Here is a 144179-nt window from a genome sequence, read left to right on the forward strand (position 1 = left end):
TGAACAAGTCATGGATCTCCAAGGACTTTTGCTCCCCAATCTCAGACTGTACAGACTAGGTGATACTGCATTTTTTAGTATGATGCATTAATGTCACGTAACTGCACTCTGTGATATCCTTAGTGTGGCTTCTGTCCCTTCTGTGGTTGCTGCTGCTGATGTTAACTCAAATTTGTGGAAATGTGAACAGTCATTCTTGATCTACATCTGCTGGGTTATCTGTAGTGGAAGATGTGTCGGTCCCAATTATACTATTTCTATTTATTTGAGAGTTATTCCACTTCAGTGGTGTCGGGCTCTCGTTTTTTAAAATGTGAAAATTCCAGGTTGGGTGTCCATCTGCTAGATTGGGTTTTGTGGAAGACCCATGGGTCCATATTATACTATTTCTACTGTGGTGAAATTGATGCCACTTTGGTGGTGTCTGCCAATAATTTTTTCGAAATGTGAACACTTCTGGTTGGATAGGGGGTAGGGAAAGACCTGTCGGTCTCTATTATACTATTTCTACTCTGGTAAAATTGATGCCACTTTTGTGGTGTCTGCCAGTAGTTTTTGGAAATGTAAACACTCCTGGTTGGGTGTCCATCTGTTGGAATGGGTGTAGTCTAAGACCTGTTGGTCCCTATTATACTATTTCTACTGTGGTGGAATTGATGCCACTTTTGTGGTGTAAGGACCTCATTTGTTTAAATGTGAACAAACACTCCTGGTTGGGTGTCTATCTGCTGGATTGGGTGTAGTGAAAGACCTCTCGGTCCCTATTATACTACTTCTACTGTGGTGAAATTGATATCACTTTTGTGGTGTCTGACAGTAATTTTTGGAAATGTGAACACTCCTGTTTGTAAGGCTCTCATTTGTTAAATATGAACACTCCTGGTTGGGTGTCCATCTGCTGGATTGGGTGTAGTGGAAGACCTGTCAGTCCCAATTATACTATTTCTACTGTGGTGAAACTGATGCCACTTTTGTGGTGTAAAGACCTCATTTGTTTAAATGTGAACGCTCCTGGATGGGTGTCTATCTGCTGGATTGGGTGTAGTGAAAGACCTGTCGGTCCCTATTATACTACTTCTACTGTGGTGAAATTGATATCAATTTTGTGGTGTCTGACAGTAATTTTTGGAAATGTGAACACTCCTGTTTGGGTCTCATTCATGCGTGTTGCTTATAACAGTAGGCCTCCGAGACCGTCAGGTCTCTAATTCCTTGGACTCAACTACCCGTGTTACTATCCTTAGATTTTTCAGACAATAGTAGTCTGCGAAAATTATATGATATTTGTGCACCTGAGTGTAGCTGAGTATGAAAGTAGGTTGAGCTGTTGCATGTGGTATCAGGGCTCCCAACATTGGAGGCCAACACTGATCCCTCACCCACCTCGTCTTAGTGTGACGTTCAATTGAAAGCTGTAAATGCTGTCCAAGACTCCGAAGCCTCATTTCTGGCTGATTGCTGAAGTGCCATGCTAAAATTTGTACTGTGGGTGAATTCAGGCCACTTTCCTAGTGCCTGTCCCTCATTTGATGTGTTTTGGCAGCATTTGGGGCCATTATAAGGTGTTGTGCATGCGTTTGCTTTTGCGTCCCATTGAGATGAATGGAGTTTGGTTATGTTCGGCGAATACTTGATGAATTACCCTCACTCCACGACACAGACAGTGCCACTGCTTTCTACAATGCCACTCTCGCATCAGCTCTTGACACGGTTGCCCCTCTCCCTCATGGCAGAATGCGACGTATCAACAGACAACCTGTTACGGGCTTGCGCACTTTTTATAGTCGTGCGGGACCTTCCAGATCTCCGAGATGGACTAATGAGATCTGGAACAGGACCTGGGCACATGACTCCCGATCTCCAATGGGAGATCGTCTTGTGAGCATGCCCAGTAGGAGCACAGAGGGACTTAGTCTCTGGAGCGGTCTGCTGCAAAGTAATCTCCTCTGCAGTAGAAAGACAGCAGGAGACCGCAGAATGTGAGGCTCTGGATTCCTGCAGAGCAGACGCAGAAACCTGATGCCTAACAGGTACGTTCGCAGCCTGGGGTCCACCGTGCAGAGATGGTAACTGCTGCTCGGTAATGGCGGACACTATATGGCAGTATTATAAATGGACACACGCTGGTTAGCGTCACCCGGGGTGTACGTGCCTCACAGAGCCGCACTACCGCTGAACATAGATGCCAAAGCCTGTTAAGCTCACGGAGCTCGGAGGGGTATCATAATAAGTCAGTCGCCAGTCTCATGCATCCGTCCTCACTCACACACATAATAACAAGAGTCTATACTAGCGCATGGCAGTGCAGCCATGCGGCTCTTTTATAGCAGCGTCCTTCCGGGACCTTCCTGACCCTCCTGATGGTCCAGTCCGAGCTGGAGAAGGACCTGAGCATGTGACCTCTGATCTCCAATGAGAGATCGTCCCACGGGCATGCTCAGTGGACCAAAAGGAGGACTTAGTCCCTGGAGTAGCTCGCTGCTGTCCAGCCTGCATTGCTATAGTTGGACCAGAGGTGGCAGCAGCAGCTACACCTACAGAGCTGGCCTGAGCAGAGCGCCTGGATCGACTAGTCTGCTCAGTAGCCTCCTGTGCGGCCGGAGAGGAATGGGAGACTACCGAATGCAAGAGTCGGGATTCCTGCTGTGCAGCTTCTGGAACCCGACGCCTAGCACAACCCTGGCACAATAACACCACTAAAAAGCTCCGGCAAGTGTCCAGGATTGCAGAGCGGCGTTGGAAGAAAACAAATTCGCAAGATGACTTCACTGTATTCAAACAGGCAACACTCGCTTTCAAATCTGCCCTCACCTCTGCTAAACAGGCCTACTTCACAACCGTCGTATCTTCCCTATCTTACAACCCCAATCAGTTATTCAAAACTTTTAACTCCCTCCTCCGCCCACCACTGCCCCCTCCAACCTCCCTCATCTCTGCCAAGGACTTTGCCACACACTTCAAAAATAAGATCGACCAAACAAGGCAAGTCTTCATCATTGAACCACCACAACCCCTTTGTATACCAGACCAATGCCCAAACCCCACAACCTCCCTCTCCAACATCACTGGGGAGCTTAATTGTCTCTTCTCCAAATCGCACCTCACAATCTGTGCACTCAACCCCATCCCATCCTACCTCCTCCCCAACCTCACCACCACACTTATCCCATCCCTAACCCACCTCTTCAACCTATCACTAACGTCCGGTGCCTTCCCTTCTGCTTTCAAACATGCCACAATCACACCTATCCTTAAAAAGCCAACCCTCGACCCAACCGCTATGTCCAGCTACCGCCCAATATTGCTGCTCCCATTCACTTCCAAACTCCTGGAGCAGCATGTCCACGCTGAACTTCCTCCCACCTATCATCTATCTTGCTTTTTGACAATCTACAATCTGGTTTCCGCCCCCATCACTCCACTGAGACAGCCATGTCCAAAATTAATAACGACCTACTTACAGCCCAATCAAATGGACAATACTCTATACTCCTGCTTCTATGTGCATATTCATGACTTTAATGAGCGGTACCACGTGATCGCTGAAGGAAAGAAGACCGAGGGAGAAGCGGGGGGGGGCTGCAGAGACCGCGCCAGGAGGGGGTAAATCCAATATTCACCTGTCCCTGGTCCATTGCTGCTTGCTGCTGTCTGCTGTGTCCTCTGTCAGTGATGTTTAGGCAGCAGAGGGCGCGATGATGTGGTTAGTGCCTGCCATGCCCTTGCTGTCTGAACAGTCACTGACAGTGGCAGACAGCAGCGATGGAATGGGGACAGTAGAATATCTCAGGTGCTGGGTCCTGAGCCAGCGGTGACACCAAAACCTGTCCCCCATAGCACGCCGGTGTCTCTGCCTGCACTGGACCCGACACCTGACGCCCAGCGATGAAAGGTGAGTACGTTTTTTTTGCAGAAGCAGCATATGGGGCATAATCTATGGAGCATCTTATGGTGGCAAAATCTATGGAGCATTTTATGGGGCATAATCCATGAAGCTTCTTATGGGGGCATAATCTATGGGGCATTTTATGGGGTCATAATCTATGGAGCATCTTATGGGGCATAATCTATGGAGCAGCAAATGGGGGCATAATTTATGGAGCATCTTATGGGAACATTTCTATGGAGCATTATATGGGGCATAATCTATGGAGCATCTTATGGGGACCTTTGTGCAGCATTATATGGGGTGTATTTTGTATGGAGCATCTTAAGGGGCCCATCATGAACTGTATGGAGCATTATATGGGGCTCCTGATTCAATATGGATATTCAAAAACATTTAATCTACTGATGTCTCAATTTATTTTACTTTTATTGGTATCTATTTTTATTTTTGAAATTTACCAGTAGATTCTGCATTTTCCACCCAAGGCTTATATGCGAATCAATAAGTTTTCCCAGTTTTTTGTGACAAAATTAGGGGGGTCGGCTTATACTCGGGTCGGCTTATACATGAGTATATAATCGGCGAATATTGCAAATTCGGCGATCGTGAGCAAAACTGAACATTGAAATATTCGCTCATCTCTAGTTACAATGTGTCTGATTATGTGTTTGATTATACACCACATGGCCAGATCAGATATTAAAATTTCCTGTTGAATGTTTTCTCACTATTGAAAGCAATACAAACGTCCAAAAAAAGCAGCAAAAAACACTGTGTGTGAAAATAGTCCAATATGTGGAGGAGCACTTTTTTCTTATTTATTGTGCCATATATATAGTATACTAGCTGAAGACCCCGGCGCTGCCCGGGCATAGTAACTAACTGTGGTTACTTATAACAAATAATAATTATCCTCCATCCCATAGTCCCGTGCCAATATACCCATCATACATATCCACCATCCCATAGGTCCGTGCCCATATACCCATCATACATATCCTCCATCCCATAGTCCCATGCCCATATACCCATCATACATATTCTCCATCCCATAGTTCCATGCCCATATACCCATCATACATATTCTCCATCCCATAGTCCCATGCCCATATACCCATCATACATATTCGCCATCCCATAGTCGAGTGCCCATATACCCATCACACATCCTTCATCTCATAGTCCCATGCCCATATACCCATCATACATATCCTCCATCCCATAGTCCCGTGCCCATATACCCATCATACATATCCGCCATCCCATAGTCCCATGCCCATATACCCGTCATACATATCCTCCATCCCATAGTCCAGTGCCCATATACCCATCACACATCCTCCATCCCATAGTCCCGTGCCCATATACCCATCATACATATCTACCATCCCATAGGCCTGTGCCCATATACCCGTCATACATATCCTCCATCCCACAGTCCAGTGCCCATATACCCATCACACATCCTCCATCCCATAGTCAACCATTATGACATCATAATGAGCGGCGGGGCTTGATGACATCAGCATCTCCATGGCAACCATTGTGACATCATAATGAGGGGCGGGGCTTGATACGCACACACTGTTTCCCCATTATGTAGATTGGGGCATTATGACATCATAATGAGGGGCGGGGCTTGACGCGCACACACATTTTCTCCATTATGTAGATAGGGGCAAAATTGTTTGGTGAATTGGAACGCGCGGGGTTAAAATTTCACCTCACAACATAGCTTAGGACGCTCTCGGGGTCCAGACGTGTGACTGTGCCAAATTTTGTGGCTGTAGCTGTGATGGTGTGGTTGCCTATCCCGGACATACACACACACACACACACACACATACACACACACACATACATACATACATACATACACACTTTGAGCTTTATATATTAGATTATCCGGGAAAGAATGTTTCTTAACATTTTTTCCAGTCAAATCCATTTTAACTGCGGTTTTGTATGTTTATTGTCAGTCCATAAAAGTGGAGTAATACGCTGACAAGATTGTTCCCTGCAGTGACCTGGGATTCAGAGATGCTTCCAGGGGTTTTCCCCATGCTGTTTCCATGCCATTTCAGCACTGTTTCCATCATTTTCAGCAAATTTTTGAAGCCGGAAAAATGCTAACGTTTCCCATTGACTTCCACTGTTCTTGTTACTTGGGTCGAGCACCCGAGCATTACGATTTGCTTGACTCGAGTAACGAATACTCGAGCATTTTAGTTCTTGCTCATCTCTAGTAATCCCACATAGACTCGATGATTTTTAGGTCAGGATCTTGTGGGGGCCATCATCGCTTCCAGTAGTCCCTGTTTTTCTTTATACTATTTCTCAACATTGAAGACACTATTATTTCTTTCCAAATCCCCAATTCTATTTTCTGAAATATAGTTCCAAATTTTCAAGGAGTTTCATGATTGTATGCAGACACTCATTATTGAATTGCTCTCCTGCACTTAGGCAAACAAACTACCTCCTGTTTTTGACAAATATTTTAAATGTTGACTTATGAGTCCAGAGCACCTCCTGACATTTTTCGCACAAAGTTCCTAGTAGTTGTGGAGTGGCTTTGTCATGTTTCTATGTTGAAGGTGCAACTTTTTTCCTTCATTTCAGCTATGAAGACCACTTCTAGCCAGACATCTTGGAGCAATAAATGGGTGTATCTAAGTTTCACTGGTTATTACCATTTTGAGCTGATTGCACAGCTGGATTTTTCTGATTTCAACAGGAAGTTACATGATTTTCATCAGCAAGCATGATGTACTAAGTTCCTATGGTCATGAACATTGCACATTTCTTAGTGCTTCTTCTAAAGAGTTTGCACAGCACATCTTGAAACCCCAATCTGCTTTCCCTGGTGGAGATTTTGCTGATGCAGTAAACCTACCTTGTGTCCTGTTGCTGTGTTCAGTCTTGCCATTGTGTATGATTTGTGAAACTCTTCTACAACCTCGCCTTTGTAGCAGAGTGTTACGGTTCTTCACCCATTTTTAACTCTCCTAAACTTGCATGGTAGATTAACTCATACATACACTTGACTATTTTATTTCATTCACTTTGCATTTTATTATGGTCATTGATAAAAAAAAATATTAGCTCTTCTATTTGCAGCACTTTTTTCACACTTGTCTAAAACTTTTGCACAGTACTATATATGTGTATATTTATATATGTATCTATTGTGAGGCAGCGACTGGTGTTATTTGCGAGGGTCGCGATGAGTCCCACAGGATGTGCTCAGAAGCGTATTAGACCACTGGAGTGTCTTGTGGTCACAGCAGTATGCCTGTGAGTGACAAGGCTGAATAAAAGTAAGCATGAACCTGGTCAAGTTATTTGGCCAAGGAATTGTTCAGGAAAACCTGGTATGGGCTTTTATTTTTTTAAATGGACTGCAGGAAGATAGTGGGACCGGTCCGTTTCCTCCAGGCGAGATCTTACAAGTGGCCCATGGCCATAGATTTGAGTTTAGAGAAAAACTCTGAAGGAAGGGTTTGGGTGTGTCAGGTTAGAATTTTTCAGCAAGCAGAGCAGTCGGCTTTGCAGAGCTACACCTGTGTGAGGGAACACAGAGCCAAGCAGCGCAAACTCCTGGCATTCCGCCATGAGATACGGTGGTGCAATCGCTATCGGCAATCGGTGGCATCTATGGACTATCTTGTTTCCCGGCTGCAATCCGAAGGATACCGAGTGCTGTACACTTGTGTGAATTTTTGACATTAAAGAGACGTTTTGCTTTGAACTTTGCTGGGTCACTGCTTCATAACTACATAGCGTGTTACCACTGTACTACTATACAGTATATACATATATACAGTGTATATATATATATATGACTTTCTTCAGCTTTCACTCCACATCACATTTGTTTTACCTTTAATGCATATTGTAGTTTACTCAATATGCTAGAATGATGTAGCAAATGAGACATTTTTACTTCTCTAAGTAAGCCCTAGTGCAACAATGAACTCACAACAGAAATGTGCCAGTAAACTTGGGGCTAGACAGGGGTGTGTGAGCCTATGAGTATTGTAAGAAAGAAGAGCCCTGCTGATGCAGCACTGCATGCCAGCTGTAAAATTGTGGGGTGTCAAGTGTCAAAGCAGATGGCATTTTAGCACACATGGAGGGGACAGTCTGGCAGAAGGGGAGGGCAATAGGCCTTGGAGTACAGAGAAACCTTCTGTATCTCAGTCAGTGAGAAGGGAGATCTTTTCACTAATGACTACATCTTGCTCCCTAAGCAAATATAGTTTGGGAATCTCTTTGGACTCACTCCTTTCACCTTTCATTAACTTTTCCTTCCTGCACATTTACCACTGACAGGCCACAGATCGTTCTCGGAGCCTTTGCAAGAAAAAAAAAAGAGAAAAAAGACACAATCAAGCAAGCCAAACAAGTTGAGCAATTGAATTCCCAACAGCAAACTGAAGTCAAGCTTTTGAAAAAAATAGATTTTGTAAAGGATTTTTACGACCTTGCCAAAATTTTTTTGAGAAAAATATTTATTTTAATTTATTAAGAATCATAATATAATTATTTATTTTTCACCATAGTTATTTATCTTACTTTTCCACTCTCGGAATTTTTTTCTTTAGTAAGCTTGTCATTTAAAGGGAGCAATTACGTCTGTCTCTATACCTTTTATTCCGTCCATTGGGACAACCAGGATTTCACCACCAAAAATGACCTTGTTAGCGTCAGAGCGCTCGCTACTCATCAGAAGCAAATTCCGGTCAGGTAAAGTGTTTTCTTTTTTCTATACAATACACTTACCAGTTTCAGAAATATATAGCCTTTCTCTATTATTATGTATGCTTTGTTTTTACAATGCCATGTGTTCTGACTTTCCAATAACAATTGATGCCTACTGTTTATTTGGATCTTAAAGCATTTCTGTGCTAGCACTATATGAAGTATATGTAATGTCAGTGTTTTCACTTCTGGTAAGGATGATTTGTAGTAAATCAAGCTTAACAGCTCATAGCTGCTGGCATAATAACTTTGTTTTTCTTTTTTGCATGCAGTTGCATAGGTTTTGGCGCAGCTGTTTGAAAACACAGTTGTGTAGGTTCGGGCATTTATGTTGGATGGTTTTTTAATATAAATTGAATCCTCAGTGAGAGAGCAGTGCACACGGATCTTAGGCACGAGTGATTGCTTAACATATGTAGTCTACATGTAAATTAAAAAAAATAAAACTAACTCTATGTACAAAGTAAGAAATAATTTGCATGAAATTTGCTGAAACCCTTATTATGCTTAGTTCTCTTTACTGAAGCAAGTTTTAGCAGCTGCTTTCTGCTGCTTATAGGAATGGCTTATTTCACTCTAGCTTCATTTGTCTAATACTGTGGTCAGACAAGTGTGTGACTTTTTTTTTCTGAGTTTTACTCACAGAACTCAAGACCATTTTCATCCATATTCTCATCCTTGTTTCCATTTTTATAACTATGTGACTTGCGTTTTGTTCATCAACAGTTTATAAATGTACTTGATGAAATACAGTACCTTACATTACAATAATGGCAATGTATCTGTAAAAATTGGATGCAATATGAATGGTCCCTAATTGAATTCAAATTTTTTTGCACACCCATAGATTTGAATGGGTGAATCTCATCTCAAACATGACAATGAAAAACTGTCATCTGAACGGCCATATTGAATTACATTGATCAGTGTGCTGTCCAATTTTTACTCATCCGTATTATGCACTTGTCAGAGCGAGCCCTTCTATACACATTGACCCTGATTCATTTACATCTGCTGTTTTTCAGGGGCAGGGTTTAGAAAAGTACTCTAACACCCATCTTGGTATATGTTCTGCGGCTGATTTTTAAAGTATAGAAAAAATAAACCATTATACTCACCAGGAGCATACATAGAAGTCTTAAGCCCCCGTTACACACTGCAATATCGCTAGCAATATCGCTGTAAAGTCACCGATTTTGTGACGTAGCAGCGATATTGCTAGCGGTATCGCTGCATGTGATACTTACCTCCGACCGGCTCCCCCGCTGGTTATCGCTGATCGCGCGAGAAGCTCCTGGATCATTTCTCGTCGTCAGCTTCCTGCGGCGCTTCCTGCTGTGACGACGAGGGACGCATGGAGCCGGGCAGAAGGACGCAGGATCGCCGCGTCTGACAGGTAAGTAGCGACCCCCGTCCCCAGCGATGTCGCTAGTGAGATCTGCCTGAATGGCAGCTCACTAGCAACCACCCAGCGATGCACCAGCGATCCTGACTGCGTCATATCGCTGGTCGGGATCGCTGGTGCATCGCTAGGTGTAACGGTACCCTAAGGCTGAGTTCACATGTGGCGTTTTTTTCGCATTTCCGCGGCGGTTTTAACCGCGCGATTTTTCCGCAAAAATGCTGTGCTAATGCTGCGGTTTTTTACCGCGCGGAATCGCTTCACGGTAAAAAACGCAGCATGCTCATTAATTTTGCGGAATCGCGGCGATCCCGCACCCATAGGAATGCATTGTTCCGATTACTTCCCGCATGTGGCTGTGCCAACCATGCGAAAAGTAAGCAGAACAATTGCGGATGGTACCCACGGTCCGGAGGAGAGGAGACTGTCCTCCGGGCTTTGGGTACCATATCCCTTTAAAAAATAGAATTTAAAATAAAAAATGGTGTTATTCTTACCTTCGTCATCGTCATCGCGGGCATTTTCGCAAAGGATTACTGGGAACGGGAGCGTGGAGAGATGCGGGAAGGCTGCGCGGGACGCCGGAAGGTAAGAATAACACCATTTTTTATTTTTTTAAATTATTTTTTGCATTTTATCTTTTACTACTGATGCTGCATAGGCGGCCTCAGTTGTAAAAAGTTGGTCACACTTATCAAACACTATGTTTGACGAGTGTGACCAACCTGTCAATCAGTTCTCCAAGCGATGCTACAGATCGCTTGGAAAACGCTAGCATTTTGCAAGCTAATTACGCTTGCAAAATGCTAGTTTTTCCGCGGGAAAATCGCGGGAATTTAAAATGCGATTTTCCCGCAGAATGGAATTCCGGAACTCTCGCGGTAATTTCCGCGAGAGTTCCGCTACGTGTGAACTTAGCCTTAGGGCTCCATAGCACCATAGCAGAAGTAAAATGCCCTCCCCATAATTATCTATATTGTATGATGCACTCCCCATAGTCCTCCATATATTATACTGCACAGTCCATAGTCATTTATGTAGTATAATGCATAGCCCATAGTCATCCATATTAGCATAATGCACAGTCCATATCTTTCATATAATATAATGTGCCCCCCCATAGTTCTCCGTATAGTATAATGCACCCCCATAGTCCTCCATATATTATACTGCACAGTCCACAGTCATCCATGTAGTATAATGCACAGCCTATAGTCATCCATATTAGTAAAATACACAGCCCATATCCATCAAATGATATAATCAATTCTGACAGGGGGCAAAGGAGGTGCTAATAAGTTTCATAAAATATATGGTACATTTTAATGAAAATATTAAAACAATGCAAAGAGAATAAAAATTCAAATAGATGCAGAATATTCAAAATAGGGCCACAACTATACATAAATAATGTGTAGAAGATACCAAGGATGCACAGGAACAAACGTATAAACCCGAATCCCTAATTTTTGCAAAGAGAATGGTATGCACAAAAAAAGAAGAGCAATCGTGTGCAGCGATGCATTTCAACTGGATGTGCGGCCGATGATACCCATCCATTTGAAGTTTCTTCTGATGTCGGCAGGCTCCTGACCTGCCGGGCCCGGTCGCAGTGGTCATTACACCCCCTGTTCATCTGCTATATACCACTGAAAGAAATGTACTTTGGAATTATTTTATGTAAATTATAATGAATTTGTTGGCAAGAACTAGCAATGCCCCCCTGCTAAGCTCGTCATACTTTTTAAAATGTTGATGAGCTGGCTGAACTGTCATAAATCTGCCATTTCAGTATTACATCAGAATTCTGTAGGAAATTAATGTATTGGGGCAATAGTGGTATGGTAGATGTCATGTTCTTCTCTTACTAAACAGTGTATTCTAAATGCAATATAAGTTTACAGCAGCTTTCCAACAACCAACCCTGAGACACTTTTTGATTAATGGCGTTTTTAATAATGCTTTTTCAATGCACAAAGATTTTTTTAAAGGGACAAATGTAGAAAAATTTTACTGGAACAACAACATATTAAAAAAATATATGCTGCAGTGATTTTCACATGGTTTTATTGCTGCGACATCCCTCATTAGAGTCAAGGGGGAGAATCCTGTGTTAAAGGTGCACGTGTGTGTATGAAACTATATAAAGGTCAAATTTACTGGAAGGTAACATTTGGCTACTTCCTAATCATACTATAAGTTTCTAGTAATGGCAAAAAAAGGCAAATCTGCAGCATCTAAAAGCAGGCTTCATGTGAAAATTAAGTGCATTGTTTCTGGACACTAAACCTAACTTCATGAATGATTTTGCACCTCTGGGCGGTCTATCAAGAAGGGGAATGGTGTGGCAGAGACACTAGTAATCCAAAAATGAATGAGAATATGAGACAGCCTGGATGCAAAAGTCAGTGATAAACTTTATGAAATGAGCATGGCATTAAAATGTTTAAAAGAAAACAAAAGAGGGGGGTATTGCAATATATAGAGAGATATTATATATATATATATATATATATATATATATATATATATATATATACACACACACACACACAGTATATATAAACAAATTCTCACTATTCGCCTTGGTGGTTATTTTTCCTTTATTGCTGGTTTTGTTTTATTAGTTTCCTGGAATCTTGCTAATAGATGAGTGCTGGAGAATCTGACATTCACGTTTTCCACAGCCACGTGGTGTGAGGGCATGTTTTCACTGTGGGCAGACTGGTCATTTCATCGGTGTCTGCCCAGCTCACACCAAAATACCAGCACCATCTAAGAAGCCACGTCCCTCTCATCATGTAGAGGGAGACGACCAGGGAGTGTATATTTCCTCCATTTTTCCCCCTCAGTGTACCTTGTCTGCTAAAGTGGTGGTTGACGGGGTAACTGAGGGTGTACTGGTGCTGTTGGACAGTGGAGCAGGTGTCAATCTGGTGGATACTCTCTTCGTCCAGACCCATGGCCTGAGGTGTAGGATGCTGACAAAACCCCTAAGCCTCCAGGCCATTGACTCTGTCCCTCTCAGCTAGGGGAGGGTGACTCAAGTCGTAGTTGATATACACCTGCATATAGGAACTCATCATGAGGAGTTCCTGTCATACTATGTCTTAGCGTATGCCAACACCCATCGTTTTAGGCCTCCCTTGGTTAAAAAGACATAACCCAGTCATGGATTGGCGGTCCAGAGAAGTAGTCAGCTGGGATCAGTCATGTGAGGGCTGCTGCCCGGGGGCTACTGTCTCTGCCGTTTCTCTACAACTGTCCCCTTCTTCTCCAGTGGAGGCAGCAGAGGTACTGCCAGGGAATAGGGGCAAGTCTCAACCCTCACCACAAGCTAACCCTGAGTGTCAGAGTCCTCTTAGTAGGAGGGGTCAGGGGAAAGTGGTGGTTCCTTCTGAACATTGTGGGGATGTGAGTGTGACAACAGAGGGTGAAGTGTCTGTTGTTGGTTCTGTAAAGAGTTCACCATTTTGTGGCAAACATGTAGGTGGCAATAAACATTCAGGTCCAGACCTGTGTGTGAATGAATACGTATGGGTGTCCACCAAAAACATCCGGTGGAAGTATGCCACTGGGGCCTGGAGTTCTAGGGTAATCAGGCCATATCGGGTGTCAGCCATTCTCAGCCCATGGACTTACCAGCTGGAGTTACCCCCAGTAATGTCCATACACAACTCATTCCACAGGTCGCGCTCTGGAGATTTGTGGCACCTCTGGAGCATACGTTGTTGTCACTTAGTCCGTGTTTGCCATAAACTTGAGGGTCAGGTGACTGCCTAGGTGAACCCTGGTGGATCGAGGTGTCCTCACCGTAGGTTATTTACTGGTGAGGTCCGATGTCGTGGGTCCAGAGGCCTCTCATTGAAAGGGGTACTGTCACAATCCATTTTTGGATCTGTGGCAGATTAAAACGTTTTTCCTTTCAGGCCATCAGGGGGTTAATGTCAGTTTTTCTCCCCGCTGGCCTGCTGGCTTAATTGCATTGTTGCTGGGTTAGCTGATGTGGGTGGTGACCACTCCCACATCCTATAAAAGGTCACCTAATGCATCAGCTGACTGTCGGTGTTAGTTCATTCTACAGCAACCAAGCTGCAGGAAGGATCATTTTGATTACTGGTGTGCTTTCCTGAGTTCGCCTGTCAGGTGCCTTACTCTGCTGGTGCAGTGCTTTGCAGCAGAGGGACCTAAGTGTTGCATTTTTTGTTTACCCTGTCCATTTTGGTGTCTGTCTGTCCTTACCTTTTGTTGTACTAATGCAGAAGTGGGACTAGTGATCTCACCTACCAGTTTCCTACTTAGGTATAGGAGCAGGGCAAGTGAGGGATTAGGTATCCTGCTCAGCGTTGGGGTGAAAAAATCCGTATAGGGATGCTAAGATCAGGGCACTTCCTCAGGTGAGTGCAGGAGGTGTCCATTTCCCTGTTCCCTATCAACAGGGCCAACAGTTGTTAAAGTTTCCCTGGTGTTCCCTGGTGTGTTATGCGGCCTGGTGACCGACCGATCGTGGGGTCGTGTCACACCGCTTTTGTCACATCGTGACACTAGTGTTAGACATAAAATGACTGATGATGGAGCAGTCATGACCAGACGACCAGTCCATGAGCTCCTCCATAAGAAAAGAAGCTTTCCCATGCTCCATCAGCTGTCATTGCATTGTTTATCCAACAAGACAGGATGGTATATAATAAAGAACAGGGCTCCATATAATCCAATATGTAAGGGACGATACTGTACATAACAAGAGATGGCACTGTGTAATAAAGGGATGGCAATATACATAATAAAGGAGACTATGTAAGATATATATATATATATATATATATATGTGTGTGTGTGTGTGTGTGTGGATGTATGACTCACATTATACATGTACATATATACATATACATATACTTTATATTACCAAAATACATTACATGAGATGAATATCATTGTTACATGTAAAACCGCATAACATTATACACGTGACGCTATTGTTTTCTTCAGGGGCAGGAATAGGGTAAGACAGTCCACATCCTTACATTGGCACCTCATGCACTTCAGCCACATTTTAACTATTTAGTGCTAAAAATTGCTCTCAAATAACCTTCCCCCAGTCTTCTCCTTACAGTTGCTAAAGGTGCTATGCTTTACAACATTCACACCTACATCATAATCAAGCTTTACTTTCCACTATATTGACACTGGCACCTCTGTGCTGCTATATGATGGAACTCAGTAAACTACTACTATTCTTTTTGCCCAAGTAGCCTGTCAGGACATGGCAGCTCTGTATTTCATCTGACCAGCCCACCTCCACATAGCAGCACTAGGGTATATTTCATCTCACAAGCCCACCACAATCCAGTACACAATAGACAGTGCAGTAAAACAAAATAACTCAGCATATACATGACACATCATATCAATATATTTACATATTGTACACATGCAATAATTTTACAAAATGTCCGTAAAAATCCTGAATGGATGTAACATAAGTGGGGAGATCAATGTGTACCCAGGTAACAAGCATGGTTTATTGGTTTCCCATGGATGCCCTGGTTTCTTTTTACATTCTTAATGCATACTGGTAAGGAAACTACCTTCCAATAAACTAGTCTTAAGGGCCTGTCACACTAAGCGATATCGCTAGCAATATCGCTATAACTTGTGACGTTATAGCGATATTGCTAGCGATATCGCTATGTCTGATACTTACCTCCGTCCGCTCCCCCGCTGGTTATCGCTGATCGCGCGAGAACGTTCAGGACTGTTTCTCGTCGTCAGCTTCCTGCTGGGCTTCCTGCTGTGGAGACGAGCAACAAGCGTGGAGCCGGGCGGGAGGACGCAGGATCGCTGCGTCTGACAGGTAAGTAGCGACCCCCGACCCCAGCGATGTCGCTGGTGAGATCTGCCTGTGTGGCAGCTCACTAGCGACCACTTAGCGATGTACCAGCGATCCTGACCGCGTCATATCATGGTCCGGATCGCTGGTACATCGCTAAGTGTGACAGTACCTTTAGTATGTTTACCTGAGAACTGAGAAAGCCCTACAGAAGATAGGGACTAAAGATAATTAAAAAAAAAAAAGAAATACAGGTAAAAAGATCTTAAGACATCATTTATCTTTTAAATAAGATGTTAAAGCCTTGCTTTGATTTCTATTCTAGTTTCTTGTACAATACAGCAGTTTATAAAATGTTTTTTTTTCTCGGTCAGAAAATCGAGGTCATAATGATATTTAAACCAGTAGTAGCTTCAATCACCTCTTTGCATTAATATTCCATCTATGCAACACACATGTGGCATGTGAGCAATAATCTTCCAAGTTCCAAATACCTTTTGATCAATGAGATTAGGATGTCCAAATGTATTTAAATTCCCAGACTTTGTCAGAATTGCTGTCTGCCAGTTTGGGAACTAGATACAGATGCCGAAATTTAATTACTGCTGTTTGTGGGTGTCAAATCAAATAACCTAGCCTTAAAATCACCAGCTGGTGCTAAACATTTGGTTACCCTTTAAAGCACACTGTTTAATCCAGATAAGATAACAGTCAAAGTACAAATGGTTAATGGCATATGACAAAGAACTCAGTTTTATTGTGGTATCTGAATGGTTACATTGGGAAGAATTCTAGAACTTTATTTAGCTTAAGAAGCACCACCATTAAGTTATTGCAAGTTACTAAGTTACTAAATCAGAAGTCTCTTTTACAATATAAACCAATGAAGCTCTGTGCTGGGACGCCATAGGCTTACATTGTAAAAGCCATTTGCAGGTGACACAGAGCACAATGTGGCCCAGTGATTCTGGAGAGCGGTGATGTCACTGAGAAGAGGAGCTGAAGGATGCTGAATCCCGGGGAAGGCAGCGGTAGGTGAGTATAGTAACACACTGACACTACATTGCATTCAAATATACACAGATTTATTAACCAAACTTTTTATGCTTTTTTAAGAGAGCAATGCTATTGTTTGCCGTCAATGTAGGTAACTGTAATAATATTTAAAGTTCATATTTAGGTGTAAACTACAGACAGTCTGAGCACAGAGCAATGTATTGCTAGATTATTTTTATGAATTAGTAAATTACCACATCTAACCTCTAACTTAGAATTACATGAAAACTCGAAAGATGTCCTACATTTCTGAAAATAGGGACTGGTTCCACATTTTAAAAAAACTTTGTTTTATAGCAGGTAATCCTGTTCATAAGCAGTATTGGGCGAACACCTGGATGTTCAGGTCCGGCGGGTTGAGCTGAACGTTTTAAAAAGTTTTGTTTGGGTACCAGAACAGTACCCAAACTCGGACTTGGGCCCAAATGTCTGTTGTTTGCCACACTGTCATCTGCATGAGTACTACTCCCATCAGCCTATGCCTGCTTTTGCTAATAACAGGGAGAGCAGGTGCTGCTGATAGAACTACTGTAGTATAAATAACTACATTTTTAAAAAATGATGTGTGTTTGTTTTATTTTTAATAACCAGCATGGCAAAACTGACAGCTGCGGGCTGCAACCCTCAGCTGTCAGCGTTATCATGGTCCCCATTCCTTTTTTTTTAGTTATTTAAATAAATAATTTTAAAAAATGTTGTGGGGTCACCTCATTTTTGACAACCAGCTAAGCTAGAGAAAACAGCTGGGGGCTAGAATTCTCAGGCTGGTAAGGGGCCATGGATATTGCCCTTCCAACCTAAAAATAGCAGACCACATCTGGTGCTTTGCCTGGATCTTTTCACATGCCCTGTAGCAGTGGAAAATGGGGTTAATATTTGTTGGGTTGATGTCAATTTTGTATTGTCTTATGACACCAAGCCCACAGATTTATAATGGAGAAGTGTCTATAAGACATCTACCCATTACTAACCCCATAGTAATATTGGGTTAGTAATCCTAGCTACTATGGGAGGCTTGGGCTGTGGGATCACTTAAGCATATCAGTTCTGGTCCATTCTGTGCTATGTGGATCAGGGGTCTTCTCTGTCCTCAGCATCAATATGATGTCTTTGCGCCAGCTGCTGGGAGACATTAAGTTGATGGAAGTGGGGATGTCCTTGGTCAAAAAATAAATAAATAAATAAATGAATGAATAAAAAACACCCAGAATAAAGTCCATTATTTGAAATAAAAATATACCCCCTCTTTTACAAATGTATTTAAAAATAACAAAGTTATACTCACATTATGCCCATTCCTTTTGAATCTCTTGTCCCCTGTAAAAAAACAGAAAATAATAATCAACAAAAATACTGACCTAATGTCTAATAAACCTATGTGCATATTCGCTGTAAAAAAATATAATAAATAACCATATCCTTCACCTGTTCACTGTGAAGATGTCCCAGACCATAATCCATTTCACACCGCTCTCCCCTCTTCCCCCCGTGCCTCAGCATACTTATCGGTCCGCGGCGTCCCTGCACGCTTCTGGAGCTGGTGCGTGTCACCCAGCGTCCACTCTTCCAGTTTCACAGCCGGCTCCGGGGTCCCATCGGGTGCGTATGTGCACCTCCCTCACTTGACTCTGCAGCTGCGCGCTCAGCTCTGGGGTCCCATCTAGTGCGCACACGCATGTCTCTTAGCACATACACATGTTTGTTGTGTTTACGATGTATATATGTGCTTAAGTCTGAATCCTCGCACATTGGGTGTGGCCTTTTTTTTTTAAAGGAGGCGTCTCCATCTGCCTCCTTTGCTATAAATAGGTACATTGTTTTTTGATGATGTAGCTGAGCTGTGTGTTTTATTTATGTAGCTAAGCTGTGTGTTGTAACTGAATTGTGACTGTCGATGTAGCTGAGCTGTGTGTTGAATCTGAACTGTCTAAATCTTGATTATGAGCTGATATTGTAGAGCTGTGTTTATGTACTAGATCTGTGTGTGTAGCATAGCTGTGTGCACTGCAGAGCTGTGTGTGTATGTAGCAAAACTGTGTATATACAGCAGATCTAAGCGTGTACATACTTTGCATGAGCAGTGTTTTGTATATGTGAGCGCTGCAAAGAGTGTACAAAGTGTGTATGAAGTAAAGCTATATATGTATAAAACCCATCCTCCAGAGACACACTAACAATAAATCTACTGTCAACCTCTTCCACCCTAGTGCACTAAAATTAGTGATATTGACCCCTCCGATGTCTTTCATATTGAAATTAGTAGGAAATATGTTTTTACTATTTTGAACTGTTTAAACCTGTGGCACGTCTTATAGTATGATGTACCCTATAGTTCAGGAAACATGGTATGTGAAACAGGTAAGGGAAAAATGGCCATTTTTATTTATTTTAATACATATTAATATTTTTACATTTTTTGCACATTGTATTGTTTACTTTTAATTTTAGTCCTAGTAGATTTCACCTTTTATGTACTTGTCGAGAAACAGAACTTGTTGAGCTGACGGGCAATCTACTAGACCCAGCTTAGGACCGAGTCTAATAGGAGGACTAAGGTAGCAACCATATGGGGCCAATGCTAGGCTCACAACTGTGGTGACATTGCATCAACACTCCATTGATTACATGGGGCAATGGACAGGAGTGTCTTAAAGGTAAAACTGCTGCTATCTGTGTTTTAACCAATCCCCACAGTTTCAGCAGTTGGCTGACTATGTATGTCAGTGGGAAATCTGCCGCTGATTACGATCACACACAGGTAGTACTTGCACAGTCAACATGATTTAAATGTCTTAACTGCTTATTAACAGGTACTCATGATGATGGATATATGCATCATGTATTGTTTAAGGGTTGTCCAGTCATGAATCCCCCCAGCGCATGGAGGTTATGTATAAGTTACACATACTACCAGCCAGAGTCCGACTAGTGGGCATGGACTCATTTTATACACTTTTATTGTTCGAGGCCATGCCTTAGGCTGGAGTCACACATAAGGTAGAAAAATATGTACCGTATTTTACGTCCGTAATACGCATAAATGGTCCCTAAATAGTGCTCCATATGTCATCCATTGTCAGGGTGTGGGCGCGTATTTTTCTTATGTAAGCATCCTCATGTAATCCGTATGTGATACGTATACCGTTTTTTTCTCGCAACCTTGCAAAATGGACATTTAACGGTTTTGAGGCCTGCACATAATTTAAATCATCAGCACCAACCCTATTTATTGCCTCAACATCAGGTGGCAGCCTCCAAGCTTCCCATTTTGGTGCTGTGCTTCTGTGGGTGTCTTGCTGGTTGTTAGCAAACATGTCTGACACACTTCAGTTCACCCCAACTGACCGTGTTCTCTTCAACTGGGTTTTGTCCAGGCGCTTTGGCCAGCCATACCCAGTGATTGTGGATCCGAGGAGGAGGAGACGAATGTGGGTGCACCCGCTTTTGAGACAGCACCTCAATAAAGACCATTTTCACAGGCTTTATGCAGCTCTGAGGACACATCCTGACAAGTATTTCCTCTATTGTCGGATGACCGTTTCTATCTTTGATGTTTTGTTGGAGACAGTATGCCCAGGGATCACCTTCCAGGACACCAGGATGCGCAAATGTATCTCTGCGGAGGAGCGCCTTCTCCTTACGTTACGGTATGTATTTCTCAGCTACAGAATGTATGTAGATGATTATTTTCTCAAATAATTCTCTTACTCAGTAACCCCTTTTTGGCCAAGAAACATTAGGTATTGGTACCAAATATATGCTCTCAAACTTAAAACACTTTGATGTGTTATTCCACATTACATAGCCGTGGGACATGTGTATATGTATTGTTCGCCTAGCTTCTTACTTACACACTGTTGTGGTGATCTATATGTAATGTGTGCATCCTTGAGCATGTATTTTAATGTATACACTGTATATTTTCTACATTTGTTTAATTGTAGGTTCCTCTCAACTGGCCTTTCTTATGCAGCACTCCATCTGGAGTTTTTGATTGGGCGATCGACAATATCCCTCATCGTTCGTGCTACATGTTCGGAAATCTGGTCCAGAGTTCATCATCTGGTCATGCCAGAGCCCAAGATGGGAGACTGGTTGAGGATTGCCAGGGGATTTGAGTTGCACTGCCAATTCCCCAATTGTATTGGAGCCCTGGATGGGAAGCACATCCGTGTGCGTAAGCCGCCGAACTCAGGGTCCCAATTCTATAACTATAAACAATATTTTTCTGTAGTTTTGTTGGCTCTGGTTGACAGCAACTACTGGTTTATAATTGTAGACATTGGGGCTTATGGAAGAACTGGAGACTCTAGAGTCTTCAATTCTTCCATTATGGGTTGGCGGCTGCACAGTAACTGTTGGACCTACCACCACGTCAGCTACCAGGCTCAAATCAAGAAGCGGTGCCTTATGTCCTAGTGGGGGATGAAGCCTTCCAATTGACCAGGCATGTCATGATGCCATACCCACGCAGAAACCTTGACCACCGGCGCACGATTTTTAATGTGCGCCTTTCACGTGTCCCTGAAGACTTGGTGGAGTGCGCCGTCGGCATTCTTTGTGCCAAATGGCGTGTCCTCCAGTCTGCCATTCAGCCAACGCCAATGAGGTCATCAAAGCTTGTGTGGTCCTCCATAACTTCACTAGACTGCATGATTGCTCCTCATCTGATGTGACTGAAGGTGTGGTGGACAATGGGGCTAGGCCTAGGCCACATGTGCTCCCTTTACGGCGTCCTCTCTCAGGACTCAAAGTACGTGATGTGTTCACCCAGTATTTTGTTTCACCTCATGGTTCTACTACCTGGCAAGATCAGGCTGTATCTATGTTGTGATGTATATAATTTTTTTGGTTTGGTCTTCTCTGATTTGTGTTGTCTGTTTATATGTGATAAAGTTGACTTACTTATTCGAATGCCTAAAATAATTCAGGAAGAAGGCCAAAGATGCATTTTCAAATGTTTTATAAATGCAAAAAATAGCTTATAATACGGTGTACCATATTTTTGTCATATGGCAGATATTGCCCAGGCCATTTAGCCTTTTCTGTATATATCATTGTCATTTTTTGACACACAAAGAGGTAACAAGTAATTATAAATACCAACAAAAAAAATTTAAAAAACAATTAGCTATTTTATAACTGCTGGTAGCTTGGCGGAGCTGATGGCGGGAGGCCTTCATCTCTTTGTTGGGGGTTGGGGTGCCCAGCTTGACCATCACCCTGTTGGGGTGGGTGATTTTGGCCCTGTGGGAAGATGTGACCATGTTCCTGCAACTGCGCACCAAAGAGACCATAAGGATACTGTCGATTATAATCCTGTGGCTGATTATAGCCACGTCCATCATACCCCCCAATATGACCATGTCGTCCACACCCAGGTTGGGGCCAGCCTCCAACACCAGATCTGTACAAGTGGCCATATTGGGCAGGTTGGTTATAGGCTGCCATTTGTCCCTGTTGTTGCCAAGGTTGGTTTGGGGGGAATGGGTGGAGGTGTAGGCACACGTGCAGGGTCACACTCAGATTCTAATTGAGCATGCACGGCTGGTTGTCGGACAAGGCGGAGACGGTTACGAGTTGAGAGCTGCCATCTCTCAAGATACTCAAACAACTCATATGGGTCATTGGGGTGTGTGCATGCATTAATTAGGATCTGAATGGATCCGTGCACACGTAGCCTCACCTCACGGGTTAGGGGACGGAGGTACTGGGCCAGGCTTCGGGAATATGCCTCTTCACCCTCATCCTGGGCAGCCCTGGACAGGTAATTTAGGACACCTGTGTCTACATGCCTCCGGGTATCAGAGGCAGTCTTGTCCCTTCTCCATCTCCCACGGCAGCCTACGGCTGCAGGCTCGGGGGACCCCTCAACATGGCCAGTAGGGCTGCTGCTGTTGCCAGGGTCTTCTTAGCTGCTGGCTGCTGGTGGCTCTGCTGGGTCTGGACCAGGTGCAGAACCTGATGCTGGGCCTGATGCTGGTGGAGATTGGGGGTTGCAAAAGCTCTGGTCAGAAGATGGGCCAGCCACCTCTTCACATCCCCCGTCCGGGTCTATAATGGGCTCAGGATCCGACCCTGTCTCCCTCTCTGTGAGGTTGGACTGAGTTCTGTTAGGAAATGTCCAAAAAAACAAATGTAGCTCTGACCCTAAAAAGCATATGTGTCATGTGGTGTGATGTCTGTACTTATGGTCTGAGATCCATACTGGGTGCCAAAAATGCCAAGCAGTCAAAATAGATGTATTTCCGCTTGGTCGGTGCTGCTACCGCACTCCTGGCCCTCTGCTGTCTTTCCTGCCGGTACTGGTCGCGTCTCATCACATCCTCAACTGCATGTGAATTGAAAAGGGACTGTAATCTTTGTGAATTATGCCTAGCAATATTCCTAACATTTCACATAGTCACGTGGCCTAGTAGGGGTGGTCTTTATCTAAATTTTTCATTAGCAAACAGGGATACCTACATACACAGTCTAGGATTGTAGGGCTACATTTAAAAAAGCTCAGTTCTGGCCTTTAAGCTGATTGGTAAAAATGGCAATTACTTACGAATTTGTTGTTGCTCCTCACGTGGCCGTTGGGCATAGTCTGGGAACATGTGCACACAGATGCGCCTCCATGCCGCCCTAAAGCATTGGACAAATATTCCAGACAATAATGTGTTGAAAAATTGCAGCACTGAAGAAGATGACTGAAGTAATCTGGGAATAATACAGGGATTCATTTGGTAGGGGTTGAGAGATAGGAGAGGTGCTGCAGCAGCTGTGCTAGACTGAGTGTGCTTGATCAATGATATGGTGTACTTGGCATCTGTCCTTCTACATTTGCGTTTCAATGTGACTTTTTTGTTTTTCAGTATTAGTTCACTAGAAAGCAAAAGCAAGACAGCTCAATGTTTTTTTTACAGAAAGACAAATTCTGTTGTCAATGTAAGACAGTATGATTGCTTGTCATAAGCAACTTGAGTTTTTGCAGTTGTTCTATTTTTTGTTTGAAAGGAAGAAATAATAGTTTTTTAAATGTAAAAAATAAATTCCCCAAGATCCAGATCTTTAACTTTGATTGGCCTACCTCACAAAGTGTGTGCATGTAATGAATCTTTTTTTTTCATGTATGTATTTTACTAGCCAAATTATATACCTCTTTTAAAAATTTAGCTTACTATACATGTACCTATCTACTAGGCTTTCTTGTTACTTTCATTTTGGCAAGAATTGAATAATTATGGCTTAAATGTATGTCAAAAATTAATTATAGTGTTGTACAAACTGTATGGTAAAAAGGCAATACGAATGGACAGAGTAGTGTAAAATAAAAAATAAAAAGCATACCAAGGCTAATTAAGTGTGAGCCGCAAGCAGCATATGTATCAACACAACTTGCACCAGCCATCGGGATAATAGTACTAGAAAACAGGCCACAAATGGTATAATTTGCCCTTGGCAAACAAATTAGTGGGAAAGAAGTGAAGGGCATTATGGATTAAATGGCAGATTAGTCTTCACCGTCACAGAAGGATGAATAGTGACATCATCAGTTTGAATCTATGTCCTGCATAGAATGATCCGCCAGAATACAATAACTTTTGGACAGTTTTATAATTAAAGAAAAAGAACATGAGTTTGGCACTGCATAGTGTTGCTAAATGGGCTGTTGGTTGCTAATGGATTATAACCTGTTTCTATGGTGAGTTCACTTTGACTTTAACTAAGGCTGGGATAGACAACTGGTGAGTGGGGGCGCCTTTGTAATACTATATCTAGGGTGCCAACTCCTGCAGTCAGGAAGGGTCATCATAGGGACCAATAAAAGACTAGTTCTCATTGATATATTGTATATGATCCACGAATGTGCGATTTTTGTATTTCACTAGTTTTGCACAATTATCATTTTTCAGTTTGATCTTTGGGATATTTGTTTGCATGGACAATTTTAACTGTCTTTAATACAGGTTATATTTTAAGGGTTTTTCTATGTAAAGAAAAACATGAAGCAGCAAAAACCCATTGCGGGAACTTAACCTAAGATGTGTGCTGATATTGAATGCAGATTTGACTGGTAAAGATAGGAAAAAGCTGGAATAAATAATAAACTTTGTTTTTGGTTAATATACACTACTCAAAAAATAAAGATAGGACAGATCCTACAGACAGGGAGAATAACTCCAACCATATTCGCTGGGGGACTGTCCTCCTATAGGAACAATCTCAGAGACTGCCACTCCTCTGTGTTGGAAAAGCCAGGTCAACAATAATGTAGGACCAATGTCATGGGATGAGAGTTCAACACTGGTGTGATACTGTTCAACAAATATCATACAACAACATATAAACTCTAGTAAAAGCACCTGAGTGCATGGGACAGAAATAGTAAGTCTAAAGTATAAGACAAAAAATAGAGCAAAAGGTTTGAAATCGTGGGACCATATCTCTTATCCTGTATGGAATATGTAGAACCGGACTCAAATAGACCTGTAGAGGAAAAAACAGACAGTTTTTGGTCCTAAAGTCCTATTGGTACAAAATATGACAATATTCAAGTGTGAATGTATGAAACTTGGAACATTCTCACCAATCCAGTAGCATACTTTCACCAGGGGAGTATGTATTTCTTGCTGGTTGTGTCCTCCAGTAGAAAGGAGAGGGACTAGCGTAATCCCCGTTAGTCCCTACAGGGCTGATTGTAAACTAAGCCCAGTACTCCTGCAGTCAACAAGGGTGAAAGGCTCTGCACTCTCTCTTAAACTTGTGTTTGGGAAACAAGTTTAAGGGAGAGAGCAGGGCCTTTCAGCTTAGGGGTAGCTGTGGACTTCCCTTGTTAGGGCAAGAGTACCAGGATGAAGGTCTCGATTTGAAATAACACTCAAAATCAAAATGGAAAATCAAATTACAGGCTTATCCAACTTCAGTGGAAATGCCTCAAGACAAGGAAATAATGCTCAGCAGTGTGTGTGACCTTCAAGTGCCTGTATGACCTCCCTACAATGCCTAGGTATACTCCTTATGAGGTGGTGGATATTTTCCTGAGGGATCTCTTTTAGCCCTGGATTAAAGCATCAGTTAACTCCTGGACAGACTATGATGCAATGTAGCATTGGTGGATGGAACAAGACATGATGTCCCAGATGTGTTCTATAGGATTCAGGTCAGTGGAACAGGCAGGCCAGCCTATAGCATCAGTGCCTTCATAATGCAGGAATTGCAGACACACTTCAACCACATGAGGCCTAGCATTGTCATGCATCAGAAAAAAATCAGGGCCCAGTGTGCCTGCATATGATCTCGCAATGGGTCTAAGGATCTCATCAAGGCACCTAATGGCAGTCAGGGCACCTCTGGCTAGCACATGGAGAGCTGTGTGACCCTCCAAAGAAATGTCTCCCCACACAATTACTGACCCTCTGCCAAACCGGTCATGCTGGAGGATGTTGCATGAGCAAGACGCAATCCATGGAATCTCCAGGCTCTGTCACGTCTGTCACATGTGCTCAATGTTAACCTGCAGTCATCCATGAAGAGCACAAGGTGCCAATGTCAAATCTGCCAATCTTTGAGTTCTCTGGCAAATGCCAAACACCCTGCATGGTATTGAGCTGTAAGCTCAACACCCACTTCTTAATGTTGTGTCCTCATACCACACTCAAGGAGTTTGTTTCTGACACTTTGAGCAAGCATATTCATTTTAGTGGTCTACTAGATGTCATGATCCAGTGTTGGATCTGGCGGTATTAAATGCATTAAGTGAACTTTTTTTCCTTTGGTTCCAAAGTGTGTCGTGATTGCCCCCGGTGGCCATTAGAATTATCACGTGGTGTCGTTCATTCTAAGTTGCCCGGTGGTGGGGAATGGTATCGCACCTTAGGTTTAGGTTAATGTTCACTTAATTATGGATCAGGTGTGACACCCTATAAAGGTGTGCTAGGGGTGTGCAATCACTGCCTGTGATATTGTGAGTTTGTGTTCACTCTGTTTTTGGAGAGCCTGGATGAAGGATGGAGCTGGTGAGGAGTCCTGCGCAGCTTAGCCAGGGGGGATGTGTTTCAGCTATGGTGTCTGGACGAAGGGCTGGCATGGCGTGGTGGAGTCGCAGTGATGGTGTCAGCGGGAAGTGTCTGCATGGGCTGGTGGAGTGGCGACTATGGAGAGTGGCACTCACCATGTGGGACTTGGCCGCTGAGCTGGACTCAAGCATGATCGACTTCGTGTCAGCAGCTGAACTCATCCTTGGGACTCTGGTTCTAAGCAGCTGCAACTGGTGGTGGACTCTGCTCCAAGGCTGCACTAAGGTGAAGGATCCTGTTATGGTGATGGATCCGGGTGGAGGAGAAGATGCACTCAGGTGGAGGGCTCTGTTGCTGGGAGCACACGCAACAGAGCAAAGCTAAGTGGTGTTTCCCCTGTATTGTCTCTTTCCTCATGTGTGTTATTAGTGCAGTGGTGGGATTAGTCTCCGCACCCACCCATTCCCTAGTGAGGGTTTAGGGTCAGGGTGAGCAAGGGCGTTAAGGTACGCGTGCGGCGACAGGTGCGGAGCCTGTTTAGGGAATGTAAAGAGTGCAGGGACACTGGCTCAGGGGAGCTTAGGAGGTCTCCATTTCCCCATTCCCTATCGCAGGGCCCACCATTGTTATAGTTTCCCAGGTTCCCCCTTTATTATTTGATTATTGTATGTATAACGTGTAATACCCAAATTCTCCAGGTGGAGGCGGCGTATCCACCTGCACGTTTTATTATTTAAATTCGTCCCACTGGAGGCGGTGTATCCAGGGTCACGTGTGTCACATGGGTTCGCCTTGCGGAAACATCTGCGTCCTGACACACGTGACCATGACACTAGAGGTCATTTTGCAGGGTTCTGGCATTGCTCCAGCATTGTTCCTCCTGTTCCTCCTTGCACGAAGGATGAAGTAGGTCCTGCTGCTAGGTTTTTGCCCTCCTACAGCCTTCTCCACATCTCCTGGTGTACTGGCCTGTTTCCTGGTATCTGCCCCATGCTCTAGACACTGTGCTGACAGACAGAGCTACCCTTCTGGCCACAGCTTGCATTGATGTGCCATCCTGGATGAGCTGTACTACCTGAGGAAATTCTGTGGGTTGTTGACACCTCCCCATGCTACTGTACAGTACCTCTCGGGGTAAGAGCAATGACAAAATGCAAAAGTGACCAAAACAACAGCCAAAAAGGATAAGAGAGAAATGAGAAATGGTCTGTGGTCACCCCCAACAGAACCACTACTTTTTAGGGGTTATCTTGCTAATTGCCTATCATTTCTATCTGTTGTCTGTTCCATTTGCACAATAGCAGGGGAATTTAATTCACAATCAGTGTTGCTTCATAACTGGACAGGTTTATTTCACAGAAGTGTTATTGACTGGGAGTTACAGTATGTTGTTCAAGTATTCACTTTATTTTTTGAGCAGTGTATTTTTCACATGACATTTTTCCAGACTTTTTTTTTCTTTCAGACAAGTTCATGAGAATACCCAAGAAAAATTATTATACCTAGACACTGTAGTATTTTAAAAAAGGTAAAATACTCAAATATTACAGAAAAGTTGCAATAAAACCGAGAATATGTCTATTGTATCTGAAATTTTCCCTTTTTACTTCTAGCTGCCACATAATTGCAGGATTTTTTAACAAAAAATCACAGCTGAAACCTTAAGAAAACTATTTTTTTTGGTGAAAATGCTGTTTCTGGCCTTAACCTAAGAAATGAATAATACGTTATTGGCAAAAACACTTTCTCCCACCGTGTCACTCTGCATGAGTTTCTGTATTCTCATTAAACAGTCTTGTAGAAATCCCACTTAGAACACAAGTGTTAATTTTCTCTTAATCCTTTCTATTTTGGACTGTCAGACATCTGAGGGGCTGGTCTTACCTAAGGAGGTCATTCTTATCATTCTTCTCTCATTGCAGACTGAGCAGTGGAGAAGGCTGAAGCCAGTTGTGTTATTGCTAGACTCAGAAATGTTAGGAGCAGGTGGGGGGAAATGACTGACACAGAAGAAATCATTTCTCACGGCTTTGATTGCAATGTGAGGCAAATATGATCGGAAGGTATGAGGTTGTTAAGATGGGAATGTCTTGCATTTTTGCGTTCGGCGTTAAGGAACATTTTTAATGCATAATAATAAATAAGAATATATTGATTAATGCAATTTATAATTGCAAACATTACACCTTCTAATTACTAGGAGGGCGTCACAAATAAAACTTATTTATTGGTTTTCCTATATGTGAAAAGGTCTCTTATTTGGAAAACCGTATCTCTATACTTTTAAAATCTTAACTTTACTCATTGATATAAAATTTTTCCTAATGTTTCTTCTGTGCAGAAAGCCGCACCACTACCAACATGTGTGTAGTCCCTCACTGGGACAATGTAAAAAAGTGAAAAAAAAAAACAACGTGTAAAAATAATTTTAAAAACATTCCTCCTAAGTAAAGAAAAAAAAAATTCCCCAATAAATTCATTTCTTTATGTAAATAAATAATAAAAAAAACAAAAGCACACATATTTAGTATCGCCACATCCGTAATGACCCGCCCGATAAAACTGGTCCATTAGTTAACCCCTTTATTGAACCCCTTTAAAAAAAGGCAAAAAACAATGCTTTATCATCATACCGCCGAACAAAAAGTGCAATAACACGCGAAAAACATGGATATAAATAAACATGGTATTGCTGAAAACGTCGTCTTGTCCCACAAAAATTGAGCTGCCATACAGCGACATCAGCAAAAAGTATAAAAGTTATTTCTTGCAGAATAAAGTGATGCAAAAATAGTTATTTTTTATATAAAATTGTTTTTATTTTATAAAAGCGCCAAAACATAAGAAAATTTTATAAATGAGGTATCGCTGTAATTGTACTAACCCAAAGAATAAAACTGCCTTATCAATTTTATCACACGTGGAACCGGTAAAAACGCCCCCCCAAAAGAAATTGATGAATTGCTGGTTTTTGTTCATTCTGCGTTCTAAAAATTGGAATAAAAAGCGATCAAAAAATGTCATGTGCCTGAAAATGGTACCAATAAAAACGTCAACTTGTCCCGCAAAAAATAAGACCTCACATGACTCTGTGGGCGAAAACATGGAAAAATTATAGCTCTCAAAATGTGGTGATGCAATATCTATTTTTTGCAATAAAAAGTGTCTTTTAGTGTGTGACAGCTGCCAAACATAAAAACTGGCTACAAATAGTAAATCAAACCCCCCTTTATCACCTCTCTTAGTTAGGGAGAATAATAAAATTAAAAAAAATGTATTTATTTCCATTTTCCCCTTAGGATTAGGGTTATGGTGGGGGCTAAAGTTAGGGTTGATGCTAAAGTTAGAGTTAGGGTTGGGGTTAGGTTAAGGACTAAAGTTAGTGTTAGGGTTGGGGCTAAAGTTAGAGTTAGGGTTAAGGCTAGGGTTAGGGTAGGGGCTAAAGTTAGAGTTGGGGCTAAAGTTAGGGTTAGGGTAGGGATTAGGGCTAGGGGTGTGTTAGGGGTTAGGGTTAGGTTTGTTGTTAGGGTTATGGATAGGGTTGGAATTAGGGTTAGGGGTGTGTTGGGGTAAGGGTTGGAGTTACAATTGGGGGGTTTCCACTGTTTCGGCACATCAGGGGCTCTCCAAATGCGACATGGCATCTGATCTCAATTCCAGCCAATTCTGCATTGAAAAAGTCAAACGGTGCTCTTTCCCTTCAAGTTCTACCATGCGCCCAAACAGTGGTTTACCCCCACATATTGGGTATCAGCTTACTCAGGACAAATTGCACAACAACTTTTGGTGTCCAATCTCTCCTGTTACCCTTGGGAAAATAAAAAATTGGGGGCAAAAATATCATTTTTGTGGGAAAAAATATGATATTTTTATGGCTCTACGTTATAAACTTTGGTGAAGCACTTGGGGGTTCAAAGTGCTCACCACACATCTAGATAAGTTCCTTGGGGGGTCTAGTTTTCAAAATGGGGTCACCTGTGGGGGGTTCCCACTGCTCTCCAAATGCGACATGGCGTCCGATCTCAATTCCAGCCAATTTTGAGTTGAAAAAGTCAAACGGCACTCCTTTCCTTACGAGCTCTGCCATGTGCACAAACAGTGGTTTACCCCCAAATATGGGGTATTAGCGGTAGTCAGGACAAAGGACAAATTGAACAATAACTTTTGGGGTCCAATGTCTCCTGTTATCCTTGGTAAAATAAAAAAAATTGGACCTGAAGTAATTTTTTGTGAAAAAAGTTAAATGTTACTTTTTTAAACATTCAAAAAATTCCTGTGAAACACCTGAAGGGTTAATAAACATCTTGAATGTGGTTTTGAGCACCTTGAGGGGTGCAGTTTTTAGAATGGTGTCACTTTTGGATATTTTTTTATCATATAGACCCCTCAAAGTGACATCAAATATGATGTGGTCTCTAAAAAAAAATGATGTTGTAAAAATGAGAAATCGCTGGTCAACTTTTAACCCTAACTTTTAAACCTAACATAAAAAAAATTTGGTTCCAAAATTGTGCTGATGTAAAGTAAAGATGTGGGAAATGTTACTTATTAAGTTATTTTGTGTGCCATATTTCTGTGATTTAGGCTATGTGCACACGTAGCGGAACATCTCGTGGAAATTACCTCGAGAATTCCGGATTCCATTTCGCGATAAAATCGCATTTAAATTCCCGCAATTTTCCCATGGAAAAACTAGCGTTTTGCAAGCGTAATTAGCTTGCAGACTGCTAGCGTTTTCCAAGCGATCTGTAGCATCGCTTGTAGAACTGATTGACAGATTGGTCACACTCGTCAAACATAGTGTTTGACGAATGTGACCAACGTTTTACTATTGAGGCCGCCTATGCAGCATCAGTAGTAAAAGATAGGATGTAAAAATAATTAAAAAAATAAAAAATATTGCTATTCTTACCTTTCGGCATCCCGCGCAGCCTTCCCGCCTCTCTCCACGCTCCTGGTCCCAGTAATCCTTTGCGCGAATGACCGCGAGACGTCGCGTTCCCGCGACCTCATCACGAATGACCGCGAGAAGTCGCGCTCCCGCGACGTCATCGCGAATGACCATGAGCGTCATGCTCCTTCGAGATTGCAATGTCATTGCGGTCATTCTCGCAAAGGATTACTGGGACCAGGAGCGTGGAGAGAGGCGGGAAGGCATAGGAATGCATGGGATGCTTATTTTTTGCATTTTCGTGGCAAAATCGCGCGTTTAAAACTGACACAGAAATGCGAAAAAAAGCGACGTGTGAACACAGTCTTAAGGGCATGAAAATTCAAAGTTGGTACCCCATAATAAGGATTGGCGATTTTCTTTTCCTTTTATGTTATTTGCTATATGCTATTTAATGCCTATTTGTGGTTTCACTAGTTTTAATTTTTTTCCGTACCTGTACAAGGTTCTTTACTTCCCATTCCCTTTCCTTCCTTCCTACCTTCCTTCCCTTACCCTGTTTAATTACTGAAAACCAATAAAATTATTTGAAAAGAAAATTCAAAGCTGGAAAACTGTGAAATTTTCAAAATTTTCACCAAATTTCCATTTTCTTTAACAAATAAACGCAAGTTATATCAAAGAAATTTTACTACTAACATGAAATACAATATGTCATGAGAAAACATTGTCAGAATCACCGGGATCCATGGAAGCGTTCCAGAATTATTACCTCATAAAGGGACAGTGGTCAGAATTGTAAAAATTGGCCTGGTCATGAACGTGCAAACCACCCTTGGGAGTTAAGGGGTTAAATGCATACACCCAACACATTATTTTCAAATGCTCTTTAACATATTATTTTTTGGTAAATTGACAGTTCATGAAAACAAGAGAGAGACATGTTCTACTTTTGTTACATCTGCGGGACAAACTTGTTTATTCTCATAAATTGTACAGCAAATGGATGATATCCACATTGCAGCAGCATGATGTCCATTTGATACACAAAAGTGTGCATAAGGACAACGTACCCTCTATGTGTTTCTAGAACTGCTACATTGCAAACATTTCTAGTTAGTATAGACATCAATGAATGCTTCAATTCTGGATTTCCTACAAAATTGCTTTGAAAAATATGACAAAACAAGACAATAGTTAATATGATGGTACAAATGATTAGCATTAATTCTCAGATTTATAGTAATCATTATTATCTATAGTTTTATTGCCAGAATTATTATAAAAAGTTATCACATATAATATCCTATAATGATCCAATATAATCATAGAATGTTAGAGTTGGAAGGAACCCCCAGGGTCATTGTGCCCAGCCCCCTGCTCAATGTAGGATTCAATAAACCATCTCAGACAGATGTCTGTCCAGCCTCTGTTTAAAGACTTCCATTGAAGAAGAACTCACCACCTCTCGTGGCAGCCTGTTCCACTCATTGCTCACCCTCACTGTCAAAAAGTTTTTTCTAATATCTAATCTGTATCTCCTCCCTTTCAGTTTCATCCCATTGATTCTCGTGTTTCCATGTGCAAATGAGAATAAGGATGATCCTTCTACAATGTGACAGCCCTTCAGATATTTGTAGACAGCTATTAAGTCTCCTCTGAGCCTTCTTTTTTGCAAGCTAAACATTCCCAGATCCTTTAACCATTCCTCATAGGACATATCAGTTCACTCACCATCCTGGTACCTCTTCTCTGAGCTTGCTCCAGTTTTTCAATGTCTCTTTTAAAATGTGGCGCCCAGAGCTGGACACAGAATTCCAGATGAGGTCTGACTAAGGAGTAGAGGAGGATAAGTACTTCACGTGATCTAGACTCTATGCTTCTCTTAATACATCTTAGAACTGTGTTTCCCTTGTTGCTGCTGCATCACATTGTTGACTCATGTGCAGTCTGTAATTTATTAGTATACCCAATGTGCTGTTCCTTAGTTCTATTCCTCCCATTCTATAGATGTAATTTTTGTTTTTCTTGCCCAGATGTAAAATCTTGCATTTCTCCCTGTTAAATACCATTCTATTAGTCGCTACCCATTGTTCAAGCTTATCTACAGTAGATCCTTCTCAATCCTTTCTTTGTCTTCTCTGATGTAAGGGTATGTGCACACATAGTGGAAGGTGCTACAGATTTTTCCACACGGATTTGGAAAAATCCGCAGATAAATCAGCGGATTTGTGGATTAGCCTGCGGATTGACACCTGGACAATGGAGCAGGTGTAAAACCGCTGCGGATTCCGCACAAAGAATTGACATGCTGCAGATTTGAAACTGCAGCAAATCCGTGCGGAAAAATCTGCAGCATGTGCACTGTGTTTTATGATTTCCATTGAATACAATGGTACTGTACAACGCAGCTAAATCTGCTGCTTACCCGCAGAGCCTAAAACGCTGCGGATCTGCAGCAGAATCCGCAACGTGTGCACACAGCCTTAGCTAACGCTCCTAGCTTTGCTTTGTCTGCAAATTTGATTAGTATACCTTCAGATCCCTTATGCATATCAATTTATAGATCAATAAGATTAGTAAGGTCATATATGAAAATTCTTCTAAAAGGTAGTTATCTTTATGAATAAATTACAGATTAAAGCAGATATGACTCTAGAATTTTTAATACAATTTACATACATTATTAATTAGACTTGATGAGGCTAGTGTACTTACTTTGATTCACTGAATACCTATGTTAAATCAGAATCTGGGCATCTCATTATAATATTGTACCAAAAAAGAAGGTAAAAACACCCAACGAGTATATTAGCCTTAAAACAATTCTTTACTACACATTTGAATTAAATTTATACAATATCACAATTTAAAAACACAGCGGATATCTAGCAATGGTGCAGGGATCAAAGGGAAAGTAATACTACACATAATACTCGATTTCTCAAGAAGAAAGTGCCTCAATTGACCATAACAGTGTGCTGAATAAGCTACTCTCAAGATTAGTCAGTGCTGGCACTTTAAGGAAAGTAGAGTAAGAAGATAAACTTACTGGTATGACTTGTGTTAGTGTAGTGATCCCTGCCTCCCCAAAGTATGCTTTGTGGCAACTTCTTCAGGAGATGTGTACTTACTTTGTAAATTCATGTCATGCTGGATGTATAATTATAATTTTTAAAATGAGTAGCACATTATGAGTTCATCAATGGCTAAATATTAAGTAGTGAAACTTTTAACTAGAATTATGCAGTTATGGATTCTCACAGTAAGTACACCAGCTTCATTAGGACAAAGATATCTACTTATAAGGCTGAGTTCACACGTGGCGTTTTTTTCGCGTTTCCGCGGCGGTTTTAACCGGTTTTTGCCGCGAAAAGTCGAAAACGCGAAAAATAAGCATCCCATGCATTCCTATGGGATTCCGCAATGCTGTGCTAATGCTGCGGTTTTTACCGCGGCAGAATCGCTTCGCTGTAAAAACCGCAGCATGCTCATTAATTTGCGGAATCGCGGCGATCCCGCACCCATAGGAATACATTGTTCCGCTTACTTCCCGCATGTGGCTGTGCACACCATGCGGAAAGTAAGCAGAACAATTGCGGATGGTACCCACGGTCCGGAGGAGAGGAGACTGTCCTCCGGGCTTTGGGTACCATATCCCTGTAAAAAATAGAATTTAAAAATAAAAAATATTGTTATTCTCACCCTCCGACGTCCCGTGCAGTCTTCCCGCTTCTCTCCACGCTCTCGTTCCCAGTAGTCCTTTGTGAAAATGCCCGCGATGGCGTCCGTTCTCGCGGGATCGTGAAGTCTCGCGGTCATTCGCGCGACGTCATCGCGAATTACCGCGAGACATCGCGATCCCGCGAGAACGGACGTCATCGCGGGCATTTTCGCAAAGGATTACTGGGACCGGATGCGCGGGACGTCGGAAGGTGAGAATAACACCATTTTTTATTTTTTTTTACATTCTATCTTTTACTACTGATGCTGCATAGGCGGCCTCAGTAGTAAAAAGTTGGTCACACTTGTCAAACACTATGTTTGACGAGTGTGACCAACCTGTCAATCAGTTCTCCAAGCGATGCTACAGATCACTTGGAAAACGCTAGCATTTTGCAAGCTAATTACGCTTGCAAAATGCTAGTTTTTCCGCGGGAAAATCGCGGAAATTTAAAATGCGATTTTCCCGCGGACTGGAATTCCGGAATTCTCGCAGTAATTTCCGCGAGAGTTCCGGTACGTGTGCACTTAGCCTAAATGTATGTAGTTTGTATTGTGATATCTGGCGACAAATCCACTTTACGTTTGATAGCTACCGTAAATATATTTTTATGGGAAAAAATGAATGGCATAATTCCTGGATATGCCTTTTAATCTGATTTGAAGCATAGAATCCTTACATAAATCTGAGAGTTGGTGCTCATTTCCTATGCACTTTAGAGCCAGCACTCTATAAGAGATATTTTGAGACTGGGCATCCCTATTCCCTGCATCAGATATTTTAGTTTAACTTTCATGGCATATCTCGTGGAAGTTCTGCAAAATATATTAACACTTTTTTATAGATTGTCAGTAGATTGGGTACCCGTCTGGAGTAATATTTAGCAAATGAGATGCAGAAGTTACCAGCAATATGCCGATATACAGTATTCAGTTACAACCAAAACAAAATCATAAAATACAGTAACATACAGGAACAACTTGTGGCAGTACAAAATGTCATCCTGGCACATCCTGGTATGATATAACCATGTAATAGTACTCATGGCTAACTGGGATGCTAAAACAGCTCACATACAAACTAATGTTCTAATGACAAGCCATTAAAGGGAATCTGTCACCCCTTTTTTGGGATATCATATAATGATATCATTCAATTGTGTGTCACATAAGGATTCTCTTAGTACTTTTGCTTCCCCCTGACCCCGCACCTTTCATGCATAAATACCTTTTTTATATCGGTTCAGATGTATGTAAACTGCCACGGTCCGGTCCGATGGGCGGGGCTTATTTAACTGCTCCCCCCTTCCCTGTCTGGCTCTACACAAGAAGAAATGCGTAGAGCAAGAAAGGGAGGTGGGGGAGCAGGTGAATAAGCCCCGCCCATCGAACCGGACAGCGGCAGTTTACATACATCTGAACCGATATAAAAATGGTATTTATGCATGAAAGGTGCGGGGTCAGGGGGAAGCAAAAGTACTAAGAGAATCCTTATGTGACACACAATTGAATGATATCATTATATGATATCTCAAAAAAGGGGTGACAGATTCCCTTTAAACACTGCTTACTGTTATATCTCACAATAATGAATTTTGGAGTTTTCAGATGAGTAGAAATGAAAGTCCGTTAATTTAGGACCTATGTCTAAAGCAAGGGGGCACATACTGTACTATGCTCTAGGGGCCACATGTGGCCTGGAATGTCATGCTTTTAAGCATCCAAACATTTCTGGCATCCTCATATTTGGGAGACATTTCTGTTCGGTATTCTTGAGAGGTAGTGATGGTTATGTTGTGTATCAATGTGGCACTCTCCATTGTAGATTCTGGGGAAATTGAAGCGCTGGGCAGTAGGGAATTCCTAGTAAGAAATCAGAAGATCCCCACTATCCAGAAAAATGATAGTTCCATAAATGAAATCTCCAGTTATTATGTATTTAAGGCACATACAGTATTGTCAGTGTATAACTCAGATGAGGATACTCCTTGAAGTTTTGGTGCAGCCTTTGGTAGCTGTGCAATCCAATAATGTGTGGCCTTTGGAAAAGAAAATGTGCACCCATGGTCTAAAGAACATGAATTTTTCAATGTGCGTCACTAACTTGTAGCACATGCCAGTTAACAATCAATGCTTTGGTCTCACTGTCCCTGGATGTCTAATGATGTCATATCTGAAAGGACGGTGGAAACGTGGGCTTGTCAATCAACTTCTGGCACCTGTGCCATTAGATCTGTGTAAATCCTGGCTTGGCTGTAACCAAACACTGCAATATTACCTCGCTCACTGTAGATTTTCTTTTTTAAGTAGCCTTTTTTTCTTCCTCTCTACTGCACCAGGATTAGTCAGGATTCCCCTGACATACCAGAGCGATTTAATGTTTATCATGTAGAAAAAATACCTTGACAAGTGTTAGGCTTCTGGAATGAGCAATAGAGAAGTTGCATATTCTCTACTAAATGTAGAAACAGAGAGCAAGTAATCACAATTTAAGTACAGTTATAGTACAATGACACTGCATGAAACTTAGAGGGGTACTACGTTTTAAAAATTATTATAGATTTACTTGTTCACGCTCTTTTAGTTATATACAACAAAGCTTGAATTTTAATTGCATACCTAAATTCACAGACGTGAACCGGCTGACTACACACAGTGTGACTAAATCTAAGCCAATTTTAAGGGTATGTTTCCACTTACCGGATTGCAACCGGATTAGCTGCGGATTGAACCCTGCGTACAGCCGCAGCGTTCAATCCGCAGCATCCAGATGTTACAACATAGTGGCCCTGCGTTTCCAGACATGCGGCGCATCTTTATAGACCGCAGTGTTATGATTGGGTCACCAAGGAGGAAAGAAAGACAAAGCCAAGCCACAGAAAACCAGAGAAGTTGGTAACTAAGCGGATTGCAGACCCCTGATCCTATCCACACAACTAGCAGTAGCCGTGGAGCGTACCTACGATGATCCTAGATGCCTCGACAAAGCCGGAGAACTAAATAAGCCTAAAGCAAGAAAGGGGAAATCTATACTGCCCCAGAGCAGACCCCAAAGGAATAGATAGCCCCCAAACATATATTGTTGGTGAGACAAGATCAAAACACCAACGCAGATAGGAAAAGCAGAGCAAAAAGAGGCCAATCTAATAAGGGACAAAAACAAACTGGCACAAACAGTACCATAAGGATGGAAATTCAGCACAGCCCCAGCCGAGGTTGGCTGACCACACAAAACTGAAATAGACAAAACCAAATCAAATGAGAACAATAGCAAAAGAACACTTAGCTTGAGCATGCAGGGACTGAGCTGGAAACTAAGACCTCAGGAGGCAGGAAAAAATCACCAGCAGGGATAAAGGGAGTTGGCTGTCTTAAATCCAGTCAGAAACTCCAGATCTCCAGTCATCCTCCTCATCATCAGGTGGCAGGCCTCTGTTAATTAGATCAGCTCCATTACCTCCAGTAGCCACCAGAGGGAGCACGGAAAGAGAACCAGCTCCACTACCTTCACTAGTAACCAGAGGTAGTCCAGAAAGCGAATTCACAATACTGCAGCATGTCTGTTTACCTTGCAGCAACACTCCGTCTCCGCAAGGTAAATAATACACTCCTATGTATAGGGTGCGGCAATTCCGGATGAATCCAGTGAACACATCCGGACTCACCGCGCGTACAGAAGGGGGCGGCGCATTGGGTGGAGCGGGGTTTCTGCTCCGTCCAGAGCACCGACAATATGGCCCATGGAGACATACCCTAATGACAAATTTTACCAGGATACAAGAGCAAAAAAAATGTGTGTGTGTGTGTGTGTGTATGTGAGCAATATATCTATATATATAGATAGACAAAAATGAGCAGAGAGCAGCACCTGAACAATGGCAGTAGTTGGATGCAGGGCTTCACAGGTACATACCAGTTCTTATATTATAAAAATCATAGAAGAAGCAGCACACCATCATTTTAGTGCAAAAAAAGCAATTTAAATAGCCGATTTGTGCGCGACGTTTCCGCCTTTCCCTTCTTTTCTTCACTGGACGCCCTACTGGCTCTCTCCCCCTGGTGCCAATACCTCGCTGGAGTAATACCAAATTAATGTAAAGATTAGCAATACTATCACTGATTTCTTATCCCCCTTTTGTTATTGCTCAATATTATTAACATTTTACATTCATTTTCAGGAGCCCCCTTTTCACCCACCGTCCGTTCTGCCCTTTCTCCCTCCCGGGTAAGATTTTGAGCGCAAGTACTGATTCACATATATGTCATACTGCTTGACGCCAACTTTAGGTGGTTACTGTCTCTTTTTTTGCAGCTGAATCCCTCCCAGTGGGTACTAGCGCCTCTTAATCTGTTTTCCATTTATTTCATAAAAACTGCAGCAAGTAGCCCAGTAAGTAATATGTTCCTAGAATTTATGCCCGAACATAACACTGTGTTTAGAAGAGGCAGCAAAAACTTGGTGACAGTTTCCCTTTAACTTGAAGCTCCTAGATCCAAATTCTAAATTAGTTACTGGGTCTACTTTTCTGTGCCACTTACAAAACTGTTATCTTCTTGGGCATTTAGGCCCACACAGGTACAAGGGACCCAGGTGCCACTGACACCTTTTAACACACTAATCTGAGCAATACTACGTGGAAGTATAGCATGTTTTGCCACTTTTCCACAGTTTTTTATTTTATCTCTGTAGCGTTCATAGGAAACATAGTTTTGAAATTCTGAAAGCAAATTAGACAGTCATACAACATTCAAAAAACAAATCCAGCACTTTTCTCTATGTACAAACAGACAAGGTCTCCGGCGTAAAACACTTTAAAAAGTCACAAAATGTTTTGAGCAACCTAGAATCACAAAAAATTGTGACACTTGGCATTTTTTTCACGCTTTCCAATTCAGGTCGGCATATCTTAAGCCATAAAGATTTGAGTAGAAGCGCATGGAGGAGCGTGCCATTTTTCAGATGCAATTTTTTTAAGAGGCATGGATCTCTTAATGAATCAGATGCCTCAGACATCAGCATGCTCCCTCATCAAGACTGGCTTGAACAACTTTATGAATCTAGCTTTCCAAAATTTTGTCTCTTATTTAAAAGTAGTGGTATGAGAGTAAAATCATAGTAAATGCAAGACAAAACAAAAACATTAAATTGTGGGCAGGTGTTATTCGGCTGTCTAAACAAATACAATGTAATCGTACAGATATCCACAGTTCTGACATTTGAGAAGTAATACATTGTATCATCTGTTTTCCATTCTGTGTTTTGGAGAAGAATGAGAGAAAAGGGAGTGGGTGTCTGATTGAATTACTGGAATAAATAGAAGTCCCCGTCACTAAAAATCATTCAGCTGCTCAGCACAAACGTTGGCCAGGGACAACTGCGGGGGGCATGAAACTGCTGCAAATAGAACATGACCCAGTCTTAGTATGTCCCCTTGGTCTTCCATGTCATCCCAGAGCTAAAGAAGTATGCTGGCATGAAATTTAACACACTGGTGGCAATGTGACCAGTTTACAAACCTGTAATTTGTTTCTTTACAATAGGGAGTGATTCTAATTAATATAGTGTATGCATAAATGTATTATTAAAATAAAACCATCACAATCACAGGTTTAAAATAATTTCTACATTCTTTGAAAAGATAGAATGCAATTCACATCTAAAATATATATAATTCTTGTTCTAAATATTGATTCACCCAGATCGACAATCAGAATTATGAAGAAAACTGTGCTATTTTAGTGAAAATTAGTTTATGCCTTTATTTATTTAGCCAAAATTCGCTTCATATTAAATCTAGTTTAAAAGAGTAGAGTTCAGGGAATCGATGCAATGCAAATTCAATTTGTGTAAATTTTTAGGACATTTGAAGTTCCCAGTGACTTCAAGCAGTTTGTGATCAGATTTGCACAAATCTTCAAAAACAAAATGACTGGCACCATTTTACACATTAAATAAGCCACAGAAAGCTCACATGAACTCAGGCATGACCTTTCCAATAATGCCTTACCGCTGTCACATCACATAGTGTAGCATAGCTGAAGCAGGAAAAGGAGCAGCCATTTTACTGGTTTGTTGCTACGAGAGAGGACATCAGAGCTCACTCTTCAGCATATACAATAGGGAGAGAAAGTATTAAACATTAAATATATCGTCCTGAAAGAATGTATGGTACAACTGCAACACTGAATATTAGGCCGGTGTCCCACTTGCAACTGCAATGTGAGAAACTCGCGCGAGTATCTCACCTCAATACCCGGCACTGCTGCGGGCGGTTCGGACTGGAGCATTCAGCTGCATAGAAATACATGCAGCCACACACTCCGGTCCCGAGTGCCGGCGGCAGTGCCGGGTATTGAGGCGAAAGGCTTGCACAAGTTTCTCGCATTGCAGTTCCAAGTGGGTCACCGGCCATATTAGGGGAATAGTCAGTGTATGTATGATATAGAGATTCAATTAATGGGGATAGATAGGAGAGTTGAAAACTACTGCAGCATATGGTTAGTCAGCAATAGGCTGTGCTCACTTGCGTGATGATTCTCTCATGTGAGAGAATCATCTCGATTATGCTACTGACACTGTTCTCAAACTCTGTCAGAGTTTGTGCAAAGTGTTATCTTGGTGTGATCCAATTATCTCACATGTGAAAATTATTTCACAGGTGTGGAGAAGATGGAAAACTTAATTTCTCAAGCAACTCCATTGTCTGTGTAAAGGTACAGGAAGTGAAGTTCGTTGGATGCAGTGAAGAGCAGGAGGCAGAGAAGGGGTTAACAAAGTTTACTTTGAACAAGTTATTGAGGTACAAGGGATACTCCGCACATGGAGATGAAATCAACAACAAAATGCCACGGGAACATTGAGCGCAACAACAGAATTTGCACAAAAACACAATATTTGAGGGGAAGAGGGAATGTACGAAAGAGGTAACTTACCGCTTGAAGTTCTTGTTGGGGTTAGGCTGGAATATCTCCCACCGGTGTCATAGATCGTGGACAATATCTGGCTCTGTTGCAAAGGAATGAAATGCACTGTCTCCCGAATGTGTTGATTTATCAGGGCTTGCCTGGCTTGGGTGCTTTGGTAGGTAGAAACAGTCTCTTTTGTTGGTTCCTCTGGGATGTTGCAGAACACGAGCAGCATACAGGCTTGCAGTCCATGGCAGCGTGCAACCCTCTAACAGGAATTGCTATGATCAGAGCAAGTAAAATTATCTTTCACTGAGAGCGATAAGGACCGGACAGCTATGGGAACGTCCAGGGGAAGCTTAGTCAGAATTGTGACCCTAACTTTCACTGTCCCGGGAGCTCTCTTGATGGTAGACAGGCCGGAGTCTCCGATCTTACTATGCTCCTGTTAATCCATGGACTGTCCTCTCCCCCAATCCATGGAGCATGGGACTGAAATGTAATGTGTACAAGACACAAAAGACAAAACAGAGAGATAACAGAAAGCCTATATCATACAAAAGCATTAACCAACAATAGGGAGTAGGATAGGGACAAGGAGGAATAAACTAAATGGGAACAGGGACCAGGAAATAAACACACACGTACTAAAGAAAACCTCTACAACAACTTCTCTCCAAACACTTATCTTAAGCACACAGCACAGGAAAATAAATCTCCAATAGCAACAACAAACTATTCAGCACAAAGGGCAAGGAAGCAGTGCTTTCACTGGCTAGACAGAAAGGGTCTGGCCAGTTTTTATAGGATGAGGTAAGGACCCGATCAGAAGCAGCTGAAAATGGATATGCAAGTTTCTCATTATCATAGAAAGGGTTATTAACCTCTTCAGCATTAAAGGGAAACAAATTCATTTAATATGGAACCCAAACATACAGGCTAAATAGATCATCTGTGATTCACAATACACAGAGATCTTCTACTCCCAGATCTCCCACATTGACATGACACGCTCGTGACAGTACACTTTTATGAAAGGCCCCACGAACCTCAGGGAAAGGTTTACTCTCATGGGCCAAATGGAAGGACTGTATTAAGTTACCAGCATTAACCTCAGTTGCTGACACCCACATCCTCCCATATCCTTTCCAATGTACCATGTCCTGTACAGAGCGGCGAACCATACGGGAGTGAGTGACTTTTGCTACCTGAAATTCCAAATTGCCATCAACAACAAGTGGTGGCGATAAAGGTGATGGTTCCACAGGTGCAACACATTTTTTAAGCATAGACCTGTGAAAAATATTATGAACCTTGAAAATTGCCAGAAGCTTGAGACAAAAACCTACAGGGTTTATTATGGCGACTAATTAACCTAGGACCTAATTTCCAAGAAGGAGCTTTCAGTTTAATATTTTTGGTGGATAGCCATACCATATCATTTACCCCAAGGTCCAGACCTGACAAATGTTTCTTAGCAGCCATACATTTATATTTGTCACCTGTGATCTTTAAATTATCCTGAACCCCTTCCCATACCAATGAGAGACAAGAAGAAAATTGTTCCTCCCCCTGAACACCTGAAGACTCAACTTTACAGAAGGTACAAAATTGTGGGTGGAAGCCATATGTGCTAAAAACTGGCAACATGCCAGTGGACTTACTATGATGATTGTTTAATGCAAATTCATCCAGTGGTAGAAAAGAAGACAAATTTTCCTGGTTATCTGACGCAAACATCTGAGATAGTATCCAAACTTTGGTTTAGGCATTCTGTCTGGCAATTAATTTGAGTATGGAACCCTGAAGAAAAAGATAGATACATCCCTAAACGAGCACAAAATTGTCACGTCACCGTCAGACGCAGGGACTGCTGTTCCTGCGTCGGCCACTGGGAGGCGCCGGACTGTCACGTCGATGTCAGATACAGGGACTGCTGTTCCTGCCTCGGCCACTGGGAGACGCCGGACTGTCACGTCGCCGTCAGACTCGGGGACGGCTGTTCCTGCCTCGGCCACTAGGAAGCGCCGTGGTTTCCCCGTGGGTGGTGGTGACAGAGAAGGGGCTCCTGCGCAGGCATCTGGTGGGCGCAGCCTCCGCTCCTCTGTCAGTCATGAAAGGGTTGGTGCATCACCATCTGGCCTGGTCCTGGGGGCGGTCCAAATGACATCATCAGACTATGAACCTGTGAGGGATAGCCTGATCCTTCAAATACCTTGGGGCCTGTCTTGCAGGCCATCAGATATAGTCTTGGCTTCCCCAGTGTGCTAGTTTGCTATTTGCTACCTTTGATTCTGACCTTTACCTGGATTTCTGACTCTGCTCCTGCCTGACGATTTTGTACCTATGCCGCCCTCCTGGTTTACGACTCTGACCTTGGCCTGGTTTTTGACGCTGCAACTGCCTAACGATTTTGTACCTCTGCCTCCCTCCCGGTTTATGACTCTGACCTTGGCCTGGATTTGACTCTGCTACTGTCTGCCGTTTTTGTACCTCTGATGCCCACCTGGTTTAGACTTGGATTCCTGACTATGCTTTTGGTCCCATTTTTTAACCCCTTTCTGGCGACCGTCCTGCTCTGGTCCGCTGCTCTTATTCAGACAGCTACCTCCTGGGCTCTGCTGTAAATCCAAATCCCTGTATAGGGGTAAAGGGTATCGAGGTTGCTCGGGGTGCTGTCTTACTGCAGTCCAAACTCGCAGACGGACGTCACATTATATCTGGCCCAAAAAAATTGTTTTTATATATATTGCATATACATAAAAGCATTATCACTGAACTTTTTTTTTTCCCTCTCTTGCCTGAGCTGATTATTTGGCTAAAAGCACCTACTACCTGCTTCATTGCACAGCCTGGAGAAACACTCCCATCCTCCTACACAAGCATGCTGCAGTCTGGAGACTTCAGGGAAAATGCTTGACAACAGAAATCTTCACTCATGGTCATGCCTGCCCAGTGGCTCAGGTATTGCCTGCAGATGCGGCTAAAGTTTTTTTACCCATCTCTCTGTCATACCTTAAAAAATTTCTGTGTTTGAAGGTTTATGTGGATAGTGGTTCTGAGGGAAACTTCATAGATTTCTTGGTGGCAAAGAAGCTTTGTGTACCACTGCTAAGGCTTAATGCCCCTATTAAAACCACTGCGATTAATGGCACATCTATTGTCCAGAGTGGAGTGGAGTTTGTTACTGCAGAAATTGCAGTGTCAGTGGAGACATTACATACTGAACATGTGTCATTTTTTGTGATTGATAATTTATCAGCTGCAGTTATTTTGGGTATGCCATGGTTGCGTACACATAATCCGGTCATAGACTGGCACCTTGGTGATATTGTGTGCTGGAGCCCACAGTGTCAGGACAACTGTATATCGCTATCGGTGAACCAAGTTAAAATCAAACCTCCCTTTGTACCGTATGCATTTAGAGATTATGAGGATGTTTTTTCCATAGTTGAATCAAAGAAATTACCCCCTCACAGAGAGTACGATTGCCCCATAGACTTGATACCAGATTCTCGTCTCCCAAAGGGGAGAATATTTAATCTCTCTGGTCCAGAGCGTCAGGCCATGAAAGACTACATAGCAGACAATTTACACAAGGAGTTTATTAGACCATCCACCTCACCTGTTGGAGCTGGGTTCTTTTTTGTGGAAAAGAAAGATGGTGGTCTCAGACCTTGCATTGACTACCGTGAGTTAAACGCAATCACTGTAAAAAACCAGTATCCGCTTCCACTCATCCCTGATCTTTTTAATCAGCTGTTGGGAGCCCATTGGTTTACGAAGCTTGACCTCCGTGGAGCATATAATCTTGTCCGTATAAGAAAGGGAGATGAGTGGAAAACCGCGTTTAACACACCCCTTGGCCACTTTGAGTACCTCGTAATGCCATTCGGGCTCAGTAACGCACCTGCCATGTTTCAAAATTTTGTTAACAATATCTTCAGAGATATCTGTAGAGTATATGTAGTCATTTATTTGGATGACATCCTGATCTACTCTGCTGATCTTATGACGCACGTCCAACATGTCTGTTCTATTCTCCAGAGGCGTAGAGAACATTCTCTATTTGCCAAATTAGATAAATGCATTTTTATGGCTGAGGAGGTACAGTTTCTAGGATACATTGTCTCAGCTAAAGGGTTTTGCATGGATCCTGCCAAGATCCAACCCATTAAGGAATGGGTACAACCCAAGTCTCTTAAAGTGCTGCAGCAATTGTTAGGGTTCGCGAACTATTAGCGCAAATTTATCAAAGGTTTTTCGGAGATCGCTAAACCACTCACGGATTTGACCCGGAAAGGGGCGGATGTGGTTAATTGGAAGCCTGAGGCACTTCAGGCATTTTCTGTTTTAAAAGAATGTTTTGCGTCTAACCCAATATTGATTCAGCCTGATCTAGACCGCCCCTTTGTTGTCGAGGTTGATGCCTCTGAGGTTGTGTCACGTCCGCCATGTCTGCCCTGTCTGTTTTCTCTCAAGAACTCCTGGAGCGATGTGCATCCGCATATTTTGTTTGCTATCCTGCTTGTTCCCTAGAGCAGTGTGCACACTCACCTCATGTCTGAGCTGCAGGATGCCTGCATTTCTGCTCTGTCTTCTGTGATCTTCTCGTCATGTCTAGAATCTCTGATCAGGTGTCCCTGTCTGGATCCTGCACTGTCTGGTTCTGCAATCATCTCGTCATGTCTGGAACGCTGATCATGTGACCTTTCCTAGGATCCTGCACTGTCTGGTTTGGTAATCATCTCATCATGTCTAGAACTCTGATCACGTGACTACGCTCTGTTATCCTGTGGATCTGAACGCGGAAGTGGTCCCCTGGTCCTGACCTTTAAGAGGAGGTGCTATGCCCTATATCTGGCCGCCCCTTCCTATGCTCAGGGCCTGATTATTGTGTGGTGTTCCTGCATGGCTGCTTGGTCTGTAGGGCGCTCCCTCTATTCTGTGCCCTTGCACTCTGCTCTGTCGTGCGTCTCTGCACACGCTCCGTGCTCGTATTCCGTCTCTGGTCTCGTGTCTTGTCTAGTGTTTGTCCTTCGTGCCATGTTTTGTCCCTGCTCTGCTTTGCCTTGTAGTCCTTGTTTGCTCTGATTCTGTTCCGTGTTTCTGTCCTCGTGTCATGTCTCGCTCTGCTTTGTGGCTTCAGGTACCCTGCCTCTGTTCCTGTCCCTGGCGTGTCCTTACACGTGCAGGCCTCCGTCTCTGTACCCTGCCCTGACGTGTCTCCTTACACGTGCAGGCTTCCGTCTCTGTACCCTGCCCTGACGTGTCCTTACACGTGCAGGCCTCCGTCCCTGTCCCTGGTGTGTCTCTACACGTGCAGGCCTCCGCTCTGAACCTCTCCCTGGCGTGTCTCTACACGTGCAGGCCTCGCTCTGTACCCTATCTAGTCCCAAGGTCCTTCCTTGGCCCGGCTCTGGGCTTCGGCCTACGCTCCGCTGCTAGACTGTACCTGTCCCTGGCGTGTCTCCACACGTGCAGGTCTCTGCTCTGAACCTCTCCCTGGCGTGTCTCTACACGTGCAGGCCTCGCTCTGTACCCTGTCTAGTCCCAAGGTCCTTCCTTGGCCCGGCTCTGGACTTCGGCCTATGCTCCGCTGCTAGATTGTCCCTGTCCCTGGCATGCTCTCCGCATGCGCAGGTCACTGCCTCATACTTTGTCTTGTCCCTGTTGTTTCGTGCGCTCTTGCACATTTCGTACTAGGCTTTGCCATGCTGTCTCACATGTGGCTCTGTCCTGAACCCTTTGCCTAGCCCTGCCTTGTGGCTCCGTGCCTCTGTGCACGTGCCTGGTCACCTGTGCCTGTCTGGTGTGCCTCAGCCGTGCCGCCTCTAGCTGTGCTCGCCTGTGTGCCTCAGCCGTGCCCCTTCCAGTGCTATAGTGGTCTGGCTGCGTGGCCCCGCAGCGGTGCCGCCTCTAGTCGTGCCCGTTTGCAACTGCCATCGTCGGTACCACCTGCCGGTGCCCCCAGCCATGGTCTCTGTGCTCCCTTGCACTCACACTGGTTCTCGCACTGTGCCTTTTTGTGCTACTCTTGCACAAAGCCTTTGTCTTTTGCTCTTCTCTGTTCCCTAGTTTGCCTACCGGATTCCATAACCTGCCGACCGCTGCCAGAGGTCCGGACTTAGATGACTGCGGCCTGATGTCCGGAGCTGATGTCCGTAGCCAGATAACTGGACCCTGTCGGTCGATGCCAGCATTTGGATTCCAATGCCACCGTACTCTGTGTCTCTCCCTGGCATGCCCCTTGGCATGCGCAGGCCACCGTCCTGTGAACCTGACCCATCCCTGGCATGCCCCTTGGCATGTGCAGGCCACCGTCCTGTGAACCTGACCCGTCCTTGGCATGCCCCTCGGCATGTGCAGGTCTCTGTCCTGTGAACCTGATCCTGGCGTGTCCGTTGACACGCACCATGTCATTAATCCTGTCTTGTTTCCTTGCATGGAACCCTGGCTGACTTCTGGATGTCTGGATCCTGCCGATCACCCTCTGAGCTACAGGCCCTGGTGGATCGTGGACTGTTGTCCGGAGTCCGATGTCCGCATACCATCTGCGCGTTCCATGCTTGGACCTCGGCATGCCATTGCACGCACCCTGTTCCACGAACTCTGTGTGTTCACGTTTGGTCCTGTTGCACCCTGAAGAGTTCCTCAAGTCTTGGACCTCGGCGTGCCCTTGCACGCACCTTGTCTTATGTTCTGTGTGTTCACGTTTTACACCTGTTGTACCTGAAGTCTTCCTTAATGAAGTTTCTTTGAATTAATGACTCGTCTTGCCTTGTCTTGTTTCCCTGAGCCGGCCGTCTGGTCCAGCTGGTCCAGCTGCCGTGGTGGCTCACCCCCTTGGTCTTGCCCCTGACACTCCCTGTATAGGGGGTGGTTCTCATTAGGTCCGCTCGCCCTAGGTGGGTGGGTACCACGGCCCAGAGGGTCCACTCTTTCAAGAAAGAAACGACTCAGCGTAAGCTGACGCTCATCACAGGTTGGAGTAGGAGCAGTGTTATCAGAAGGCACGGCATCCCTCACTCAACTTCGTCCATGTGCCTTCTTTTCCCGAAAATTCTCTTCCACTGAGGGGAATTATGATATAGGGAATCGGGAACTGTTGGCAATAAAATGTGCCTTCGAGGAATGGCGCCACTTCCTCGAAGGTACGAAACATAAGATCACCGTGATCACGGATCACAAGAACCTGACCTACTTGGAATCACCAAAAAGACTGAATCCTAGACAGGCAAGGTGGGCCCTGCTCTTCTTGAAATTTGATTTTGTGATCACTTTTCGACCAGGTACTAAAAATGCAAGGGCTGATGCCCTCTCTCGAAGTTTTTGCCCCTCACAGGCCGAGGACTCTGAACCAGCTCCAATATTGGCCAACGGGATTGTTGTTTCGGCTGTGTCCTTGGATCTTCTGGATGAGATCCGTAGATCCCCAGAATAAGCCCCTGACACTACGCCTCCCCAAAAATTGTTTGCTCCAGCCACATTCCGCCTGCAAGTTATGAAGGAATCGCATGATTCCGTCCTTGCAGGGCATCCAGGTATAAATAATACAATCAGACTGGTGACCAGGAATTTTTGGTGGCCAACTGTAATAAAGGATTTTAAGGACTATGTACTGGCTTGTGAAATCTCCCCATAATCGCCCTACTGGCTGGCTCCAGTCCTTGCCTACCCCTGAGGGTCCATGGACCCACATCTCCATGGACTTTATTACTGACCTCCCGCCCTCAGAAGGGTAGAGGTGTATCTGGGTGGTGGTGGATAGGTTCAGTAAGCAGTGTCATTTCGTTCCTCTGTCTGGACTACCTAATTCCAAAACCCTAAGTAAACTGTTCATTATTCATGTTGTACGACTGCATGGCGCTCCTGTGAATATTGTGTCCGACAGGGGTACCAAGTTCATTTCGAAATTTTGGAGGGCGTTCTGCAAACGCATTGGCATTGATTTGTCCTTCTTCTCTGCCTACCACCCTGAAACAAATGGTCAAACCAAGCGCGCCAACCAAACTCTGGAACAATATCTCCATTGTTATGTGTCTGAGCATCAGTCCAATTGGGTGGAACATCTGCCTTTAGCAGAGTTCCCCCTGAATAATCAGTACCAGGAGTCCATCAAGACTACCCCTTTCTTCTGCATTTTGGGCTGCACCCACGCTTTGGCTCATTCTTTGCTAAGATGTCAGAGCTCCCTGGGGTAGAAAGATCTATACATCAGTTAAAGACGATTTGGGCAGAAGTGAACACAAACTTGAAAGGGGCTCAGGTTAGACAAGCTTCGGCTGCTAACAGACGGCGATCCAAAGGGCCGCACCTGGGAGTTGGAGACAAAGTCTGGCTTTCTACCAGGAATATTAGGCTTAAAGTGCCGCCTGCCAAACTAGGTCCCAGGTTCATTGGTCCATACGAAATTATTGAGGTGATTAACCCAGTAGCTTTTCGTCTAAAACTTCCTCAGTCATTCAAACTGCCAAATGTTTTCCACAAGTCTCTCCTCAAATTGTACCGCTCCCCAATTCGTCCTGTCCGGTCCCCTCCTCCTCCAGTTTTGGTCGGGGGTGCCTTGGAATACGAAGTCCAGGGTATCCTTGACTGTCGCTTAGTGAGAGGGTCCATGCAGTATCTGGTGCACGGTAAGGGCTACGGTCCAGAGGAGAGGTCCTGGGTCCCTGCTGGTGACATTCATGCCAAGGGGTTGATCAGGAAATTTCACCTCCTTCACCCTAACAAACCAGGTTTAGAGGGTCCAGAGGCCCCTCTTAGAAGGGGGGGTACTGTCACGTCGCCGTCAGACACAGGTACTGCTGTTCCTGCCTCGGCCACTGGGAGATGCCGGACTGTCACATCACCGTCAGACTCGGAGATGGCTGTTCCTGCCTCGGCCACTAGGAGGCGCTGTGGTTTCCCCGTGGGTGGTGGTGACAGAGAAGGGGCTCCTGCGCAGGCATCTGGTGGGTACAGCCTCCGCTCCTCTGTCAGTCATGAAAGTGTTGGTGCATTACCATCTGGCCTGGTCCTGGGGGCGGTCCAAATGACATAATCAGACTGTGAACCTGTGAGGGATAGCCTGATCGTGCAAATACCTTGGGGCCTGTCTTGCAGGCCATCAGATATAGTCTTGGTTTCCCCAGTGTGCTAGTTTGTTATTTGCTATCTTTTATTCTGACCTTTGCCTGGATTTCTGACTCTGCTCCTGCCTGACGATTTTGTACCTATGCCGCCCTCCTGGTTTACGACTCTGGCCTTGGCCTGGTTTTTGACGCTGCGACTGTCTAACGATTTTGTACCTCTGCCTCCCTCCCGGTTTATGACTCTGACCTTGGTCTGGATTTGACTCTGCTACTGTCTGCCGTTTTTGTACCTCTGCTGCCCGCCTCGTTTAGACTCGGATTTCTGACTACGCTTTTGGTCCCGTTTTTTAACCCCTTTCTGGTGACTATCCTGCTCTGGTCCGCTGCTCTTATTCAGACCGTTACCTCCTGGGCTCTGCTGTAAATCCAGATCTCTGTATAGGGGTAAAGGGTATCGGGGTTGCTTGGGGTGCTGTCTTACTGCAGCCCAGACTCGCAGACGGACGTCACAAAAATGCTCTCTAAAATTTAGATACGAATTGGGTCCCCCGATCACGATCTCTGTGACAAACATCTGACCCTGTATATTGGCATTAGGGAGAGCAGGTAAAGCAATAAAGTGTGCCATTTTACGTAACCTATCCACCACAACTATGATAACAGTTTTACCAGAGGATGATGAAAGATCCGTAATTAAATCCATGGACAAATGTTTTCATGGATGATAATGACACAGACCCTGATAAAACTAACTCTCAGGATCGTTCCACTGGGTGTCAGTAGCTCATCTAGGGAACTCTGAGCAAAACTCCTCTGCCGGACGGTCTCCCTGCTTGAGATTACGTAGCTTAGGCCTGTTTCACACTTCAGTTTTTTTCCATCAGTCAAGATCCGCCTTTTTCTTAAAAAAACGGATCCGCCATTTTGTTTGGCGGATCCTTTTTTTCCCCATTGACTTGCATTACTGGCGGATCTTGACGGATGGCCATCCGTCGGATCCGTTTTTTTGCGGATCCGCCAATTTTTTTGCGTCCGCCGACATGCCCGGACGGAGCTTGTAATGTTTTTTTTGGCTGAAGGATCCGCATTTTTGTACTGCGCATGCCCGGAGGAATGATCTCAGCCGGAAATTTAACCCTGAAATCATTTCATTAAAAATTCTCTCTCTCTCTCGTCCCCGGACTGCAGTTCCTTTAAAATTCTTCAGCCAACGGGTCCGTCAAAAAACCGGTCTGCTAGCTTCCGTTAACTTCAGTTACCAACGGATCCGCTTTACGCCATTTTGGCGGATTTTAACTGACAAGAAAAAACTGAAGTGTGAAACAGGCCTTAGACTCAGCAAGGGAGACACATTCCAAATCATCATACACAAGGCCTAGAGCCTCAAAAAACCCATTAACTGACCGGAGAGACAATGAATTTGATTGAAGTGAAATGGCCCAGGATTGAAGTGCTCCTTGAAGAAGAGAAATAGCAATCCCTACCCATTGCTCCTTACTCCCAGAAGAACATGAATAAAGGCTAAAATACATCTTGCAGACTTCATAGAACAACATAAATTTATTCAGTCCAATAGAAAACCTATCTGGTTCAGTCTGACGGACAACCAGACTAGAAGTGTGCTGCTGGGAGACCCTAGATTGCAGGTCCTTGTTGGGGAAGGACTACAATGGAACCCATACATAGGTACATAATGTGGGACCATTGAAAATGATTGACCACAAGACTAGAAGTGTGCTGCTGGGAGACCCTTGATTGCAGGTCCTTTCTGGGGAAGGACTACAATGGAATCCATACATAGGTACAAAATGTGGGGCCATTGAAAATGACTGTGACGATCAAAGGTAGGGGAGGGGGCCTCAAACTGTGCCTGGAACTGGGACCCTAACTATCCCTATCCCGGAGGTACTTTTGATGGTACAGAGGCCTGTGTCTCTGACCTTACTATGCTCCTGTTGATCTCTGGTCTGTCCCCTCCCTCCACCCCATCGAGCAGCTGAATGGAGCTGCAAGTTTCTGACCAACATAGAAAGGGTCGCTAACCTTTTCAGCACCAAAGGAAACCAAATTCATTTAATATGGCACCCAAACACACAGGCTAAATGAAAGATCTGTGATTCACAATATGCAGAGATCTACTACCCCTTGATCTTCCAGGTTGGCATGAAACATTTGTGACAGCCCTACCACGATCTGTTTGAGGCTTTATATAGTATACCTTCCCTGCATTTCCTTACTGGCTATATTTCCTGGTGGATGTATACTTAGGAGTTCCAGCTCTTCATCTTAGGGGGTTACCTTGCTGGGTAAACTCAATTCTTGCTACATTCTTGCTGCAAGTTGGTTTGCGTTCCCTCCTAGTACATTTTTCTTTTACCATTGTTAGGTTCTTGGGAAGCCTTTCTTGTTCCTTTTATTTTTGCAACTCCTTAACCTTCCCCCCTCCTTTACCTTAAGTTCTCATGTTTCTCTCCATACTTTCCTTTCCCCTTGTTAGTAGTTTGCACCCTGGTTACTCAGGAAGTACAAGAAACCCCTCAATAACCTTTTAGGGAGCTAGGTCTGAAGTGGTGTTTCTTAGTTGTGCAACTAGGGCCTTTCTAGTCTGTACAGGGACCAGTTGGGTGTAGGTGCAGCATTTCCCTCGTGTATGAATACGTTCATAACAACACTGTTGTTTTTTTTGCGAGCTAAAAACAAAAATGAAAAAAGTGGTCCAAGGCTACATGCACATAGGACAAAACCAGTTTGCATTTTGCCACAAAGCCACAGGTAATAGAGTTTGGGATAGAAAAGGTGATATCCATGCTGAATCCTGTATAAGTAGATGAGGTTTAACAAATCTGATCTATTTAACTATTATTGTTTTCTGCTTTGGATTTTCCATACAGAAAATCTGCCGCAGATTTGGAAATTTGGTTTATACACAGGACTTTTTTTGAAAAAAATGCCATGGTGTCCATAATGATTCTCATCGAGTTTTTAACAGCATTTTCTGTGGTCTAAAATGCAGCTGTTATCACTGTGCAATATATTAATATTCCTGATATTGATGTTGCTATATTGTTAGTATAAATATACGAGTCTTTATTGAAGAATAATACACAATGCACACAATGCACTTTGGTTTGTCGTTGTTGGGAAGCATTTTTTGAGCTGATGGTTTCTTTTCAAAATGCAGAATGCTCTGATGTGTTTTTGTCTTGAAAAATGAGTAAAATACACTTCTAAAACATTCTAAAAATACTTCTTACTGGTATTTCTCCCACATTTAAATTAGCAGAAGATCAGATAGATCTTCTGTAATCCGTAATCTTGTCCAGCTGTAATTTCTATGTTTCATTTGGATTCTATGAATACTAATTAATACATTTCTAGGGAACATATAACGTTCACTAAAACGGGAAAAGCAGAAGGAAAATCCTACGATATTCACAAAGATGGCTGACAGAGATTAATGCAATTAATACAAAAGTGCAAGGATCTGAAAGCCCTGACCACACTCTTTGGTACATTCACACATTGTAGTTAAATTTAGCATTTTGCTGTGAACAACGCAAAATGTGGTTGTTTAGCAAATATGTGCAATTATTCCATGACTTTACAAACAGTAGTGTAAAAAATCACAATCTGATCATAAAGTGTGAGTGCATTCCTTAAAGTGCTGTGAATTTGAGCCAAAGGATTTAAAGTCTGTTTATTGTGACTCAGAGAGACAGAGACACATTTATAAAGTGATTCAAAATGGTAAAATCCATGACCAAAAGTCCATGATAAGCGCAAGGTTACCGATTTATAAAATGTTCAATGTTATCAGCTAATCTTCATCAATATTTTTTTCAGTTCTTCAATTGCGAATGCAGCATCGTCGCTCACAAGAACAAATGTCTGAACGGAACCTGATACCACGTAGGTTGCTGTTGACCTTGATAATTATGATTAAAAATAAATAATTAATGTATTAGAATTTTCATATGTGCCAGTGCCAATGACGAGCATATTCAGTATATATCATAAATACTCTATTGAACTCAACAGACAGTACATTTGACTTAATTTGGGTAATTAAACTCTCAGGGCAGGAATTCCTGCCATAGTGATAGAGCGGAAATGTGATTGCAGCACACATGTAAAGCTGGCTCTAAATAAACTCTGTCACCAGGTTTATGCTACCTTATCTGACAGCACCATAATGTAAGACAAAGAATGAGATTCCCGTGGGATATCACTTACTTTACAGTTTGCTGTAATTTTATTAGCAGGAGATAATCACTGAAATGACTAGTAAACCTGCAGCTATCGAGTCCTCGATATTCAAAAGCTGTGTCTATCCTCGCATCGAAAACATGGTGACAAATTCTCTTTAAAAGGAACCTGTCATGTAAAATAACGCTATTAACCTGTAGATATGTGGTTAATCTACAGGTCAATAGCTTTCTGACACCGTGTGACAACTACATTATCACGGTGAGTAGGTGACAAAGAAAATATTTTTTTTCAGTTTTAGCTTTCACATAGATTTTTATGCTGAACAAATGAGGACAACATCTAAAGTGCATTTACATGTGCCAATAAACTTGAAATGAAAAGATCAAATGAAAACTTGCTTCTCTATTATAGTCAGGTCTAAATAGACTGCCAATCACTCAACAAATAATTAAAACTCTTGTTCATGGCGTAAAATTATTCTTAAGTTTGCTTAAAAATTTTCATTCTTGGCAGCACATCGCCCTTTGTTAACGATAGTGACTTGTCAATAAAATGGAGTAGGGCAGGGAGAAGCTAACCAGGGACTGCATTGGATTAGTAAAGTCTCTGTTTATGATCCCAGGCTGGATTTTTAAGCAATGATTTTTCTGACAGGTTCTACCCTAAAACTATAATACCTATCTGGCTGCAATCACAGGTTCTGATTTATACTGTCTGTGGTTTGGGAAGTAGGAATCTAATGACAAATTCCCTTTAACTATCATTCTATGTGCATAGCAAGCAATCAGCCTGTCTAAACAGGCTAATATATGTCCACCAAACGGCCCACCTGTTGGTCATTTGGTGGTCATTAAATGTCTGCAATAGACTAGTGTAGATGCTGATTGCTTTTTATAAATACATTATCATTCATTTTTGTAATATATTGTGAAGTGAAACAACTAACGCATTGTATTATTTTCCTAGCTGTCAGTAAACCACATACCAATTTGGCAGAGCAAAATGGAACTTTGGGACAAAATAAAGTAAGTGTACTTTTTATGTCAGTGTGTGGTCTGTTCTATGAATGTTAGGCAATTTTTCTTGCAAATTGTCTCTTCAAAGAGGAAGAGAACTAGAACTCTAGTGCCACCTATAGGAATTAGCAATCCTAGAAGTCAATGTTGATCCTTCAATGAGCCTTGTCACATGAATCAGGATAAAAGCCAAAACCAAAATCTCAATTTGCAGACATGGTGTTTCGGGGTACTGCCTCTTGTCAGTGCAAAGTGTGAGATCTGGCTGTGTGAGATGGCAATAGAGTAATTAGCCCTCTTCCTCTCTGAAGAGACAATTTGTATATTTCCCAGAGGAGTATTGCAGCTTATCTCATCTCAGCGTGCATGATATGTCACTCTCTGTAAGGAGAAAAGATATTCCTTGGGTCCCACACTTTTTTCTTTAAATAATAAGATTGTTGTTTCTGGAATCAGATCAGTTGGGAGGATTAAGGTTTATAATGCTATATATTCAGACATCACAAATGTGTGTCTTGCGAGATTAGTAGAGAATTTCACCATTTGTAAAGTAAATCTGCAACACTCATTCTGCAATAAACATCATATGAATCTGAAAATCCACAGCATATCTGCAAATGTACACACCAGAAATATGAGTGAATAAAGTTTTAAAAACTACAATAAATCTTTTGCTTGTTGTGGTGGATTCAGATATGCAGATTTTTTTTATTGTTTTACGAGATACAGTACATAGTAGGGGATGCAAAAAAAAGTGGCTGTATGTGTCACAGTTAGCGAGTTGCTTTTGGCTAAACTACTCCCTTTGCGATGCATATGTGAACGTAGCCTAAGCATACATAAATGGATTCCATAATTAGCTCCTGCAAATTGTTGCTTAGTAGTACAGTGAGCAATGGTCCATCAAATATTATTCATACTCTTATGACTTATCAGTTTTATTTTTCTTCCTGATATGTTTAATCCCATAGCTCTGTCTCCAAACTCAGTATATAGTATATATGTAACGGGGTCTTCTGTGCTGTAATACCTCTTTACATTACCACCACATTTCTCAGGAGGTCCACTCTGCTTTTCCTCACTTCTGAATGAAGGGCGCTGGCTTGAAAGGCTTTGTAACATGGGAACATATAAAATATCACTGCTTCTCCACATATTTCCAGTGTTACAACATTTTACTCATCGGTCTCAGAATATATACATACAGAGGGCAGGACAATCAATGTGTGTCGGGCCAATAGATAACAGGCTCCAATTAAGACGCCAGACCTACATTACAATAGCCGTGTGATTTACAAAGGTGGGGGGAAGTCAGAAGTGGGATATCTCCTTTACCTCTGCCCAGGGGGTCGCAGCCGGTCGGTTGCTGCATTAAGGGCATACATCTCACATTACGCCTATCATACATGCATCTCCTATTGGGGGTGCTGGGGGGTTCTGTAACACGGCTCCCTGTCATGATTGAGTCACCGAGGAGGAGAGCAAGACCAAGCTAAGCCACAGAAAACCAGAGAGGTTGGTAACTAAGTGGACTGCAGACCCCTGATCCTATCCACACAACTAGCAGTAGCCGTGGAGCATGCCTGCGATGATCCTAGACGCCTCGGCACAGCCGTAGAGCTAACTAAACCTAAAGCAAGAAAGGGGAAATCTAAACTGCCCCAGAGCAGACCCCAAAGGAATAGATAGCCCCCAAACATATATTGTTGGTGAGACAAGATGAAAATACAAACGCAGGTAGAAAAATAGACTGAGCAAACGATGGGGCCCCACACTGACTAGACAGGACAGGAAAGGAAAGACACTGTCTGCAATCACGCAAAAAAACCTGCAAAAAAGACCAACACGTCTGATAGAAAAATACTGAAGTCGCATGACTTCGCCCACTATATCAGCACTCTGGTAGATTCTGAAAGCAGAGAAAAAAGAGGCCAATCTAATAAGGGACAAAAACAAACTGGCACAAGCAGTAACATATAGATGGTGATTCAGCACAGCCCCAGCCGGAGCTGGCTGACTCACACAAAACTGAAATAGACAAAACCAGATCAAATGTGAACAGAATAGCAATAGAACACTTAGCTGAGCATGCAGGGACTGAGCTGGAAACTAAGACCTCAGGAGGCAGGAAAAAATCACCAGCAGGGATAGAGGGAGTCCGCTGTCTTAAATCCAGTCTGAAACCCCAGATCTCCAATTGTCCTCCTCATTATCAGGTGGCAAGCCTCTGTTAATCAGATCAGCTCCATTACCTCCAGTAACCACCAGAGGAAGCCCAGAAAGAGAACTCGCAACCCCTCAGTCAATATGACCAGCTCCACTACCTTCAGTAGTGACCAGAGGAAGGCCAGAAAGCAAATTCACAAATCTCCCCATTTAAGCAACGCGATCGGCATACACAGTCTGATCCTTAACGGATCGGCTTGGGGATGACCGAAGTCTATGGGGTTGGTACAAGTTCCATTTGTCGACTTAGTCCATCAGTGTTACCATTTTGTTTGCCGGGTCTGTAGTGGATGGTGAAGTCTAGAGGTTGTAGGGCTAAACTCCACCGCAATAATCTGGCGTTGTCTCCAGAGACCCGATTAAGCCACACTAGGGGATTATGGTCCATTAGGAGGGAAAACTGTCTTTCATACAAATATGGTTGTAACTTCTTGAGTGCCCATACTACAGCCAGGCACTCCTTCTCGATGGCCGCATAGCTTACTTCGCGGGGCAATAGTTTCTGACTCAGGTAAGCTACCGGGTGGTCTTGACCATCCGGCCCGACTTGGCTCAGCACTGTCCCCAGGAAACGCTTAGTTGGCCCGGGTGCGACCAATACCAGGGTATTTGTGAGGGCGTCCTTTAGCTGGCGGAAGGCTTCCTCACATTTGGGGGTCCAGGTTACCTGGCGGGGGAGGTTCTTACGGGTCAGATCAGTGAGGGGCTTGGCTACGCTGCTGTAATTGGGGACAAAGTTCCTATAATACCCTGCTGTCCATAGAAACACCATGACCTGGGTTTTAGTGCGTGGGGTGGGCCATTTGGCTATAGCCTCAATCTTGGCTGGTTCTGTTCGCTGTTTCCCACTTCCCACCCAATGTCCTAAATACTGAACCTCTGCTTTGCCCTCGTGACACTTGTTGGGATTCAAGGTGATTCCGGCCTTGTGGATCCTGTCCAATACTGTCTCCAGGTGATTTAGATGCTCATCCCATGTCGCGCTGTAGATGGCGATGTCATCCAGGTAGGCACAAGCATAGTCCTGGGTCCTGGAGACCATCCAGAAGCCGGTCAGCCAGCCTCTGGAAGGTCGCAGGGGCATTCTTCATCCCGAATGGCATAACTCGGAACTGGAATAAGCCGAACGGGGTGATAAATGCAGACTTGGGAATAGCGTCAGGACTTAGGGGGATCTGCCAGTAGCCTTTGCATAGATCGATGGTGGTCAAATACTTTGCCCCCGCCAGCCGGTCTAACAACTCAACCACACGCGGCATGGGATACGCATCCGTCACCGTTTTCTCATTTAGCTTGAGATAGTCTACACAAAACCGGGTAGTCCCATCCTTCTTGGGCACTAACACTATGGGGGATGCCCAGGGACTATCTGACTCTTCAATGACCCCTAAACGCAACATCTCTTGTATCTCTTGTCGTATCCCTTCTCGTACAGACTCAGGGATGCTGAAGGGGGGTTGTCTCAGGGGGGTCTGAACCTTGGTCTCAACCTTGTGTGTACCCCGGTCTCTCTGAAAACATCCTCTGTCGTTGCCTCAACAACGCCTCCGCCTTCTGTCTCTCCCCGGGGCCCTAGGTTTTCTTCCAAGTGTACCTGGTCCCATGTTTTAGACTGAGTCCTCTCCCCTAAGACATCAGGCAAGGGGATTCCTGCTAAATCCTCTGCTTCAGGTGCACAGATGGCCACTACCTCTTCAGGGCGCTCCCGGTAGGGCTTCAGCATATTCACGTGGAACATGCGGATAACCCTGGGGTCGTCACAATCGGCGACATTGTAGGTGGTGTCGGCTATTTTTCCCACTACCTGGTAGGGCCCCTGCCATGCAGCTTTGAACTTGTTCTGCCTTGTTGGTTCTAACACCAGGACCTTCTGTCCTATCTCAAAGGTGCGTTCTCTGGCCCTCCGATTGTACCATACATGCTGGCGCCGTTGGGCCGCCTGCATGTTCGCACGTACAGCCTGAGTCAGCTCCTGGGTAGGCGGTCCCGGAATTCAAGCACATAGGGCACAATAGGTATCCCTTCTATGGTTCCCTCCCGTTCCCAGTGTTCTCACACTAAGTCTAGGGGTCCCCTTACCCGCCTCCTGTATAACAGTTCGAACGGGGAGAACCCCGTGGATTCTTGGGGCACCTCCCGATAGGCAAACAGGAGGTGTGGCAAGAATTTCTCCCAGTCCCTGTAGGTCCTGGTAAAAGTCCCAATGAGTTGTTTCAATGTTCCGTTAAAACTTTCACACAACCCATTGGTTTGCGGGTGGTATGGGGCGCTTCTAATGGACTTTACGGCGCACAGCTCCCACAGTTGGTTGGTCACCTCTGCTGTAAACTGGATACCCTGGTCCGAGATAACCTCCCGGGGAAATGCAACCCGTGAGAAAACCTGGAGCAGGGCAGCCGCCACTGTCTCTGCCAGTATGTTAGGTAATGCAACTGCCTCTGGATACCATGTGGCATAATCTACCATTGTCAATATATACTTTTTTCCTGATGGACTGGGTTTGGCTAATGGCCCTATCAGATCGACCGCTACTTGGCTAAATGGCTCCTCCACAATGGGGAGGGGGTGTAGTTTGGCCTTGCAGTGATCTCCCCTCTTGCCAATGCACTGGCAACTGTCACAGGTCTGGCAGTACTGACGAACATCATAGGTTACCCCCGGCCAAAAGAAGTTTTGTGTCAGACAATGCCTGATGCGACTGACGCTAAGGTGCCCGGCCAAGGGTATGTCATGAGAGATTCGCAGTAGCTCCTGCTGGGAACTACCAGCTGTCGTTTTATAGTGGGGCTCTTCCCTGTGTGGCGCTGCTCTGTAACCCGGTAGAGTCCCTGATGCCATACAAACTGTTCCCCTTCTATTACTCCTCTCCCCTCCTGTGCCTTCCCACGATACACCTGAAATGAGGGATCCTCAGGTACCTCCGTTTTAAACTCTGCTGGGGTGGCCCAAGAAATGTGTCTGGCTATGGGTATATGTGTAGGGCTGGGGTGTCTTACCTGGGCCTCCTCTGAGTGTGATTCCACCTCCGCAGCTCGAGCTTGTCTCTGGGTGGTCACAGGATAGGTCTCAGCCAGAGGGGCAACCGAGAATGCAGACAATATGGGCCGCAAGTCATTTACCAGCAAGATGTCTGCTGGCAAATCCTCCATCAGACCAACCTCAACAAGGCCATCCCCGACTCCCCAGTAATGGTGAATACTGGCAGTGGGCAGTCGATGTATGGCTCCCTGTGCTACACAGATGGCCACTGTCTAGTCCGTCTTCTCTTGGTCCCGGACGAGATGAGGCTTCACAAGGGTCAAAGTTGCTCCGGAATCTTAGTCCCTGCAAACATTTCCCATTAACCCACACCGCCTGTCGATGCTGTTGTCGATTATCTGCCCGGGCTGCCTGCACGGAGTCTACTTCATGCAGCACTTCCTCCAACTCTTTCATCCCCAGATTAGTCATAGCCCCCAATGCCGGGTCAGCTTCGCCCTGGTAGTAGTGTACAGTGGCCCGGTTGACGGTAGCCGTTCTCGCCTTTGGCCACTGGGTACGCTGAGTCCAGTTGGGACATTGTCTTTGCAGGTGGCCCAGCTGTTGGCAGGTGTGGCATCGCACCCCAGGGGACTCTGGTATGCCGGGGTTTTAGTTGGTCCCCCAACAATTTTCTGTGGTTTAGGGGCCTCCAGACCCATGGGAGGGCCCCTAGTGACAGTCTTTAATCCTGACAACTGAGACCTCCTGGCATCATGATGTTCATCGACCAGACAAGCGGCCTCCTCAAGAGTCATTGGCCGTCTGTCTCGAAGCCATTCTTGTGTCTCGGGGTCTAGTCTTGCAAGAAGAGCTGGAGGGCATCCTCCTTAGTGGTTGCTTGGCTCCCTTGTACCCACTGTAGCAGTGACCACCATAGTTTAGAGGCCCATTCAGCGTTGGTATCTGTTACCTGTTTTATAAATCCGCTGAACTTTTGGTGACATGCCTCTGGTGTCAGCGCATACCGGGCCAAGATCACTTCTTTGACCCACTCATAGTCGATGCAGTTCTCATCAGGAACCGTGTAATAGGCATCCGCTGCCCGGCCTGTCAGCTTGCTGGCCAGAACCTGAACCCAATCCTCCGGCTTCACTTGATGAAGGGCACACCGCCGCTCAAAGTCCTGCAGAAAGCCATCAATGTCTTCCTCTGCCTCCCCCAACTGTCGGAAGGCATTTTACTGGATTTTTTTGTGGCTTACTTCTGACGGTACATGGGTGGAGGTCAGAGTTCCCCCTGCTCGCTGACTCTCCTCTCTCCGATCTGCCATCTCCATCTTGGCTACCTCTATCCTGGTCCACTATGCCATTTTTCCTTCAGATCAGTACACACATCAGTCATCACCTCTCGTACGATCTCTACTGCAGGGTTTGGGCCATAAAATGCCAGTCTGCTCTTTACCTCCCTCTGGAATTCAGTCTCTTCCACATTCACATTGGGAGGCGCTGCCCTGTCATGTTCCATGATGGCTGCTATCAAATCCGCTTTTGTTTTGTTGCTGGCGATTAACCCTCAAGCTTCCACCAGGTCTTTTAATGTATTCCTCTTTAACTTCTGGTAGTTGTTTTCCCTTCAGTCCTTTACTCCTATAGATGGGGTATCATATCCCATCGCTGCTACCAGTGTAACAGGGTCTTCTGTGCTGTAATACCTCTTTACATTACCACCTCGTTTCTCAGGAGGTCCACTCTGCTTTTCCTCACTTCTGAATGAAGAGCGTTGGCTCGAAAGGCTTTGTAACATGGGAACATATAAAAGATCACTACTTCTCCACGTATTTCCAGTGTGACAACATTTTACTCATCGGTCTCAGAATATATATACATACAGAGGGCAGGACAATCAATGTGTGTCGGGCCAGTAGATAACAGGCTCCAATTAAGACACCATACGTACATTACAATAGCTGTGGGATTTACAAAGGTGGGGGGAGGTCAGAAGTGGGATATCTCGTTTACCTCAGCCCAGGGGATTGCAGCCGGTCAGTTGCTGCATTAAAGGCATACATCTCACATTACACCTATCATACATGCATCTCCTATTTGGGGTGCTGGGGGGTTCTGTAACAATATATATTTGAAGTAAGTTTGGGCTAAATCTTAATTTTTTCAGCAAAGCACAATAATAATGTTCTGTTCAGACCTAATGATCATAGATCAAGAAACCTTTATAAATTATTGATTACTGCTGTGACGCCGTCACTCCATTTAAGAGTGGTGAGCTTAGTGGGTGCAATGTTATCAGAGACATAGTGAGCCATCATATGTTATTAGAGCCAAATTTAAAATTTGCTTACAGAGTGTAATATATCATGGTGATGTTGAAGCAAGAATAATCTTTCTAGTGGTTTCGAATTTGTAAGAATTGGATCTTTTGTGATAGTACAGTGGAACTTTCTGAATCAATTTGGTAAATGTGGTCTGCATAGAAACTACATTTTTCACTAGGTGAAGCAATTCCAAAACACTGGTTGTTTATGCCATGTGGAAACAGCGAGTCGCCTAAAGACTTGGAAAGAGACAAGGAGCAAGATTTGAGCCATGTACGAGTGTAGTCCTAGAAAGTTGACCAGGAGACTTGTATGGAATTTTATTTGTAGCAAACCAAGGCATAGCACATTTTCCAATAAGAACCTCAATGATCACTAGATCTATAATCCTGCAACTACTTCTGGAGTATATCTGCCTCCCCCAGTGCTCCACTCACTTCAGCTACCGGATATGAATAACCTGAGACAACACACTACTTATCAGTAGAGTCCATATCCAAGGATATTCATTCACACATTTGGACAGAACTGTACGACCAATTGTCACAATCACCAGCCATGTCACCAACTGAAATCATTTGGGACATTTGTAGGGTATAGATAAATCATGGGTAGATAGTGTGTCTTTTCATTTTAATATATTTCTATTATACTGTATTTTCTAGGTTTTGAACACTGAGGCCCATCCTTTTTGATTTACCAAGTCTTAAACAAAAGTCCAAATGTAGGGCATTGCCATAACTGCAGATTGTGCTAAGTAGGTTCACTAATAGGGTAAAGTTAGGGACATTTGACACACACACAAGTCCTTCACCTTGGTCTGTGCATTAAATAAATAATAATAATGTGTAGCAAACCTAACACAAAGGAATATTTGGTCACCCGATAAATCTTCCAGTCTATGGCAAGCATTATTTAAGAATAAAATGTTTATATTCATTACACTTACATTGTTTTACAGACAGAGGATTTCATGAAGTGTAAGACTCAGAACAAAGTCCACAAAGTGGCTGCTATGAAAATGCCTTTTTCTGAAGGTTGGATTTATTTTTGTCACACTTGGGAGGTGGGTGTGTGATGTCTTGATTGCTGACCTCTGAAGTGGAACATGCAAGGTAGAAAACATGGCCGAATGGCAAAATAATTCCTATATAAATTTTAAAGGGAACCTGTCACCCCCCGCAGGCGTTTTTAAGTAAAAGAGCCACCTTGTGCAGCACTAATGCTGCATTCTGTCAAGGTGGCTCTTTTATTTAGCATCCCTTCCACTGCCAAAATAACCGTTTTTAAAATTGGTCAGACATACCTGACATTTGTCAGGGGGGCAGGGATTTCCCCCCTGGACACATAGCCTCACATAGGTCAGTCATGTCCAGCTTTTGAATTTGGTGCCGCCTCCTCAGCATTCATTTCTTTTTCTCATGCCAGCTGCACTGCTGGCCTGCTTAGCTCTGCCCCTACTGGTCACATGGTGCTGAAGTAATCACAGGTCACGCTGGCACCCACTGCTTTGCTGAGCTCCGCCCCTACTGGTCACATGGTGCTGACGTCATCACAGGCCCTGCTGGCACCACTGCTTGCTGAGCTCCGTCCCTACTGGTCACACGGTGCTGATGTCATCACAGGTCCTGCTTCACCACTGAAAGAATATTACAGTGCAGGTGTTAGAAAAAGAAATGAACGCTGAGGAGGCGGTGCCAAATTCAAAAGCTCGACATGACTGACGTATGTGAGGCTATGTGTCCAGGGGGGAAAGCCTTGCCCCCCTGACAAATATCAGGTATGTCTAACCAATTTTAAAAACGATTATTTTGGCTGTGGAAGGGATGCTAAATAAAAGAGCCACCTTGACATAATGCAGCATTAGTGCTGCACAAGGTGGCTCTTTTACTCTAAAACTGCCTGCGGGGGGGTGACAGGTTCTCTTTAAGCTCCATATGTACTGCCCTAATCAAGTAATAGATTCAAAAAATCTACAATTTTTAAATAATAATTGTAATATTATATGTTTAGCGGTGTCCAGAATTAATTCTAATTATTTTAAATTTGTTTTCTGAAATAAGACCAACTTTTGATGTTCACGCAATCTAAAATCAATTCACAATTATAGTTAATGACAGACATGAGGATGCCACTTTTGTGTCTGACAAAGAAGTCATGATTTATTTCACAAGTCTTTCTTGCAATTCTTTGCTCAATAATAGATATTTGTCAGTGTGCCATGGAAAACCAGTTGTTCAGCTGTACCTTTCAATGTACCAAGATGTGGATTGCCAAACCATGCATGTTCTACTTCATAAAGTTCTTATTGATCGCAACTTTTCCCAAAGATTACTCTGCATGATAATGATTGACAATGGGTTTTCTATTCATTAATTTGTCACTCAGTGGATCCCTTAAAAGAAGCCACATTAATTGTACAATATATACTACGTTATAGATGGTGCAGTTGAATCTGATCAGCTTAAAGAGAAGAAAGCTCGCTTGGCTGAAGATTTGAATGAAAAAATTTTACATCGGCCTGGACCTTTAGAACTTGTAAAGAAAAACATCCTGCCTCTGGCAAATGGGATGAAGAATGGAGTAAAAGGTGAATAAGGTTTATAAAATTATATGTATCATTTTTCTATAAAGTCCTACCTTAAAGCAAATTTGTCACCATATACTACAGTACAAATGGCATACATTAATAAATATTATCCCATCAATAATATCCCATCTGGAAGGAGTTTGCATGTTCTCCCCGTGTTTGCGTGGGTTTCCTCCAGGTTCTCCGGTTTCCTCCCACACTCCAAAGACATACTGATAAGGAATTTAGATTGTGAGCCCCACTGGGGACAGTGCCGATAATGTGTGTAAAGCGCTGTGGAATTAATGGCGCTATATACTGTAAATGAGTACAATAATAGATATGGGGTTAATCTGCATGTTAATCGAATTCTGAAGCTGCCTGGCACCTGCATTGAGAGCCCTGCTGCCAAGAGAAATTAACATTATTCTTCCAAGCAGCCTTAGGCTTTCAGTCACAAGGATGTGGCCAGTGTGGCTTCAGTCCCCGCTCTGTACATACTGAGTGGCATCTGTAACTATGCCCCGGCAATGACTGACTGACAGCCAGCTCAGCATGCGAGACAGTGAGCAGAAACATAAGGCAAATTCTGCTATGTGAAATCCTCACATTTATCTGAATACACTATTCGGATAAATGTCAGGAGCAGTTAAGAGAGAAAGAGAGGTCTGCTGTACTAAGAAAAAGCAAGTGCTCCGGGAAATGTATTGTAGTTCTAGCAAATAATTCTGCTCATTCAGCAATGTGAAGCTGGATGCACAGATGAGCATATTGAGATGCAACAAAGGAGCAAAAAAGAAATATTATGTTGGGCGTAATTGGTATATTAGCAAGTTGCATTCATTTATAGTGCTTTGTGAATAATAATATAATTGTGGCAATAGCCCTTTTAAATAAAAACAAGCATGTATCATCATTATTTCTAAAAAACAAACATGAAGGGAACCCCATCTCATTTCCATTTAGATAATACATATTTTCTTTTTAAAGATCAGATCAAGATCTCTCCATCTTCTGATACTTTTTCTTTTGATGATGACATCACCAACTCTTCTTCTTCTTCTTCATCCACTTCTTCTTCGCCTCGCTTTGCTCCTTCTCCTGGTCTTTCAGTTAACCTGTCCCCAACACCCACAAGCAATGCATTTCAGGTATGACAATGGTTCATAACAGGAGAATTGGTACAATGGACGTGATACAGTTTGATTGAAAACAGTTTGACAAACCGAATATGAAATAAGTGTTTCTTGCATTAAAATATTTTGAATTTATTGCTGCTGAAAAGCTACATTTTATCATTTCATTAGGGACCAGGAACACCATAAACAACAACAGAAAATGTACTTTTCTTATATGTAATTTATTGGTACAATCTTAACTGAAACTGTGCAGATGTAATATTTTGATCAAATACATTTGTGTTAAAGTTTCTCCTATTATACAGTAGTAGTATTTATTAAGACTATTTCTCCCATTTCTTATAGTTGGATCTTCCTCAAATAATTGAGGTGACCCAGCCAATTGCAGGAGCTATTGTAGAGGCTGACCCATTGGCAACCAATAGGGCAGTTATCCATCATTCAGCACAGGCTTCATCTGGTGTTCCTAAGGTATGTCTTACAGAAAATTCAAGTTTTTCTGGAGTCACCGTTTTATATATTTTTGTTTTATATTACAAATGTAATATACTTACAGTGTATGTAGTCAATATGTGACTTGAGGAATTGTAGTTTATTCTAGCTTTGGAAAATAAAGTGGCTATATAGAGACTGAATAATATATATATATATATATATATGTAAAATATAATACTTTCAACATTTAAATTGCAACATAACTAAGGAAAAGTCCTGGAATTATGAAACTTGCCTGAACGATACACATGTAAATTATTGTGAAATTATGAAAAAATGGACTCAAAAAATGTCAAAACATCTTGATTTATTCGGTATCAAATAAGTGCCATGTGCAAAAGTACAAGCACTCACACACCATGGCTGTTATCAGTGACATTATTAATAGCTGTCTTAGGAAAACTAAAATGAGAACTGTACTTTCACAAAAAATAATTATATTATCATATTGTTAATTAAGGTTCCAGTGAAGTCATCTGACATGGGAAAAAGCCAAAGGCAAAAAAAGCCCAAAGATTCTAAACCCAAGGTGAAGAAGCTCAAGTATCATCAATACATTCCACCAGACCAGAAGGCAGACAGATCCCCGGTTGCAATGGATGCAGCCTATTCTCGGTTGCTGCAACAGCAACAGATATTCCTCCAGTTGCAGATCCTCAACCAGCAGCAAAACCAAACCTTTTGTGTTCAAACAGTTCACCCTCTGACGACTAGGTATATCCTAACCGAAATAAGGACATTTCTGAATGGAGTAGAATTTCTTGGACACAATACAATTAATATATATATTTTTTCTAAATTTATTTTAGTATCTCAGCTGAACAGGTGATCAGCTTTACGGGCACTACACAAGTTGGTGCACCCACCATAAATCTCTCATCTGCGCCTAGCACAGCCATGGCTCCAGTATCCAATTCACCCACAAACTCTACTTTGAAACCAGAGGTGTTGCCAGCAAACTTGGATGATCTCACAGTAAGTATGAAAATGTTTTCTCTTTCTCCTTTAAATCATCTATGATCTTATGTACAGTAATATTAAACAATTTACTCACCTGTACATTGATATCTAGTGGATAAGTGGACAAAGATCCCAAACTCTGACTACATAGTGTCTGCTAGTTTTTTTTTGGCAATAGATGTTGTTGAACTTAACTAATGGCAAATACAACCACTGTAAGTTTATGATAAGTGAGAAAACCAGTATGAAATAAATACACCAACATTGTAAGACAAATACCTTACAATAATATTCTGAATAGTAAATATATTGCTGGTTTGATAAAATGAACATAGGGTTGATAGTATACATTATTATGATTAAACTTAATAACTTACTGCCACATTATCATGACATTTATCAAAAAGGTGCCTAATGTAACTGCATGCAGATGAGCAATCCAGCATCCCAAAATCCCCTTACTTCCAGGCCAAGTCCCCGTAGCTCTAGTCTACAGGCCTTCACCAGCATGGCACCAACAATAAACAGACAAAATGGATACCCTATGCAGTCCCCTGCTAAATAAAGGCACCAGGGCCAAATTACCAAGTTACAGCATAAAAAGAGGGGAGAAAATATGCACTACACTAACATTATAGAAAAAACATATGGACTACAGCCATATAATTTACATTGAGCTATTTATGCAAAGAAAAATGAATAAATAATTACATTTTGACCAGTTCTGATCAATCTGTATAAGTCTGCTTACAGTAAGCTTCCTTGATATGAATAAAAAATGTGCTTTCAACAAACTTTCCATAAACTAACAGTGCAAGCAAATATAAGAAACTTTCTAATATATTTTAGCAGAGAAATGAGCATCTCTCTCCACTTATGAGCTTTCCAGAAAATAGGTCAAATCTGTTTTGTTCAAAACAAGATGATTGCCAAATGACTATGCGTACTGAAGTCAATGGAAAGGGCATAGGTGGTGAGGAGGAGAGCGGAGCCGGAACAGACAGAGAGACACAGATCCTGCTGCAGTTTAGCTTATCACAGTACTCGATTCACAGTTGATCAGTTCCATTCCTCTGCTGCTTTTTTATGTGTGTGCCGCCTTAGTAAAGAAGAGTAGGAATGCTGTGTGTTGGAGACGTTAAAGCAGCTAGTCTGCACTCACTACCCTTACAGTCTATTCTATTTCAAATGGTCGAGCATGCAGAGAGCAAAACTGGTTAAATATATAGTATACAAGTCATATAATGGCCAGAAATGGTTTTAGTCGTTACAAACACGCATGACAGTGTATTCTGATAAGTTATATAAAAGCATGAATACCCTGAAATATAACATATATTTATCTCTATTTATCACCTACTTACTAAGTTAACTATTAGAGAGATACGATTAATATTTACAACTTGTTTGTATAATTAACTTTGAAAGGTTTCCGAATTGCGCCAACATCTACGAAAGAGAGGACTACCTGTGTCAGGAACAAAGCCAGCTTTATTGGAGCGCCTTAGACCGTACCAGATTCCCCGAACAAAGACCATTCCAGCCCCCATTCAAAGTGCGGGCTTGTTAACTCCAGTCATTGAACTGCCTTCACAACAAAATCAATCAACACGAGAGACTAGCTCCACGGCCCTTTGCACTTTTCAGAGCTCCACACCATCTTTTACTGAGAATCTTCAAGAGACATCTGAGACAAGTTGCACTGTTATGGAGAGTTCTGATACACAGACAACAACTCAAGACAAAGAAATGGCAATGCAGGGAATTGATGATGACCAAGTTCTTCTTGAGAAGCAGAAAGTGATTGAAAATCTGACGTGGAAATTACTGCAAGAACAAAAACAGGCAGAAGACCTTAGAGTAGAATTAGAAATGCACAAACGATTAAAAAACAGAAGAAAGAATGACAAGTTGAATGCCAGGATAGCTATTAAAACAGAAATAGATGAATCTGTGACACTTTCTTGTGCTAAAGTAAAAACCGAAGGCTCACAATATCTGTATGGTCTCAACAATGACAGCCCTGAATTGGGGCCTCCTGTGCAGGAGCAACTGATGAGTCCAGATGTTAATGAAAACTATATGGTAAGCACAGTTTTAGTAGTCATGTAGTGATTAATTTACATACAGTAACTGCATATATGTAATATAGAATAAAATAAAAGCATGAAATGACTAAAAAATAGACCAAAACATTTATTTTTTCTCAGTGCTGTCTAGTTTTTTTATGGAATTAAATGCCATTTAATTTTTGCTCACAAATTTTCACTATTTTTTTTTAAAACTAACTTGTCATCAGGAAATTTAGTCCCTTATTAAAGCCACTTAAATGCCCTTTAATACTTTTTAAATGCATTCTTGTAGTATTTAGTTTTGAAATAGTAAAGCAATCCATATCAGAAGTTTTAATCGCAAGTGCAGTGGGTGGAAACTGCACGACCAGCTCTCATACCTGTCTCCTTATTTCCCTGCCCACTGTCAGCCTTCAATCTTTGACTGACAGGTCATTCTTCTTTAGTCCTCTGCCCAAGATTCTGCGCAGAACCTGAGGCATTATTCTTGATCATCTCATCATACAAGGCGGTGCACACACAGTAAGTTTCTGATGACATTGCATCAGCCGGTTTAACAGTCTGCACATGCACCATAGTTGGGCTTTTGCTACCCTCTGTGAAGATGCTTTTCCCGGGTATCGCAAAAGATAGCGATGTCATCTAGGTAGGCTTGGGCATACCCTTGACATCCCTTTAGTAACTGGTTCAACATCCTTTAGAAGGTAGACAGGGCATTCTTCATCCCAAATGGCATGTTGAGGAATTCATAAAGGCCAAAAGGGGTGATGAATGCAGACTTCTCTTGAGCCTCTTTTGTGAGTGGGATCTGACAGTATCCCTTGCTCAAATCAATGGTAGATATGAACCGAGATCTGCCTAATCTGTCTAGTAGTTCATCCACCCGATGCATGAGGTACGCGTCAGTAACAGTGACCTCATTGAGTCACCTATAGTTCACAAAGAAGTGAGTACTCTTGTCTTTCTTGGGAACCAACACTACACTGGCTGCCCATGGGATATGGGAAGGAACTATGACCCTCATATTCAATATGTCATCCACTTCGGCCATCATCATTGCCAACACTGGAGGTGTCACCCGGTAGGTTAGAAGTCTGAGTGAAGTGGCTACCACTGTGTTGACATGATGCTGGACCAAGGAGGTTCGAACAGGCTGATTCATGAACAGGAAGCCTTATGTTCCAAGCAGTTCTGTTAATTGTTGCTTCTGTAATGGACCAAGCCGCTCCCCCAACGGGACATCCGCTACTCCCATTCCTCTTTTGGATTCCACCAATAAGTTTGGCATCTGGTCCAGAGCTGGGTCATCTAAAGAGGGACAACAAATTGCTAGGTAGGTAACTTCCCTTTCCTCATAAGCTTTTAGCATGTTAACATGATAGGTCCATTCATGAACACCCGCATGAGTCAAAGCCACAGTGTTGTCAGTCTCCCCATATTTCCTGGTGATGGTGAACAGACCTGCCCACATGGCTTGCAGCTTGTTTTTGCGCACTGGTACTAGTACCAGAACCTTCTGTCACAGGTAAATTCTCGCAATCTGGCAGTACAGTTGTAACACCGTCGTTGCCTTTGCTGAGCTATTTCTACATTCCCATGGGCTAAGGCCATGAGGTACCTCATCTTCTCCCTAAACTTTTAGACATACACCAGAATGGGAACCTCTTCTGTGGGAAAAGTGTCCTCCCAACTCTCTCTTACTAGCTCTAACGGTCCTCGTACTTTTCGGCCATAGAGCAATTCAAAAGGAGAGAACCAGGTAGAATCCTGCAGCACCTCCTGGTAGACAAACAATTGTTGCTGCAGGTTTTTCTCCCAGTACCCTTCCTCTGACTCCACATACCAACTAAGGAGCTGCTTGAGCGTTCCATTGAAAAGCTCACACAGCCCATTAATTTCGGGGTGGTAGGGGGTTGTATGCATGAGGTGGGCGCCATGTTTCTCCCGGAGGGTCTAAATCAGCTTGTTTTGGAACTGGGTTCCCTGGTCGGACAATACCTCCTGTGGAAACCATACTAGACTAAAAATGTCCAGTAGAGCTTGAGCCATGTGCTCTGCATTTATGGATGACAGGGAAATGGCCGGTGGCAAAGTCAACTAGAGTGAGGATGTACCTCTTTCCGCTGGTCCTGTGGATAGCTAAAGGACCAACTAAATTGATGGCAACACTCTGGAAGGGTTCACCTAGCAAGGGCATGGATTGGAGCGGGGCAAGAGAGTGTGCTTCCCCCATCCATTGACAAACCGGGCAAGAGGCTCGGTATTTCCATACCTCTTGGGCGACCTTTGGCCAAAAGAAACTATGCCATTTTCAAGCCCGAGTCTTACTCGCCTCCATGTGCCCAGCTCCAGGAACATCATGTACCAAGCGCAGGAATTGGGGCCAAAATACTGCTGAGGCACCAAGAGCTGATGGACACAGGTCCAGGATTTCTCTGGGCATGATGCAGGCTTTTCCCTATATAGCAGTCCATTTTCCCATCTATACACCCCCTGATTTATTTCCCCAGATTGAGCGGCCGTACTGTGGGCAAATTGTAGAGTGGGGTCCGTGAGTTGGGCTTCCCTAAACTCCTGGTCAGAGACACCGCACTACACTCGCTCACAGAGCCAGTGCGCGTGTCCTGAGTACAGAAACAGTGCTAAAAGATACCTGTGGAACAGGGCAGCAGAGGTGACAATGCATGCTCCAAACTATTAGTGTCAGGGTCCAGTCAGCGCCGGAAAGTAAAGAGGCACAGGACCTGCGGACACTGAAATTAGCAAGCTGGCACAGGACCTATGGTCAGGTGACTGCAAGGGGGCGGGGCTTAGCGTCCTGCTTTCAGATATGACAGAACACCATATAACAACTCAGAGTCAGGCAAAACGGAGGTCACAACAGTATGGGCAAACGAGGCACAGGAGGGACAAACAGACGGGTAGTCAGACAAAGCCAAAGGTCATACACAAAGGGGCGACGTGGTACCAAGGGGACAAGCAGAGAGAAGTCAGGTCACAAGCAGAGAGTCATACACGAGAGGTAGCGCAGTACAAGAGGGGCAGGCAGAACTCGTAACAGGGACAGAACCGGGTCAAAACTAAACAAGCAAGCAAGATATCAGGCACAAGGCACACGTACGCACAAGGTCAACTAACTCAGCCGAGGGCAGGAGTATAACTGACACCAGACCTAGGTCCAGTGAGCATTAAATAGCCGCCCTCTGCCAGAGAGAGGCGGAACAATTAACCCCCAGTCTGATCAGGATGGGCCAAAGCGAAACCCTGTCCTGGATCATGACAGTACCCTCCTCTCAATGGGGGGCCACCAGACCCCCAGGTCTCTCAGGGTACTTGGCGTGAAAGGCCCGGACCAACCGATCCGCATGGAACGATCGAGCAGGAACCCACGACCATTCTTCAGGACCGTAGCCTTTCCAATGTATCAGATATTGAAGGTCACAACGGACCAACCTAGAGTCGACGATTCGTTCCACCTCGTACTCCGACTGCCCGTCTACCAAAACCGGTGGTGGGGAAGCTGATGATCCCTCCCCACCGGACCTCACAGGTTTCAAAAGGGCCTTATGGAAAACATTTGGGATCCGCAGAGATGGCGGGAGCCGCAACCGAAAAGCCACCGGGTTAACTGCTTCGGTAATTACATAGGGACCTATAAACTTGGGTCCAAGCTTCACAGAGGGGACCTTGAGCCTTATATTCTTGGTGGACAACCGTACCTTATCCCCAATCTGAAACACTGGTCCCGTGGATCATTTTTTTGTCCGCAAAAAAATTAAATTTGTCCTGGGCCTTCGTAATGTTACTCTGGACCTCCCGCCATACCTCCCCCAACCGCTGGATCGTCTCATCCGCCCCAGGACACCCAGAATTCAAATGGGAAAATTCTCCAAAATGAGGATGAAACCCATAATTACAGAAAAAGGGAGATGTACCCGTAGACTGGTTAATGCAGTTGTTAAATGCAAACTCAGCCAACGGTAACACAGAACACCAATCATCCTGTCGGGCTGAGGTCAAGCAACGCAAAATTTGCTCCAGAGATTGATTGGTCCGCTCAGTCTGCCCATTAGTTTCAGGATAAGCGGATGAAAAGGACAGACCAATACCCAACCTCTTGCAAAAAGCCCTCCAAAATCTGGAAACAAATTGCACTCCTCTATCAGACACCACATTCAAGGGTACCCCATGCAACCGCACCACATGCTCAACGAACAATCTGGATAACGTTTCCGCATTAGGTAGAGCTGCCAAAGGTACAAAATGTGCCTGCTTACTAAACCTGTCCACCACAATCCAAACGACGGTATTACCCTTGGAGGGGGGAAGGTTGGTGATGAAATCGATGGATAAATGAGTCCATGGTCTCTCAGGAATTGGCAGTGGTACCAATTCCCCGGCTGGCCGGTTATGGGGGGTTTTTGCACGGGCACAAACATCACAAGCAGACACATATTCCCCAACATCAGAGGCTAAAGCAGACCACCAGAATACTCTAGCAATGGCCTTCCGGGTAGCTGAGATCCCTGGATGTCCACCCAGAACTGAGCCATGGAACTCCCGGAGGACCTTGAGGCGAAACTGAGCTGGCACGAAAAGCTTATCCACCGGCTTAGTCGGAGGTGCCAGAGACTGAGCCTCCCGAACCTCCCGTTCCAACATATTAGAAATATCTGCCACCACCACCCCAGGCTGAAGAATGGAGGATGGATGTTCCGGGGGGACACCAGATCTAGACTGCGTGACAAAGCATCCGCTCTGACATTTTTAGATCCTGGCCGAAAAGTGATCGAGAAATTGAACCGAGAAAAAAAAAGTGACCATCTAGCCTGTCTGGGAGTCAAGCTTTTAGCTGACTCAATGTAAGCTAGGTTTTTGTGGTCCGTAATTACTTTTATAGGATGGACAGCCCCCTCCAAAAAATGCCTCCATTCTTCAAAGGCCAACTTTACGGCCAGAAGTTCTCGATTCCCCACATCATAGTTTCTCTCCGCAGGGGAGAACTTCTTTGAGAAAAAGGCGCAAGGTCTCAAATTGGTCAAAGTGGCGGGTCCCTGGGACAATACCGCCCCCACCCCCACCTCTGAGGCGTCTATCTCAACAATAAATGGTTCCGACGGGTCCGGTTGAATAAGAACCGGGGCAGACATGAAACATTTTTTTAAAAACTGAAATGCCGCTACCGCTGCGGTTGACCAATTCTTGATATCGGCCCCCTTTTGAGTCATGTCTGTGAGGGGTTTAACCACCTGTAAGAACCCCCTTATAAATTTACGGTAATAATTGGTGAATCCTAGGAAACGCTGCAGAGCCTTCAAATCACAAGGCTGAACCCACTGGACAATGGCCTGCACCTTATTAGGATCCATGCGATACCCCTCAGCAGACACAATGAACCCCAGAAAAGACAGTTCCTGGACAAAAAATAAGCATTTTTCTAATTTAGCAAAGAAACAGTTCTCCTGGAGCCTTTGGAGAACTGCCTGAACATGACCAATGTGAGCCTGTTTATCAGGAGAGTAGATCAATATGTCATCCAAATATACCACCATAAAGCGTCCAATGAAATCAGAGAACACATGATTAATGAAATTTTGGAAAACCGCTGGAGCATTGGTCAGACCGAAAGGCATGACCAAATTTTCAAACAACCCTTCAGTAGTGAGAAAAGTGGTTTTCCACTCATCTCCGTCACGGACTCGGATAAGGTTATATGCTCCCCGTAGATCTAACTTTGAAAACCACTTTGCTCCGGACAACTGATTGTATAAATCAGGAATAAGTGGAAGGGGATACGTATTCCTCACAGTTATCTTATTTAACTCACGAAAATCGAGGCATGGGCGTAAACCACCGTCTTTTTTCTTTACAAAAAAGAACCCCGCTGCTATGGGAGAAACAGAAGGACGAATGTGTCCCTTACGGAGACTCTCGGAAATATATTCTTTCATCGCGGCCCGTTCTGGACCCGAAAGGTTATACAAGCGGGCTTTGGGCAATTTAGCACCTGGAACCAGGTCAACGGCACAATCAAATAGGCGGTGTTGTGGTAAAACCTCAGCCTCTGTTTCAGAGAAAACGTCCTTATAGTCTTTCAGGCACTCCGGAATACCTTCCAGACCCACGGACGACACAGACACCATAACAAGACATTTTTCAGAACAATAGGGACCCCATTTAACAATGTCCCGATATTCCCAATTAATTACAGGATTATGCAATTGTAACCAGGGGAACCCTAACACCAGTCTCGCAGGCAGGTTGTCCATAACAAAACATGAAATATGTTCCTGGTGTAAGGAACTCACTTTAAGGAGAAACTCTTCAGTGCGAAACATAATGTTATTCTTAACCAGTGGTGTTTTGTCAATGGCAACAATGTGAATAGGAGTCTCCAACCTAACTGTCCCTAACTTACACCTGGCCACCAAGTCCGAGTCAATAAAGTTGAATGATGAACTCCATGACAATCACCCGGGCTCAGTCGCTTGTTGGTCAGTGGATCGGAGGGGCAATCCTTTATCCAATGTCCAGAATCGCGACAGTGAAAACAGTATTTTCCCATGTGCCGTTGTCTCCTTTCATTTTCTTTGAGGTCGATGGTTCCCATCTCCGTGACTTCCAATGTATGACTGGCTCCCCTTCCTTGGGAGAATAACGGTCTCTCAATTTGCACCACTCCCCTCGCCCGTAGCCTGCGATCCATTCGGACGGCCTGTGTCATAGCCTCTTCCAGGGAATCAGGCGGAGGGTGGAGAGCAAAGGCATCTTTCAGATGTTCAGACATTCCTCTACGGAACAAACCCCAGAGGGCGGCATCATTCCAGCAGACCTCAGCAGCCCAGCATCTGAACTCTGAGCAAAACCACTCGGCTGAGTGCTTTCCCTGGCACACACTCATCACCATGTCCTCAGCCATACGCATTCGATCAGGCTCATCATAAATATGCCCCAGAGCTTCAAAAAATGCATCCACATTCATACGCTCAGGGTCCGTGATCGGAAGGGAGAAAGCCCAAGCTTGGGGGGCTTCCCTTAACAGAGACATAATGACCCCCACTCTCTGACCTTCATCCCCAGAGGAGTGTGGTCTCAATGAAAAAAAAAGCTTACAGCCCTCCTTGAAAACTCTGAATTTCCTTTTATCTCCAGAAAAGGTATCTGGTAACTTAACCAGAGACTCAGGGGAAACTAATGTAACATCCCGAGCCCCTGATGAGAATACCCCCTGCACAGTGTCAGCGATCAGCTGCTGAGACTGAGCCAGGACTCGTTCTCCAAGGAGTTTCTGAGACATCTGAGTCAGGTGTCTCACCTGCTCAGAAAGAGAGTGCATAGGATCCATCACATACACAGGAGAATGGGAGCAGAGAAAAAAAAATGGTATGGGTCAGTTATAATGTCAGAGACACCACACTACACTCTCTCACAGAGCCAGTGCGCGTGTACTGAGTACAGAAACAGTGCTAAAAGATACCTGTGGAGCAGGGCAGCAGAGGTGACAATGCGTGCTTCAAACTATTAGTGTCAGGGTCCAGTCAGCGCCGGAAAGTAAAGAGGCACAGGACCTGCGGACACTGAAATTAGCAAGCTGGCACAGGACCTATGGTCAGGTGACTGCAAGGGGGCAGGTCTTAGCGTCCTGCTTTCAGATATGACAGGACATCATAAAACAACTCAGAGTCAGGCAAAACGGAGGTCACAACAGTACGGGCAAACGAGGCACAGGAGGGACAAACAGACAGGTAGTCAGACAAAGCCAAAGGTCATACACAAAAGGGCGACGTGGTACCAAGGGGACGAGAAGAGAGAAGTCGGGTCACAAGCAGAGAGTCATACTCGAGAGGTAGCGCAGTACAAGAGGGGCAGGCAGAACTCGTAACAGGGACAGAACCGGGTCAAAACCAAAAAAGCAAGCAAGATATCAGGCACAAGGCACACGTACGCACAAGGTCAACTAACTCAGCCGAGGGCAGGAGTATAACTGACACCGGACCTAGGTCCAGTGAGCAATAAATAGCCGCCCTCTGCCAGAGAGAGGTGTAAAAATTAATCAGGACGGGCCAAAGCGAAACCTCGTCCTGGATCATGACACTCCTTGCATTCTGTCTCCCCCAGTCAATGGCAACAGTCTGGTCAAGTGTACTCACCACCATCAACTCAGAGGGGGTTGATGGAGGCTTGGAGTGTCGGTTATCCACGGGATACGTGGTAGAAGGATCCACATCAGGTTGTTTCTTGGCTTGGCTTCAGGTGATGACAGTAACAAATTGGCTGGACAGTCCTTGTCCGAGGTCATTCCCCAAAATAACAGGTGTAGGAAGGCCACCCATGAGTCCCATTTTGACCTCTCCCTGGTCAGTACTCCAGTCCAGCTGCACATGGGCTGAAAGGATGTCCAAGTGCTGACCTCCAGCCAGGGAGATGTTCACTTGGTAGCCTAGTAAATACTGTTGACGTGGGACAATATCTGGGCTGACTAGTGTGATGGAGGACCTAGTGTCCCGAAGTTCCTGGGCCTGGACATCACCGACCTTAACCGGCTGGATGTGGCATAGGAGGTTGGCTGGTGTAGGATGGTCAACCCGCTGTGTAGTATGAACGGCATATATCACTGTTGCTGGTGTATCCTGGGAATAGCATCCCTCCGACCCTGCTGGCTCGTGTTGGCAGATTTTGACCGGCTGAGCAGGCAGATGGGCTCCAGGCATTGGGCCCCAGCAACAATCTTTGGCAATGTGTCTTGAATTTCTGTGGCCATCTTCTCCATAAGTTGCTCAAGCACGATCACATCCTGAAGGGCAGCAACAAAGTGGACAGTCCTACCATCAAGCCAGCGGTTGCAGTATCTCTGGAGTTGACTGCCAAATTTTACGTAGGAGACCCGCTGGCAAGACAATGTCCAGAACTTGGTGCGATATCTCTTTCGGGTGATGATAAAAAGTGCCAGCAGGGTGTCCTTAATAGTTCCATTATCCTGGCAGTATAGATGCCCAAGTGACCAGGCAGCATCCCGTGCCCAACCAGTCAAACTACTCCACAGGTATTTAGCCCAATCAGTTATGGTCACCTGGTGTATCAGCATTAAAGTCTCAAAATCTTGCAGATGTTCATCGACTTTGGTGTTGGACTCATTAAACACTGGCATTTCTCTGTATCGGAGCTGCGTTCATTGTTGGGGGACTACCATGGGGTTAGGATCCGATGCTGACTGTAGGGGTACTGGACCTCCCAAAACTGATTATATAACATTAGCTCTTTCACCACTTGAGGCTCCAGGTCCCAATGCAACCAACAACTCCTAGATTCGGGCTGCAGGTGACTGGGAAGATTTTTTTTTTCAGTCAGGTCTGATGTACCCTCAGCTGAGATCCTGAAGAGTGACCTCCACCAGAAGAAAAAAGGTCTCTTTTATACCCGAGGCATGGGATCTATTTTTAGATTTACCCAGTGTCCTTCAGTCCACTCTCACAGGCTTTCCCTATCTACTTTCGAAGTCAGCAAACTGGTTCCAGAATACAATGCACAATCAGCATATCAGCAAACATCAATAGTCAAAGATAAATGCACACTATGGTATATGGTATACCAGCTTGCAAGTCACTGCTACAGACTTACACAGTATGTTATATAGTATATCAGCTTGCAAGTCAATTCTTCTTGGTTTGCAAAACATTGTTGTCTGGGAAATTAAGATACAATCTAGTTTCTTCACAGGGCCGTACAATGACATGGCAGTGGACATGGTGGTGGTGGCGGTGGCGGAAGAAGCCCAAAATTCAAATGGGCATGTTTTAGCTGGCATTGTAATATGGGAATACGTATTCCACTTTCTAGCTAACAATTGTGAATAAGGGAGGGCCCTCCCAAATGTATAAGTGAGGGCCCTCACAAATGTAAAAGGAAAAACTAAAGCCAAAATGCTACATGTGAACATATGCTAAGGGAAAGGTATAATTTTTTTTTTTCAATTATTATTTTTTTATTTTTATTTTGCGTTATGTACAAGTAATTATAAAGGAAAAAATGTTTCTTAGCATTTTTCCCTGTAAAAGAACAATTTAGGTTTAGTTTGGTATGTCTTCTTATAAATCCATAAATCCGGAGCAATAGTCTGACAACATTATTAACAGATACCATATGTGAGTCAGAAAGGCATGCAGGCATCTTCTCCTTGTTGCTCCCATTTAGCTTTAGCACTTTCCATCCATTTCAGCTTTTTTCTACGGCCCCCAGACCCACAGATAAATATTCGGCTTTCCCATTGACTTGCATTGTAGTCGTTATTCGGTATGAATATCCGAATATTAGAAATTATTCAGACCGATTTTCCCGAATCTGAATATTTCACTATTTGATCACTACTTATACAAGTGCTTCTCACAAAATTAGAATATCACCAAAAAGTTAAATTATTTCAGTTCTTCCATACAAAAAGTTAAACTCATACAGTTGCTACGGAAAGTATTCAGATCCCTTAAAATTTTTCACTCTGTGATTCATTGCAGCCATTTGGTATATTCAAAAAAGTTCATTTTTTTCTCATTAATGTAAACTCTGCACCTCATCTTGACTGAAAAAAAAGAAGTGTAGAAATTATTGCAAATTTATTATGAAAGAAAAACTGAAATATCATATGGTCATAAGTATTCAGACCCTTTGCTCAGTATTGAGTAGAAGCATCTGTCATGACAGTGGCCCCCGCAGCCACCGCGCCCGCCCCACCTCCCAATACTTACAGCTCCATTCTGGCACATCAGCATCCTGCTGGTCGGGGGTCCCGGCGTGTCTCTCCCGCGCTGTCAGTCTCACAGCCAGTGGTGTATCTGTGCATGCACCCTAGGTTGTGGCTGCGAGCTCTGCTGGCTCTTTAGCTTTGCATTGCCTGACCCGGAACTACTGCTGCTCCTATCAGATGCTGTGACTGGGTATATCAGGCCCCCTCCCTTAGTGGAGGCATCTGAGTATTCTGTGTGCTACTGCGTACTCATGCTTAGGCCGTCTCTACGGGAACCTGTCTGCTGTCATTGGTTAACCCTATCTCTGCTTGTGTCTCCTGCAGTCCCTGTTTCTCCCTGGCTCTGGGTTCCCTGCTCCTGTTCTGGCCTGGTGGTCCCTCGGCTCCTAGTTTCTGCTCGGCAATCCCTGTCTCTCTCCTTGTCCCTTACCCTGGTGCCTTAGGGTTCTCCTTCCCAAACGCCCAGAACCTGCAAGGCCTTCTTGGTTCCTGTCTCCTTTCTACCCATCCTGCGGCTGTCCCGCCAGCTTTATCTATTTTGTCACACTGCTTCCCTACGAGCCGTCCCTCTTGGTACCAGATGTTGCAGTATTTGACTCCCCTGGGCCTGCCCCTAACGATCCCTGTATAGGGGTCGGGTCCACCTGGTTCTCTCACCCGGGGGAGGTTCGGTGCCACGACTCAGAGTCCACTCCTGAAAGCTCACCTCTCCTAGGCATGACAGTATAATCAGGCCATGGACCTCACTGGTGCCTCCGTCTCTGCTCAGAAGGAGTTAGTGTATTTGCGAGAGAATCAGACTCGCATTATGTCTTTCCTGAAAACCATGGATTCTTGATTGTTGGCCTTACAGGCCACAGATCCTGGAAATGCCTCCCAGCTAGCCAGTCTCCAGCAGAAGCTTATCCAGCAGTGTGACACTCAGGCCCACATATTGACATATATGTCCTCTGTTGATGACATCTACTCTCTCTATAGTCAGCCACCTCGTCGCAGGTATCGTCCCACACTCCTGATTCTGCTCCTCATCCTCCTCCCCGCCCGCCCCGGTATAGTGGCGATCCTAAGCTGTACAGGGGTTTTTTAAATCAGTGTTGTCTACACTTTGAGTTATTACCCCAGCAGTACCCTACTGGCAGGGCTAAAGTGGATTTCATTGTGTCCCATTTGGAGGGAGAGGCCCTGTCCTGGGTAAACCACCTTTGGGAGCAAGATGACCCCATAGTCTCTAGTCTTCCTGCCTTTTTTTTGGAATAGTGAGGCACTGGTGGGGCTTTTTGGCGGGGTCTCCTAGTTCACGACCAACCACAACCCCCATGGTGTCCACTGTGGAACCGATGCAGGTGGATCAGCTCAAGATGGCGGAACTCCGTAGGAAGGAGAGACATGCGCAGGGCCTATGCTACTACTGCAGTGGGTCTTTGCATTTTCTCCGTTCTTGCACTTAGAGACCGGGAAACTCGTACACCTAGGCCAGGTAAGAGATGCCTCCCTAGGTGCACCTAATTTCTCTCTACCCCTTACTATGTCTGTCCTTCTTGTCCTTGGACAGAGACGTGGATCTGAGGAGGCATACTGTATGTGGATTCGGGTGCAGCAGGCAACTTTATTCGGCTTGAAGAGGTGAACAAGTGTCAGATTCCGGTAGTAACCATGAAAAATCCACGTTTGATTGCTTCAGTGGATGGCAAACCTCTACACGAGTACATCACTATGGTTACGATGGAGGTGGTGATTCAAGTAGGAGCCTTACACCAGGAAAAGATTGCCGTTTACATCATTCCCAACCTATCTCACGCACTGCTTCTTGGTCTTCCCTGGCTCAGGTCACACGAGCCAGTCCTTGACTGGCGCTAGAGTGAAGTTCTTCATTGGGGACACTTGTCACAAATGATGTCTGTTGCCTGTTCCTCGACCTGGCTCTCTACGATCATCCTCTGATCTTCCTGGGCTCCCTGCCGCTTACCAGTCATCTTCAATAAAAAGGAAGCAGAGAGTCTTCCCCCGCATCAGCCATATGACTACCTGATCGAGCTAATCCCTGGGGCCAGCCCTCCAAGGGGTAGGATCTACCCGCTGTCTCCGGCAGAGACCTCGACCATGACCGAAAACGTCTGGGAAAATTTGGCCAAGTATTTCATATGGAAATCCTCCTTTCCTGCGGGAGCACGTCTTTTCTTTGTCTGGAAAAAAGACGACTCCCTCCAGCCGTATATCGACTACAAAGGTCTGAATGACATCACGGTCAAGAACAGGTATCCTCTGTTACTCATCCCAGAGCTTTTTGAACACATACGGGGGGGCCCGGATCTTTACCAAATTAGATCTTCTGAGTGCCTATAATATGATCCGTATACGCACCGGAGATGAGTGGAAGACCGCCTTTAACACACGGGACGACCATTATAAATATTTGGTCATGCCCTTTGGACTCTGCAATGCTCCTGTGGTGTTTCAGGAATTTGTTAACGAATTCTCCTGGGACCTCTTATACACTTGTAAAAAAGTTAAAAAATTAGGTCTAAAGGAAAAATTTTGTGAAAGAAAAGTAAATGTTTATTTTTTTCTTCCACATTCCAAAAATTCCTGTGAAGCACCTAAAGAGTTAACATCCTTTTCTGTGGTCTCCCTGCTAACACCCTCGCACCTCTCCAGTCCATCCTTAACTCTGCTGCCCGACTAATTCATCTCTCTCATCACTACTCCTCCGCTTCTCCCCTCTGCAAATCTCTTCACTGGCTTCCATTCCTTCAGCGCATCCAGTTCAAATTAATAATACTGACCTACAAGGCCATCTATAACCTGTCTTCCCCATATGTCTCTGAACTAATCTCCCGATACCTTCCCTCATGTAATCTCCAGTCATCCCAAGACCTCCTTCTCTCCTCCACTCTTATTTGCTCCTCACCCAACCACCTCCAAGACTTCTCCCGAACTGCCCCCATCCTCTGGAATTCTTTGCCCCAACGTGTCCGACTATTAACCACATTCGGATCCTTCAGACGGAATCTGAAAACCCACCTCTTCAAAAAAGCCTACAGCCTGCAATGACCCCACTACCTCCTCACCACTACCGGAGATATCACCTCAACCAACACCGGAACTGCTGCAACCCACCAACCTACTGTCTCCTTCCTCACCATCCTGTAGCATGTAAGCCCGAAAAGGCAGGGTCCTCTCCCCTCTGCATCAGTCTTCCATTGTTAGTTTGTTTACTGTAATTGATATCTGTAATTTGTATGTAACCCCTTCTCATGTACAGCACCATGGAATCAATGGTGCTATAGAAATAAATAATAATAATAATAACTTCATGAATATGGTTTTGAGTACCTTGAGGGGTGCAGTTTTTAGAATGGTGTCACTTTTGGGTATTTTCTGTCATAGAGGCCCCTCAAAGTCACTTCAAATGTGATGTGGTCCCTAAAAAAATGGTTTTGCAAATTTTGTTGTAAAAATGTGAAATCGCTGGTCATCTTTTAACCCTTATAATGTCCTAACAAAAAAAATTATATTTCCAAAATTATGCTGCTGTAAAGTAGACATGTAGGAAATGTTATTAACTATTTTGTGCCATATGACTTTGACTTAAGGGCATAAAAATTAAAAGTATGAAAATTTACATTTTTTTCACAAATAAATAAATGCAAGTCATATCAAATACATTTTACCACTATCATAAAGTACAATATGTCACGAGAAAACATTGTCAGAATTAGTGGGATCCATTGAAGTGTTCTAGAGTTATGACCTCATAAAGTTACTGTGGTCAGAATTCTAAAAATTGGTCTGGTTAGGAAAGTGAAAACAGACTTCTGGGTGAAAGGGTGAAAGAGTAAAGAAGCATGTCTCCTGTAACCAACGGTAAGGGGATTCAATCAATAGATAGGTAATCAGCAAGGAGTAGATATATATGGTAAGATAAAATCTAACTTTTATTGATAATAATAAAATTGAGGCTATGGCTTAGAAAACAAACAGGTCTAAAAAACCATATAGCGATATCAATCATCACACATAAATCAAAGGTGCCCAATATACCAGTGCAAATAATAAAACTGTCTCGATCTCACTCTTTTTTGTATCTGGAAGGAGCTGTCAATGAATTCAGGAAATGATAATAATGACAAAAGTACTAACAAACTATCTGTTGCGCCTCATATAAGGTCTCCAGTCCTTACAAGGAGAGTACCCAAGTGTGGTCCTGTCCCACTAAATATGTCCCTAATTTTTCCCTCTCGATGCATTTCATTCCGAGGTACCATGAGACTCCTCCACATCACTGAAATGACCTATCTGCCATGCTTAGAGCAAAGAGAACATATTTACTATAAGTAAAACTATACACCTGACAGCATCGTCCATATTATCATTCACTCCATATGGGTAAACTGGTTTTCAATCCTTGCCGTTTAGTGAAAAAAAAGTGCAGTGAATAATAATGTTTGTAGTAGTGATAGGACATAGTTTCACTTCATTAGCAGGGTGACAGTGATGGACAGGGAACTGCTGCTGAGCGGCGGTGAGAATTCTTATAATGAAGCAAAACTTTGTTCCCAACAGCAGTGCGCTTCATGTCTTCATGTTTTTCCTGCCTTCACGCACACATTGTTAAACATGTTGCTGTAGAGAGATCAGTAAAGGGCCTGTCACACTAAGCGATATCGCTAGCAATATCGCTATAACGTCACTGGTTTTGTGACGTTATAGCGATATTGCTAGCGATATCGCTATGTCTGATACTTACCTCCGACCGGCTCCCCCGCTGGTTATCGCTGATCGTGCGAGAGCGTCCTGGGCCGTTTCTCGTCGTCAGCTTCCTGCTGGGCTTCCTTTGGCACCGACAAGCGATGCGTGGACGCGGGCGGGAGGACGTCAGGATCGCCTCATCTGACAGGTAAGTAGCGACCCCCGACCCCTGCTGTGTCGCTGGTGAGATCTGCCTGTGTGGCAGCCCACTAGCGACCACTTAGCGATGTACCAGCGATCCTGACCGCGTCATATCGCTGGTCGGGATCGCTGGTGCATCGCTAAGTGTCACAGTACCTTAAGAAGTTGTGCCATTCAAAAGATGGCAGCACATGTCCTTTAAAATGTAATTATATACATCAAAGGTTTTAGACACGTAATGACTCGCAAAGCACGCAGTATTTATTTAAAACAAGTAAAGAAATATACATAATTATGTACATATTTTATATTTTAATAAAAGTTGATTTTTTAAACTTCCCACGCAGATCATAGAAAGCTTAGAAATTCTCAAGCATCAGCATGCAACAAGTTATTTTTTTTATTAATGAAAATGTTTTATTAATGTATTAATATCCCAGGTTTTGCACCCTCTCACTTGTGAGGCAATTGGCCAGGACTTTGAGCTTCCAATGCAGATCACACAAAGTCCAGAAAGTCCTGTCCACAAGCCTCGGTCCTTTGAGGAAGAACTTCAAGAGGCCATACAGAAAGCGCAGGTATGTTAAATAATATTAATTTATATAACACAATGTTAATTAACATAATCATTTATGTAACACAATATTAATTAGCATAATATTAATTTATGTAACACAATTAATACATATTACAATGGTATGCTCTAAATGTTAAATATCTTGTTTCTCTATAGATGGCCATTACTCAGTCAATTGATGACATATTAGAAGATGAGCCACTATTATGTACAGGTTGGTATCTATAATAATTTCACATGCAAAATTAAAGCCACAAAACACTTAGGCCATGATTCATTAAGGCTACTTTCACACTTCAGTTTTTGAACATCAGTTGAAATCTGGCAAAGATGAAAAAAACGGATCCGTTTCCGTTTGAGAAAAAACGGATGCACCGGATCCTTTTTTTTGATGGATCAGTTTTCAGTTACCAATGTCTGAAATTTAAAGTAATAGGACCCGAGAGAGAGGGAGAGAGAGAGACAGACAATCTTCTGGGCAAGCGGTATTTAAAAAAGCAGCCTGGCAAAGGAAAAAAACATTACATGGCACGTTTTTTCCAGATGCCACACCATCACTTTTAGTCGTATCCGGCAAAAGCCGGACACGCCGCGTGTCTATGCGGCACCAATGTAACTCAAGGGGAAAAAAACGGATGTGGAGACACATATGGCAGGATCCGGTTTTGAAAATTTTCGCCGTAGGGCGCCGGATTTAGAAAGCCAGAAGTGTGAAAGTAGCCTAAGACTGTCGTTCTTCACGTCAATATTGATGAGGAGGCGTATTGGAGTCAAAAGCACCTGATTCTTTAACACATGCACACATCTTAATTAATCAGGCACATCAAAAAAGCATTATGCGCCACCATTCACCTTCCCCCAAATCGTACCCAAGTCAGGGTCTAGCATTAGATTTTTGGCATTAGACATGAATTGGATGAGCTATGCATTCACACCATACCCTGCCCCAGCTCTGCCCACTTTAGTGGAGCTGGGCAAAATTGGTGGGAAAACACCTAAGGTCACCAAATTTTTGCAAAATTTCAAGTTGCGTAACTTTTTTTTGAATGTTTAAAATGTTTTATTTCAGATTTCTGGCAAAATACTTAGATTAATCAGGGCATTTGTGTATTTTGGTACCTGCTATGAATTGTTTTATGCAAAGCAATATTGAGCAAAGTAAATTAGGAAAATTTAAAGACATTACTAGTACAATGATTAGAATTTCACTGAGGTCCTGAGCTCCAAAGCTGGATTTCATCACTCAGGTCTTATACTATGATGTAAGTATATGTAAATTGGAATTGTAGGTAAATAATTAATGCAAAACTGATTGACAATAGAAAAACCCTTCCATCAAAGGAACATTAAAAAAAACAAGTTAGGCGTTAGACGGGAGGAAGTATGGCTTTCCATATTCTCGTAGGCTTGTAGATATATTGTCATGACTGCTGAAAACCCAATTGAGGGCTTAATAAAAGCTGACAATACTCTGCAGTGTATTGTACCTGTAAACCAGTGATTCCAATAGAAGCAAATAAAATTATTTCTTTAAAAATCCCATCCCATCCTCTGTGTAAATGGATTTTGTGCTACAATAAAATTTGCAATAGGTCTACCAAATATGAAGAGTTATTAACCCGTTTCCGACAGTGGGCATAATAGTACGCCTACGTTGGAATCCCTCCCTTTGATGTGGGCTCTGGCGCTGAGCCCATATCTTTTTTGCCACATGTCAGCTGTTTTGAACAGCTGACATGTGCCTCTAACAGCCGTGGGTGGAATCGCGATCCACCCACAGCTGTTAACTGTCAGTCTCTGACAGTGGCATTTAACTTGCGATTTCCAGAAGTGCGCCGGTAATCCTGCCCATCGATGACCCCATCACATGATCGCGGGTAACTGATGGTTTGACATGACAACCAGAGGTCTCCAGCAGATCTCTATAGTTATCATAGCTGGATTGCTGTTAGCACCGCCCAGTGGATGGCGCTCATAGCAAGTGAGCATTTCTGCTACTCACAGGCAATTTGATCATTGCTTATGTGTAGCAGAGCCAATCGGATTATGGCAGCGTCTAGTCTCCCATGAACACTATTGAAGCACGCAGAAACTAAAAAAATTGTTTTAAAAAATATTAAAAAAATAGAAAAGTTCAAATCACCCCTCTTTCGCCCCATTCAAATTAAAACAATAAAAAAACAAACATACACATATTTGGTATCGCCTAGTTCAGAATCGTCCAATCTATCAATGTAAAAAAAAATTAACCTGATTGGTAAACGGCATAATGAAAAAATAATTCAAAACACTAGAATTACGTTTTTTTGGTCTCCGCTACATTGCAATAAAATGCAATACTGGGAGATCAAAAGATCATATCTACAACAAAATAGTTTCAATAAAAATGTAAGTTTGGCATGGAAAAAATAAGCCCTCACCCAGACCAAAATGACAAAAAATGGAGATGCTACAGGTCTCGGAAAATGGAGCCATTTTTTTTTACCAAAGTTTGGATTTTTTTTTCACCATTTAAATAAAAAAGAACCTAGACATGTTTGGTGTCTATGAACTCATAATGACCTGGAGAATCATAACAGCAGGTCAAGTTTAAGCATTTAGTGAATATGATTAAAAAAAAAGTGTGGAATTGCACTTTTTTGCAATTTCACCTCACTTGCAATTTTTTTTTCCCGTTTTCCAGTACACGATATGTTAAAACCAATGATGGTGTTCAAAAGTACAAACTTGTCCCTCACAAGGCCATTTTGACAGAAAAATAAAAAAGTTATGGCTCTGGGAAGAAGTGGAGTAAAAACGAAAAAGTAAAAATGAAAATACCTCCTGTCGTTCAGGTGTTGAAATAAAGAGTTATCAAATGAATACAGAGGAGCAAGGCTTTCAGGGTTGAGCTGTCCAAATAATATCTTTAAGATGTATCCATGTTTTGCAGTTTTTAATGATGTATCTCTTTTGTCAAATTTATATATTTTTTCTTTCTAATTTTCAGATGAATTAATGCACGTTGATAGTATCTCAATAGAAAATATACATACTGATCTCAATCATCAAAATACATCACCTACAGCCCAAAATGATAATTTTGTGAAACAGATTCAGTGTTGCATTGAGCCACCTTCAATTATGCCCAGTTCTGGAATCCTAGAATTTCCTGTGTCTGGGAATTATGATTTCCTTTCTGGTCAAGATACTCTTTCGTCTGTCTTTTCTCCTGATCAAATTGAAATGCCAACTTCACCAGATCGACAAGAAAACAATATGTCACCCTCTTCATCTTCATCTTCTTCATCCAGTGCTGCTTTTGATCCAGCAGATTGGCTAGAAGCATTAACATCAGGATCTGCTTCCAATTTTGGTCCTAGTAGCCCTATTGGTTCTAGTATTTTCTCTACTGACATTTTCGACTCACCAGACTTAAGTATCAACAGAATGATTGATTTAATGGTGGAGCAATGGTAATATAAAAATAAAAAGGAAACCAGACACCAAATCTCACACCTAATAAAAGAAAGATAATCTTTCTTTTACCAGTAGCTTTTGCTAGCCACGGTAAGAAGGCGTGTGTAGTTAAATGTAAGGACATGTGATGATGAGAATGGCATAGCCATGGTCAAAACTGCTTTCTCTAGAGAGTATCTTGGCTGCACTAATACTAAACAGAAATGTTTAGCATCTGTGGTTACATTATTTGAATCCAAAATGCTAATTTTCATGAAACACATTCAATGTTGCATTGATTCTCACTCTCAGTTATTCCCTGTTCTGGAATTTAGAATTTCCTATGCCTAGAAACTATGATTTGCTTTCAAGGATAGTCTTTTGACTTTTTTTTTGTCCAGATCAAATTGAAATGCCATTTTTACCAGATCATTAGGAAAACAGTATGTCACCATCATCATCTTCTTCATCCAGTGCTGCTTTTGATCCAGCAGACTGGCTAGAAGCATTACATCAGGATCTGCTTCCAATTTTGGTCCTAGGAGTCCCAATGGTTATCCATAGTATTTTTTCTACTGATATTTTTGACTCATCAGACTTCAATATTAACAGATTGATTGACTTAATGGTTGAACAGTGGTAATATAACAATAAAAAGAACATCAGAAACCAAACTTGACTCTGTCACATCTAATAAAAGAAAGATAATCTTTCTTTTTCCATTAGCTTTGGTTAGCAGGTGCAATGGGCAGTCAAATCTAAACACTTGATAATGAGAATGGAATGGCCTTGGTCACAGCTGCTTCCTCTAGATAGTATTTTGGCTGCACGAACACTGAACAGAAATGTTTAGAAATTAAAAATCCACTGTTATACGTTTATCTACATACCTTGGTTGATTATTTCATGTAAGAAAAAAGTAACTAATTGTTTTAAGAATGTCATTTTAATTTTGAGAAAGTTTTACCTACAAATGAACCTAAATGAAACCATGACTCCCTATCAAACTGAAAAGGTTTCTTACCATCTACTTTCTAAAGGGTGTAAAATGACATATTACTACTTGCTTATTTATGACAGCTTGTGTAATGCCTTTTCATGTATGTTTTTGTTTTATATAAAAGGTTCTAAGTATGACTTCTTGATTAGAATGATAAAACACAAAAGACGTCAGACCATCAGTAAACTCACGGAACGTAGCTTCAGTTCCAAGTTACAATAGGTGTATCTCAAGTGTTTGGAGATGAGACCTGAAAAATGCGGAAATGTATGTGTTTCAAAATCATAAAGGGAGATAACGCCTTAAAGAAGGGAAATGCTTCAAGAAAACAGTGTACTTTTGCTGCCAAAGGTGGCAAACATATCTTTTAGGGTACCTGAATAACTTTTGATAAAGCAAGTACCTTTTGTTGAATTACTCTAAGACAGCAAGCTATATAATATAGCTTTACTGGATTTTAGAAAAAAAGCAACATCAAAAGTGTAATCTATGTAACAAGAACATATTGGAACAGTCTGGCCATTTTAATTCCACTAATATGGGCACATGTAGGTTTAAAATTGTCTCAGGAGCAATATTAATCATACAACTGAGAAACTCCATTTTCTTGAGACTCCAGTACTAACAACACCTAGGATATATCTGTACTTTATATTTTAAATATTTTATATTTAAAAAAAAAATTACATCGAAGCGGCATCGAAATCAGTGGGACATATTTACTTATCAATAAATATTTTGCCTTACGAAGTAAAGCATGCATCCAACATGGTAGACTTGGCCTGGAGCTTTTGTTTGTCTAAGAACAGCATTTACTATATTTATAGCAGACAGATTATCTTCAGCTGCAAAATGTATCCATTTTTCCATTGTGTGCTGTACAAATATTAATATGATAAAACAAAACAATGGTTTAGTTTAAAATAAGCATGTAGGAGAATCAGGTAATAGACAAATTGTGGTATTAAAATATCAAGCATTATTTTTCTTACATTTACATTTCAACTCTTCACCACCTATTGAATAAGCAAATACATTTTGATTGAGGTTAAATCATCACTATATTCATTAATAATATTTAATACACTGTGATCCAAATTATTATGCAAATTGGATTTAAGTGTCATAAAGATGTAATTTTTTGTTTATCAAATAAACTCATAGATGGTATTGTGTATCAGGGCTCTTTGGATCACTGAAATCAATCTCAAATGCCTGTGATAATTAATTTACCAGGTGAGCTCAATTAAAGGAAAGCTACTTAAGAATGATGTTCCACATTATTAAGCAGGGCACAGGTTTCAAGGAATTTAGGAAATAAAAAGGACCTCTCTGCTGCTGAAAAGCATCAAATAGTGCAATGCCTTGGTCAAGAGATGAAAATATTAGATATTTCCCAAAAACTTAAACGTGATCATTGTACTGTTTAGAGATTTGTGGTTGATTCTGAGCACAGAAATGTTTGTGCTGATAAAGGCAGAATGAGGAAGGTTTCTGCCAGGCAGGTTCATTGGATTAAGAGAGTGACTGCTAAAAAGCCATTACAAACCAGCAAACAGATATTTAAAGCTGCTGGTGCCTCTGGAGTCCCTCAAACCTCAAGGTGTAGGATCCTTCAAAGGCTTGCTGTGGTGCATAAATCTACTATTTGGCCACCCCTAAACAGTGTTTACAAGCAGAAATGGTTGCAGTGGCCCCAGACATACATGAAGACTAATTTTCAAACAGTCTTGTTTACTGATGAGTGTCGAGCAACCCTGGATGGTCCAGATGGATGGAGTAGTGGATGGTTGGTGGATGGCCACTATGTCCCAACAAGGCTGCGACGTCAGCAAGGAGGTGGAGGAGTCATGTTTTGGGCCGGAATCATGGGGAAACAGCTGGTAGGGCCCTTTAAGGTTCCTGAAGGTGTGAAAATGACCTCTGCAAAGTATATAGAGTTTCTGACTGACAGCTGTCTTCCATGGTATAAAAAGCAGAAATGTGCCTTCAGGAGCAAAATCATCTTCATGCATGACAATGCACCATCTCATGCTGCAAAGAATACCTCTGATCCATTGACTGCTATAGGCAAAAAGGAGATAAACTCATGGTGTGGCCACCATCTTCCCCTGACCTCAACCCTATAGAGAACCTCTGGAGTATCATCAAGCAAAAGATCTATGAGGGTGGGAGGCAGTTCACATCAAAACAGCAGCTCTGGGAGGCTATTCTGACGTCATGCAAAGAAATACAAGCAAAAACTCTCCAAAACTCCCAAGTTCAATGGATGCAAGAATTGTGAAGGTGATATCAAAGAAGGGTTCCTATGTTAACATGTAACTTGGCCTGTTAAGCTATTTAACTCCAAAATATCCTTTTTATTCAGTGAATGTGACCTCCTAATGCTGCAAATTCCACAAATGAGCATTTTCAGTTCTTTAAAACATATCAAATGTTTAGAAATTCTACTGTGCATACTAATTTGGAACAGTGCAATTTGAGTTTTTATTCATTTTGGAGATTATACTGTTATTATTGGGAGGTTTCTTCAATAAAATTTGATGTATACTCTAACCGGTGATGACTTTTATTAGACTGACTGTCATTTGTACCGACTATTTTGGAAAATCAGAGAAAAATATCATTTGCATAATAATTTGGAACACAGTGTAATATGTATTTATATAGTACCATTTTATTCCATTAAGGTTTCCAAAAATGAGAAAAAGATAAATATTGTAACATGATAAAAAAAATGACCATAATACGGGCACAAAAACAAGGCTCATAATATGCTAGTGTGAAACTGGCAAAGATTAGAATTAGAAGACAAGTTAGCATTGTGGGAAACAAAACATTTTTATGCAATTATTCATAAAACAGCTGTTTTTCCATGTGGTAAGGTAAAAGGTCACAACTGAAAAGGGCATAAAAACTCAGAATAATTAAGTAACTTTACAAGCTTCTTATTTGATAAAAATAAATAAAACAGTGAAATGTTATAGTCTAAATGTTAAAGGAAAAATATTTTTCAACAGTTTTATAAAAAGAACAAATCAGATACACAAAATTTCATTTATCTGTATAGCTGAAGAATTGTGAATTTATGTAGCAAATCTAGTTTTTAAATTATTAAAAACAGAACTCACTTCTTCAATCCCTCACTGATCCGTGGTAGATGATCAAGCCAGTATGGAATCATTGCAGCCAGTTAATTGCATCAATTGTTACATTCCATACTTATTGGTTTTACTCAGCCTCTGCCAAAAACTTAGCAACTTTGAAAAGACTGGGAAATTAATCTGTAAAAAATTTTGGATTTGTGCAAAAGAAAATCAAATAGAATTTAAGTGTTGAAATTAAAGTCATTTATGCAATTATCAGGTGAGTACCATAAGATCATATGACCTAATTGATGAGAAATATGAATTTCCTTATAGAAAGGAGCATCTAAATACTTCAGGTTTTGTTTTAATGCATCATGTCTCTTATTCCCCAGTATATATATACTGCTCAAAAAAATATCAAAAAAATAAAGGGAACACTGTTCCTTTTGCAACAGGCTGTTTGTGTTCCTTTTTTATTTTGAGCAGTATAATTCAGCTTGTATTACCATATATACTCGAGTATAAGTCGAATCGAGTATAAGCCGAGGCACCTAATTTTGACACAAAAAAAGTGGGTAAACTTATTGACTCGAGTATAAGCCGGGTATGCATTGTCCCCTCATCCCCATCCTGGTATGCATGGCTCCCCCGTCCCTGTCTTTGTATGCATGGCTACCGCGTCCCATCCTTGTATGCATGGCTCCCCCATCCCATCCTTGTATGCATGGCTCCTTATCTCCTGTCCTTGTATGCATGGCTCCTTATCTCCTGTCCTTGTATGCATGGCTCCTTATCTCCTGTCCTTGTATGCATGGCTCCTTATCCACTATCTTTGTATGCATGATTCCTATAAAAAAAATTCTACTTACCTTGCCTGCGCACCCTCGCTGCATCTCGTACTAGCGCCTTCAGCTCTTCCGGCCGAGCGATCAAATGGCCCCACTCATAAAAGTAATGAATATTCACTCCATGCATTTGGGAGTGGAGAGGCAGGAATATTCATTACCTTAATGAGTGCGGCCACGTGATCGCTCAGCAGAAGAGTTGCTGGCACCAGAGCTAATGAGATGCAGCGATGGCGCACAGGGAAGGTAAGTAGGATGTGTGCTGGAAGCTGGTGGCTGCGGCTGTCACTGTGTGCTATTACAGAGAAATGAATATTCACTCCACACCTATGGAAGTGGAGAGGCATGAATATTTATTACCTTAATGAGCAGGGCCACGTGATCACTCGGCAGAAGAGCTGTTTTCGCCGGAACTAACGAGATGCAGCGATAGCGCACAGGGAAGGGTAAGTAGGATGTGTGCTGGTCGCTGCAGCTGTCACTGTGCAGTTTTACAAAGAAATTAATATTCATTTCTCTTTAGCAGCAGCACAGGCTCTTAGCCACAGCCTTCAGCTCCTGCCTCTGTGACCCTCTGCACCGCCGCTCCCTTTACCCGCCATTTTTTCACACAATTGACTTTTGTAAAAGCTGAGGGGGGTGTTTTCAGCACAAAAAATGTGCTGAAGAACTCGGCTTATACACGAGTATATATGGTACATTATTTAGCTGTTCTTTGCTACCTAGAAATTCTTTCAATCAATTAGGAGTTCATTGTCTCATTCACCAGACCTAGAATGAAGATATTGCTAAGACTATATCACTAAACTTCTTTACTGGGGTTGGACAGAAGCTCATATCACATATAATAATGACTGCACAACTCTTGTCACATAATTACAGAAAGGAGATCATAGCATAACTTTCTGCCTCCATACTTATATTAGCTCACTTAGGAAACTATAGAAGGGAGAATAATCAGAGTGTCATCATAGCAGACACTTGTGTTCCTGGCTGTAGCTGGTTATGTGATGCTTTACTGATGCTTCATGAGATTTATAGCACAGCAGAGAAGAAAATACAAGATGCTTGGAATCAACATGGTTTCTAAAGGAAGGAAAACCGGAGGCTGAACAACATGGAAGTAAGCTGATCATGTATAAAAGTAGTGTGATAAAGAATCAGGTAGGGGTATCAAAAACAGCACAAATCTGGGAGTGCTTATTTTTTTCTGTTATTGCTTCCTCCAACTATTGGTAATGTATTTTCAGGATAGGTAATCAATATCAGATCAATGAGGGCAGTGTCGGACTGGGGTGCCAAGGGCCCACCAGTAACACTGACTTGGGGGGGGGGGGGGCATTTTTCACCTGCAATATTACACTACCCTCGTTCACAAATTTACCTATATCTCTATATAATTAACTGGGTAGTTTGGATAATGAATGATGAGATGCTGCTTGTTTTCTGTACAGAGTGAATCAAGTGAATTATGCCAAGTACTGCCATTACAGTGGGATTGGGGGCCCAGATCTGCACAGGGGCCCACCGGGGGATTCCCCTGTTACCCTATGGGCCAGTCCGAGCCTGAATGAGGGTATGATACCTGGCACCCCCACAGATCAGCTGTTTCCTGAATGTAAGCAGTGAACGAAGCTGAACAAGCGCAGCTCTGTTCATATTGTAGCGCTTGTTCTCAGGGATTGCAGCCCAGCTCATACTGAAGTGAAGGTTTTTCTTATTACAGTAAAGATTAGCTGATACAATGCAGTGGCAAATATGACATGAAAGCCCAACATAGCATAACCTGAAAATGCTGAAGGAACAGCTTCTCATAACACCAATTTCAATATTATAAAATGACTTGTAAATATCCAGAAAAGATAGCCTATTAGCATTTACATGACATTTTGGTTTGGGCTTCTTCTCTGGATTTCTCTCCAAGAGAACAGAGCAACAACACTTACAACGTCTCACGTATAAAGCCATCCTTATCTAGACAATTGACATCAATTTGATCAAAGTAACAATTTAGCAGAATGAAGTATAAACTCCGTAAAACATGCTGCAAAGTGTCACTAATCTTTGATTTTTAACGTTTCTTAAAATGCTATACATATCATTATCATGGCTATTATGACTATCATTATTATTGTTGTGCGCTGAACCAATGTTGGTATATAAAGCTGCTGTTAATCATAATATGTGCACAGACTTATACTGGCCAAATCTCAATATATACCAGAAATAGAGGGAACCACTAATGGGGACTCATGGTCCACTAATTTATAGTCATTTATGCCTAAGACATGATCATCATGCATTGTTGTGTAGCTAAATGCTAATAAAGTGTTGTGAATGTATTTCTGAATATTGGTAAGTTCTTGTAATACAATGAATAAATGTTTGGCTGTATTTTATCTCCTTCTAAGAGAAATGTTGAATATTGCTGTGTGTACTAATAATTAGTGATGAGCGAACGTGCTCGGATAATGTCTTATCTGAGGATGCTCGGGTGTTATGCGAACATCTGGTAGTACTTGTAAATTATGTTTGAGTCCCCGAGACTGCATGATTTGCGGCTATTAGACACCTTGAACACATGGGGATTCCCTAACAAACAGGCAATCCCGGCATATGTTGGGGCTGTCTAACAGTTGGAAATGATGCAGCCACGGGGACTTGAACATCATATATGAGCACTCCCAAATGATCGGATAACACCCGAGCATGCTCAGATAAGACATTATCCGAGCACTTTCGCTCATCACTACTCAGAATATCTTGTGGTTTTCTAAGGTCACAAAAACAAAAAAAAATGATATTAGAATAATGATTATGTAAATGTTTCGGAGATATAATGTAAAGAAGTACATTTTTATAATGAAAATCACTATAAAATGCATATCAGTTAAAGCAAGATTTTTATAAAACATTTAGAACCTAAAATACGTGACATGAGCTGTAGCAAGTCCCACGGTCCTCAATTAATCCTCTAGGCAAATAGTGACCTTACATATGATTCTTGCCTCCGATAACCTTTAGTAAAGGCTAAGTCAATAAGTGAATACATACACAAGTACATATTTTTTAAACCATTTTGTATATTTTGTTTCGCTAAAACCAACACAAATTACTCATCGAAGTAACATACTGAGTTTGTCCTTCATTACTGTTAAGTAATACTTTAACCCTACTTGGCATACATATTGTCTATGCTGCTGCACCCTTGAACTATGACCTTCTTGGGGGTTTCTGAAGGTAGTCAATAGGGTCGAGATGCCCACAGCAGCATTACAACCTGCTTAACCATTTCTTGCTCAGGCCTGTTTGCTTCTTCTTGACAAGGCCAAAATGTTCAAATCCAGCATATTACATTTTATGTGGTAATAACTCTGGAATGCTTTTGCATCTACAAAAAATTTTGTTTTCTCCTGATACATTGTAACTTACGTTTGCTTTAAATTTAGGTTGATATGATTTGAGTTTATTTATGAAAATAATATTAAAACAATTCTTAATTTTCAAAATTTGAATTGTTATAATAATAATCTTTATTTGTTATGCCCTTACATCAGTCTTACAACACAAAATAATTAATAAATAACAGTTACCAATGGAGATTAATGGGTTTTCTGAAATTTTGAATTTGCTGGCTTCATCAAATACTCCAAGAAATTTCATTTTAAGTGAATACATTTGCAGTAAATAACAGAATTATAAAAACTTGAATTTCTTGGAAAATATTTGTATAACACCGTGAGTTCCTCTTGGGTCTCCTAAATAGTTTGATTTTGCAATGCAAACACAGCCTTTTTTTTATATATATTATATTTCTTTATTGTGGAAATTTGTAGCAATAATACAGCAAAGCAGTGCATTTCCAGATAAACATGCAGTAGTCAGACAAGCAGTATATTGCCAAGAGTATTAGGTTAGACTAACGGAGTCAGACTGATATAATAAAATACAACAACAATATAAGATGTTAACAGTGAAGAGAAAAATGCATTGGTACCAAGTGATGCAGAGGTAACTGAGTGATTGTCATCTTGCTGAATATACGTAAAAAGGTTAATGTTCACGAGAGTAGTTGTAGGTGAAGGGATCTGGTGTAGAAGACATTAAGGCCTGAGAATCTAAAATCTAATGACCTATTGGCGGGGGGACTCCGTTAAAGAAGGGAAGCAGTTAAAAAAAAAATGGCATGGGTATGTGAAAACCCAAGAGGTCTGGGATCTTTAGAGAACTAAGTAATAGCATATTTTTGTCTCCAAGAGGCCCAAGCCTTCAAAAAAAATGGGTGAGAATGGGATTGCCAACCGGAGAGTTCCTCCATTCTATAGATGAGTTTGATTTTTTCAAACCATTCAGCAAGTGATGGGGGAGATGGGTTTCTCCAGTGGGAAGGAATTAAATGTTTGGCTGCGCTCAACATAAGAGCAAGAGGACTACCGGGAATAGGCATGGGGAGTTTTGTCAGCATTTCGATCCAGGACCAGCTTCTGGTCTTAGTGTATTTAGCATTAATTTTTTTTAGGATCTTAGAGGCGTGGGCCCCTTGAATAAAGTTCTCAGGATGTGTACAGGCATCTGCCGACCAGATATCCATTAAGGAAACACTTCCCAAGTTTAGATGGGAAATTGTCTGATATGGGAGTCGGTGCCACATATTAAAAATGTCAATATAATTGGGGTCAAGAAGAAATGGAATGACGTTGGTGGATGTTAGGGCGGATAGGCCTTCAGAAATAGGGAAAGACTTACTCAAGTCAGTTTTAACTTTTAAGGTAGATAATGTAATTGGGTCTACTTTTAGATGGGCAGGGGGTGTCAAATCGTTCCAGATATAATGATGTGCATTTTTCTCAAGAAGGAGTAGTTCAAGGTTGTTGTGATTTGGAGTTTGAGAGCATGTACGAATTTTAACCACCTACTGATGTGAATGGCTTTGTGATAAGAAGAGAAGTCTGGGAAGCCCAGACCCCCAGATCTAGATGGGAGAGTAAGGAATCTATGGGAGAGCCTTGATTTTTTGAACTTCCAAATGTATTGCAAGATAGTTCTCCTGATGGATGAAAAGAAGGTTTTAGGGAGTGGAATTGGTACCATGGACATTGTGTAAAGTATTTTAGGTGCGATGTAGGTTTTGATTATGTTTATCCTTCCCATCCAAGAGAGGAATGGGTGGTCAAAGGACTTTAATGGCCCCTCGATCTCCTTGATTAGATTTTCATAGTTTTCTTTATATAGATCTGGAAGGTTCTTGGTAAGGAAAATTCTTAAATATTTAATGTGGTTAGTAGGCCATTTGAATGGCGACGTGTCCTTCAGGAAGGAGACGTCTTTATCCGGTGCTGATATGTTCAATGCCTCTGATTTGTCCAAGTTGATTTTAAAATCAGATAATTCATTAAAGTTGTGAAAGAGGTTGACTATGTGATGCATAGCATCTCTGGGATTGGTGTTATGAATGGGTCACCGAGGAGGAAAAAACCTAAACATGCTAACCCCAGAAAAACCAGAGAGGTTGGTAACTATCCAGATTGCAGATCTGTTGTGAGTTCATTTTCCCCTTCGTCACTGAGGTCTGGTGAACTCCCTATTTTGGTAAAGGAAGGTAATGAGCCTGATTATCAGGCACCTGAGACTAATGAGGATGACTGGCTGAGTGGAGTCACTGACTGGATATAAGGCTGCCGACGCCCTTCTGCCCTGAGGGTGATTTCTCTGTGGACTTCTAGGACACCAGTCTGATTCCTGCTTCCCTAAAGCTAAGTTTTCTGCTTTGCCTGTTTGCATTTATGTTTTGTTTTTGTTTTCCTTGCTTTTCTGGATTCTGCCATTCCCTGCTGGGGTGAGCTGAATCTCCTTTTGCCTGTTGCTCTGTCTTCAGAATATTCCTGAGTACTGACATAGCTTTTTTGAAGCCTAGCGTCTTCAGGGCCTTTTTCACTGTCAGTCTGTTGGCTCTTATTTTCATAGGGTTTTTCACGGATTGCAGACAGCAGCCTTCCTGTCCTTTCCTATCTAGGTAGTTTGGGGCCCGTCTTTGCTCAGTCTATCTTTCTGTCTGTGTTAGTGTTTTCATCTTGCTTCACCGTCATTATATGTTGGGGGCTGCCTATTGCTTTGGGGTCTGCTCTGGGGCAGTTTAGATTTCCCCTTTCTTTCTGTAGGCCTATTTAATTCTCCGGCTGTGATCGAGGGGTCTAGGGCATCGTAGGAACCCCCCATGGCTACTGTTAGTTGTGATAGGATCAGGGGTCTGCAATCCGATAGCTGCCAACTACTCTGGTTTTCTGGACTTAGCTAGCATTTCTGTTTTTGCCTCCTATGGTGACTCAATCATAACACAGATCCCTGATCCTACCACACAACTAGCAGCAGCCGTGGAGCGTGTCTACGATGAACCTAGATGCCTCGTCATGGCCGGAGGACTAAATAAGCCTAAAGCAGGAAAAGGGAAAACTAACTGCCCCAGAGCAGACCCCAAAGGAATAGACAGCCCCTTCCAACAGAAGTGTTGGACATTATTTTGTAGGGTTTTGGGCAGATTGCAGACAGTGTCTTTCCTTTCCTATCCTCTCTAGTTAGTTTGGGCCCCATCGTTTGCTCAGCCTATTTTCCTACCTGTGTTTGTGTTTTCATCTTGTTTCACCATCAATACATCACACATGTATTGACGGTGAAACAAGATGAAAACACAAACACAGGTAGGAAAATAGGCTGAGCAAACGATGGGGCCAAAACTAACTAGAGAGGATAAGAAAGGAAAGACACTGTCTGCAATCTGCCCAAAACCCTACAAAATAATGTCCAACACTTCTGATAGCAAAATTAACCCTGAAGTCACTAGACTTCTCCCACTATATCAGCACTCTGAAATATTCTGAGACAGAGCAAAAAGAGGCCAATCTAATAAGGGACAAAAAGCAAATTGGCAAATACAGATAAATAAGAGTGGAAATTCAGCACAGTCCAAGCCGGGGCTGGCTGACCACACAAAAAACTGAATAGAACAACAAAGTGTGAATATTAGCAGAGAACTTAGCTTGAGCTGACTGGAACAGAGCTGAGAACCAAGACCTGACAAGCAGAAGGAATCTGTTATGAATGAGTCACCGGAGGAGGAAAAAACAAAAACACAAGCTAAGTCCAGAAAACCGGAGAGGTTGGTAGCTAGCAGATTGCAGACCCCTGATCCAATTCACCACAACTAACAGTAGCCGTGGGGGGTTCCTACGGTGCCCTAGACTCCTCGTAACAGCCGGAGAGCTATATAAGCCTAAAGAAAGAAAGGGGAAATCTAAACTGCCCCAGAGCAGACCCCAAAGCAAAAGACAGCCCCCAGCATGTATTGTCATTGAAAAACAGATGAAAGCACAAACACAGACAGAAAGACAGGCTGAGCAAATGATGGGGCCCAACTAACTAGATAGGAAAGGACAGAAAAGATACTGGCTGCAATCACGCAAAAAACCCTGCCAAAAATAATGTCCAACACGTCTGATAGAAAAGGCCCTGAAGTCACTAGACTTCAAAATCACTATATCAGCACTCAGGTATATTCTGAAGACAGAGCAAAGAGATCAACTGATCAGAGACAAAAATAGAGTTCAGCCCATCCCAACCAGGGCAGGCTGAACACAAACACTAAGTAAACAGACATAATCTCACGGAAAAATGGCAGAGCAAAAACTTAGCTTTTTGTAGACAGGAACTAAACTGGATGCCAGAGCTCAGAGCAGAAAGGATCACCAGCAACCCTGCAGGGCGTCGGCTGCCTTATATCCACTCAGAAATTCCAGATGTCCAATCACACTCCACCTGTTCAGATGACAGGTTCTTCCCATCCAGATCAATTTCACTACCTCCTTTCACCAGCAGAGGGAGTTCATCAGACATCAGAGGTAAAGGAGAAAATGAACTCATAACATTACCTCCCCCTTGAGGAGGGGTCACCGAACCCTCATCCACACCACCAGGGCGATCATGATGGGCCCGATGAAAAGCACGAACCAATCTTTCGGCATGAATATCGGATGCAGAGACCCAAGAATTATCCTCCTGGCCATACCCCTTCCATTTAACCAAATACTGGAGTCTCCGTCTAGCCAGACGAGAGTCCAGTATCTTCTCAACCTCATATTCCACATTACCTTCAACCAATACAGGGTCAGGAGGTGCCACCACAGGAACTACAGGCTCAACAAACCTCTTTAACAGAGACTTATGAAACACGTTATGGATCTTGAATGTAACAGGAAGAGCCAATCGAAACGAGACTGGATTAAGAATCTCCAAAATCTTGTAAGGTCCAATAAATCTAGGTTTAAACTTTGGAGAAGCCACCTTCATAGAGATATTCGTTGATGACAACCAAACCATATCACCCACCTTAAACCGGGGACCAATGGTCCTATGCCGGTTGGAAAACCGCTGGGCCTTTTCCTGGGAGAGAGACAACTTATCCACCACTTGGTCCCAGATCTGGTGCATTCTCTCCACCACAGTGTCAACACCTAGGCAGGCAGAAGACTCCACCTGCCCTGAAGAGAATCGAGGATGAAACCTAAAGTTACAAAAAAAAGGTGACATCAAAGTGGCAGAACTAGCTCTATTATTTAAAGCAAATTCGGCCAAGGGCAAAAATGAAACCCAATCATCCTGATCAGCAGAAATAAAACATCTCAAATACGACTCCAAAGTCTGGTTTGTTCTCTCCGTCTGCCCATTGGTCTGAGGGTGAAATGCAGAGGAGAAGGACAACTGAATTCCCAGCTTCGAACAGAAAGTCCTCCAAAATCTAGAAACAAACTGAACTCCTCTGTCAGACACAATGTTCTCAGGAATCCCGTGCAAGCGAACCACCTGTTGCAAAAACAAGGGCACCAACTCTGAGGAAGATGGCAACTTAGGGAGTGGTACAAGATGGACCATCTTAGAGAATCTATCACAAATCACCCAAATAACAGTCATTCTCTGAGAGACAGGCATATCAGAGATAAAATCCATTGAAATATGGGTCCATGGCCTCCTGGGCACCGGCAAAGGCATCAACAACCCACTAGAGCGAGAACAAGATTTAGACCGGGAGCAAGTCCCACAGGACTGCACAAAATTCCTGACATCACGAGACAAGGCGGGCCACCAAAAAGACCGACTCACCAAATCTCTAGTACCAAAAATACCTGGATGACCAGCCAATGCGGAGCAAAGAACTTCAGACATTACTCTCTTCCTCCACTGGTCAGGAACATACAATTTTCCAATGGGACAACGCTCAGGTTTGTCCTCCTGAAACTCTTCCAGAGCACGTCTCAAATCGGGCAAGATGGCAGAAAGAACTACCCCCTCACCTAAGATGGTAGCAGGCTTGGTCACAATAGGAGAATTAGCAAAGAAACTCCTAGAGAGGGCGTCTGCCTTGACATTCTTAGTGCCCGGAAGAAAAGAGACCACAAAATCAAAACGTGTGAAAAACAAGGCCCACCTAGCCTGTCTAGGATTCAAGCGTTTGGCCGACTCCAGGTAAATCAAATTCTTGTGGTCAGTAAGGACCACGACTTGATGTTTAGCTCCCTCCAACCAATGTCTCCACTCCTCAAATGCCCATTTCATGGCTAACAGTTCCCGATTCCCCACATCATAGTTACGTTCGGATGGGGAGAACTTTCGGGAAAAGAAAGCACAGGGATTCATTTTAGATGTTACAGGATCTTTTGGGGACAAAACAGCTCCTGCACCAATCTCAGAAGCGTCCACCTCTACCTGAAACGGGAATGAGACATCAGGTTGCCGCAAGACCGGAGCAGAAGTGAACCTTCGCTTCAGCTCCTGAAAGGAAGAAACCGCCTCCGGAGACCAATTCAGCACATCAGCACCCTTCTTAGTCAAATCAGTCAATGGTTTGGCAATACCAGAAAAATTAGCTATACATTTACGATAAAAATTAGCAAAACCCAAAAACTTCCAGAGGGCCTTCAAAGAAGTGGGCTGAACCCAATCATAAATGGCCTGTACCTTGGCTGGGTCCATTTCAATAGTTGACGGAGACAAAATAAATCCCAAAAATGAAATCCTCTGCACCCCAAAAAGGCATTTCGATCCCTTGACATACAGGGAATTCTCCCTCAAAATCCGGAACACAGTCCGAACATGTTCCACATGAGAGTCCCAATCCCTGGAAAAGATCAAAATATCATCCAGATAGATGATCAAAAATTTATCCACAAAGTCTCGGAAAATATCATTCATGAAGCACTGGAAGACAGAAGGGGCATTAGTGAGCCCAAAAGGCATCACCAGGTACTCAAAATGTCCCTCCGGAGTATTAAACGCCGTCTTCCATTCATCCCCATGCTTAATGCGAATAAGATTATACGCCCCCCTGAGGTCAAGCTTGGTAAACTAGCAAGCACCTTTAACTCTGGAGAATAGATCAGAAATTAAGGGTAACGGATACTGATATTTAACAGTAATTTTGTTGAGGGAACGATAGTCAATACAAGGCCTTAATGAACCATCTTTCTTGGCCACAAAACCAGCACCTAAGGGTGAAGAGGATGGTCTAATATGACCCTTCTCCAACGACTTCTTAATATAGGATCGCATAGCCTATTGTTATGAGTTCATTTTCTCCTTCACCTCTGATGTCTGATGAAATCCCTCTGCTGGTGTAAGGAGGTAGTGAAATTGATCTGGATGGGAAGAACCTGTCATCTGAACAGGTGGAGTGTGATTGGACATCCGGAATTTCTGAGTGGATATAAGGCAGCCGATGCCCTGCAGGGTGGCTGGTGATTCTGTTATGAATGAGTCACCGGAGGAGGAAAAAACAAAAACACAAGCTAAGTCCAGAAAACCAGAGAGGTTGGTAGCTAGCAGATTGCAGACGCCTGATCCTATTCACCACAACTAACAGTAGCCGTGGGGGGTTCCTATGGTGCCCTAGACCCCTCGTAACAGCTGGAGAGCTAAATAAGCCTAAAGAAAGAAAGGGGAAATCTAAACTGCCCCAGAGCAGACCCCAAAGCAAAAGACAGCCCCCAGCACTACCTCCTTTCACCAGCAGAGGGAGTTCATCAGACATCAGAGGTGAAGGAGAAAATGAACTCATAACAGGAATCACCAGCAACTGAATAGGGCGTCGGCTGTCTTAAATCCAATCTGAGCCTCCTGAGGTCCAATCGTCATCCTCATTCTCAGGTGTCTGATCTCCATCGATCAAATTAGCCTCACTACCTCCTGTTACCACCAGAGGGAGTCTGGAAGGAGAACTCACAACTGGTGAACCAGAGAATGAACTCACAACAGATTGGTGATAAGGATGTGCAGGTCGTCAGCAAAAGCTGCACATTTCTGTTCAGGGTGTTTGATTTTCAATCCCTTAATATCTGGGTTTTGGCGTATTGCTTGTATTAATGTTTCTATTACCAGTATAAAGAGGGTGGTCAAGAGGGGACAACCCTGTCGTGTACCATTTCAAATATCAAAGGGATGAGAATATATTCCATTAATTTTTATCTTAGCGGATGGGGCTGAGTATAGGGAGAAAATGGCTCTGACGAAATTGTTAGGAAATCCAAGTTTTTCAAGTGTTTTTTCCATGAGGTGCCAATTTACACGATCGAAGGCCTTTTCGGCGTCGGTTGACAATAGGACTAAGGGGGACTTTGTATGAATTGCATGATTAATAGAGTGAAGGATCCTGGCAGCGTTGTCTTTTCCCTCCCTCCCTTTTACAAATCCAGTTTGGTCGGGGTGTACCAACTTAGGTATAAGGCCGCTTACTCTGGTGGCTAAGATTTTTGCCCAAAGTTTGATGACTGTATTTAGTAGGGATCTTGGGCGATAACTGCCACACAACTCAGGGTTCTTCCACTCCTTTGGTATAATAGATATAAAAGCTTCCAACGCTTGTTTGGGAAAGGGGGTGCCTTTTAGAAGTTCATTAAATAGGTTAGCCAGGTGTGGGGCAAGGATTTCTGCAAACTTTTTGTAATATATGATCGGGAAACCATCAGGGCCTGGTGATCAGCCCTTGGGTATTGATTTCAAAGTGTCTAAAATTTCTTGTGTAGTGATTGGGGCCAGTAGGGCAACTTTGTCTGAGGGGTTAAGTGTAGGTAAGTCAATAGTGGAAGGAAAGTTAAGATTTTGTCTTCTGCCTCCATAGGATCCTGCATTGAAGTGGGTCTGGGCAAGTTGCAAAGGCCCTCGTAGAACCGCGTGAATGCAGGAGCTATATCAGCTGTATTAGATACTAACTGAGATTTCTCATTTTTAATTTCTCGAATAAATGCTCAATCTATTTGTTTTTTTTAGCAATGAGAAGGTCAGTTTACTCTCTCTGTTGCCATGCATATAGAATTTCTGCTTACAACTTAGATAAGTTTTGGCTGAGAGAACATTTAAGGTGTCTTTTAATTTGTTCCTTGAGTTTTTCAGAGATTCCTGTGCTTGGGTTGCTAAGGATTTTTTGTGTACAGTTTCAATGGTGTTAATTTGGTGGATAATTGATAATATCTATTTATCTCTACTTTTTTTTTTATATAGGAGCCTAAGGCTATGAGTTCCCCTCTTACCACCGCCTTGTGGGCCACCCATACCATGGGGAGGGAGATGTCTGGGTGAACATTTTATTTAAAAAACAAGTCTAATGTGTTTTTTATTTTTTTGAGATTTTTGTCGTTCTCCAATAGTGTTTCATTTAGCCTCCACGCTCCCATGGGTCTCGGTAGAGAGGCGATAGTGATTTCTAGGTATTTGGGTGCATTAACGGATAGTTTGATAGGACCAATGTGGGTTTTCTTTATTAAAGGGATTGAGTGAATTTGACAAAAAAATAGTCTAGTCTTTGATAAGAATTGTGCGGGGGGAGAAGAAAGTGTAGTCCCTTGTCTTAGGGTTATTTGTGCGCCTCGGATCTATTCGATTTAGAGAGTTCAAAGCAATGTGAATCCTCCTAAATGCTTTTTGCGAAGTGTTTTTAGATCCAGAGGATGAGTCCAATGAGAAGTTTAGCGTTACATTAAGGTCCCCCCTATTATAAGTAAACCTTCTTTAAATAGGGTTATAGTACCCAAAGTTTTGGACAGCCATATGTCCTGGTGATTGTTGGGGGCATAGAGATTGCACAATGTTACCATTGTGTTGGCCAAAAGGCCTTTCACCATAATGTAGCGACCCTCCGGATCTGAGAGCGTGTCCTTCCATTGGAAAGGCAAATTCTTAAGTAAAACGATGCTAACCCCTTTAGAAGCAGAAGAACTGTTGCTGTTAAACCAAGTCGGGAAGGCAGAATGAGATGTATCAGGGGAGCGGCCTTTTTTGAAATGGCTCTCCTATAGGAAGGCAATATTTGTATTATTTTTCTTTAGAAGGTGCATGATTTGACTCCTCTTGGGCAAACACAGCCTTTTTAACCCCTTCACCCCCCGAGTCTGTTTTCACCTTCATCATGGCCAAGCCAAATTTTACAATTCCGATCAGTGTCATTTTATGTGGTAATAACTCTGACAAACTTCAATGGATCCCACTGATTTTGAAATTGTTTTTAGCAACATATTGTACTTCATGATAGTGGTAAAATTTCCTCAATATATTTTGCATTTATTTGTGAAAAAAATGGAAAGATGGCCAAAATGTTGAAAATTTTTGCAATTTTCATATTTTAATTTTTATACCCTTAAATTATAGAGTGATATCACACAAAATACTTAATAAATAACATTTCCCACATGTCAACTTTACATCAGCACAATTTTCGAAACATCACTTTTTTGCTAGGAAGCTATAAGGGTTAAAAGTTGACCAGCAATTTTTCATTTTTCCGATTTACAAAACCATTTTAGAGACCACATCACATTTGAAGTGACTTTGAAGAGCCTATATATGACTGAAAATACTCAAAATTTACACCATTCTAAAAACTGCACCCCTCAAGGTGTTCAAAGCCACAAAAATGAACATTTAACTTTTTGTCACAATTTAAATTTAGTCCCAAATTTGTTATTTGTGCAAGGGTGACAGGATAAAAGATACTCCAAAATTTGCTAAATAATTTCTCCTGAGCATGACGATACCCCATATGTGGGGGAAAACCACTATTTGGGCATACGTCAGGTCTCAGAATGTAAAATTTGCTGGATAAATTGGCAGACGCCATGTTGCGTTTGCAGAGCCCCTGATGTGCCTAAACAGTGGAAACCCCCCACAAGTGACACCATTTCAGAAACTAGACCCTCAAGGTCCTTATCTAGATGTGTGGTTATAGCACCTTGAACCCCAGATGTTTACAGAAGTTTATAACATTGAGCCATGAAAAAACATCACATTTATCCCACAAAAATGTTTTTTATCCCCATATTTTGCATTTTCACAAGGGTAATAGGAGAAATGGCACCATACAGTTTGTTGTACAGTTTTTCCTGAGTATGCTGTTACCCAATAAATGGTAAACAAACTATTGTTTGTGTGCACAGCAGGGCTTGGTAGGGAAGGAGGCCCATTTGACTTTATAAATGCAAAATTTGCTGGAATAATTGACAGATACTATATTGTGTTTGGAGAGCCCCTAATGTGCATAAACAGTGGAAACCCCTCACAAGTAACACCGTTTTGGAAACTAGTTCCTTAGGGAACTATCTAGATGTGTGGCGAGCAGGAAAAATGTCACCATACAATTTGTTGTGCAATTTCTCCTGAGCACGCAAATACCCCACATGTTGGGTAAAATACTGCTTAGGCACACGGCAGGGCTCAGAAAAGGAGTGAATTCTTTGGAACACAGACTTTTATGGAATGATCTGACGGTGTCAAGAGCCCCTGATGTGCCTAAACAGGTGAAAACTTCCACAAATGACACCATTTTGGAAGCTAGACACCTCCAAGAATGTTTCTATACAGTGAGGAAAAAAGTATTTAGTCAGTCACCAATTGTGCAAGTTCTCCCACTTAAAAAGATGAGAGAGGCCTGTAATTGACATCATAGGTAAACCACAACTATGAGAGTCAAAATGAGAAAACAAATCCAGAAAATCACCTGGCAAGATTTATTTTTCAAATTATGGTGGAAAATAAGTATTTGGTCACCTAAAAACATGCAAGATTTCAGGCTGTCACAGACATGTAACTGCTTCTTTAAGAGGCTCCTCTGTCCTCCACTCATTACCTGTAGTAATGGCACCTGTTTTAACTTGTTATCAGTATAAAAGACACCTGTCCACAACCTCAGTCACACTCCAAACCCCACTATGGTGAAGTCCAAAGAGCTGTCAAAGGACACCAGAAACAAAATTGCAGTCCTGCACCAGGCTGGGAATACTGAATCTGCAATAGGCAAGCAGCTTGGTGTGATTAGTCACACTGCGAGACTCGGGAGGGATGGAGCACTATTGGCAAAGAGCGCTTCGTACCTCCCGAGTCTCGCCATTTGTCTAAGCAGTGCTGTTATACAGGAGGCATCCTGGAGTACAGAATTATCTATAAAAGTTTAAGGACTCCATATACAGAGTCGCTAACTGCTAGAAAAGCAGAATCCCCATCAAGTGACCCCATTTTGCAGTGACTAATATTGTATGTTGTAGTGACCAGCACTTTGTAGTGCCCGTACATTGTGCCCAGCTCATGCACCTGTAAATTAGATGGTTTCTCAGCACTACAGAAATGCCAAACATGTGGATGCTAAATGTGGATTAGGCACACTGGGACTCAGAAGAGAGAGGTCATTTGGATTTAGGAGCACAGAATGTGCTGAATTTCTTTTGGGGGCGAGGGCCATTTCAATTCTTCAGAGCCTTTGTGTTACCAGTAACCCCCCTATATTTCCATTAACAGATGATGGACCTGTGTGGGGACTTGCTTTTTTGTGTATTGAGTTGAAGCTTTTATTGGGAACATTTTACATAACAATTTTGATCACATTTACCCAGTGCTCTAAGCTGAGCACTTACATTATGGTTTCTCTTTAAATATTGGAGTGATGTAATTCACATATAACTCCTGGGGGAGCCACTCACTAAATTGAAGCAGCAGGCTTACTCTGGACTCCATCTGTCCTCAATTCAGTGTGGTACTTTTTTTCAGAGGTGCAGAAAACTGTCGCCATCGGCACTTTTATGCACTCCTAATAAAAAGACAGACACTGCCGGATCACAGGCCAGATGACATCGATAATGCCTCTATCTGCCTTATTATATGGAATCTTCTGCCAGGTGTTGAAACACATATTACAGAGATTTACACAGAAACCCCGGTGTAAGAGTTCAGCGTAGAGCGCAGGATAAATGTGAGCTGTGCCTTACTGCATTCTTTTGGAGGCAGAATGAACAAATCATCAGCAGATGAATAATTGGTTTTATTTATTTTTTACGTCATTTTGTGTGGTATAAGGGATTAGATGACTTTATTCTTCAGGTTAGTGCGATTACAGTGACACCAGGATTATATCGGGTTTTTATGTTTAGCTGCTGTCACACACTAAAAGACAATTTTTTTTGTTTTCAAAAAGTAGTTTTTTGCATCACCGTATTTTGAAAGCTATAATTTTAACATATTTATGCTGACAAAGTCATATAAGGGCTTGTTTTTTTACAGAACAAGTTGATGTTTGATTTGATTTAGAGGCTGGACAGACATCTGACTGGGATGATTTAGCGAATCCTGCTTTGAGCAGGGGGTTGGACCAGATGGCCCAGGAGGTCCCTTCCAACTCTACGATTCTATGATTCTATGATTCTATGATTCTATGATACCATTTTCGGGCACATGACATTTTTTGATCACATTCTATTCTGATTTTTGGGAGGCAGAATAAACAAAAAACAACAATGCAGCAATTGTTTTTTGGGCTTTTTTAATGCCGTTCTGCATGTGGTAAAATTGTTAAGGCAGCTTTATTATTCTTTGGGTCAGCATGCTTACAGCAATATCCCATTTATATCTTTTTTTATATATTTTGACGCTTTCACAACTTCTTTCTAAAATGTAAGTTAAATAACTGGTATAACTCTGAGTCCATTTTTTAAAATTGAGGTGGCCATCTATCAATAATCTCTCTGTACCAAATCAACATTTAAAAATTCCAAACTGCTTCAGAGCACTTAATGAATATTTCAGTAGTGCAGTAAGATGTTCCATACCTTTTTACTCCATGAGTGCCATTTTGCAGTTACTCTGGACTCAATGTGGTGTCTGTTCAGCGTTGTCCTTTCTTTCAGAAGTGCACAAAACTGTGGTCGACCCAGCTTTTATGCACGCCTAAAAAGATGGACACCGTAAGATCATAAGCCAGTCGGCCTCCACAATGTCCCATCTGCCTCTTAATAGGGAGTCTTCAGCGGGGGGTTCCGTCATAATCACTTATTTCAGAATTTTACACAGAAACCCTGGTGTAAGGGCCTGGCATAGAGGGCAGGATAATTGTGAGCCGAGCAATACTGCAATATTTGGGAGGCAGAATGAAAAAAAATCAAAAGCAGGTGAAAAATTTGTATTATTTATTTTTTTACGCCATTCTTTGTGTGGTATAAGTGTTTGGAAAACTTTTTTCTTCTGGTCGGTGCAAGTTTAGCAATACCAGATTTATTTAATAGATTTTTTTTCTGGCTGCTGTCACACACCAAATGACACTTTTTTACTGCAAAAAACTGCATCATCATATTTTGAGAGCTTGCTATTAAGCCAGAATGAACAAAAGCCAGCAATTCAGGAATTGTTTTTTTTTTTGTGCCATTCCATGTGTGGTAAAGTTGATAAGGCAGCTTTATTCTTCGGGTCAGTGCGATTACAGCGATATTACATTTATATCATTTTTTCATGTTTTGATGCTTTTAACCTTTTTCTGCCATCAGACATAGTATACCATCCATGTCACCGGCACAATTTGACCATGGACGGTATAGTACGTCATAGCGATCAGCCGCGCACACGGGTGGTGTGCGACTGATGGTGGCCTGGTGTCAGCTGATTCTCACAGCTGACACCCGGCACTAAGTGCCAGGAGCAGTTACAGACCTCTCCCGGCACTTTAAAGGGAAGGTGCCGCAATTTTATATAATTTGCAAAAAAAGAGTAAGTAACAAAACATGTTGTTTCAGCAAATGTTGTACTAACCAGGATTTATGGTTTGTTTGTAATAATGTTTTAATGTAGCCACTGGGCGCTGCCATCTTGATTTGCAGATCTGTGGAGGACTCATACAGTCTGCAAATATGGCTGTCCCTGGACATAGGAGACTGCGGTCGGCTCCCGACCCCACCATGCAGCCTCATTAGCAGTGAACTGGACACGCCCCTGTGGGCTATACCATTCACTGCTGTAGGTGTGGCTGGGCGCCATTTTACTGTAGCCCAGTGCTATCTGCTGAGCTCCATGTTCTGCACTGTGCTTCCTGCTCCAGCTCCACTGTCCTCCTGCTCTGTCTCCGCCTCCTCACTCACACACAGCCCCAGTGATCTCCGGTAATCTAACACCTTCCCTTTTATGACAGCTTTTATGGCTGTCTGAGGAGGACAGTGACATATACAGCCCATAGTCTAGTGTATAATTGGGGGGGCTGGAAGTTTCACCAGTGAGGGCATATCTGTAATACTGTCTTGTGTGATACTGACTGCTGAGCCGTGTATCTAATCCTATCCTGTGATACTGCCTGCTGAGCCATGTATCTAATCCTCTCCTGTGTGATACTGACTGCTGAGCCGTGTATCTAATCCTGTCCTGTGTGATACTGACTGCTGAGCCGTGTATCTAATCCTCTCCTGTGTGATACTGACTGCTGAGCCGTGTATCTAATCCTATCCCATGTGATACTGTCTGCAGAGCCGTGTATCTAATCCTATCCTGTGTGATACTGCTCTCCTGAAATACTCTGTGCTGCTGTCACCCTGCTGGTTTTATGTGTGATCTATATGGTGGTATTGTGTATGATCTATATGGCGGTATTATGTGTGATCTACATTGTGGTATTGTGTGAAGTATATGGCAGTATTATCTGCTAAAAGCATTCTAGGGTGGTTCTGGCTGAGCACCTGCACACGGGTCAGGGGTAATAGGTGCAGTCAGGGGTGGGCTGGTGAGGCAGCTGAAGAGAGGGGTCTCATTTTTATCGTTACTGTATGGCTACATTTCCCCCCATCCTGCTTCCCAGCGTCACCCCAGACTGCGCCTGTCGCCTCGCTTACACACATCGCCAGGACAGGATCTGAGGAGGGGAATGGGGTCTTTGCATGCAAAGTCTGGATCAGAACAGGCCATCAATCAGCAGAAATGTTTCCTGGATTTCTGTGGTGCTGTCACCCTGCTCCTTCCCCATATATCTCCCTCTGTGCCCCCCATAGACCAGCACACTGCTCTCCTGAAATACTCTGTGCTGCTGTCACCCTGCTCCCAGAATCCTTGCTGCCTGCCATCCTCGGTGACCGAAGACCCATTCCTCGCCTCAGATCCTGTCCTGGCGATGTGTGAAAGCGAGGCGACAGGGGCCTGATATATGGTGGAAGGAGCAGAGTGACAGCAGCACAGAGCATTTCAGGAGAGCAGTGTGCGGGTCTATGGAGGGTCACAGAGGGAGATGTATGGGGGAAGGAGCAGGGTGACAGCAGCACAGAGTATTTCAGGAGAGCAGTGTGCTGGTCTGTGGGGGGCGCTCTGTTCGGTGCCAGGGATTGTACATAGAGCGCTGTGTTTTATACACATGGATGGACCGTCTGCTTGTCTGCTCCACAGAAATCCAGGAAACATTTCTGCTGATTGATGGCCTGTTCTGATCCAGACTTTACATGCAAAGACAGTCAGTAACTTTGCAGGCCCCATCAAAATGGCTGCTCACTGTGTTCCTAGATGTCATAGGTTTTTGTGCCAGATTTCAGTAGCTGCTCCCTACGGGGAGTTACTAGTTACTAGTTACTAGTGTTAACAAGTGGAAATGCCAAACTTTTTAAAATTATTTTTCATATTTTGCAAAATTAAAAACAAATGATAATATTTTTTAAGAAAATGTAAACATTAATTCTTTACATTTTTTCAATTGCTGAAAAAACATTTTTTGGATGGCACCTTCCCTTTAAGCCCCGAAATACTGCGATCAAACACAATCGCAGCATTCTGATAGCAGGCAGTGATAACACAATGTCGTTATGATGACATCCAGGTTACCAGAACTGAGAAACTTCCTGTCATGTGCAGTGCATGTCAGGAAGTCTCTCAGGTCAGTGTGAACAGAGTGCATCGCTGACAGCTTCTACAGCATGCAGATGCTGCTTTATCTACATGCTATAGAAACGATCAGCTTGCAAAAAATGATTGCCCCATAGTGGGACAAAGTGTAAAAGTTAGAATGAAGTAAAAAAAATTTAAAAAAATTAATTGTAAAAATAGTTTAAAAAAATAATAAAAAATAATCAATATTTATTCTATCACCAAATAAATATGTGAATGAAAAAAAAATCTAAACAATAAAAGTACACATATTTGGTATTGCCGCGTGCGTAATGACCTGACCTATAAAACTCTCTCACTAGTTAACCCCTTTAGTGAAAACCATAAGAAGCAAGGAAACAAACAATGCTTTTCATCATACCGCCGAACAAAAAGTGGAATAACACGCGTTCAAAAAGATGAATATAAATAAACATGGTACCGCTGAAAACATCATATTGTCCCACAAAAAATGAGCTGCCACACAGTGTCATCAGCAAAAAGTTACAGCTGTCAGAATAAAGCGATGCAAACACAATTATTTTTTCTATAAAATGTTTTATATCATACAGTATAAAAGCGCCAAAGCATAAAATAAAGATATAAATGAGGTATCGCTGTAAGCATACTGACCCGAAGAATAAAACTTGCATCATCAATTTTACCACACACGGAACAGTATAAAGCCCCCCCAAAAGAAATTTATGAATTGCTGTTTTTTTGCTTATTCTGTCTCCCAAAAATCAGTATAGAAAGTGATCAAAAAATGTCATGTGCACGAAAATTATACCAATAAAAACATTAGCTCATCCCACAAAAAAACAAGACCTCACATGTCTCTTTGAGCCAAAATATGGAAAAATTATAGTTCTCAAAATATGGTGATGCAAAAACTATTTTTTGCAATAAGAAGCATCTTTTAGCGTGTGACAGCTGCCAAACCTAAAAACCCGCTATAAGGCCTCTTTCACACGTCCTTATGTTTCCGGTACGGGAGATGTCAGTGTCCATGTGTGTAATACTTGCAGTACACGTGTAGCATGTGTGTGCTGCATCAGTACCACAAGGATAGGCGCCAGGGAAGAAGCGTTGCAGTAAGTGCTGTTCCCCGGTGCCAGGTGCTGAACACGGCTCTCATGATTCTACCCTGCTCTGCCGGCGATCAGTACAAACGGGAGAATGATGCCTTTTAACGGCAGTAGTTAAGGTTTAAGGAGCTTCGGAATGTCTCCAAGGTCTTGGCTGCCGGGGGTAGCCGAGACCCCAGAGAACATGATTCGGGTTGGTTTTTACCGACCCTGGTGTTGCAATCACTGTTATTAACGGTATAACGGCGAATGCAAAAAAAAAGTCAGATTTTCCATTTAATTTCTGTGATCGCACATCAGAGGAAAGAGAAATAGGGTCCCCCGATCACCCCCTCCCAATACCTCTGTTGTCCCTGCAGGCCCCACTGTAGTCCCCTGGGCCATCAGCTTCTTCTTCCAAGAGAAAATGGTGGGTGCATGCACACTGCGCCCGCCTAGATCGGCAGGCCGGCACCCGGCAGCAATAGGAAATTTTTTCCTATTGGTTCACTTTGATCACCCTACCCGTGCCCTCCGTTCTGCTGATGACCTGAGGTTAGCAACCTCAATAATCAGAACCTCCCACTCCTGTCTCCAAGACTATACACGTGCTGCACCAATTCTTTGGAATGCACTTCCCAGGTCAATACAATTAGTCCCCAATCCCCACTATTTTAAGCGTGCCCTGAAAATGCATTTATTCAGACTGATATACCAAATATGACTAGGACACATGGTAATAGTCATTACCTCTAATTGGTTTAAATCCCCATGTGTCCATTCGGATTAGTTATGCCTATCATCAAATATAACATATCGGACAAAAAAGAACGATGATTAAAAGGCTTTTATCACTGATATAAAAGAAGCTTTATTATTTAGAACCACAAATAGAGTATTACATATCACCAATTAGGGGATTAAGGGGAAGTAAACATACACATATGTATAATGTGATTACACATCTAAAAAGACGCACATAACCAGCACCTGAAGGTATAACCTATACACCTCTAATTATACAACTATCCACAATTAGCAATTAAGCCGAAAAATGGTACATTAATCTCAAGTTGGCACTACAATATTATGTCCTCATATCCTTCGACTAATTTAAAAATTCATATTAGATGACTACTATATCATGCTTCCACCACCGAAAAAATGACCGCTGTATATACCAAGGGCGCAATCATTTATAATAATGAACTATATATGGTGTGGTACCTAAGTGTAACCACTATCATGGATAATTACCCATAATGTTATCTACAATACCGCCAACAAGTGGCCACTGAATATGCCATAGTGATTATCCCCGGCACTAGCCGTTATGTACAAGGAATCACTTTACACCATAATGGCCATTCACAGCAATGGCCGCCATAAATATAAAAAGAGATTACAGTCCATGGACGCGCTAACCAGGCACCTGCACACCTCCTGACCACCACCGCTGGTAATAACTTGCTTAATATGGACCGTAATCTCTTTTTATATTTATGGCGGCCATTGCTGTGAATGGCCATTATGGTGTAAAGTGATTCCTTGTACATAACGGCTAGTGCCGGGGATAATCACTATGGCATATTCAGTGGCCACTTGTTGGCGGTATTGTAGATAACATTATGGGTAATTATCCATGATAGTGGTTACACTTAGGTACCACACCATATATAGTTCATTATTATAAATGATTGCGCCCTTGGTATATACAGCGGTCATTTTTTCGGTGGTGGAAGCATGATATAGTAGTCATCTAATATGAATTTTTAAATTAGTCGAAGGATATGAGGACATAATATTGTAGTGCCAACTTGAGATTAATGTACCATTTTTCGGCTTAATTGCTAATTGTGGATAGTTGTATAATTAGAGGTGTATAGGTTATACCTTCAGGTGCTGGTTATGTGCGTCTTTTTAGATGTGTAATCACATTATACATATGTGTATGTTTACTTCCCCTTAATCCCCTAATTGGTGATATGTAATACTCTATTTGTGGTTCTAAATAATAAAGCTTCTTTTATATCAGTGATAAAAGCCTTTTAATCATCGTTCTTTTTTGTCCGATATATTTATTCAGACTGGCCTACCACCTCAACACATTAACCTAATCTATCCCTGTGTGGCACAGCCAAAAGTTTTACCATAACCAGGTTCCTCGCATCATGTTCCCACATGATTTATGCATCCATTAGCCCTCTGTGTCAGTACTGTTACACACTTAACATTATGGCTGGTCCATACAATCAGGGCAATTGTTACCACCCACCTTTCATGTCTACCTTTTTCCTCATAGTTTGTAAGCTTGCGAGCAGGGTCCTCATTCCTCTTGGTATCTGTTATGATCTATGTGATTATTGTTATGCTGTAATGTCTATTGTCTGTACAAGTCCCCTCTGAAATGTAAAGTGCGGCAGAATATGTCGGCGCTATAGAAATAAAATGTATTATTATTATTATTATTATTATTATTATCACTGTGATAGACCCTATCACAATGATCAAAATAAAAAAAATTGTAAATCAAACCGCCTTTATCACCCCCTTAGTTAGGGACAAATAATAAAATAAAAAAAGTATTTATTTCCATTTTCCCATTATGGTTAGAGTTGGGCTAAAGTGAGTGGGGTTAAAGTTAGGATTGGGGCTAAAGTTAGGGTTAGGGTTGGGGCTTGAGTTGGGGTTAGAGTTTGGATTGCGGTTACAGTTGGGGTTAGCGTTGGGATTAGCGTTATGGGTGTGTTAGGGTAAGGTTTGTGGTTAGGAATATGGTTAGGGTTGGGATTAGGGTTAGAAGTGTGTTGGGGTTAGGGTTGGAGTTAGAATTGGGGAGTTTCCACTGTTTAGGCACATCAGGAGCTCTCCAAATGCGACATGGCATCCGATCTCAATTCCAGCCAATTCTGAGTTGCAAAAGTCAAACGGTGCTCCTTCCCTTCCGAGCTTTGCCATGCGCCCAAACAGTAGTTTACTCCCACATATGGGGTATCAACGTACTCAGAACAAATTGCACAAAAATGGTTGGGGTTCTGTGAAGCACTTGTGGGTTCAAAGTGCTCACCACACAACTAGCTAAGTTCAATAGGGGGTCTACTTTCCAAAATGGTGTCACTTGTGGGGAGTTTCCACTGTTTAGGCACATCAGGGGCTCTCCAAACACAACATCATGTCCGATCTCAATTACAGCCAATTTTGCATTGAAAAGTCAAACGGCGCTCCTTCCCCTCCGAGCTCTGCCATGCGCCCAAACAGTGGTTTACCTGCATATATGGGGTATCAGCATACTCAAGACAAATTGTACAACTTTTGGGGTCCAATTTCTCCTGTTACCCTTGGTAAAATAAAAAAAATTGGATCTAAAGTAATTTTTTTGTGAAAAAAGTTAAATGTTCATTTTTTTTTAACCATTCCATAAATTCCTGTGAAGCACATGAAGAGTTAATAAACTTCTAATAAACTTCTTACAGTCTTTGTGTTACCAAGGGTGCTAAGCACAATGCAAATACTAGGACAATACCACTCTATTTTGTCCAGTAGAACTACAGATTAAAACTGATAAAATATTTGCGCTAAAAATCCGGGGAAAGGTATAGAGAAGAAAATCCTTACTTAAATATGCATAGGTTTAGTGGGAGAAACAATGCATAATAAAACAGAGATTAGGTGTTGATTACCTTCAGGTGGAGATAGAGCCAGAATGGGACAGCATTTCCAGTGGAGGAACGTCCTTTTCAGGATCAGACAGTTTCCTTTAGGAAGAAATAAATGTCCGAGTCTAAGTTCTGATGTCCTTGTTATAAGTCCAAAGAGCAAGGAGGAATTCTTTGCTGTTAATATATACTGAGGGCGCTGTCCCAGCCGGAGACAGACGCTGTAGCTAGAGTGTGCTGTGTGGGAGAGATTGCAGGCACAGCATCTAGGAAAGCCAGCAAGGTGCAGATTAGCTACAGGACCTGCAGGACCTTGCGTGACGTCATGTTCACATGATACCTCACATGACAGGCTACGGAGCGCACAAGGGACTAAAAAAACATTTTTTAACCATTACAAAAATTATTCTTGTGAAGCACATGAAGGGTTAATAAACTTCTTGAATGTGGTTTTGAGCACCCTCAGAGGTGCAGTTTTTAGAATGCTGTCACTTTGTGATATTTTTATTATAATATAGACCCCTCAAAGTGACTTCAAATGTGATGTGGTCCCTAAAAAAATGGTTTGTAAAATTAAGAAATTGCTGGTCAAATTTTAACCCTTATAACTTCCTAACAAATAAAAAAAATTTTCCAAAATTGTGCTGATGTAAAGTAAATATATCACGAGAAAACACTGTCAGAATCACCAGGATCCATGGAAAACTTCCAGAGTTATTACCTCATAAAGGGACAGTGTTCAGAATTGTAAAAATTGGCCTGGTCAATAACATGCAAACCACCCTTGGCGGTAAAGAAGTTAATAACAGAAGTATTTTTGGGGGACCAAGGATCAGGCCTCTAGAACACAGTAGATGCTACAAACTATTTTTAAAGTCTGGTTCCTTACTGTAGGATGTGTATAACAAAATAATTTTTATGTGGCCTATAGATCAGGCCTCTAGAACACACAAGATGCTACCAACTATTTTTCAAGTCAGGTCCTTTACTGTATGACGTTAATAAATGAAGAATTTTTGGGGGACCAAGGATCAGGCCTCTATAACACACTAGATACCAAACTATTTTTCAAGTCAGGTCCCTTACTGTATGTAAAGGTACTGTCACACTAAGCGATATCGCTAGCAATATCGCTATAACTTGTGACGCTATAGCAATATTGCTAGCGATATCGCTGTGTCTGATACTTACCTACAACCAGCTCCCCCGCTGATTATCGCTGATCGCGCGAGAACAGGCTGGACTGTTTCTCGTCATCAGCTTCCTGCGGCGCTTCCCGCTGTGACGACGAGCGACGCATGGAGCCGGGCAGGAGGACGCAGGATCGCCTTGTCTGACAGGTAAGTAGCAACCCCCGTCCCCAGCGATGTCGCTGATGAGATCTGCCTGTGTGGCAGCTCACTAGCGACCACTTAGCGATGTACCAGCGATCCTGACCGCGTCATATTGCTGGTCAGGATCGCTGGTACATCGCTAAGTGTGACAGTACCTTAAGGGAGGCCAGGACTGTAGTCATGGCCAGAGACACTGAAGCATCTGTGTCCTGACCTTCCCTCACAGAAAACTGTATTCCACTTCTCAGTGTACCTGCGTCTCCAGTTTCACGTCCCCTTGGGCACTTCCCAGGCGGCGATGGCCCCTCTTCCAGGCGACCCCAGTAATGGAGACACAGTCCAGGATAACTTTAAAATTCTCTCTACTTAGAACTTCACTCGTTACATCAACAGATGGCACATCATGTAATTAACTTGTTTCCTCATCTTTCCCTACTTTGCTGACACTTCTGTGTGGCACATGTTTGGACTGGACCGTCTTAGACTGTTCCCCAGATCCTTCCTGGCCTAACATCGCCATGATGACAATTCCTTCTGTCTGTTTCACCCCAGACTCGAAATCATCAGCCACCCGGTTTGGTTGCCTCTGGAAAAGTTCCAACTTCCTTCAGCTCCTCACTCCAACCGACTCCCACCATAAAGGAATCCGCCCATGCTATGAGTTGCCACATCTTCTTTCTCCTGTACTGGCCCACTGCGATCCTGACGAAGAACGGCGAAATGCGCGTTGAGGCGGCAGGCGGGGGTTTAATTTCATTACATGTAAGTTACCATACTCCAGTTTCATACACTTTAATTTTTGTGCTAAATCTAGCCTTGTGAAGCATTTGGTACCGCTGATAAGCGGTCCAATTCAAATTGGAACGGTTGTGTTTGTATATTCAATATATGTGGATAAGGGCATTTTTGAGGGCGTATTTAAATAGCACTTTCTATGCACTGACACCCTATTTTTTCAGCTATATATATTAAAAAGGCTCTCCTTTTTTGCCATTTATATAGTCTTTGTATGCACTGTCACTTTATTATGTATTCATTACTATATTATTGGACTATTGGCACCTTAAATTATATAACATTTGCACTTTATTTATTTTATACTCTCCTTTTTGCCCATAAAATTGATCTTTTTGATATTTTTGTATATTGAATATAGTTATTGTTATGAAATTTTCCTCTTTACCTGCTTGGTAAGCGGTATTCTTTGTTTTATGTTTTTGCAATTTTGCTGATTTAATAAAATCTATAATATAACCGGCTAAGCGTCACTCTGTCCGAAGCCCTTATAGACTGCGCAAGCGTGACGCGCCTGCGCAGTATGGCTACAGACAGAATGAGGCAGCACGGTGAGGAGTTTGTATGGCGTCGGAGATAGCGGTACGCATACACACTGCATACTGCTATGTCCGGCACCATACTTACATACTTACCTGACCGGGCGGAGCGTTGCCGCGGCGCTTCTCTTCGGCCGGAGACCGGGGCAGGAGTGCGACCGGAATCGCCCATGCGCATAGCGCGATCCGGCGCCATTTTACTGAAGACACATTTGCAGTGTCTTCAGCAATATGGCGCCGGACAGCGCTATGGGCATGCGCATACTCCGGCGCCAGACTCCTCCCCTGGCCTCCAGCAGAACGTGACAGGCAACGCTGGAGCACAGGGAAGAAGGGTGAGTATAAATGTTTTTTTTTTGTATGTGTGTAGTTTAATAGGGGTGAGGGGACCATACATATCAGGGTAAGGGGGGTGAGGGGACCATGCATACCTGGATAGGGGAGTGAGGGGACCATGCATACCAGGATTGGGGGGGTGAGAGGACCATGCATACGAGGATTGGGGGGTGAGGGGGCCATGCATACCAGGATAGGGGGTGAGGGGACCATGCATACCAGGATGAGGAATAGGGTGCCATGCTTACCAGGATTGGGGGGGTGAGGGTACCATGCATGCCAGGATAGGGATGATGGGTGCCATGTACACCAGGATAGGAGGGGGGCAGCACATACCAGGATGGGAGACCATATACCAATAAAAATGCTCGCCACCCGGGCGTAGAACGGGTTCATAGCTAGTTATTTATATAAAAAAAAAACTCTTGACCTCTGTTTTTCTGCCTAATTATGGCATTGATGGATGGTTTGTGTGTTTCCATATGACTTTATAGAGTTTGGAAAAATCCTTTTTGTGCCATTTAGTGGAAAGTCTAGTCCCTTACTGTAGGATGGTAATAACAGAAGAATTTGTTTTTGGACCAAGGATCAGGTCTCTAGAATGCAGTAGATGCTACAAACTATTTTTAATTATGCAAATTGTCTCTTCAGAGAGGAAGAGGACTAGAACTCTAGTGACACCTATTGAAGGTAGCAATCCTAAAAGTCAATGTTAACCCTTTAACGAGCCTAGTTACATGACTTAGGATAAAAGCCAAGCCAGAATCTCCATTTGCAGACACTGTGTTTCGGGGTACTGCCCCTCATCAGTGCAAAGTGGGAGATCTGGTTTGGCTGTGAGAGAGGCGTCTGACCGATATCCAAGAAGTATCATTTCTCCTTGCGGAGAATGACATGCTAAGCATGTCGAGGTGAGGAGACTTAAAGCTGCAATGCTCCTCTGGGAAATATGCTAATTATGCAAATTGTCTCTTCAGAGAGGAAGAGGACTAGAACTCTAGTGCCACCTATTGAAGGTAGCAATCCTAAAAGTCAATGTTGACCCTTTAACTATTTTTAAACTCTGTCCTTTACTGTATGAGATTGATAACAGAAGAATTTTTTGTGGCCTCTGGATCAGGCCTCTGCAGCATAATTTCTACCCAACCAAATGATAAAGTGTGATACGGCGGGTTGTATAACTTTTTGCAGCTGAAAAATTATAATTTTGTTTTAATGTGCCTTAGGTCTGCAGACAGGATACTATCACAGCCACAAAATGACTATGTGGGATACAGCAAGCTATTTCACATTTAGCAACTGAAAAAATAACTTTTTTAATGTGCCTTAGGTCTTGCAGAAAGTTTTATTTCACCACAGCACTAAATTACAAGGTGTGATACATCTGGATGTTTAATATTTTTCCACTAGCTACATGTGAGTTAGAATGCTATACTGGTGCATGGATCACAATAGAAGTAGTGCACAATATGTGCCCTGCTGGATTTGTTTGTGCACCTCCAGTATGGCCAAAAAAGAATAAAAAAAGTCTGGAAGGTATATTTAATAGCCACACTGGACACTAGTGTGGCGCCCCCAGGAGTAAGGTCGCCACAGTGGCTTTGCCTTCCTCCAAGGAGAGTAATGCCAGGCTTGGAGGCAATGATGGGTCTCTCTCGCAGTCAATCTATGCATGCAACACAGTTCCATTCCAAGCCAGCAGGGGGAACTCTGAACTGGGATTAAGGGGAGGAGTGCTCTCTGAGGGCAAAGAGGAAGGAGGGAGTAGTTAGCCTGTGGAGGGTGAAGTGTGCAGACATGTGGAAGGAGCGCTGAGATACAGCTGAGAGGAAGAGCTCATCTCCCGTAAGAGCACATGAACTGGAGCCTGGTCTCCATGGCTGTATGGACACTGATGGTCCTACAGCAGACACCAGAGGAGTAGAAGGCTGTAAATGCAATACTCCCATCTAAGACTTGAGGGCACAACAGCAACACGGATAGTGAGCCGGGACTTAGGAGTGAGGAGTCCTTGGAACAGGCTACAGTTGTCTGCCGTACAAGTAGAGTTTTTGGGAACATCTGACAGGAGGAACTTCAGTGTAACTCAGTACTGGAGATCCCTTAAGTAAGCGCTAGGAAGAAGACTGCACAGCCCATCTGCTGAGAGAGAATCCCTGAGTTGCTTCCAGGCTAGCCTGCTCCGTTACCATCTGTAATCAGGACCCTGGAGTGCGTTTATCAAGTAAAGGTACAGAAATTGCACCCCGCTTTGTCTTGTCTGCTTCCTACCTTTCCGGCACCGCTACGTCCCCGTGCCAACTACATCTACACTGCCTTGGGACTACAGCTTCACCTGTGGGGAGCTTTTACATCTTTGTTGCACCATACCATCAGTCGCAGCGGATCTGCATGCAGTGTTGGCTTAACACCTCCCTTGTCGAGCACCACAGGTGGCGTCACGAACTATTCATCTAACTACATTCCACCATTCACATCTTCCTAATACTTGGGCGCCCAGGGCCACGGTCCGGGTCACTGCTGCTGTGACACATCCCACTGATACTGGCCCAGTACCGAGTACCCCACAGCCCGGGGAGGGCGACCCACTAGCTACCTACAGTATCTGATTAATATACAACCACCTATCTAACTAGCTAAAATGTGGGATACAGCAGGCTTTTTCACATTTACCTACTGAAATATTATTTAGAATGCTATACTCGTGCATGGAGCACTATAGAAGCAGTGCAAAACACACTTTTAGGACATGAAATTTTAGAGCACTTCATGCTTCCCTCTGCCGACAAGCTTTTTAGAGATGGAAATATCATTCTCAGCAGGAATTGTCACCTGTCCATACTGCCAAAAGTATCAACACTTGGTTTAAAAACAACAGTATCACTGTGCTTGATTGGCCAGTAAACTCGCATGATCTTAACCCCATATAGAATCTATGGGGTATTGTCAAGAGGAAGATGAGAGACACCAGACCAAACAATGCAGATGAGCTGAAGACTGCTATCAAAGCAACCTGGGCTTCCATAACACCTCAGCAGTGCCACAGGCTGATCACCTCCATGCTACACCGCGTGGATGCAGCAATTGATGCCAAAGAAGCCCCGACCAAGTATTAAGTGCATTAGACATACATTTCAGTAGGTCAACATTTCTGATTTTAAAATAATGTTTTCAAGCTGGTGTTATAAAGTATTCTAATTTACTGAGATAATGACTTTTGGGTTTTCATTGGCTGTAAGCCATAATCATCATCATTAACAGAAATAAACACTTGAAGTAGATCACTCTGTTTGTAATGACTCCATCTAATATATGAGCTTCATTTTTTATATTGAAGAACTGAAATAAATTAACTTTTGGATGATATTCTAATTTTGTGTGATGCACCTGTATATACCTCTGTGTAGAAGTGTGCTTTCTGCAAGGAATATTGACACAGCTGTTTATGCTTACTGTATTCAGTGTACACTTCTGTATTGTATTAACAGTGCTGCTGGTTTCTGTGATATGCCCAGTATTGACAGACACTATTTGTAGTCTTATAGTTTTACCACACATATTCATCTTCATATCATCGCACCAATATACCATAGACTAATGAACCTTACAGCCTGTTTATTTGGGATGTGAAGAAGGTTTAGCTGTATGCTGAAATCCAAATAGCCCCAGACGTGGAAGAAAGCAGAACAGTAAAACAGATGCTACTCAAGCAATAGTGGATTGGACTGTACGGGATCGCTACCACCCACACTATATCGCATACGGGTATCACAGCAGCCGCCATATAGTCACAAGTAATTAGAGTGCAGACCTCCAGCAAGCGAAACACTATTCCCGCCACGCTGAAGTCCGTTTATACATTGACTCAGGTCCACACTGAAGTAGCCAGCAGTCTGCAGCCAAGCACACAATGCCTGTAAGCAGAGCATCTTCACCCAAGATGAGGTCACAAACAGACTCTAACAAGTCTTCAATAAAAGAGCTTGCTGCTGTCGCTCATGCCGAAGCGGAGACGGCCAAAGCGAGGTCCTCCTTCACTGCACAAGAGATGCAATTAAAGTTGAAACAAGTAGATCAAGAATCAAAAAAGGCTCTCCTACATGCAGAAAGCGCATATTTGCAGGCAGAGCAAGAAGCAGAGAGTGCGCGTCTGCAAATGTCTCTGGAAAGACTTGCCACAGACAATGAGACAGCGGCCGCAATAGCCAAGGCAGAGTTCTTGGAAGCAGTGGAGTATCCCTATTGTGAGGAATGTAGCAATGTTCATTGACCAGATCTAGACCAGCAGGATCCAGCACAGCGTGTCTCAGAGTACAGCCACCATCCTATTGCAAACAAGAAGTTATACAGCACCGAGACGCTTGACGCAGCTACCGTTCTAGCGAACAGAAGGTACAACTTCCATCCCGCCCTAAAGGGACACATTTCTCATCAGAAAGTTATTATACGGACTACCCGAAGCGTCTAACAGGTATAATGATATACCACACACTCAACATGACAACAATACACCAGGCTCATATCAGCACAAACCATGCCACCATGGACTTTGCAAAGTTCTTTGCTCACCGAGATCTGGTTTCACAGGGACTTGTAAAATTCACTGATCGTGCTGAGAACTATAGGTCATGGCGAGCCTCATACCAGAATGCCATCAGAGGTTTGGACCTTTCTTGCAGTGAGTAGTTAGATCTCCTTGTAAAGTGACTTGGAAGCGAGTCTGCTGAACACGCCAAAAGAATCAGAGACAAAAGCATTAACACTCAAGTCTACATAAGGTGTGGGAAAGACTTGATGAGTGTTATGGGTCAATAGAAGCTATAGAAAATGCTTTATGTAAGAGAATCGACAAATAGTGTCTAAGAGTTATCAAAAGCTCAGAGAACTAAGTGATTTGTTAGCAGAACTACAGGTTTCTCAGACGGAAGGAAATTTGCCTGGATTGGCATTCTTGGACACTGCCAGGGCTGTCAATCCAATTGTGCAAAAACTTCTTACGTGGCCTTACCGTGGGTCACATATGGTTGACGCTATAAACAGACTCATAATGTACCGTTCCCCCCTTTTACAGTGTTCTTCATAGATTTTGTCACCCAACAAGCTAAAATGAGAAATGACACTAGCTTCGACTTCACTCTGTCATGTCCCACTGCCCCTGGTGTCAAACCTAGTAGAACACAAGTGGCATTCCACAAAACTAACATTACTTCCACAGATCCTTCGCACAAAGCGAGTAAGTCCCCTCCAGAAGAGAGCAAACCACAAGATGTCAGTAGGCAGTGTCCTCTACATCAGACCCCACATCCTCTACGAAAATGCAGAGCCTTCAGGGAGAAGTCTTAAGAAGATCGCATAGGTTTCCTCAAGAAAAATAACAGCTGCTTCAAAGGCTGTGCTATGACATCGCACTTCGTCAGGAACTGTGAAGCCAGCGGGAATATGCAGAATGTGGCAGCATGGATCACAATACAGCTTTGCACCCTGGATCACCCCCACAAGAGTTGTCACAAGCAGAGAAGCACGATGGAAAGCAGAAGGACACTGATGTAGACACCCCTGTCGTCACCTCTCAATGTACAGAGATCTGTAGAGGACTTATAGGAAGGAGGTTCTGTTCAAAATTCTGCATTGTTAGAGTCTATCCAGCAGGCCATAAGGACAAGGCGATCAAGAGATACTTAATCCTGGATGATCAGAGCAACAGGTCTGTAGCCAAGTCCACCTTCTTTGTCAGCTTCAGCATTGTATGCCCCGTTTATCCCTACTCCTTGAAGACATGTTCAGGTATCGTTGAGACAGCAGAGAGGAGAGCAACTAGATACAAAGTGGAGTCCATAGATGGCCAGACCTGCTTACCGCTACTGACTATACTGGAGTGCAAACAGATTCCTGACAACGGGTCCAAGATACCTTCACCAGAGGTAGCAGCACATCACCCCCATCTGAGGCGTATAGCTCACCTGATGCCAGAGTTGAATCCAGAAGCTCCAATAGCTTTACTCCTCGGAAGAGACATACTACAAGTCCATAAGACTAGAGAATATTTTAATGGCTTCCAGAATTCTCTATTTGCACAGAGACTCGATCTTGTATGGGTCATTATAGGAGATGTCTGTCTAGGAGGAGCACACAAGCCAACCCTCAGTCAACAGTATGCTCACCAGCTCACTAGAAAACAGACGTCTATCTCTCTACCAAGCATGTAAGAGCAGTTTGTTGGTAAAGGAATTGCCGAGTAGTACTCCCTTGCCTTGCCCTTTCGCAGTCCCTTCCAGTGAAAACCACACTTGTGACGGTGAACAAAACCACATAGGGTGTACAGTTTTCCACAGGACAAAGGAAGACAAGGCAGCGATGTCTATAGAGACAGAATGTTCTTGGTATCATGGATAGAGAAATAGTGAAGGATAAGTCAAACAGTTCGGTTGCACTTCTACCATTCAGACCTCGGAGACGACACCTACCCAACAACAGAGAACTTGATTACAGTCGATTCATTTCCCTCAAATACAAGATTCAGAAGTCACCTGAGACAAAAGAACATTTTACCCATGGCCACGACAGCACCCACTGGAGAGAGGTATCCGTGTTGTGAATGGGTCACCGAGGAGGATGGCAGGAACAGGCTAAGCCACCAGAAGACCAGAGAAGTTGGTAACTAGGCGGATTGCAGACCCCTGATCCTATCCACACAACTAGCAGTAGCCATGGAGCTTTCCTACGATGCCCTAGATGCTTTGTCACAGTAGGAGGACTAACTAAGCCTAAAGACAGAAAGATGAAATCTAAACTGCCCCGGAACAGATTCACAAAGGAATAGACAGCCCCCAAACATATATTGTCGGTGAGACAAGATGAGACACAAATACAGGCAGAGAACAGACTGAGCAAACGGTGGGGCCCAAGGTGTCTAGACAGGACAGGACAGAAAAGATACTGTCTGCAATCACGCACAAAACCCTGAAAAAGTCCAACACTACTGATATACGAAAAACCTGAGATCACACGATCTCACCCCCGCTAGATGAGCACTCTGGTATAAACTGGCAGCAAAGTAAAAACATACTAACATAACAGGGGACTGAACAAGCTGCAACATATGAAGCAGGGCCCAGCACTGCCCCCAGCAGGGAGCACGCTGAACCCTAGCAGCAAAACAGAAAGCCAAAAAAAGACACAACCAGATTACATGCAGAGGATTAGCAAAAGAATCACTTAGCTCAACCATGCAGATCAGGCAGGGGACAAAAGAGCTCCAAATGCACACTGAGGAAATCACCAGCAACCTCCAAGAGCAGCCAGCTCAATTATATGCTCACACCCAGTAATCCCAGGGTCCATTTATCGTCATCAGGTGGGGAACTTCCATCCACCTGACCAGCTCCACTACTCTCAGCAGCCACCAAAGGGAGCAGAGGGAGCTTCGGCTCAGAACTCTGAGCAAGAGAATTCACAATAGTACCCCCCTTGAGGAGGGGTCACCGAACCCTCATCCATGCCACCAGGCTGATCAGGATGGGCCCGGTGAAAGGCGTGAATCAATCTCTTATCCAAGCAGTATCATTTCTCCTTGCGGAGATTGACATGCTAAGCATGTCAAGGTGAGGAGACTTAAAGCCGCAATGCTCCTCTGGGAAATATGCTAATTATGCAAATTGTCTCTTCAGAGAGGAAGAGGACTAGAACTCTAGTGCCACCTATTGGAGGTAGCAATCCTAAAAGTCAATGTTGACCCTTTAATGAGCCTAGTTACATGACTTAGGATAAAAGCCAAGCCAGAATCTCCATTTGCAGACACTGTGTTTCGGGGTACTGCCCCTCATCAGTGCAAAGTGGGAGATCTGGTTTGGCTGTGAGAGAGGCGTCTGACCGATATCCAAGAAGTATCATTTCTCCTTGCGGAGAATGACATGCTAAGCATGTCGAGGTGAGGAGACTTAAAGCCACAATGCTCCTCTGGGAAATATGCTAATTATGCAAATTGTCTCTTCAGAGAGGAAGAGGACTAGATCTCTAGTGCCACCTATTGGAGGTAGCAATCCTAAAAGTCAATGTTGACCCTTTAACGAGCCTAGTTACATGACTTAGGATAAAAGCCAAGCCAGAATCTCCATTTGCAGACACTGTGTTTCGGGGTACTGCCCCTCATCAGTGCAAAGTGGGAGATCTGGTTTGGCTGTACCTCCAATAGGTGGCACTAGAGTTCTAGTCCTCTTTCTCTCTGAAGAGACAATTTGCATTAATCAATCTCTTGGCATGGATGTCAGAAGCAGAGACCCAAAAACTATCCTCCTGGCCATAACCCTTCCACTTGACCAGGTACTTGTCCAGCCAGACGAGAATCCAATATCTTCTCTACCTCATACTCCAAATTACCCTTAACCAGTACAGGGTCAGGGGGCGCTGCCATGGGAACGACTGGCTCCACAAACCTTTTCAACAAGGATTTATGAAAGACGTTATGAATCTTAAACGTAACTGGAAGAGCCAAACAAAAAGAAACGGGGTTAAGGATTTCCAAAATCTTATAAGGTCCAATAAACCTTGGCTTGAATTTTGGAGATGCAACCTTCATGGGAATATTTTTTGAGGACAACCAAACCATATCACCCACTTTAAACCGGGGACCAATGGTCCTATGCCGGTTGGAAAACCGTTGAGCCTTTTCCTGAGAGTGGGACAACTTATTCACTGCTTGGTCCCAAATCTGCTGCATTCTCTCTACCACAGAATCCACACCTGAGCAGGCAGAAGCTTCTACCTGCCCTGAAGAAAATCGAGGATGAAACCCAAAGTTACAAAAGAAAGGAGACATCAAAGTGGCTGAGCTAGCCCTATTGTTTAGCGCGAATTCGGCCAAGGGCAAAAATGAGACCCAATCATCCTGATCAGCAGATATGAAACATCTCAAATAGGACTCCAACGTCTGGTTTGTTCTCTCAGTCTGCCCATTGGTCTGAGGATGAAATGCAGAGGAGAAAGACAACTGAATTCCCAGTTGGAACAAAAAGCCCTCCAAAATCTGGAAACAAACTGGAGCCCTATGTCTGACACAATGTTCTCAGGAATCTTGTGCAAACAAACCACTTGTAAAAACAAGGGCACCAACTCAGAAGAAGAAGGCAACTTTGGGAGTGGTACAAGATGGACCATTTTAGAAAATCTATCACAGATCACCCAAATAACAGTCATTCTCTGAGAGACAGGGAGATCAGAGATAAAATCCATTGAGATATGGGTCCATGGCTGTTCTGTTATGTATTTCCGGTCAAGGATCACACTCCTTGGATTTCTCCAGGCTTGTTTATTACATGAGACTTGTGATACTGTACATTCCTCCATGACAAGATGTTGCTGACAACAACTAACAATAAGTTCTTACACTCTATAGTACACACATCAAAGTAGTGAGACCCCTAGAGGCCACATCAACATATAACATATTGCTAAATCCTTTCTCTTTTAACTGAAAGAACAATAAAATTAATAAACAATGTATACCATGACCAAGTTAGAGCTATAACATAATAAGTCCAGTTAGATATAATCCTTGAGGTGCGCCGGCTTTCTGATAATTCTGCCAGCTCTAGTAACATAAGATGTGTCACTGGCTTCATCTGGTAGTTCTTCTGATTCTGGTAATATGCCTTCTGATATTATCTGTCTCTGGCCAGAATCCTCACCCTGATGGTCAGCTGTCACTGTTGGTACTTGACTTGTACTTGCTGCCTCATTGTCTTGGGTGTCAGGATACTGCTCAAAAGGCCATGAAAATGAATTATCTCTTTCTTGTGATTTCCTCAGGTATCTCCGATTTCTCCTTAGTCTTCTCCCTTCCTCTGTTAGAATTTCGTAGGACCGAGGTCCTAGTTTCTGGACAACTTTTGCCTTTTGCCAGTATTTGTCAAACGAGCTGCTTGGCTGCAGCCGAATGTTGTCATTTCTCTGGAGCTCAGGCAGATCCTTTGCAGATTTATTGTAATAGAAACCTTGCCTATCTTGATTCTTCTCTAATTTAGCTTTGATGTTTCCCAGCAACTTTGGCTTTAACAGATGACTAGCAGTTGGTAAGAGTGTCTTTGCACGCCTACTCATGAGCCTCTGTGCCAGACTGCTGTCTAGGCCTTGGGTGGGTGTGTTTCTATGATCCAGTATAGACAGATATACATCAGTACTTGCTTGTTTTGGTTTCTGCATGAGACTTTTGGCTGTTTTTACTGCTGACTCTGCTTTCCCATTACTCTGAGGATATCTGGGAGAAGATGTCTGGTGTTCAAATTCCCATTTCTTGCTGAAGGTTTTGAACTCTTCTGAAGTAAACTGCTCCGCATTGTCCGAGAAAACGACATCTGGAATGCCATACCTGGCAAAATGGGCCTTGAGTTTTTTAATCACTGTTCCCTCCCTTGTGTTCTGCAACAAATCAACCTCCCAGAAGTTAGAGAAATAGTCCACTGTAATCAGGTATTCTTTGTCATTCCAAGTGAACAAGTCCGTTCTTATTTTTGACCGTGGCCTATGTGGAATTTCATGTGGTTGCAATGTCTCCTTTGGTTGCTTATCACTGCAGGATGCACATATTTCACATTATGCTGTATAATTTTTAATGTGGTCATTCATACCTGGCCAATAAACAGATTCTCGCGCTCGACGTAGACATCCTTCCATGCCTAAGTGGGAAGAGTGCAATGTTTTCAGTATGTCTCTTCTGAGAACTTCTGGTATAACCGCCCTGTCTCCTTTAAAGATGATTCCTTGCTGCACTGGCAATTCATCTCTTATGTGGAAGAATGGTGAAACTTCCCTTGGAGCATGTTACTTGTATTTTGGCCAGCCCTGCAAGATGACAGTCTTTAAACTCTGGAGTCTTTTATCCTTCCCTGTGAAAGTCTGGATTTTCTTCAACTTTTCTTTTGACACTGCAAGATAGTTACACATATTAATGGTTTCAATGTCTTTCTCCTCATCATTTGTGATAGGAAGGTAAGCTCTGCTTAGCGTATCTGCAATCAGTAAGCCTTTTCCTGGGCAGTACCCGATGTCAAACTCATATTTCTGAAGTCGTAACAGCATGCGCTGTAGTCTCTTTGGGTCATTCAGTAGTGGTTTCTTTGTAATGCTCTCCAAAGGTTTGTGATCCGACTGTACTCTTATCCGTCGACCATAGGTGTATTGGTGAAACTTCTCCAACCCAAATACCACAGCCAGTAGTTCCTTCTCAATCTGAGCATATCCCTGCTCTGTTGTTATAAGGGCTCTGCTTGCAAATGTGAGTGGCTATTTGTTCTGCATTAATGTAGCTCCAAGGCCTTTTTCTGAAGCATCACATTGTACCACTACTTCTTGATCTGGATCAAAATACTTTAGGGTTGCTGCATCTGCAATAGCTTTCTTTACTGATTGGAAAGCAGTCTCCTGGATTTCCGTCCATTCCCAGAGCACATCTTTGTGGGTCAGCTGTCTCAGTGGCTCACACATGTCTGACAGATGACTTCAAAATTTGGAGAGATAATTTACCATGCCCCAAAATCGTTGTACTCCACAAACATCAGTAGGGGTAGACAAATCTTGTATTGCTCTCACCTTTTCAGGATCCACTTTTACCCAATTTGAAGTCAGACGATGTCCAATATAGGCCACTTCTGTCATTTTCAGTTTGAATTTGTCCAAGTTCAGCTTTATGTGTTTTGCTCTGCATCTGTCCAAAAATTGTATCATCTTCTGATCGTGATCTTTGATTGCAGATTCCATATCTTCACCTACTCCCACTATTAGTATTTCATCTGCTATTGTCTTCACTCCAGGAAGTCCTTCCAAAGCCTGCATTAATGTCTGCTGGAACACCTCTGGAGCAGGTTTTAGTCCCATGGGCATTCTCAGCCATTTAAAACGTCCAAATGGTGAAGAAAATGTTGTCAATAAACTTGATTCTTCAGTCAGTGCCACATCCCAAAATCCATTTTTCACATCACATAGGGAAAATATTTTAGATTTTGATAGATCTGGTAGAACATCATCTAATGTCGGCATGGGGTAATGATTTCTTTTCAGCGCCTTGTTCAGTGGTTTAGGATCAATGCATATTCTTAACTTGCCAGATGGTTTCTGCAGTATGACCAAACTGCTGATCCAATCTGTGCTCTTATGGACTGGTGCTATCATGCCTCTTCTCTGTAAATCTTGCAGTTCTACTTTCAGTGGTTGCATTAAAGCTACAGGCACTCTCCTTGTAGGTAATCTGGTAGGCTACATGGTGCTGTCAATTTCTAGCCTATATTTAACTTCAAAGCACCCATCACCTTCAAATAAATCAGCATACTTCGTTTTTATTTTCTAAATATCCAAGTTGTGCTCTGCATTTAGTTTGGGATTTGGTATATCTTGGGAAACGTCAACAGACATAATATTCTGAGACTGTACTGTACTTTTATTAAGTCCATTGCTTGAACAGCTTTTACTCCCAATAATGGTACATGGTTACCACCACGCAACACGGTAAATTCAACTTTATAACTCTTTGTTACATGGGTTCCGTATTTTGAGCTTACATGTCCCCATCGGTTTCAGAACACTTTTGTTGTACATCACCAGTACCTTGTCAGTTGGCTCAATAGAAACCTGTTTGTTCAGCAGAGCAGATGGAATTACATTGCAGCTTGCTCCACAATCCAGCTGAAATCTAATGGGCTTATCATCCAACAAGAATGTTGCATAAAGCTGCTAGCGTCCTTGCCTACTGACTGCCTGACTACATTGACTTTCTCTGCTGCAAGCTGCAGTTGTAGCAATGTAATGTCCTCTGCACTGTCAGTGTTTGGTGTCACAGTGTGGAGCTCTCTGTACTGTTTTCCTGTTCCTTGCCTGCAGACAGCTGAGAAATGATTCTTCTTTCCACACAATCTGCAGGTTTCACCATGTGCTGAACACTTGGTTTTGTGTCTCTCATGTGTTTTCCCACAATACTTGCAGTGGACAGTGCTTATAGGGGAGCTTGGTTTTGTCTTTCCTTTCATAAATACTGCATGTGGGTCGCCCTCCCAGGGCTGTGGGGTACTCGGTACCGGGCCGATGTCAGCGGGATGTGTCACAGCAGCGGTGACCCGGTCCGTGGCCCTGGGCGCCAAATTAACAGGGGAAGATTGTATGGTGGAATGTAGTTAATGCAATAGTTTGTGACGCCACCTGTGGTGTTCATTAAGTGAGATGTTAAGCCGACGCTGCATGCAGATCCTCTGGGGCTGGTGGTGTGTTGAAGCCAAGATGGTGAAGCTCCCCACAGGTGAAGCTGTAGCCCCAGGGCAGTGTAGATGTAGGGGTAGAGGAGAGGCACAAGCGGTGTAGTAGCTGATACCCAGGTGTAGTAGTGCTGGGTGTGTTGGCGCAAGAATCAATGGAGGACACCAGGGCTTGTAGTTCCAAAGCTTTACTCACAGTCTGTAGTACACACAGGTGCCTGCCTCTGTACTGTGTCCTCCGGATCAGACACTCAATCAACCTCCAGGCCAGATGGAATGCTCCCTTCCAACGCTCCACCAACATGTACCTTTCTGAACGTCTCCTCATATAGCGCCTTTAAGTGTGAAGTGCTCCCAGTACTGAGTTACACTGGAGTGCCTCCTTACAGATGTTTCCAAGAACTCTACTTGTATGGCAGACAGCTGTAGTCTGCTTCGGGGACTCCTTACTCCTGAGTCCCGGCTGACTATCCAAGTTGCTGTTGTGCCCCAAGTCTTAGATGGGAGTAGTGCATTTACAGCCCACTACTTCACCGGTGTCTGCTGCAGGACCATTAGCATCCATACAACCTGGGGGACCGGGCCCCGGCCTGGCACTCAGAACTTCTAGGCAGAGTTCTCCTCTAACCCACGTCCTCTGTTCCCTTTTACTCCTTCGGTCTGTACTAATCTCTCCTTCTCATGGAAGATCAGGTTTCAGTTCAATGTCTTTCTCCTTCTTTCCTTTCCCGTGCCAGCAGACCCAGGTCACTGAGGTCTGCTGCAGCACCTCCTTCCTCCATCCCTCTCTCTCAGGGATCTTCTTTCCTCACTCCTCACCGAGTGACTCCCCGACTCACACTGACCTCTAATCCGAACCCTTCCCGCTCTTTTATGTATTCTAACTCCACCCTCCTCCCAGCACGTTTCGTGTTCCAAGCAGGGAGCCACCAAAGGTGCTCTGCTACACTCCAAGCAGGGAGCCGCAATGGGGCTTTGCTGAACTACCGTGTTGTGTGGGATGCAGGTGTTGGAGCGTGGTCAACTTACCTGGATGGTGGTGCACCATACCTCAGGAGGAGGTGCAGTACCTCTGTGGTGACTGAGCCTCAGGGGAGCCACATACCCCCCAGCTAAACACAGCACGTCCACGGGCTGCAAGGCAAACAAAGTTGACAATACAGGAACATACAACATTTTTGTAATGCTGAATAAACATTTCTTATACTAAACTTCCCAATGTGGGAAGCACGGTTTCTTGAACGTTGCAAACAGTTTTAACTAGCTTATCTAAATTCAAAATTATGCTACCTAATTTAAAGTGCTATGGAAGTAACTCAATATCAATTCACCTTTTTTTCTAGCAACACATTTCTGTTCTGTTACTCTACACATTCTCTTACTTTCTTATATGACAACTGCTGATGTCTGGTTCATCACCTGTAACTTCAATTCTTTATTCACATTCAAGACATTTAGACTTCAACATTTCTTTAGTGTACCGTTACTAAATTTCAGAACTCTGCAAAGGAATACGTGGATTTCGTCCGCGCTGCCCAAATGCTGAAATTCCAGAAGGTTGATAAAGTTTGACAGTGGTTTATTCTACGCGTTTCAAGGTTTTTTTCAACCTCTTCTTCAGGAAATACTAGGTATTTCCTGAAGAAGAGGTTGCAAAAAACCTTGAAACGCGTAGAATAAACCACTGTCAAACTTTATCAACCTTCTGGAATTTCATCATTTGGGCAGCGCGGACGAAATCCACGTATTCCTTTGCAGAGTCCTGTTTCAGATAGTCGGTGACCAACTTGTGGATCTGCAGAAGCCCTTATCTATACATGCTTTGAATACCTACTACCAGGTGAGCAGTTTTTTGTCAAACCGCTTACTTTATTTGTGGGATAAGACCCTATATTGCGCTTCTGTCTCCCTCTTTCCTCACAATATTAGTTACTAAATTTCGACATTTGTAAAACATTCACTATAAAATCTGTCATTAATAGAGTTGAGCGATACCGTCCGATACTTCAAAGTATCGTATCGGATGGTATCGGCCGATCTTTAAAAAAAGTATCGGTATCGCCAATTCCGATACCGGAAGTCCCATTCAAGTCTATGGGACTTCCGGTATCGGAATAAGAAAAACCCTTTCCTGCCCTTGTACAGCCTCTCTGGGGTCTGTACGGGCCTTTCGGGGGGCTGTGCCGGCCTGCCAGGGGGTCTGTGCAGGCTCCGGTGGTCTGTGCCGGCCTGCCGGTGGTCTGTGCAGGCTCCGGGGGGCTGTGCCGGCCTGCCGGGGGGCTGTGCCGGCCTGCCGGTGGTCTGTGCAGGCTCCGGGGGGCTGTGCCGGCCTGCCGGGGGGCTGTGCAGGCTCCGGGGGGCTGTGCCGGCCTGCCGGGGGGCTGTGCCGGCCTGCCGGTGGTCTGTGCAGGCTCTGGGGGTCTGTGCAGGCATCGTCCGATGGGACTACAAGTCCCATCGGGCGATGCCTGCTACCATGACAGTGATTGACACATTAGCCAATGATGGGACAGTAGTAGTCCCATCATCCAGCTAATGTGTTAAATGTAAAAAAAAAAAAAAAAAATTACATGCTACATACATACAACATGCATACTACATACATGCTACATTCATACTACATACTACATACATGCTACATTCATACTACATAAATACTACATGCAACATACATACTACATATATACTACATGCATGCTACATACATACTGCATGCTACATACATACCACATATATACTACATACATACTACATGCATGCTACATACATGCTACATGCTACATACATACTACATATATACTACATGCATGCTACATACATACTGCATGCTACATGCATGCTACATACATACTACATACATGCTACATACATACTACATATATACTACATACATACTACATACATACTACATGCATGCTACATGCATGCTACATACATACCACATATATACTACATGCATGCTACATACATACTACATGCTACATACATACTACATGCTACATACATACTACATATATACTACATGCATGCTACATACATACTACATGCTACATACATACTACATATATACTACATGCATGCTACATACATACTACATGCTACATACATACTACATATATACTACATGCATGCTACATACTACATGCTACATACATACTACATATATACTACATGCATGCTACATACATACTACATGCATGCTACATACATACTACATGCTACATACATACCACATATATACTACATACATACAATACATTCATACAATACATACATAGACATACAGTACATATAACATAGAGTAACATACTTACCAATACTTGTCACATTGTTCCCCGAAGCCATTGTCTTTTCCGGGATAAATATTAACATAACAAACCACAAAAATACTCACCCACGATCCGAAGCAGTCCACGAGTGTGTCCCACGACGATCTTGGGTAGAGAACTGCAGCATCAGATGATGCTGCCGTTCTCTACGGGCTGCAGGAATCCAATGACGGAAGGTAGGTATCCTTCCGCACTGTATTCCTCCGCCACTTAAAAAAAAAAAAGTCCCTAGTCTCACTTTATGCCATTGCTGTGTGGGAAATTCCCACACAGCAATGGCATAAAGTGAGACTAGGGACTTTTTTTTTTTAAGTGGCGGAGGAATACAGTGCGGAAGGATACCTACCTTCCGTCATTGGATTCCTGCAGCCCGTAGAGAACGGCAGCATCATCTGATGCTGCAGTTCTCTACCCAAGATCGTCGTGGGACACACTCGTGGACTGCTTCGGATCGTGGGTGAGTATTTTTGTGGTTTGTTATGTTAATATTTATCCCGGAAAAGACAATGGCTTCGGGGAACAATGTGACAAGTATTGGTAAGTATGTTACTCTATGTTATATGTACTGTATGTCTATGTATGTATTGTTTGAATGTATTGTATGTATGTAGTATATATGTGGTATGTATGTAGCATGTAGTATGTATGTAGCATGCATGTAGCATGCATGTAGTATGTATGTAGCATGCATGTAGTATGTATGTAGCATGCATGTAGTATGTATGTAGCATGCATGTAGTATGTATGTAGTATGTATGTAGTATGTATGTAGCATGCAGTATGTATGTAGCATGTATGTAGTATGTATGTAGTATATATGTAGTATGTATGTAGCATGCAGTATGTATGTAGCATGTATGTAGTATGTATGTAGTATATATGTAGTATGTATGTAGCATGCATGTAGTATGTATGTAGTATGTATGTAGCATGCAGTATGTATGTAGCATGTATGTAGTATGTATGTAGTATATATGTAGTATGTATGTAGCATGCATGTAGTATGTATGTAGTATGTATGTAGCATGCAGTATGTATGTAGCATGTATGTAGTATATATGTAGTATGTATGTAGCATGCATGTAGTATGTATGTAGTATGTATGTAGCATGCAGTATGTATGTAGCATGTATGTAGTATGTATGTAGTATATATGTAGTATGTATGTAGCATGCATGTAGTATGTATGTAGCATGCATGTAGTATGTATGTAGTATTTTTTTTTTTTTTTTTTTTTTTTTTAACATTTAACACATTAGCCGGATGATGGGACTACTACTGTCCCATCATTGGCTAATGTGTCAATCACTGTCATGGTAGCAGGCATCGCCCGATGGGACTTGTAGTCCCATCGGACGATGCTTGCACAGACCCCCGGACATCAGCACAGCCCCCCGGCAGGCCGGCACAGCCCCCCGGCAGGCCGGTACAGACCCCCACAGGGTGCACAGACCACCGGCAGGCCGGCACAGCCCCCCGGCAGGCCGGTACAGACCCCGGGCAGTCCACACAGCCCCCCGGCAGGCCGGCACAGCCCCCCGGCAGGCCGGCAGAGACCCCCGGAAGGCCCGAAATGACGGCGCATCATGATGCGCACACACCGCGCATCATGATGACGTCAGGCCGTCAATCAACTGAACTTCCGATTCCGATGCCGAATTCCGATATTGAAAAAATATCGGAAGTCGGTATCGGAATTCCGATACAGCAAGTATCGGCCGATACCCGATACTTGCGGTATCGGAATGCTCAACACTAGTCATTAAGCATTATCACTTTCTAGCTTTCTGTCTCAAAAATATATTAACCATTATCAATAAGTGCAAATAATAGACATGGGTCCGGCCAACACATCTGGAAATGTCATTATACTGAGGTAATTCTTCTTTCAAGAGAGAGTTCTATGTAAAACCAAGAGAGAGCACCTAAAGAGGTGCAAACAATATACAATAACAGTTCTGGACCATTCAGCGTTCATGATCTCTGCAGTTCAAATGGGGAGGCTGCCAATACAACTGGGCAACAACTGAAAAAAACAAAACTAAGCCATGATGGTCAAAATAAGGAACAAAAGGCACAATGGTGCAAACAAACCCTCCTAGGTAACGAGAGTTATTTTATAGAAGCATCTTGACCAATTGTTGTCCCCTCCTGGGGTTTCTGGACTGGAACTGCTTCTAGGGGAGAAAAAGGCATTGGCAGTCCGCAGGTACTCCTCCATTGGAGTCAAACCCGTGATCCTCTGTATGCTTGGCTGCGGGACAGGTGCTGATCCAGCTCGGCACGTGTGGATAGGTACAAACACTGTTGGAGTGGTCACTGGGGATGAAGGGGCAGTAGGCATCTTCTGCCTGCAGGACTTGATGAGATCCTCCAGGACCCGTCTGATGTTCATTGCATACCAGCCTCTCAATCCCTCATGTCTGGTAAACGTTACATGATCTCCCGGATGCAGGATTCTGGCAGGGTGCTCTTTTCTCAAGTGGGGTTCCACGTCCCGCCGATTAAAGAACAGATCGGAGATTCGGCTAGGGTCATGGATAAAGCCGAACCCCCTTTCATGATTTCCATTCAGGACATGCCCCCAACCTGCTGCGTCCCGGGGACCATAGCGACTGGCATGGACCTGCTCCTTCCAGTCCAAATCAGGGCCCAGTACATCTAACCACCGCTGCTCCCTCTCTCGGTGTTCAGCTGCCAGTTGTCGGATGGTCACTTGGCAGCCAGCCCAGTTCTCCTCTTCTTCTCGTTCCTCCTGAGACCGATCCCGGCTCGTGGGGTACTGCTGCACCACCGTCAGAGGTTCAGATGGCTCCCCCCAGGGACAGATATCCCGGTCCCAGACCAGATCCAACACGACCTGGCCGGCCGCGGCGACCGCGGTGCACCCCAGGGCCTTCCCAGGTGTAAGGGCTTCAGACATACCTGGGGCCTGCGGGTGGTGCGGCTTCTGCTCCGGTGCAGGCATGGTGGCAGCGGGTACCATTCTGTGGGATACCAGGAACGGCGGTGGAGCCAATGGCAGCTCCGGGTCTGCAGGGGTCTCTGGAGGGACCTGCGCAGCCGCGTCTGGTCCGGACGGGGGCTTCTCTTCTTCCGCTACGGCTCCCAGGGCCGTGTACAACTACTCCGATGCTAGCGGCAGAGAGGGAACACTATATGCTACCGGTGGTATGACAGCGGTTGCAGGCTCCACAAGGTCTGCCTGGAAAGATTCCGGTGCAGCAGCAGCGGGTACCGGTGGTTTGGGTACTGCAGGTGTAGGCCCCTCCTGGGCGTGCTGCAGATTCAAAGTCCATAACGCTTCCTGCCTCAGTTGCAGGCGGCGTGTCAGCTGGGCGATTTCATCCTCCAGCTGCTGGCGGTTCATCTCGGACACTGGGTTGGAGCCTTCAGCCATGGCGCCGGGGAGGTCCAGCATAACCTCCTCGCGCTCCGCAGGCCCCCTCCCTTCTCCTTCCAAGATGGCGTTCTGGCGTTCTTCTTCCTGTCTTGGCTCTTTTCTCGCCACTGGCTTCCGCTCCTCCTTCTTGGGGCGGCGTCTTCTTCCAGCTCCTTCATACCAAGCCAGTATACGAACCCATCGGGGGGTGGGCCATGTTGCCATTGCATAGTAAT

At 43.2% G+C, this 144179-nt stretch overlaps 1 protein-coding gene across 1 annotated transcript; it reads left to right on the plus strand.

Moving 5' to 3' along the window:
- Positions 1-8462: 8462 nt before the first annotated feature.
- Positions 8463-91815, plus strand: LOC141055086 (myocardin-like). Its single transcript, XM_073552044.1, has 13 exons — positions 8463-8638; positions 55380-55445; positions 56712-56770; positions 65239-65314; positions 66718-66867; positions 67837-67997; positions 68331-68456; positions 68941-69194; positions 69290-69455; positions 70869-71525; positions 87581-87718; positions 87874-87931; positions 90707-91815. Exons 1-13 carry the CDS (start codon positions 8584-8586, stop codon positions 91174-91176), a joined length of 2436 nt encoding a protein of 811 aa, XP_073408145.1. The 5' UTR covers positions 8463-8583; the 3' UTR covers positions 91177-91815.
- The last annotated feature ends 52364 nt before the right edge of the window (positions 91816-144179 follow it).

Source organism: Dendrobates tinctorius, unplaced genomic scaffold (assembly GCF_039654945.1).
Source record: "Dendrobates tinctorius isolate UK_male_01 unplaced genomic scaffold, ASM3965494v1 ptg000184l, whole genome shotgun sequence".
In the NCBI taxonomy this organism is placed as follows: Eukaryota; Metazoa; Chordata; class Amphibia; order Anura; family Dendrobatidae; genus Dendrobates; species Dendrobates tinctorius.

Coding starts and splice junctions, on each gene's coding strand:
- LOC141055086 (XM_073552044.1), top strand. CDS start 8,584: ATGACCTTGTTAGCGTCAGAGCGCTCGCTACTCATCAGAAGCAAATTC. Junction 69,195..69,289: donor GTTCACCCTCTGACGACTAG/GTATATCCTAAC, acceptor AATTTATTTTAG/TATCTCAGCTGAACAGGTGA. Junction 69,456..70,868: donor CAAACTTGGATGATCTCACA/GTAAGTATGAAA, acceptor TAACTTTGAAAG/GTTTCCGAATTGCGCCAACA.